A 101,130-nucleotide genomic window follows, 5' to 3' on the forward strand; every position below is an offset into this window, starting at 1 on the left:
TGTGATAAAAGCACATAATTTGGTACACTTATAGCCAATGGCATTCAAAAAAGAAATGTATATGGAGCCATCATGAACTTGGGTTAAAAAAAAACTTGTGGCCACAGACTGGCAGCCTATATAAATAGTAAATGCAATAAAGTTGTGTAGACTAGTTTGATATAGATGATCTTGCTGTCAAATCATACATTTCTTATGAGGAATTCAAATTTGGAACTTTAGAATTGCTCATAAGCTTCCTTCTATCTCACAATTCCAGAGGATAGGTTTGGGCAGTTATGGCAATCACTTATTTTGAGTCTTGAATTGTGAGATAGAAGGAAGCATCTGAGCAATTCTAAAGTTCGAAATGTGAATTCGTCATAAGAAATGTATGATTTGACACCAAGATCATCCATATCAGACTAGTCTACACAACATTATTGCAGTTACAATTTCTATAGGCTGCCAGTCTGGCCGCAAAAAATTGGCAATCCCCCCCCCCCCCCAATTCATGATGATGAATTTTTGTTGGAATGCCTTTGGTTAGAAGTGTTCCAAATTATATGCTTTTATCACAAAATGCACAATTGTTATGCTTAACTGCCCCACTATCAGGTCAGTCTGCTGTATGGGGGCAGTTTGGAAGGACCATTCTCTTCTTCCTTGATGCTGTCAGTCAGCTGGGCTGGCGAGTTGAAGAGGCTGTCATCGCCACCTGCTGGATGGAGAGGGAAACTACATTAGATCGCTGAGATCAAAACATTATTGCAAAATACATTACATTTGTATTCACTCAGCAGTGGCCACCACAGCAAGTCAACTATTATCAGTCAGAAAAAATGGCGTTGGATTTCACTATAACACAAATAAGTAGAGGATCAAAGATTAGAATAGAAAGATCCATAGACTATCAAAATATGGACATACCCTCCATGACATCACTCATTGGTTTGTGGACTCCCGTTTGAAGCCTCGAGTTTGACATTTTCGCTGCCTGGCACCATTTTTTTTTTTTTTTTGTGGCCTGCTATTGGTCCATGATCGGTCCATGATCACTGGACAGGCGACCTGTCAATCACGCCCCAAAGCATAGTCTGCTTTATTGTCTATTTGACTCTAAATGGGACCATAATTTACTAAATGAACATCATGCTGTACTGAAGAAGACGAAGATGAAGTAGGCTCATTTTCCCATTGACTTCTATCCAAGTGGTCTTCTTTTTGCAGCCAGAGACTGTCTACATGGGCGATTTAGGCTGTATAAAAATCCACCCCATAGACTACTTTTGTGTTAGCAAACAAGGATTACGTATTTTCGTGGGCGGAGCCGAACTGGTTACAGAAGGTTAACTGTACTCACTGTGGAGATGGTCTAGGGTCCAAATAAATGGCAAAAGAGGCAGTGCCGGACATTGTCATATACCCAGTAAGAAAGCTCAGTGTCGGCGTAGCCACGCACAAGACATATTTTCCCCTTATTCCGGGAATCTCTACTACAGCTTGTCTCCTACTTGCGGAGAGTATTGAAGTCAAGAGTTCAATTGTGTTTGACAACAGTGCTGCTGCCATTTTGGCCTGAAAAAAGCCTCAATGGCCAATGGGACAACAGCACAGAACCATGACAGCCAATCAGAGGTGACTCTTTCAGGCCAAAATGGCAGATTTGCTGTGCGCCAATGTTGCAATGGAACAACCTATTAGCCTTCTGTTCCTATCAATGTAGGTTTTCTGCAACCACTGACGTAACCTGTGACATCCACTCCAAATTGATCTATACAGTTGTCATAAAAGGTGAAATTAGCTATAGAGACCAAAACAGTTTTTTGAACCAGGCTGTAAACATGTTTCTGCTGTAAAGTTTGGCGTTTTAACATGGGGGTCTATGGGCAATGACCCACTTTTAGAACCAGCCTCAAGTGGCCATTCAAGGAACTGCCATTTCTGGCACTTCTGCATTGGCTTCATTTTTCCAAGACACTTTGGAAATATCAGAGCAATAGCACTTTGGCCTTGTAACCTGCACATGGACCACTATCCACACTACCACTATTATATTTAAGCAATATAGCATGAGAGCCAGTGTGTTGTGCCAAATATATCCCCCTGATCAGCTGTTATCCCACGAGGCCGCAGGCCGAGTGGGATAACTGCTGAGCAGGGGGATATATTCCACAACACACGCAGCTCGAGTGCTATATTGCTTTTATAAAACGGTTTCCAAGTATGATAATATAATAATAATAATAATACTATAAGTCCGACTCCGACTGGCATGTCATTCTGATAGAGTCAGTTGAAACACTACTGTAAGGCGGGACCGCAAGAACATGCGGGTGATTTGATTGGATCGTTCTGGAGACTGAAGTTGACATTGGCCAATCCTGGCGCTTTCTGGAAACCCCGACAGGCAGCTCGAGCGCAGCGTTGCATTCTCAGCGCTTGCTGAGAAGCTGAATGCTTTCTGCAAAGCCCGACACCAACTAACGTTACGGGGTTAAATGCGGGGTTAAATGCGGGGTTAACAGCCTTTCTTTTGCAAAGAAGACGTTAGCCCGCATCTATTCTTGTACAAAACATCATTTTCTGCGAAGTATTAGTAAAGTTATAAGCGAAGATCGATTCACAAGGATCTGACAGCTGTCTCCGCCATTTTTTTTTTCTACGTTGTCATTTGAGGTAAGCCTTATTATTACTCTCTTAGTAAGAGAGTTGCCATGGCAACCAATAACCCATGGCCATGGGTTATTGAACTCGGTTACTGGAATTATACAATGGCTGTGAACCAATCAGATTGCTTGATTTGAGAGAGCCGTTTTATAATATATCACATTATATTATATTACTCCATTCATTTGATGGAAAGACTTTTGACTGGTCTTGTATTAGGGATCAAAGGCAACATGTTAGCAGTTACCTGTCCAGGTACAAACCAACTCTGTGTCGGAAGGATCGCTCTGAGGAATCAGCGTCTCCTGGAACACACACAACACAACAACCTGACTGTGTTGTTCTACCAGATGGTGTCGTTCTACCACAATGTGTTGTTCCTACCAGTCCAGTCCTGGCGTCGTAGCAGCCACAATAGGGCAGGCTCCGGCAGCCCAGGTGGGCGATGACAGAGGAGAGAGTCAGGCTGATGAGGCAGGACAGCAGTACGGTGACATTAGCCCCCATCACCAGGCGATGCAGCACAAATGTCTGGGCAGAGACGGGACAGGACAGAGCACCTGTCAATCGAACAGTGTGGGCGGAGCTTGGATTGTCCGTTGATGCAGTTTGAGCTTATCTTTTCTTTGTCTGTTCAGCCATGGTGGCTAATGCTAATGCTACAGCCGTGGTGGCCAACACTAATGCTACAGTAACTACCCAGTTCAGCCATGGTGGGTATCACTGCTCATGCTACAACAGTAGCCATTGTGGCTATCACTACTCATGCTACAGTAGCCATGGTGATTACCACGACTCATGCTACAGTAGCCATGGTGGGTCACAATGCTCATGCTACAGTAGCCATGGTGGCTATCACTGCTCAGGCTACAGTAACTACCAGTGTTGGGCAAGTTACTTTCAAAATGTAATATACTACATATTACTAGTTACTTTCATTTGAAAGTACTTCTGTTTATTCCAAACAAAACTTGTGGAAATTATGCATCTCGTTACTGATTGTGTGTATACGTCTGTGTGTGTGTGTGTGTGTGTGTGTGTGTGTGTGTGTGTGAGACAGAGAGAGACCCAATCTCCAGAAGTATCTGCATTGTACATTTCTGCAATCCATGGGTATGTAGAATATCAACGTAAATTTGAAGCTAAATGTTTGCCTTTTACGTTTCTAAAACGTGCCATTTTATGCTTCTGCAAACCTACAATCTCAATGTAAATTTGAAACAAAACGGTGGTTAATTTGAAAACATCATTGCCTTTTCCGACCCGTGGTCCTTTGCCGCATGTCTGTAGACTTTGGAAACTCTGGGGATCGAACACATCTCTCCGGTGTGAAAGTGTTTATGCCCTCCATCCACCCCGACCACAACACCCCACTGGCCGCCGCAGCCAACTTTGTACTTTTCATTTTAACGAACGTCTTATTAGTTACTGCAGTGTACGATAAGACTTACGTTAAAACGACAAGTACATGACTTTGGCTGCTTAACGTGGAGAAGCTGGCTAGCAGTAGCTAGCTACGTTAGCTTGTGCTTGTGACTAGCAAGCCTGCTGCGCCTGCGGCTGCCCTGCTGTGCCAGCCGGTGGCCTCGGGAAGAGCCTGGTGGTGCGAGGTTAGGTTGCCGTGGACACCTTGGTCTCTAGTGATTGGTTAGGGAAGACCGAAGCTCGCCCCTCATAGAAATGCTCTGAAGTGAGTGCAATCTCAGACGAAGAGGAAATGAGTTTATGGATTGACGATGCAGTCTGAATATCAGGCTATCGATACGTATCTAGAAACGTGATATGCAACGTATGTTTGGTTCAGAAGCATTATATTCAACGTATCTGTGGAAATGTACATTGCCAACATTTTATTCTAGGGACCAGGCTGGAGAGACTAGTAAGTAGTTACCACTTGAGGACTGTGGTGGTGATGGAAGACGTCTTGGTCCTCCTCTCCGTAGGTCAGTGTCAGGCAGGCATAGGCTGAGATCAACACCATGGCCCCCCAGGAGACCCCAGAGGCCCCCACCATCACACTCACCTGGGGAGGAGGTCACACAAGGTCAAACAAGGACACGACTACCAAATTGTATTCAGTTCATCTTTTGTTTGTGCCAAATTTGAAGAAATTCCCTCAAGGCGTTCCTGAGATATCGCATTAATGAGCATGGTCCTGAATGCTCCCTCTAAGCTGATAGTTTGTTGAATTATATCGTATAATTTATCACATTGACCATGACCAATATCATCTTGTCAGTGACTCCACTTACACCCTAGAAACGTAGTCTCTTCATATATTACGGGTTAGAGTTCTGGTGACTAATTTGATTAGATGCAGGGACTTTGGCATAGCTTGGGGTTTAATGAAGTGATGCTGCTGATATAAGGTCCGATAAGAATATTATAGTAGCCTACATTACTGATACCTTAGGAGATTAATACCTTTTTGATTGATAACATTAAGTGCAATAAGGTCACTAAACTCACCACTCATGTAGTAGCCTGCTACAGACACTGTCTCATGAATATTGCAGGCAATATTGCAGTCATTTTTCTTCTCTACTGAAAGGGACTTACCAAGATTGAGTTTTTCCTCTGGGAGGCAAACAGTGCCAGAAGACCTGGAGAGGCCATGATCTACACGCAAGTTAAAAGTCATAGAGAATAGAGATTAATATGATCAGCACAATACTACAAGACAAAAACACCAAAATTGTTTCGCCATTCGCCACCTTGGATGGTAGCAAAATCTGCATTGGCCCATGGACTATATTAGATGATCCACCAAGCAGCACATTATTGTATTCAAATCTAAACATTTAGAACTGGTTCACTTCTGCCCATCATCTTAGTTTGATGGGAAATGATTGAACCAACACTTAATGTTTGGATCCTCCCCAAACCCAAAACAGTGAAAAGGTATTACACCAAATGGGACAACTCAATATCACATGTATCTCTGGAGATAATGATCAGACTGTCACTCAATCTGGACTGGATCGATGTCCACAGACGGTTATTACACACAATAAAGCAAAGAGTCCATCAATACCTTTGTCCAGCTTTGAAATGATGATTTTAATCACACATGAATTATAGGCAGAAATTTAATAGGAAATTAAAAATCCAATTGCCAGGCTACATGTCTGTCATTAATATTAAAGTAAGGACACCAATCACCAAAAAATGTCATCTTATCATAAAAGTAGGTTACTTGACTAGCATACCGGTATTCACTTAACCCTCTTATGTCAGCAGCCCCTAAAAGGTAACTAACTACAGTAGTGCTGAGTCTGCCGACAGCACTTTATTAGGACACCGTCACCAACCACAGATTAAAGCCAAAAGCTATCAAAAGCTATAGGCCTACATTTAAAACGAATTCCATAGACATTCTTTATCATTTTGAAAACTATTTTCTAACACTGATAATGACAAAGTAAAAGAGTTTTGTGATATCTTACCAGTCCTCCCCAGACGGGTGTCCTGGTCCTGCTCAGTGGGGTGTCCTTGCGGAAAGCAGCGTCCATGAGCCCGCAGACCACGACCAGCCCTGCACAGGCTGTCTGCAGGAGCCCCAGGACCAGCGCGCTCTGACGGTTAAACACCAAGTACCTGTAGCGGTCCATCTCCAGGCACCAAGCAGCCTCAAATCCCCGAACTACAGTACAAGCCTCCAGTCAAGCACAAACACATGCTAAACCCCCCTATTAAACCTCGAGTTAGCTTAATGCTAGCTGTCTTTTTGTAGCTTTCTGTGAAGAGAAGCGATGGAAAGGTACCATTAACTATGAGCACATTGAGACCCGTTTTTAAAGTTCATTCAGAAAGCAAAGCGGCCCTAGCGGCCCTTCTATTCTCTTCCGGGCAGTGGTTTCGGTGTTGACTCAGGTGAGTTTATCCATTAACCAAGCAGCAGGTGCATTTTGCAAAACACGCACCTTTAACTCCTTCAGTGCCACGATACTATAGAGTGCCAAAGTCACGCCCTCTTCCGGGTTAGGCATATGCTACAAACTAAGGGATTTCATCCGCCATTTAATAGTTTTACTTGGTCAAATCAGGAGAGACCATAGTAGGCTACATTTCCTCGGACCAAAACTGAAAAAGAAAATGTATTTTAAAAAGTTTTAAATTTTTAGTTTTGGTCTGAGTGAAGTGTTCTATGGTCTCTCCCATAGCTCTCCTGATTCTTAATGAATCGCTTGGTTTGATTTTACGAAATTCTATCTACATTTTACGAAATGTAGATGAGAAATAAATGGCGAATGAATTCCAGGTTCGTATGATGAACGCGGGAGAATGTGTGACTTTCTATGATGGATCCCACTGCTTTTCAACATCATATAATTGCAGCGCCGCAGAGCCCGCAGAGCCAGCTGGCTACGCCTCTTGACACTCTTGACACGGTCTGGCTACGCCTCTTGACACGGTCTGGTATACACATCACCCTTCAAAATAAAATACTCGTTGCTTTCTATCTTCCACACAAAATAAAATACTCGTTATTTTTCTCTTGATTTAAAGAATTACAAGAACAATTATGCTTTCTATCTTCCACACTGAGCGTAGTTAGGCTCGTTTTCAACTCACCCAACACATTTTGTTTTTCATATGTATATTTTATGGATTTGGAAAATGTTTCTAAATCCTTTTTAAAGGTTGTAGACAGAGTAGAGTTTTGCTATACAGTATTTACATTTCTGTATAAAATATTTGGTCAAAATAATTACATTGTTCATTAAAAAATTTTTTTTTTTACCTTCAATGAATATTCAAAATTTGACAGTTTCAAGTATAAATGGTGGTAGTGCATCAATGCTATATTTAATCCATAAATTCAAATTAGACCAAAAGCTAGTAGCTAATCCAGTGAAAAACATAAATTATCTGTTGTCTCTATCTCTGTATTACAAAAATGGCAAGAATTACAATCAATATTAAAATTATTCTCAGGAATAATCCCCTTGTTGGAGTGGATATTGCGTTATAAGAGTGGGGGGCACAGGACCCCCTGGTGCGCAAGGTCCTGGAGGTGGGGGGTCTCTGCCGGAGGTGTGGTACCCGGGCAAGGTGAGGGGCAGGGCGGGTAGTGGAGGGGGACCTGCCTGGGTCTCTGGTGCCCAGGAGAGGGGCTCCAGGCCTGGGTAGTGGATGGGTGGTGATAGGGGACTTGCCTGGGTGTCTGGTGGCTGACAGAGGGGCCCCAGGCCTGGGTAGGGGATGGGTGGTGATAGGGGACCTGCCTGGGTCTCTGGTGCCCAGGAGAGGGGCTCCAGGCCTGGGTAGTGGATGGGTGGTGATAGGGGACCTGCCTGGGTCTGTGGTACCCGGGAGAGGGGCTCTTAGCCTGGGCAGAGGCAGTGTGGAGGTAAGGGGACCTGCCTGGGTCTGTGGTACCCGAGATAGGGGCTCTTAGCCTGGGCAGAGGCAGTGTGGAGGTAAGGGGACCTGCCTGGGTCTATGGTACCCGAGATAGGGGCTCTTAGCCTGGGCAGAACTGACACACACGAACTCTTAATGCGTTGTTGGACCGTGTCAAGAGGCGTAGCCAGACCGTGCCAAGAGGCGTAGCCAGACCGTGTCAAGAGGCGTAGCCAGCTGGCTCTGCGGGTCTGCAGTTAGATGTATCTCCTGCTTTTCTTATTAAGACCCGCCCTACTGCCTCTGATTGGGTTTGGTTTACGTATGAGGAGTGGCGATTGGTTAAGGTTAGGGAGAATGCCAGGGTAAGCCAATCAGAGCCGAGTATGGCGGGTAAGAAAACTAGTGGACTTGTTTAAAAAGGAATGTGGGATACAGTGTGACTGTACAGCACCATCTACTGGTGAATGACTCGAACTGAATCGCCTCTGCCTGAGGGGGCATGGAAATCAATACTGTCTGTATAGGCTCTCTTTATTTCAGGGAAAAGATTGATGTATACAAACTGAGTGTATAGTTAACACTATCATGTTCATATTATTGGACGGCACAGTGGCTCAGTGGTTAGCACTGTTGCCTCACAGCAAGAAGGTCCCGGGTTCGAACCCTGGTCCGTCCCAGGTCCTTTCTGTGTGGAGTTTGCATGTTCTCCCTTTGTTTGTGTGGGTTTTCTCCGGGTGCTCCAGTTTCCTAACCTTGCTTGCAAGATGGATAACCTCGTGAGATCAATCTGGCAGCGTCATGTTACCAGTTTCCTCCCACCACCAAAATAAATGTATGTTAGGGTTAATACTCCTGTCAGTGCCCCTGACCAAGGCAATCGCAAAAGAACTGGAGTTGGTCTGGAGCTGCACTGCGGCTGCCCACTGCTCCTAGTTCTAGGAAGGTTCCTAGTAGAGGATGGGTCAAATGCAGAGGATGAATTTCCCCATGGGGATAAATAAAGGATAACTTAACTTAACTTAACTTAATTATTTCATTCTTGTGTTTATGAGTCTTCTCTTGCGATCCAGGCTTTTTTTCTCTGTACACATTAGGCCTATTATATCTCAGTATTTTCTACAAAGTGGGTTAATAAGTTATAGCCACATGTGAGATGTATGCATTATGGACAAAATCAAATATCACAACATTTTTCGGGGCGGCTGTGGCTCAGGACAGGAGGTATAGAGCAGGTCGTCCACTAACCAGAAGGTCGGTGGTTCGATCCCCGGCTCCTCCAGTGCATGTCGAAGTGTCCTATTGGGCAAGACACTGAACCCCAAATTGCTCCCGATGGCTGTGCCAGCACCCTGCGTGGCAGTTGGCCGCCTTCAGTGTGTGAATGGGTGAATGTAGGCACATTGTAAAGCGCTTTGGATAAAAGCGCTATATAAATGCAGTCCATTTTACCATTTACCATTTTTGACCAAATACCTCGATAATGATATTGCGACAATATTGTAGGGATGACTATTGATGTTTTCACAAAATATTGATTAATAATTAATCATTTTTGATAAATAATCATAGTAATGTGGATATAATGACTAAGTTGGTAAAGGCAAATAATGGTTAGGGGCACGGTGGTGCGGTAGCGCTGTCACCTCACAGCATGAAGGTCCTGTGTTTGATTCCCGCCTGGGAAGCTGTGCGCGCTGAGGTTGTGTCCCCATTCCCATGTCCTCAGTGTCTATGGCCTAGGTGGGGTCGTCAAAAAGGGCCTTTCTGTGTGGAGTTTGCATATTCTCCCTGTGCTCCCCTGGGGTTTCATCCAGATAGCAATCCCCCGCTAAAAATATGCAAAAAAAGGGAAAATGATGGAACAGCTAGAACAGATCAGTTCAGCATATTACATCACTTCATTTTAACGCAGCCTTTAAAACCAGGAAAAAACAAGTCATATTATGATATCCGAACACAGAAATTGTGGACCAAGGCAGCTCAGCAGGCAAAGTAGTAAACAAACGCCCAGCTATTCCAGCCTGATGAAGACCCTGTGTGGTTGAAACGCGCGTAGCGTTTTGTTTGCCCGTGTACCCTTATGAAGATATATTCTGTTTGTAACACTGCTGTGTACACGAATATATTACTTCGGGATTAAATACTATTCTTGTAAAACTTCAAGGAGCTCCCTTCTTATTTTTGTATATTATGATATCCAAAATCTTAGATGACATCTAGGGCTCTATCGTCGCAATGGCAGTAATTTTGCGTTAGCGCCCATTTTGCGGCCGAATAGCATCGTGCACAGTGCTAATTGTGGGTGTGTTGCCCCACTGCGCTTGGCGGCACCTCGGTGCAAACCTCCATATAGGCGTGTTTATGCCCAGAATTATTCACAGGTCTGATCATGTCCATCCCCCTTAAAAGCCACAGCATCACGTCTGTGACAGCCTGGCGGATGAGACACAGCTTCCTCCTCGCTGAGTGCAGGGTGCTTTTACTGAGACATAGGGCAAAATAATCCCGCTGGGGAAGGCATTCTGGGCAAGTGAAAAAACAAGGATTAACAAGTTCGGATTCAATATAGATAAACGATAATCCATTTGAAACACATCAAAGGGCTGCTGTGCAGTTACGCAATGGATATCCCCATGGTGTTATCATGTCCCAAAGCCTGCGCTTAGTCGTTTCTTTCATATAGGCTATAACATACACATGTAAAAATTTGTGTTTCTTTAATAGGGTAGGGATGTGTGAGAATTTAATTCTAGCCTATTTCAATAGCCTATATCAGAATTGTCCGCTCGGGTTAAGCTATTGACTGCTGTCACGCCATCCATGCATGCGTGCAATTGCAGGGAAAGAGGGTACTATAGGCTACTGGCCGGCACAACTTTATCAAAAGTAATCTACTGTTATACACCTAACACCACAGACCTGTATGTTCGGGAATTGTGTAGCCTAATAAAACCATGACAAACAAATTCTCATTTTTAAATCAAGGTGTGTGTTTTTTCTGCAATGTAGGCTATAGTTGAAAATCAACGTGGCATTCTGAAGAGGGGTGCACACACTCCCTGTGTGTGCACGAGCGAGGTTTGGACAGAGATGGACATCCATGCCGTGCGTAATGTATCCAAGCCAGGAGTTCCCCTGCACTGCGTGCACTCAGGCGAAGTGGGGTTTTTAGGGCTAAGACCTGCTATTAGGTGGTCTTAAAATTGCACGCACGCAAGGACTTTGCAGCCAGCATTTAGCGCGGACACGTCTGGTTTGGCATGGGCGACGGCCAAACCTGTGTTTACGCTTGGAACATGGCGATGGTATCTTCGCCAGAGTGCAAAACGACACTTGCGGGATGCAGGTGATAGCATCAGATGCGCGCAAAGGCCAGTATTTTGTGCGGACACGCCTGGGCTCCTCCACGTGATCTCTATGTGCTATCAGTCACGAAGTCTTCATGACTGATAGCACATAGAGGTCACGTGGAGGCTGGGTTTACCCAGGCTAGGCCATGCCTACACCTGTGTTTGCGTTTAGATCCCGGCGCAAAACTGGATGGTAGAGGTAGATGATAGCATAAGACGCAGGGAAGATGGCATAAGAGGTGCGCAAACGATAGCGCCTGTACGAGGATAGGGCCCCTAGTCGCATATCACCATATTACAGTACCATACCCAACATCTAAGACCATATCTAGTCTCTCGTATCACCATATTACCATATCCAACATCTAAGACCATATCTAGTCTCATATCACATTACCATATCCAACATCTAAGACCAGATCTAGTCTTATATCACATACCATATCCAACATCTAAGACCAGATCTAGTCTTATATCACCATATCCCACATCTAAGACATATCCAGACTCATATCACCATATTACCATACCCAACATCTAAGACCATATCTAGTCTCATATCACCATATTACCATATCCAACATCTAAGACCATAGACTAATATCACCATATCCTACATCTAAGACCATATCTAGTCTCATATATTACCATATCCAACATCTAAGACCATATCTACTCTCACATCACCATATTACCATATCCAACATCTAAGACCATATCTAGTCTCTCGTATCACCATATTACCATATCCAACATCTAAGACCATATCTAGTCTCACATAACCATATTACCATATCCAAAATCTAAGACCATATCTAGTCTCATATCACATTACCATCAGGGCCGTAACCAGGGTTCTGAAATAGGGGAGGTCCAGCAAGGGGAGGTGCATTCGGTGAAAAAAATTTGAGGGTTTTTTTCCCCCTTTTTTAGCCATATTTAGAGTAATATATCATTTTAAATCAACATTAGGATTATACTGTTGTGATGTCATTATTCAGTATATTCTCTTTCATGTCACCACCTGCTCAGCTCTCCTGTCAACATAATTGTAACTAACAAACACAAACTGTTTTAGCCAAATTCATATCAAAATGACACCTACAAACACAGGTACACAACCCAAGCCGTACACAACACACAAAGTCATCATCGATAATAAAAAAAACATACAGAGGGACATTTATTTATTCCTGATAGGAACGATTGAAAAATAAAATAAAATATATTATGTTGTTTTTAACTTTACACCACCTCTTTTTGTTACTTATTGGGTCATGAAACTGAAACCATGCATATAGCCACCTGCATACCTGACTTCGGGAGCTTGGCAATTGGCATCATGCATGATTAGCCAGTAGCATCCCAACGTGTCACACAGGTAACATTACTTAAGAGACAGACTAGACACTTACTTTCTTGGTTGTTGCTAAAAAATCTGTCAGTGTCACTCACTGTCTGTCGTTCACTCGCTCACTGTCTCGCAGCTCGCTCACCTTCAATTATCTCGCCAGGCAGACAGACAGTCATCACTCACCACCATGCTGCTGCTCTCTCGGAATCAAGTTACCGCGGACGCGGCGTCAGATGACTTCCTGCCTGACCTGCCTTTCGTTTCAAAATAAAAGCGATCCCGTGTTTTTCATGCTTTTCCATGCAGATTGTTTTATAAAAAAAAAAAAAAAAAAAAAAAAAAAAAAAAAAAAATCCTCTGAAATATTAGGGGAGGTCCGGACCTCCCCGTCCTCATAGCTAGTTACGGCCATGATTACCATATCCAACATCTAAGACCATATCTAGTCTCATATCACATTACCATATCCCACATCTAAGACATATCCAGACTCATATCACCATATTACCATACCCAACATCTAAGACCATATCTAGTCTCACATCACCATATTACCATATCCAACATCTAAGACCATATCTAGTCTCATATCACCATATCCTACATCTAAGACATAGTCTCATATTACCATATCCAACATCTAAGACCATATCTAGTCTCATATCACCATATCCTACATCTAAGACATAGTCTCATATTACCATATCCAGCATCTAAGACCGTATCTAGTCTCATATATATTACTGTGTTAAACTGTACAGGTGGAGGTTACAGGTGTAGCCTCAGCAAGTGGGACATCCAGTTAGAATGAGGAGGACTCAAGAGGAACTAATGCCAAGGGTTTTTATTTCAAATCAGATCCCTTGATTGGTGATGGATAATCATGTTGACAGATGATTTGCCTAAAAGCCAAACAAGGTATTAACAAAGGATTCGATCAAACAAGGGAAACTGTAAAGTAATATAATAAATATAATTCAAATACTCAATCAATATACAAAGGAAATATCAGTAACTAACAAACTAACACTTAATTTAAATGATGCATCTGTACATGGGCAATCAATAGGCTACATGCACAACTTTTTTACTTCCTGAAATTAGTACAGCTTCTTTATTTCCTGTCCTACACTATTGGATGAACTGATTAATCAGGTGTGCCTGATCATTGTTGTGACTGCAGCACACCTGACATTAATCAGCTCATCCAATAGTGATGACAGGAAATAAAGAAGCTGTACTAATTTCAGGAAGTAGTGGAGTTGTGCATGTAGCCCATAGGGAAGAACAAAAGCAGCCTCCTCCACTGCTGTCTGGAGCACACTGAGCTTCACCTAATCAACCATCCCTTTATTGAGCCCAGGTGCAGCTCAATCAGGGCCCCAGGTGTGGCTGGTTAGGTGAGGCTGAGATGGTGGGGGGATTTTGTACAATTACCATATTCAACACCATATCTAGTCTCATATCACATACATATCTAGTCTCATATCACCATGTCCAACATCTAAGACCGTATCTAATCTCATATATATTTCCATATTCAACACCATATCTAGAGTCTCATATCACCATACATACCTGTATCTAGTCTCATATCACCGTATCCAACATCTCCAAGATGGCACTGACACAAAGTGTGTCTGAGAGCAGGGTGTGACAAGGCTAGTGCAGGTCAGCTCCTCATACATTTTGATTAGGGGTGGTGGTGGGAAATCATTTTTGTCTGATTTAGAATAGCCTATTTGGGGGCGATTAGCATGTTGGTTTCGGCTATTGCTTCAGAGTTTCGGCCAGCTTTTGTCGTTCCTGATGGGGTTGGATCCAAAAAATGTATTGTATTGTTTATTAACTGGCCCCTGCCCCCCTGTCATTTTGCAAAAGTGGGCCTGGGCAAAGCAAGTTCAGTAACTTTCTCCCAGTGCAATTCCCATACCTGCCAACCGGGGGAGCTGGACTCCCGTACCTCAACTCTACTACATCCACTGCCCACATTGAGCAGGTGTCTTCTTCTCTTTGGACTGGAGTCAGTGGTTCTGAGGAAAGGGTTGTGTCATAATGATTGTATGCATGTTGACAACCAACGTTGTGCAATGTTGATGGGAGAGCCTACTAACAGTGAGTGGACCGTAGGCGGAGTAAAGGCAGACTACACGTCGTTTACCATACCTGCGCGCGCTTCACATCACCTCACATCACTGGCTGCACGGAAACACGCTTGGATTCAGCACTTCAGCGCACCTGTCCTGTCTCCTGGCAGCACGGAGGGACAGAGACAGACTCTGACTGACTGCCCAGGCAGATAGACAGACAGACAGACAGACATACTGTGAGAAATTAGATGAGGTTTCACTCCCTCAAACTGTGCTGTCTCCTGGCTGCAGCCGGTTTCCTCTCTCTCACCTGGATCACCTCCATGGCCAACGACAAAGGTAACGAGTCCGTTAGGCTACTCTGTCTAACAACACGTTTTGACTAGTGCAAATTCATTTATTTATTAACCTGCGGCATTCATTAGGCTATAACGACCTGCCTGTAACGTACTTGATGTAAAAATAATTATAGCTATTATTTTTGTAGTTGTAGTGACTAGGCCTACTGTAGGCTGTCGGTGATAAAACTTTGACAGTTTGATAGTTATAGGGAAGTACCAGATATTCAAATGAGCTTGTCCGCAATAAACAGGTAGCAGTTGCATAATTTCACTCTACTGCGACTGTGTGTGTGTGTGTGTGTGTGTGTGTGTGTGTGTGTGTGTGTGTGTGTGTGTGTGTGTATTTTTGCTTTAGTTTACACTTCAAGATAGTTGAAATTATTTTTCAGGATGGTTCCAGGGCGGCGATGTCATTCTATACTGCTGTCATTTTAGTGAAATTAATTCAGAATTCAGAACACTCTACACAGACAGTAATAGTGTAAAGTAGCCTAATGTATTACTTTCAAATGAAAGTAACTAGTAATATGTAGTAGCCTATATTACATTTTGAAAGTAACTTGCCCAACACTGGTTACAACACTGAGAATGTTTCTAATGAGAACTAGCAGCTTTACACAAGCTCACAGAGAACTATTGAAAAGAGAGAGAGGCTTGAATGTGTGAACACTTCTCAACTGTGCTGTTACATGTTAAGTAAAAAACTTTCAATGACCCATGTCTATTTATGTCTATTTTCAAAAACTTTCAAGGTCTTGATTTTTTTCTCAGATTAACACACTTTAAAGACCCGTGGGAACCCTGAGTCTTCTTCACACTGAAACACATTCACTCTGTCATCCAGCAAATAAAGTGCATATTTAGTGCTTCAGTGCTGGTCCCTTGGTAGTTTTAACTGGCCGGGGTACCAGGAGAACTGGCCTCCCCAGCCCTGGTACCCCGGGGGAACTTTTCAGTATTCAGTTCAGACTACTTTATTGTCTGTTAAATTAGCATAAAATGGAAATTTGTCTTTGGTACTGACAAAAAGACACAGCACTGGCATAAAAGACAAAGACAAATCTGTCTGTCTCTCTCCGTCTGTCTGTCTGTCTATTTGTCTGTCTCTGTCTGTCTGTCTGTCTGTCTGTCTCTCTCTCTGTCTCCATGTCTGTCTGTCTGTCTCTCTGTCTACCTGTCTCTTTCTCTTGATGGATCTCTGTTTCTCTCCCCTTCTTGCTCTCTGTGTTAGGGCTGGACGACATCAGGCACGTGCAGAGAGGGGTACTAGGTGTCCCGAGCACCTGCCCGTTTTCCCCTGATGCCCAAAGTGCCCTTTTTTTCTTCTTTTTCTGTACAGGCATGCCCAGCGCCCTTCAAGAAGAACTTATAACAATAAATAACAATTTAGCAATAAATAAAATGTCCGGACAGTTTACACATGTTGACCTTTCAACTGGAAGTTAAGTAATCGTCTGTCTCTCTAGCCGTTTTCCCACATGCGCTTTGTACCGCTAAATGACCGGAACGTGGTCTAATGCCTGCATGTGTGAAAGTTGTCGTGCCGGTATAAGCGCGACCCCGTCATCGCGGACATTTCACCAGTTTCGAGCCAGTCAGAAGAGCGGTATGCGCGATAACGGGCGCAAGTATAGAACGGGTCCAGTCATTTGCCGGCATGGCCACAGTCCTCCTCCTCCTTCAGTCACAGCCCGACAGGGACACAGACGAAGCAAATGCACGAAGCGAAATGTGGAAGTATTTTGCTTACGTTGCCGACAGCGAAGGCAAGCCCGGACACATCAAACGAAGCCAGTCTGTAAAAAGTGCTTCAACGCGACGCAGGTGAACGGATAAACAAGCAAACTTATTTCACCATCAAGAGTTTTGCCGACACGTCACTCCCCACCCGCTCTGCAGTGCCGCCCCGCCCCCCAACATACAGGCAATTTCGCTGCTAGATTCCCATATGCGAGAGCAGAAGTGTGAAGGGAAATGTCCGATATTGACTTATAGGTAATTTTCCGGTACGCATGTGGGAAAACGGCTTCTGTGACGCGCATAATATTTCTTTCCCGAGGATGGCGAAGGCATGACCCGCCCTTCTCTGCCTCTGATTGGCCTAACGTCAAACGTTGTTTATCCAATCACATTCACTTGGCTATCCTATCCTGCGTCTCTCCTTGTCTCCTGCGCCAATCAGAGGCAGAGATGGGCGGGTCATGCCTTTCGTCATACTGCCCAACTGCCGAGCGCCGACTGACTGGCGGGTCAGCAACAATGAAACCGCCCGCACCGCGGTGTTGTGCCCTTTTTAAACTTTTGAGCCCCTGCCCTTCTAAGGGTCTCTGCACGGCCCTGGACGACATGGCCAAACTCTATATCATAATATACTTCTTCATATCAGTTACACTATTAACCTTGGTCAATCAATATTTTAACACTATAAAGGCAACGGGAAAAACTGCCAAGAACGCCCTTTTGTCACCACGGACTCTGCACCTACAAACATGTCTGAAAACCCAATGTGTCAAGTCTGCTGTATTCTGCTCGAACGCATTTCACTGACTCAGAGCCCTGTGATGAGGGGGTGCTGCACCGAGTCAGTGTCTGATGCTGTAAATAATGCATATTGAAAATATCTGAAATGTATGAAAATAATTGATTGTGATGTGTGTTTTTCTGTGTTGACCACCAGGGGCAGCAATGCATCCTGATCTGCAGGCCCTATACCAGCGTCTGCTGGCGGCAGAGGCCCAGGGAGAGGAAGTGAGCCTGGATCTTAGCAGGGTTCTGGATCAGCTGAGGAACCTGTCCAGAACCAACATCACCCAGGCCAACAATACCACCACATACATCTCTGCAGGTCAGTGTCAGCCTGCAAGCCAGCAAAATGTCAGCATTGTATGTTTCTGTAATCCACGGATATGTAGAATATCACATTTCTGAACAAAAATACATTGCATATCATGTTTCTAGATACGTGTATATTATCACCGTTATGCACATCATAGAGTCTGCTATTGAAATAGCACGGTGGCCAGTAAGGGTGTTGTGGTCAGGCTAGTCTGACTGTCTGGAAGAAGCAGGCTGCAGGTCTAAACTCTGCCATTGGCTCTGACCATTTCAGTCGGAGTGGAAAGGGATTTGCCTTAGCTCCCTGTGTGTCGCTCTCAAATGCCTCCGCCACTGTGAAACATCAACAACAACACTAACTAGCAAGCTAACATTGCTACATGCTGAAAATGGCAAGTTTTGATGAAGATTTGTGCAATGCAGTACCTGCTTGGTACTTTTGGTGGATGGTTGTAAAGATAACAGAGCCTTTTTTCCCACTAGACCAGAGGAGCCAGACTCTCTCCTGCGCTGGTACAGCACGAAACGGAGATAGTCTGGCAGCAAGACTGTGGTCGGGCTGGATGGAGGGTTAGGCTTAGACTGGTCGGGCTGGATGGAGGGTTAGGCTTAGACCAGAAATTCTTTCCCATGAAGGGCCAAAACTCAATCTTGGTGGAGGGCCGAGGGCCAAAAATAAACATGATTAAATCTGCCAAATTTTAATTCGAACAGATAATCACGATGGTCCGATGTAGAAGGGTCAGAGGTCGATGGGGGTCGGCCCATCGACGATGGTCGATGCCATCGTCCATGGTGCCAATTCTAGTGTTCATTGTGAACACAACACTAATGTTATTATCATTGTTTACTTATTTCCCTGGCTGACCCTGTGTGTGTGTGTGTGTGTGTGTGTGTGTGTGTGTGTGTGTGTGTGTGTGTGTGTGTGTGTGTGTGTGTGTGTGTGTGTGTGTGTGTGTGTGTGTGTGTGTGTGTGTAGACAGAGTAAGTCAGCCTGTGTTGCGTTGGTTTCTGCAGCCCAGCATTCAGCTGTACCTGCCTCACCTGAGAGAGCATCCAGACAGCCTCAATCCCAACGTGGTCGTGGGACAGGGACGCCACGGGGGTATGTAGTACACGCACACACACACACACACACACACACACACATATCTTTATAGTCTATTCTTTATTGCCTCTATACGCCTATTTCACATTACACCCAAAGCAGCCATTTTGTGTAAAAAATGCAGAAGTAACATGATCGATGATGGTCGGCAAACAGGCATGCATGTTATTCTCGCTTTCGTTATTGAAACACAGACAACATGCACGGTTGTAGCTACTGTACATATCTGTATTTGCGAACACTTCAGAATGAAAAAATCATCATATTTAATTCCAGAATCATTACCAGCGTGTGAAAAAAATATGAATAGCGAGAGGCGAGAGGCTTTTTTGATCCCGTTTGTGAAACACCCAGTGTGGCCAAGGGGTCACTCACGGACAGCAGCAATGCATGACTGTTTCTACGCCTGTTAACTGAATCACACACACCTGTGTGCTCTCCCTCTGCCTGCAATCAACAGGAATCATCCACACCTGTGTGAGGGACTATTTAACTGTGTGTGTTTCAGCTTAGCATTGTTGATTCATTCACTGCCTCACTCTGAAGCTAACGCCACCAATCATTAATTAACCCCACCCCCCATCAACGACGATGCCATCGTCCATCGCGATGTTTCACTGTGGAACCATCGCGATGGACGATGGCATCGTCGTTGATGGGGGGTGGGGTTAATTAATGATTTATGAAGTCCATGCGGTGCCGTTTGGCTGCGCCACTGCAATGTACATTCACGTTTACAACAGGACAGCTGAGCTCTACATGTCATGAGAGACCAGCGGGCTTGGATAGGCTACTACTACAGCACAGAGCCAGGCGATTCAAACAGTAGGCTATCACTACCAGCAATATTAAAAGGCGCAAAACAATCAAACGTTAACGTTACAGATCGTGACCAACAACGTGTGTGTGTTTAATTTAACTAGCTGGCAGAAAAGGGGCAGAATTACTGGCGGCTAACGTTAGATTTGTGTGGGCTCAGTTTTGAACCTAACATTAGGTTACGTTAAGGAGAGATAGAAACACAGCAGCAGGCAGCCTACACTGTAGGGAGAGAGTTCCTGGAAACAGGCGAGTTGAATTCACAGTTGAAGAGTTGTAACATTACTCACATTGGGTTGAAAACAGGAAAGAACGTGAAGTTTCTTCTTTCTTAACATTTTCACAACACAACCGACTTCTGCTTATCTTCTCTTCCTCTCCACTTTACCGCTTCTCTGAACTGGGGATAAGGTACGCTTTGCAGCTTGTTTAATGCCGCCCGTGCGTCCCCCGTGCGTCGCGGTTGAGTGGAGTTAGCCTTTTTATCATTAAATCGGCCAAATTTTAATTCAAACAGATAATCACGATGGTCCGATGTAGAAGGGTCAGAGGTCGATGGGGGTCGGCCCATCGACGATGGTCGATGCCATCGTCCATGGTGCCAACTCTACTATGGAGCAGGCGAGGCCATGCGAGCTGCAGGTAAGGCCGTGTCATCAGTGACATCATTGACAAAAATTATCTTATGACATCATTGATGATGCCATAGGCATTGTGACATCATCAGTGATGTCATAGGCATTTTGACATCATCAGTAACAATAGGGCAGGTGATTGTGTGTTGTGCATGCCAATAGAGCAGGCGAGGCCACCACGCAGCAGCCGAGCTGCAGGTGAGGCCACGCAGTGGGCGAGCCTAGGGTTTTGGGCCGAAACCCTAGTGATTTATATTTTCCAACACAAAACAAAACATATAAACGACAAACATCTACAAAAACCAATACATACAGATACACAAACAGATTCACTCAAAAGATAACCCCTCACCCCGCAGGAACCCCCAACCGCAAACAAAGATATATTATTAGAACATTTTGCAAAGCTCGTAATGACACAGGCAGAAACAACAAGTGAACAGTCTCTACCAGGGCTGTAGTACTTGAGTACGGACTCGGACTTGAGTACGGACTCGGACTTGAGTACGGTCTCAAGACCGATTTTTGACGGTCTTGGTCTCGTCTCGGACTTGTAGTCAATATGACTCAGACTTGAATCGGTCGCGGATGAATAAAATTTACGTTACAATCAGAAGATGCCACCGACACAAAGTGTGTCTGAGAGCGGGGTGTGACAAGGCTAGTGCAGGTCGGCTCCTCATACATTTTGATTAGGGGTGGTGGTGGGGAAATCCTTTTTGTCTGTTTTAGAATAGCCTATTGGGGCAATTAGTATGTTGGTTTCATATGCTATTGTTTCAGAGTTTCGGCCAGCTTTTGTTGTTCCTGATGGGGGTGATTGGTCGACACCTATTGTAATGATGGATGGCCCATTACCTGCCTGCCAGTGACATAAGGCTCTTTCACACCGTCCTTGAAAGCCGAAAAATGCACGGAAAATAGGATCCGCTCCTCCTATGTGAAAGTCATGAACGCGCGTTGGTGGTAAATTGTTATACGCCTTTTGTCCCGGGAGCAAAGCTTGTCACAGCGCCGGTTTAGCAGGCAACCCGCCTCACTTGAAAGCGTCGGAGCAGCAAGGCGGAACAGTGCGAATGCTTCACTTTCGTGTTTTCTGCACTGCACAGCTGCACCTCCTTGGCTGGCATACATCAGCGATGTTTGGTTGTTGAATGAATTACACAAGGTGACACCATATTGATCTGCTTAGTCAGTGAATTTACTTCTATGAAATGTGTTGGCTTTCCTTGAATGCAATTAATGCAACACTTCGCTGCCAGAAAGTCGGCAGATGCACTCTGCGGCGGAGCCCGTTTTAAGGCGAGCCCGCCCACCATGCGAGTGCACCTATCCTCCCTGCTCAGCGGACTAGGAGAAGGAGGGAAGTCTTGTTGTTGAATGAATTCGTTCATCATACAGTAGCCTAGGCCAGTGGTTCTCAAATGGGGGTCCGGGGACCCCCAGGGGTCCGTGGCACTTTGCCAGGGGGTCCGCGAAAAGTTTTCAGGAAAATGAAAATAAAAATAATTTTTTTTTGCAAAAGCTTCATAGTTCAATGAAAATATGTTATGCTTTAAATCTAAAATGGTTCATGGATTACATTTTAATCTAACAAACCTATCAATTTAAAAGTCAAGCACGTTACCATGGAAACAATTACGGTAAGCTTAGCCCAAAATCACAAATCAGAATGAGGGGGTCCCCGGTATATTTTCTATCTTGTAAGGGGTCCTTGGCTGAAAAACATTTGAGAACCTCTGGCCTAGGCTACACTAACCTATGAAAATATTAATTTGGGCTAGGAGGAGCTGGAAATCCCTCCGCTCGCCTTTCAATCCGGGAGCGGGGGATTTCACCTGAAAGTACACTGCAGCACGGGAATGTGGCCGTGCTGCTTGGCTCTGTGTGAAAGCAATTATACATAGCAGGCAGATCTGCTGCTGAGTCAGTAAACCTAGAAAGATATGTAATGTGCTTTCAGGGCTGTATTGGAGGGAGTGCTGACTTATCCTATTCGTCAGGTCACTCTGGAGTTACTTCCGGTGTTGTTGCTACACAATGCTGGGGGTACGGGGCTCGCTCTCTTATGGGTTATGCCCACTGATGCCAAACTCAATACAAAAACCTGTCCGTTTACTGTTGTCTTGCTTATCACTAAGTGCGCCCGACTGCTATAACATGACTTCAGACCTGTTATGAATCAGTGGGGTCTTTTCTAATATTCGGGCTAAAAACCGAAGCTCAGACCACTTGCGTGTCTTGTTTATTTATGAAATTCACATCCAGGCTCATTATTTTGAATGGCAAGTTACCCCCAGTTCCGGGTCCCGTGCTGCCCCCCTTTCTCACGTGGCATCAGAGTGACCTTACAAATGCAGTTTTACTATGACATAATGTGTCAAGCAATGCTGAGAGCAGTAAGAAAAAGTAGGGAAAATACACTCCTAGGTGCAACAACTGTAGCCTATCTTATGAGCATAAGCTGCCTGCAATCAAATTTGTCAAAAGAAATGCAAATTTTATTGAAATGTCTTTCAAAATCTCCATTCTATTTTAGGTCATAAATAAAAAATATGCTATTTTAGTCAATAAATACAATAGTAGCCTTGGATAGCACATTGCTATGGTATTGGTCTCGAAATGGACTTGTAGTTTTGCACTCTTGGTCTCGACTCGGTCTCAACCCGACTCGGTCTTGTTCTCGACTCGGTCTCGACCCTCTCAACTCCCCCTCTCAACTTGGTCTCGACTCGGACTCGATTCACCAATGACTCAATCTGGACTTGAGGTGAACTCGACTACAGACCTGCTCTCTACCACTCAGCAAAGAAGAGACAGACGCGACCTAGCTATCATGGAAATGTCCATGGTCCCCACGCTTGGCTTCAACAAATGCATTCCATGTCGTCATATTTTCTGCTTTAGCGCCATGCATGCATACGGGCCACCCACATCTCCATGACATCTTTAAGACTTGAGACTTGACTTGGACTCAAGCTGAAAGACTTGAGACTTGACTTGGACTCTAGCTGAAAGACTTGAGACTTGACTTGGACTCAAGCTGAAAGACTTGTGACTTGACTTGGACTCAAGCTGAAAGACTTGAGACTTGACTTGGACTCTAGCTGAAAGACTTGAGACTTGACTTGGACTCAAGCTGAAAGACTTGTGACTTGACTTGGACTCTAGCTGAACGACTTGAGACTTGACTTGGACTCAAGCTGAAAGACTTGAGACTTGACTTGGACTCAAGCTGAAAGACTTGAGACTTGACTTGGACTCTAGCTGAAAGACTTGAGACTTGACTTGGACTCAAGCTGAAAGACGAGACTTGACTTGGACTCTAGCTGAAAGACTTGAGACTTGACTTGGACTCAAGCTGAAAGACTTGTGACTTGACTTGGACTCTGGTGTCCTCCACAGTGTCCTTGGTGCTGGGCATCCCCACAGTGAAGCGTGAGAAGCAGAGCTACCTGGTCAGCACTCTGAACTCTCTGCTCTACAGCCTCACACCTGCCCAGAGGCGAGACCTGCTCATCATCATCTTTGTCGCCGAGGTTACACGCACACACACACACACACACACACACACACACACACACACACACACACACAGCGAGGAGTTTCACCGGCAGGACGTAGTACTGTACATGGGAGGATCACGCTATTCCCCCCAGTTCTCCTCCCCCCCCGAACAGACTAGAGGAGGCGCTAGTGCAGTAACCAGGACTCTTTCCCCACCAGCTTCCAACCCGCAGACATGGCCAATTGTGTCTGTAGGAACATCTGACCAAGCCAGTTACCCCTGCCGGGAATTGAACCCGGGTCTCTGCGGTGGTAGGACAATGCATGCTTTTACCTCTACACAACGCCCTAATAATGTTATAGAACACTTTTTTAATGCACACACCTTCATATGGGAATACTCAACACATGCTGGCAGCCCAGCTTGCAAAAAAACTGCCTAGAATTTTCCTCTGAACACATCTAAAGGATAACTTAACTTATAAACAGGGAAAACTAGTTCCTATAGGTCATAATTATGTTCTCATTATGTGGCCCGGATCTAACTTTTCACCTGCAATGTTATGTTATCAAACTACACATGCATGAAAAGTGATATGGTTGTACGATAAGAGTGCAGAATGGCTAACACTTTATTTGGTTAGTCCGCCTACAGAGAGTCTACAGAGTATTATTAACATTTCAACAGCTTATTAGTTGACATTCAACAATTCAACTGTTTAACAGACTTTCAACAGATTATCTATAGAGTATGTGACAATCCATCAACATAGCTACATGTGACACTAGGTGCAGGTGTGTGGACCGAGAAGCAAACAGAATCTGTTGATTCCCGGCTAATAAGCTGTTACAATATCTACAGACAAAGCCAAACAGTTGAATTGTTGAACATCAACTCAACTAATGAACTGTGAACTGTTATAATACTCTGTGTAGACTTGCAGGATGAAGTTATAGGCGCGCTTCAACCCAAGCAGCCCAGCAGGCTGGTCCGGTGCTCTCAGGAAAGGGCAAGTCTTGGAAAAGAGGCTTTGGATAAAATCCAAAAGTACTGTAGCACACGGATCAAGTGTAAATAGAAACTTTTATTGAACTAAAAGTTTTGACAGTCTATACTCTGTGTAGACTGATAAGTTGATAAGTCTACACTCTGTGTAGACTGTAGGCGGACAAATAAAGTGTTACCAAATCATGCTTGAAAGTGAAACAAGGGAGGGGTGGCTTTAGGTGGAGTGTCTCACTTTGTCTCACTATGTTAGTTTAACATCCCGCGGGTAGGAGTCAGTAACACACAGGACAGGAGGTACATCAGCCTCTTATCATTTGAAAGTGGTCATACGAGGCGAGGCCTTGGAGGTGTCCCATATTCTTTCCATTGTTGCCTTGTTGTTGAGCTCACGCCTGTTTGGCATGAGAGGCAGCAGGTAAAACAGGTTTGTAACTTTGTTTCTCTTCTCTCTCCCTCTCATATCAGACGGACTCCAGCTATGTGGACAGCATAGCAGAGAGCATGAAGAAGAAGTGAGTGCTCTCTCCATCTCCTCCCACAGGGCAGCTTCACTATGACGGTCTTTCTGTTTGTGTGGCCTGGCTTTGGTTTAGTGTTAGCTGTGACCTGGGGGGATTTTGAGCCCAACCGGCTTCTTCTGCTTTTGAACTCAAAGAGCCTATATGAGTCACTTCCGTTTGAAGCCCACACACAACAGTAGTAGTTCAGTGGTTCCCAAACTTTTTGGGGCCAGGTACCCCTTACAGGGAAGAACATTTTCCAAGGACCACCAATCGTACCACCGATTAAGCATGCATACTACCACATTTGTAGGCTACTCTTAGATATTATAACCATTTGTATTATACAACTTTTCAACCTAAATACTTGATAAACATGATAAGCAGAAAAACATTTCAATATGAATCATGTTAACACCACACAACAAGAGGGTCATTTTATTAAAAAAGCAACTGGGCTCAACTTTAAAGCCTTTATAGCCCATTCGTCAAGTAATTGATCTTAAAAGCTTTTAGAAAATCAACAGTAGCAAGACTGGCATAGTCCTAATAAACACACATGTACCCCCGGTAAAAGTGGCAGTGGATAAAGCACTTACTTTTTATGTTTTATTTTTTCAAATTATTCCACGGACCCCCTGGACATGGCTTCTGCACCCCACTTTGGGAAACACTGCTGTAGTTAACTTTGTTGTTGTGTAGTTAACTCTCTGTTGTTGTGTAGTTAACTATGTTGTTGTGTAGTTAATTATGTTGTTGTGTAGTTAATTATGTTGTTGTGTAGTTAACTCTGTTGTTGTGTAGTTAACTCTCTGTTGTTGTGTAGTTAATTATGTTGTTGTGTAGTTAATTATGTTGTTGTGTAGTTAACTCTCTGTTGTTGTGTAGTTAATTATGTTGTTGTGTAGTTAACTCTCTGTTGTTGTGTAGTTAACTCTGTGTTGTTGTGTAGTTAACTATGTTGTTGTGTAGTTAATTATGTTGTTGTGTAGTTAATTATGTTGTTGTGTAGTTAACTCTCTGTTGTGTAGTTAATTATGTTGTTGTGTAGTTAACTCTGTTGTTGTGTAGTTAACTCTCTGTTGTTGTGTAGTTAACTCTGTGTTGTTGTGTAGTTAACTATGTTGTTGTGTAGTTAATTATGTTGTTGTGTAGTTAACTCTCTGTTGTTGTGTAGTTAACTCTCTGTTGTTGTGTAGTTAACTATGTTGTTGTGTAGTTAATTATGTTGTTGTGTAGTTAATTATGTTGTTGTGTAGTTAATTATGTTGTTGTGTAGTTAATTATGTTGTTGTGTAGTTAACTCTCTGTTGTTGTGTAGTTAATTATGTTGTTGTGTAGTTAACTCTCTGTTGTTGTGTAGTTAACTCTCTGTTGTTGTGTAGTTAATTATGTTGTTGTGTAGTTAATTATGTTGTTGTGTAGTTAACTCTGTTGTTGTGTAGTTAATTATGTTGTTGTGTAGTTAACTCTGTTGTTGTGTAGTTAACTCTCTGTTGTTGTGTAGTTAACTCTGTAGTTGTGTATAGTTGACTCTCTGTTGTTCTGTATACTCTGTTTCTCTACTCTCTGTTGTTGTGTAGTTAACTCTCTGTTGTTGTGTAGTTAACTCTGTTGTTGTGTAGTTAACTCTCTGTTGTTGTGTAGTTAACTCTATTGTTGTGTAGTTAACTCTCTGTTGTTGTGTAGTTAACTCTGTTGTTGTGTAGTTAACTCTCTGTTGTTGTGTAGTTAACTCTATTGTTGTGTAGTTAACTCTCTGTTGTTGTGTAGTTAACTCTTGTTGTGTAGTTAACTCTCTGTTGTTGTGTAGTTAACTCTATTGTTGTGTAGTTAACTCTCTGTTGTTGTGTATTTAACTCTGTTGTTGTGTAGTTAACTCTGTTGTTGTGTAGTTAACTCTATTGTTGTGTAGTTAACTCTCTGTTGTTGTGTAGTTAACTCTGTTGTTGTGTAGTTAACTCTCTGTTGTTGTGTATTTAACTCTGTTGTTGTGTGTAGTTGACTCTCTGTTGTTCTGTATACTCTCTGTTGTTCTACTCTCTGTTGTTGTGTAGTTAACTCTGTTGTTGCATATACTGTAGTTAGCTCTCTGTTCTGTAGTTAACCCTCTGTTGTTGTGTAGTTATTAACTCTGTTGTTGTGTTGTTTAACTCTCTTGTTGTGTAGTTTTCCCAGGGAGGTGCTGTCAGGACTGCTGGAGGTGGTCTCTCCCTCACAGTATTACTACCCCAACTTCACCAGCCTCAAAGAGACATTTGGAGACTCCAAGGACAGAGTCAAGTACATTCACACATTCCTACATTTTCACTTCATATGTTCTCTTTAAAGTAATAATCTCAAAGATTTCCATGTAAATAAATGTCTGTTAAGTCTCTCTCTATCGCCGACTGAGTTAACACAATGGTGATTGATGGAAGCCTTTGCATTTTCAATATTGCACATTTAAGAACTTGGTGTCTGTGGTGACAATTTTTTGGACTAACGTCTTGCAGCAAAGTGTTGTATGTCGCCATCTTGGGGTCCTTGCGCAGCTCACATAAGATGGGAGTTTCCCGAGCCGTAACTCCGCCTGCTATTGGTCCATGATTGGCAAGCTGCGCGATCACTGGACAGGCAATCTGTCAATCACCCCCTTTTCAATCTTGGGACGGGCATTGCAAATTAACATAGGTTACAAATGTTGTGATACATGACATCAGACATTTTTGATAAATGTTATATGTTTCTGTATCTGTCCCTATCCAAATAAATTATAAATTAAATAAAAATAATTGTGTGTGTGTGTGTGTGTGTGTGTGTGTGTGTGTGTGTGTGTGTGTGTGTGTGTGTGTGTGTGTGTGTGTGTGTGTGTGTGTGTGTGTGTGTGTGTGTGTGTGTGACCTCAGATGGAGAACCAAGCAGAATTTGGACTTCAGCTTCCTGATGTTGTACGCTCAGGACAAAGGGACCTATTATGTTCAGGTAGGGGTCAAAGTTTTTTTTGATTGATTGATATATTTATTGATTCAATAAAAGCAGAATTGTGCAAGACAATACAACAAAACAATATTGATCAAAAGGAATAAAACACAATAAAGCCCAAGGGCTTGTTTCCATTGTGGTCCTTTGTATGGGACAAGTGGAGTGAATGTATGTGTGCAGGTGTGAGCGCGTGTGTGCGCGGGCAACATAAACAAACAAAAAAACATTAAACAACACAGCACTCAATGACTGATCAGTCATTGAATGAATGGTTATTTAAACAACAACAAAAATGCACCAATCAATAAATAAAAAGAGAGACCAGCTCATATAATAAATCAAAGACCTACCATGGGTTTAAAAACTGCGAGCATACAGGAGACAGAAGAAAATAAAAGGTTAGGAACCCATTTGGGAACCAACCAGCCATTTTTTCAAGGCAAGCTTAAAAGAAAACCTGGAATTAAGGGTCTTTATACTCTCAGGGAGTTTGTTCCATAAAATAGCTGCTGAATAAGAGAAGGTACATTTACCCTTTAAAGATTTCAATTTGGGCGGAACAATGTTGGCAGTGCTTCCTCTGGAGTAGCCATGTACATCACTGACTTTACAGAAGTAGTCAGAGAGGTAGCGAGGAGCCTCCCGTTTAAAAATCCTGAAAACCATGCACAGTTTGATCTGAGAAACCCTCTCCTCCACTCTGAGCCACCTAAGGCTAAGGAAGTGAGAGGGGAGGAGATGGATTCTGGGATGCAGTTTCAGGATAACCCGTATTAGTTTATTTTGAGATGTCTGAAGCCTGCTTTTGAGTTTCATGGTGATTGCCGTGAACCAGGAGGAGCAAGCATAGTCAAAATGACATTGAATCAGAGCATCAGGTCAGCCTCTCTAGTCTATATTAGGTGTCAAAGGTCAGACTCTAGTCTGTATTAGGTGTCAAAGTCAGACTCAAGTCTGTATTAGGTGTCAAAGTCAGACTCAAGTCTGTATTAGGGGTCAAAGTCAGACTCAAGTCTGTATTAGGTGTCAAAGTCAGACTCAAGTCTGTATTAGGTGTCAAAGTCAGACTCTACTCTGTATTAGGGGTCAAAGTCAGACTCTAGTCTGTATTAGGGGTCAAAGTCAGACTCAAGTCTGTATTAGGTGTCAAAGTCAGACTCAAGTCTGTATTAGGGGTCAAAGTCAGACTCTACTCTGTATTAGGGGTCAAAGTCAGACTCAAGTCTGTATTAGGGGTCAAAGTCAGACTCTACTCTGTATTAGGGGTCAAAGCACAGATTATCTAGTCTGTATTAGGTGTCAACGGTCAGACTCTAGTCTGTTTTAGTGGTCACAGGTCAGACTCTAGTGTGACGTGTACTTTTCATTTCTTTATTTAACCTTTATTTAACCAGATAAAAAGAATTGAGATATGAATAATGCTGGCCTGGCCAAGAAGGCAAGAAAACAAAATCACATGTAAGAGCATGACAAAAAACAATACATACAACATTGAGAACAATGGAAACAAATTAAAAGTACCATATACAAAAAAGCACAGGTCCAAGGACATAGCGGTCTGAATGACACATTTCGACAGGAGCAGCTACATTCATTAATACACAGGACAAGATGTTACTATCCCTACTGCCAAAATCTGAGGTAAAACACATTTAGAAGCCCAATCCAGGGGAATAACTTCTTCCAGACTACCTTCATCAGCTTCCATAGAAAGCTCAACACATCTGGCACACTCTTATACAGCCGGTAGGGCACTCCATTAGGCCCCGGAGCTGAAGACGCCCTTGCACGTCTTACTACTTCTTGAACATCTTTCCACCTTGGTGGGCTATCATCACACTGGCTGTCTGTTTCACCAATGGGTGGAATATCAGAGGGGAGTGCCATCTCTCTAAACCTTTCCCTATCTTTGTGCACCTCCTCCAAATACTCCTCAAGCTTCTGCTTCAGTATACCATAAGGCTACCATACAGAAATGACCAGTACCTCAGTGATCCTTTGTTTGAAACTAGCCAGAAAACAGAAAAATTGAATCCACTTCAAGTGGAACTTACAGGTCATTTCAGGACCAGGGGCCAAAAATAAGAGAGACACATTTTTTCAGCCTCAGTCCTCACACTTGGGACCTGCAAACAAAGCCAAGTGCTGGATGTAAGGCTGCATGCAGCTGTAAACCTGGAACAGATATAGCAGGGTAACTTGCCTAAAATGGCTTTGTACATTAAAATGTGCCAACCAGAGAATATAAAATACAATGTTGAGTCCTATAAGCTGCTACAGCAGTCCCCAGACCCCACTTTGAGAACCACTGTCCGACTCTATCTTTGTCTTCTCCATCTTTATCTGACTGTCATCTCTGTACTCTGTCTGTCTCTATCACAGGTTTGCAACATTCAATCACTAGCTCGTCATCTCTTCTCCAGAAATGAGACATCAGGGCGGAGTGAGGAAGCAGGCTGAAATATTGCAGAAATCACTTATGATTCAGTGACAAATGAGCAGCTGTCTTTGAATTTCCCTGTAGTTCTACCACATTCTGTGGTACATCCAGAGACTATCAAAATATGGATGTAGCCTCCGTGATGTCCCCCTGTGGTTTGTGGACTCCCGTTTTGAAGCCTTGAGTTTCGCATTTGACCGTCGCCATCTTGGACGAGAAGAGCCTGGTGTATTCAATTCAATTCAATTCAATTCTCTGTGATCACTGGCCGTAGCCAATAGTCTGCTTTATCATATATTTGACTCTAAATACGACCATAATTTACTCATTCTGTATTGAAGAAGACTTGAAAAATTGCGATTGAGACCATAAACTCATTAGGAAAGTGTTTACTGAGGTCATAAATCAAGTGAGAAGTAGGGTCATTTTCCCATTGACTTCTGTACAAGTGGACTTCTTTTTGTAGCCATAGACTATATAAACTGGTGAGTTGTATACAAATTCACTCCCCGTACAGTTGCTATGAATGGGGAAATTAGCCATAGATACCAAAACTGTTTTTTGAACCATGCTGTAAGCATGTTTATGCTGTAAACTCGGGCATATTAACATGAGGTCTATGGGGAATTATTCACTTTTGAAACCAGCCTCGAGAGGCCATTTGAGGAACTGCAGTTCTTGGCACTTCCGCGTTTGCTTCATTTTTCCAAGATGGAGGTTGCCACTTAGGTAAATTCTGAGGAAATATAAGGAAGGTATAAGGGGTTGAGCTAAGATTTAACACGTTGAGTGCCAAGGACGAGATATCTCGGCTTACATAATCCAACCGTTGAGTGCCATAGACGAGATATCTCGGCTTACATAAACATTTTTTTTTTTTGACGGTGGGACATCGATCAACCCCTTTTACGTCTCCTATACCAATATTGGAGGAAGAGAATGTGTATAATCTATTTTACCGACCAGCTAGGTGGCGACAGTGCTCTCCAGACAGAGAGAAAGCCGAGCAAAAAACAGCCGCGGCTCCGCGGGAGAAAGCCATTCTAATTTTCAAGGAAATAGCTGGGCGAAAACGCTTTCGATTTCACACACACACACAAACACACACACACACACACACACACACACACACACACACACTCGAGTACCTTTGAGCATAAATAAGACCAGAATCGCAAAAGCTTCTTCAAAGCTCTCAGCCGACACCTCAAGAAACGAACGAGCCCGTTTTACAGTAATCCAGACTGCCCGAGAGCGGCGCGGAGCCAGCAGGAGCCAGCAGCAGCCAGCAGCAGCAGCACAGACGGAGGGAGGAGTTTGGAGACACACACACACACACACACACACACACACACACACACACACACACACACACACACACACACACACAATACAGTATACAGACTTGCCCAAGGGCACCCATAATCACAGGCACGTGAGGTGGTTCTAAAAATCCATTTATCTCAAAACTCTCTGAAAATCTCTGAAACCATGCTGTACTCAACGGCTAATATCTACATAACTACTAACTCTACAAACTAACTCTTTTAGACAGAGAAAGCACACATTCTATTAGTTCTTTTTAGATGATTGGTGTTCACGAAGTCTTAACAGAAAAGAATCCTCGGCTCTTGTAAAATGAGCCAGAATCCTCAAAAAAAAAACCTAGCAGAACCTACCTACAGCATTGAAAAAAGGGCTGGCAGTCAATGTGTTAATACTCTATTCTATAGACTCATATATCGTGTGTGTGTGTGTGTGTGTGTGTGTTTGTTTGTGTTTTTTCCAGTTGGAGGATGACATCATTGCGAAGGCAGACTACTACACCGCCATGAAGGCCTACGCCACCCAGCAGGCTGCAAACCAGTGGCTCTTCCTGGAGTTCTCCCAGCTGGGATTTATAGGTGTGTGTGTGTGTGTGTGTGCGCGTGCGTGTGTATGGGGATAAACACATTTAAATAGATGCATCCACACATACTCAAACATATCTTGGTGACATTAAGACTCTTTGGGTCCTGGTTATACCAGGCTCAGACTACACAAATTCAGCCAGATATTAACACCATTTGGTCGCTCAAGCCAGTGGTCCACAACCACCGGGCCGCAACGCATTTGGTACCAGGCCCCGAGCCTGGTACCAGTGAAACCTGGTACCAGTGAAAAAATAAACATAGGCTATAATATTATAGGCTGTGTGTGGTAGTTGCATTGATATTGGCGTACAGTATGTATGTGCTGCACCCTTACTCACCCCTGCCACACCTACAAACACACATGCACGCGAGGTAATTAAATGGTGATGGCCCGCTGATACATGTGCAGGGTGCAGCGAGCTTGACAAAACGTCACTTGAGTTTCTTCAGAATAGGCAGGTGAGATAAATGGAGAGCTAACGAGACAGCACGGAGGGTGCACCACGCTGAGGAAGCGGCAGGGAGAATGGAAAGAGGAAGAGACATGCAGACTGCACCTGCACCTGCACCTTCCCTCAGCCCTGCGCCCACACATGCACGGGAGGTGCGGTGTGCGGTGCGGTGTGCAGTGAGCTTGAGAAACTTCACTTGAGTTTCTTCAGAATAGGAGGGGGATATAAAAGGAGATCCGCGACGGCGGCGTGCAAATGACGGTGGGCTGAAAAGTAGGCTATGTTTGACATCTCTGCATTCTGGATCAAAGTCAAGGCTTTATCATTATCTCTCCCACTGCAAGGAAAATACGTGCTGTGTGTCTAACATCAAGGAAGTGTCCTTGGTCCACTCTTCTTTTTATTATATAAACGATATGAAGTCAGCCTGTGATTTGTTTTTCTATGCAGATAACTCTGCCTTATTAGTCTCTCATGAAGATAAGAGCGAGGTTGAGAATATTTTCAGCACTGAGCTGCAGAATGTCAGCAGATGGCTCTCTGATACCAAGCTATCATTGCATCTTGGAAAAACTGAGGCAATTCAGTTTGGCTCGCAGGCCAAACTAAGAAAATCCTCAGCGTTTAAGGTTGAGGTAGGAGAGACTATAATAAGAGCCAAAGAGTCCATCAACTACCTTGGTTGTATTTTAGATAGTCATCTCTCAGGTGTAAACATGGCTGAAAAGGTTTTCACTAAGATAAATCAAAGAATTTACAGACCCTAGCTGGGGCTCTTGTGCAGAGTCTGTTTGATTATGCGTGTACCACATGGTATAGCAGCACTCACAAAAAATTAAAAAAACAAGCTTCAAACCTCTCAAAACAAGTTAATTAGTATAGTTCTTAAGCTTCCCACTTGTACTCACCTCGATCCCTCCCATTTTGCGAGTCTTGGCTGGCTCAAAGTTGATGCTAGAGTCCAAATGATCAAGCTATGCCTATTGAAGAAAATAGTCCAGGGGGAGGTTCCCAAATATCTCTGCAACTATATTAACCCCATTAGAGACAACCATAAATATTCCACCAGAGGGAGTTCTACAGACTTTGTTCCTTATAAATTTAAAAGCATGATGGGGAAAGAATCTTTCCTGTACTCTGCAGCCATAAAATGGAACAGTCTCCCCAAACAGATAAAAACTCTCCCGAACCTAACCAGCTTTAAAAAAACAGGTGAAAAAATGGCTTTTAGATAACTAGGGCAGTATTGTATTTCTTATTTATTTTATTAGTGCCAACGAAGCGGCAGGGCCACTTATTGTATTTGCCATTATTATTATTCTTCTTCTCCCGGGAAGTTCGACTTCCCATGCATGAAAACTAACCAAACTTTGCACAAAGGTCCAGTCCCATGCCAAACGTCTTTGATGCAAATTTGGGGCCAATAGTCCTAACGGTGGCACTACAGCGACCGTCTAAAGCAGGGGTGCCCAAATTATTTCCCATGAAGGGCCAAAACTCAATCTGGGTGGAGGGCCGAGGGCCAAAAATAAATGTTGTGGAATTACATTAAAATGTATTGTGTTTTATAGAAAATTAACATTCTAAATCTAAAATAACATTTCAATATAATAATCTACTAACTATCTGTTTGGTAATTGTAATAATTTGCAATTGGTTATGTAAGGGATAATGTATATTGAGGCAGTGATTACGGGGGAAATAATGACCGACAGGTGAATGATTGAGCCCGACGCGCAGCGGAGGGCTTAATCATTCACCTGAAGGTCATTATTTCCCAGTAATCACCGCCTCAATATACATTATCCCGCTTAGAACACGGCCTACAACTAAATCATTCAATAATCTGACAAAAATAATTATTCAAATAGATTTTTTAATAGCGTTTTCAACGACAAAGCGTTTTCATTCGTAATTGGCATACAAGACACCACAGCTGCAACTGGTTGGCCTAATTAGTAGTGTCTGCTGACAAAAAGCTCTTATCAACTGATTAATCCAGGTGTGGCAGAGCAGCGGTCGGTTGTCGAGAAATAATGACCGGTGAATCTTGTTGATTGACCAATCAGAATCGAGTATTCAAGAGAGCCGTGTTCTAAATATATTTAAAAAAACATCTGCATTTGTGGGGAGCTTAAACATTTAATCAGTAAACACCCAGTTAAAAACAGTTGTATTTTCCACCTTTGTAATCAAGAGAGAAATTTGACTTAATTCACAACTTGAAAAATCCTCAAGGTACTTTGAAAATCAGTTTCGTAGTGGCGACGTATATTGTATTCTTTCAAAACAGCCACTCTGTCTGCAAATGAGACAAACCGCTGTTGAATTTACTTCGGTAAAAAAATACTCGTCTTGCCACTCCGTCCTAAACTTTCTTTTGTCAGTGTGCCACTGCCGTGACTGTCCATCTTGCTGAGCTGGTGTAAAGCCAGTGACTGGGGAAGGATCAAATATCAGCGCTCACCCCCCAACCAGGTGATTCAGCCAACCAATCAGGAGCAATCAATCCTCAGATAGCAATGCCTCACACCCGTGTGATAGAGTCGGGGAGAGAGAATACAAGCTGCACAAAATTAATGTTAATCGTAGATAGAAGAGTCCCGACATCTCCATTCAGGCACGTCGGGCAACTGCCCGGTGGCCTGGCCTGCAAAAAAAACAAAAAAAAAACCCACCCCCAAATCCGTAGCGGGCCAAAAAAAAGAGAGCGCGGGCCAAACTTGGCCCACGGGCCCCAAATTGGTCACCACTGCTCTAAAGTTTCAAACTTCGAAAATTCATAAAAAAATCAGGCATACGTGCTATGGCTTTGCAACTTTCACCGAAATGTGTGCCCAAATGAGCAGAAACGTTTGTACAATGCAACCTATGGCCAATTATGAAGTCTAAAGACCGCAAAACTGCAAAAACTGTAAAACTAATTAAACCCTACTCCTCCCACATTTTTTCTTCAAACGACACCAAACTTCAGCATCTGCATCGTTAGACTGTCCTACACAAAAGTATCAAAACAGATTTTCGATCGGTCAAAAATTGAGCCCACAGTGCATCAAAACGTTGAATTCTGGCCCCGTGTATAGCCTAATTGCCTTAATTACCTATGGCAATTAGGTTGTATTTGTGATGTCATCAGTCAGTCAAGCAATTGTGATGCCATCACTGATGTCACTCGAGCAATTGTGATGTCATAATAGCTCAAAGCCTAGAAACTTGCCCGGCCACGACCCATTGCTGCACAGCAGCTATAATTCTTTTTATTATTATTATCATGTTTTAAATTGTATTTCAATCTTTTAGTTCCATAGGATCACAATTTTTAGTGTAGTTCTTAATTGATCTGTATTCTTGTATATTTTAGATTGCTTTTATTGAGATTTTAGTCTGTGACCTTTTTAGTGATTGTTTGGCCGACTGTTAGTCATGTTTGTACTTTCACGTCTTCTTTTATTTTCTCCTAAACTTAACTCTATCTTTTTACACCAAAGGACCACAATGGAAATAAGCCCTGGGCTTTTTTGTGTTATCCTTGACGGCTTGTACATATGCTTTTGTGTATGCTTATTTATTTTGCCTCCTTTGAGCTGATGAAATGTATACCTGTGGCATTTAAGACGTGTCAAATAAATTCATTCATTCATTCATCACACCCCCCCGCCAGTTCACAGCTAGATTGTCAGTATTAAACCGGTCTAAAAAAAGGTTGGGGACCCCTGGCTTAAGCCACGCTCAAGCCATGCTCAAGCCGCACTGAAGCGATCGTTCAGGATTCAGTCCTATTTTCCAAGCATGAAGCGTGAAGCTGCCAGGCATGAAGTCAATGGAAGTGGGGTGGGGTCAAGGTGCGCCGAGCGAGGCGCTGAGGAAAAGTGAGTGCTTCTTGTGTGACCGGTTAAGTGTGAGCTCAACTTCAGTGGCTTTGGTGTATGGTTCGTGTGAACAAAGGCTAATGTAGCCTATAGGGAAAAATACCACAACCTACGTCAAAACGTCATCTTTGGAAAAGAAAAAGCAGCTGTGTGTGAATTTCTAAAATACAATATGGGGAAACGGAGGTGTAGCCATGAGCTGGCTTGGTTGGAAACTTTCAATGACACTGGGGTGTAAGATACAGTAGGTCCCTTCATGTGTCTGTATATGAACAATGCTCATTTTGTGTGTGTGTGTGTGTGTGTGTGTGTGTGTGTGTGCATGCGCGTGCGATCCCCAAGGCAAGATGTTTCGTACCCGTGACCTCCCGCTGATAGCAGAGTTTTTCCTGATGTTCCACAGAGACAAACCCATCGACTGGCTGTTAGACCACATCCTGTGGGTGAAGGTCTGCAACCCTGAGAAAGACGCGGTGAGACACCTTAACTTAACTTAACTAACACACTTTAACTTAACTTAACTTAACTTCACCCATCGACTGGCTGTTAGACCACATCCTGTGGGTAAAGGTGTTGTAAACCACTTTGCCGGGCTCAAAACGCCACTGAATGACCAAAAGCTTCACTGTTAACTAGGGCTGTCTTAAATGATTATTTTCTTTTTCTTTAATCTAATGACAATTTTTTATTAGATTAGTTGATTAATCGATTAAACGATTTTTTTTTTTTAATACTGAACCTCAACTTCAAAAGGATTGCTGACAGATTCATGTTTAAACTGGAGTCATCATCATCATGTTCCATCGAGTCGCTTGCGACCCATGGTGACTCTATAGATTTCCGTCCTCCAACTGTCTCTCTCCTGTATTTGATGTTTCAATCTTCCCAGGTCCTCTTCTTTTATGGTGTCAATCCATCTTGCTTTTGGTATTCCTCTACCCCGACTTCCTTCAATCTTTCCCAGCATAATATCCTTCTCCATCCTACCTCCTGATCTCATGAAATGTCCAAAATATCCAAGTTTCTGCTTCTGGATGGTTGCTTCCAGAGACATTTCTGGTTTTATTTGCTCAATCACTGACTTGTTGGTCCGTTTTGCTGTCCATGGTATTTTTAGGACCCGTCGCCAACACCACAGCTCAAACGCATCTATCTTTTTCCTTTCCCCCTTCCGCACAGTCCACGTTTCGCTGCCATGCCCAGTCTCTTCTTGATCTCCCTTTCACACCCTCCTTTTCTGTCAAATGTCACTCCTAGATAGTTGAAATTGTCAACAATCTCAACCACCTCATCATCAAGCCTGAATTCACTCAGCTTGTCTGTAGTCAATATTTTGGTCTTTTTCAGGTTCAGCTGCAGTCCCAGAAGGGCACTCTGTACTTTCACCTTCTTTAATATTCTCTTTAGGTCCTCTGCACTTTCTGCCATCAGACTCAGAGTTGTGTCGTCGGCGTATCTCAAGTTGTTGTATTTACCTCCTCCTATCCTAATGCCAGCTTTGTCTTCATCCAGTTCCGCCTTTCTCATGATGTATTCACTATAGATATTAAAGAGGTATGGTGATAATATACAGCTCTAGCGCACGCCTTTCATAATTTCAAACCATGTGGTATTTCCATATGCTGTGCGTACAGTTGCCTCCTGTCCTTCATAGAGGTTCTTCATCAGCATGATGAGATGTGTTGGTATTCCCATCTCCTCAAGGACCCTCCATAATATTTGGTGGTCAACACAAACTGGTGGTCAACACAAACTGGAGTAATATGCAGTTAAGATAATCACTGGCAAATAAGTGTTATTTCATTAGTGTGGGGCAAGGAAAGTAATTGAAATGATTTAACTTACATTAATTAAAGTGACTAACGTTATACTAACAAACACATTCCACGTGTTGATAATCCTAATATGCGTTATCAAAAAGTGAGTTACAACCTGGTTAAAACAGGACTAACTTGGTGCTTGCTGTCTGCTGCCCATCAACAGGGATGCGCACTCCGGGTATAACGTTATCGTTATGTTTATGTAATTTTCAATTTGCGGAGTATAACGTTAGGTCTACAGGGCAGCACAGTTGGTTGACGGTCTAAAATACTCCCACACTTTAGTTGATCGTGGGCGATGTTTTCTAGCTTGTCCTGTCCCTGTCGCTTGTGAGTTGGGAATCACAAATCCATGTGATAGACGGAGCCAACTTCTAACGTTGGCCACTTCCGCTAACCAACAACAACAACAATATGACTTCCGGTCGGATTTCCCCTGAAATAAAAGCCATTCTACACAAGTGTAATGCACACAGAAGCCATTAAAAACTTTTATTTTGAAATCTGATAATGGAACGGTATGGTGGCTGCCTGGTGACATCAAGATATTTTTTATTATTGCGTGGGAACGAGATAATTAAAGGATGGCTTTACCGATGATCAACCCACTTTGTATCATTAATAATCTCGGTAATATAAGCACATGGGCAGCCTTTATCTTCTCTCTCTGTTTACTTCACAGAGAAAAATGCTCTTGCTGCTGTCTGCAGAAACTCTCCCCCTGCCAGCTGCAAGTCATTAAGGCTCGTTAAGGCTCTCAATGCATTCTCTGGGATGTGCGCATACTTAAAAAATAAAAATAAACACTAACAGCCGCCCTCGGAGCAGATTCCACGTCTCCAGCAGAACGTCCGCAGCTTCGTTGTGACGAATTGTGACGTAAAATGCATCAGAACGGAGCGCTTTGCCAGTGGAGGAAATGGGAGATCTCCATGAAGAAAATACAGAGAGAGGTAAACACTGCCCGTGTGCTTATATTACCAAAATTATTAATGATACAAACGCCTTAATTATCTCATGACCACGCATTAGTAGCCTAAGTTGTGGCCACTGATGGAAATTGCAACTATTTTGGCCGAGACTCCTCCCTCATTAAGAGTACTGTCGTAACAACTATTGGGGCCCCAATAGACCAAATCACCGTGACGTCACCATGTAAACAAATTTACTTCCGGGTACCACTTGGGGAAGGCGGCAGGTTTAAATGTGCGTGTTGTCAAATAAATGCTGTCAAACGCTCTCGCTGTTTTCGGCCGACTACTTTCAATTTAAATGGTTAAACGGTTGGTAAACATGCTTGTCCGACGTATCTAGCCTTTCCCCTGTGTTTGTTTTATGTAGTGTTAGCTAGCTAATAACGTTTGTTTGTCTGTCAAACTCGCTGTTTTTTTGCAGACTCGTTAACGTTACAGACAGAGCTACTGACGCCACATTAATTTAATTTAGCTTCAAGTCTACTCTGGTCTGGTCCAACAGGTAAATTAGCTAGTCTGGTCTCCACTAACGTTAGTGAAAGTGTTGTTATGAATGATATTAAACAACAACACAACACGGACGAACCATTTTTGTCTTCTTTGTCTGTTTTTGTCTTCAACACGTCAGTTTGTGCCGTCCACCGCCATTATAATGTGTGGACCTCAGGGGTACCCGGAAGTAAATGTAAACATCCCCGCTGAGTGGGCTATAGTTGATCAGTTAAATTTAATTGGTTAAGTATGACTGTAAAATGACTTTCCATATGTGTAGAAATAGGATTTGATAATCATCACCCCATACCTGATATATAAATATAAATATTCAACGGTACAATAAGTACAGTTGATTCAGGTAATTCTCCATGGACAATGAGCCGTACCCAGAATAGCCTCTCAGACTGAATCCAGTTAGCTGACAAGCGATAGTGAGTATGACTGATTTTCAAAAGTTGGGGTCTCCCTTTTTACTAAAACAAAGGTTTTAGGTGTAGGTTTTAGGGCGTTCCCCTCAAATGTGTCAAACTGTATCAGTACAGTATCAGTACAGTATCAGTATCAGTACGAGTATCAGTTTTACTGCATGCGTCAGAGAATTCAAAAGATGTACATTTGTGGTTAAACCACACATTGTTCTTTGGAACAACACAGTTAATTTCTCGTCTATGCAGCTCAAAACGGTTATATCTCGTACTTCTTGTCAAGAACAGGAAGTCTCCTACACAGGGTGTCTGCAATGGTTGTCTGCACACTTGAGCACATACAGTACTTTGACATAAAAATATCAGGTATGGGGTGATGATTATCAAATCCTATTTCTACACATATGGAAAGTAATTTTACAGTCATACTTAACCAATTAAATTGAACTGATCAACTATTGTGGCCCCCTAACAAATCTCCAGAATAAGCTTGGATATAATTGTTACGACAGTACAGTTAATGAGGGAGGAGTCTAGGCCAAAATAGTCGCAATTTCCATCACCACGCATTAGTAAGTCGTGGCCACGACCTACTACTCATCCGTGGTGCCCACGTAGTGTAACATTACACCGCCACTTGGGAGTATTAGGAAGAGCACGCACTTCTTCAGCTCATGCACACCACAGAATTGACCTATCCACCTCATTTCTAGCTGTCATGATGCCTTAAGTGAAATACGGGTGCTTCTAATAGTATTTTAAAGTACATCATTTACGCATCATTGGCAGAGTAGCAGAATGCACACTCAATATGCAGATTATTACCTAAATATACAAAAAGGGAAATGCACGCTTGCACAATCTTGTCTGATTTGTTGACATTTATTATGAGCCAATATCTGAGAGGCATAGCTTTGATGTAAACAGCAGATAAAATGTGTGCGTAATAACGTTCCCCCCCCCCCCACTGATATGATATATATATATGCATATGTATATGTATATGCTACATACAGACACTAAGACAAATTCCTCATAACTTGCAAACTGTGGCAATAAAAGAGATTCTGATTCTGATTCATACCTTCACCAGTCTCCTTCCCTCCCTTTGTCATATGATATACATATTCTGTGTGTTTAAATTCTGTTTTCTGAATTCCTGTGGAATGATTCAATTGAAGTTGTATGCTAGTTGTAGGTATCCTAATGATTAATTTTCCTCTAGATTTTTTATGAACCCCCAACCTTAAAGTTCAAACTCCGCCTATGGTAGGAGGGGTATATAGCAATGGGATTTTCAAAAAGAAAAGAAAAATAAATCACACATAGCTGCATCTCGATTTTTTTTTTTTTTTTTTTTTTTTTTTTAAGCAGCTAGCCAAATGGAACTGCTCCCTGTGATGTCATTTGTGCATGGATGACATCACTGGTCCACAACTTAAAATTCTTTACAGTTTTTTACTGATTTTGTAATGATACAAAGCTGGTTGAAAATCGGTCGAGTGTTCCTTTATTTAAGTAGACTACTGAAAGATCTGTCCAACAGCCATTGTTCTTGACCTTTTGCAAAGTGACTCCTCCACCATGCTTTGGCATTTTGTTATTTTGCCCATACAGAGAGAATGGGATTGCACCAACATGTTAATCAGGCTAGTCAGGCTGGTGAACTAGAATCACAGGTTTGTCATCGTCTAGTAAGCTGCCGGAAAAACACGTAAGAGCTAACCACATGATCTGTCATGTGACTGTGTAAAGATTCTGCTCTAGATTCTACTTTGAGCTCTGTCATAGTTTCTGTCGCTCTTCTACTCTGAGCTCTGTCATATTTTCTATTGCTCGAATTCTACTCTATTCACTCTGTCATAGTTTCTGTTGATCCAATTCTACTCTATTCACTCTGTCGTAGTTTCTGTTGATCCAATTCTACTCTATTCACTCTGCCGTAGTTTCTATTGCTCCAATTCTACTCTATTCACTCTGTCGTAGTTTCTATTGCTCCAATGCTACTCTATTCACTCTCGTAGTTTCTGTTGATCCAATTCTACTCTATTCACTCTGCCGTAGTTTCTGTTGATCCAATTCTACTCTATTCAATCTGCCGTAGTTTCTGTTGATCCAATTCTACTCTATTCACTCTGCCGTAGTTTGCTCTAATTCTACTCCATTCTGTCATAGTTTCTTCAGCATAAAAAAAGGTGAGCTTGTAGCTCAAGTAAATGCAAATAAATGAAAGTTATCTTGTGTGGTATGCCTACTATGTGGTTTGTATGTTAAATCAGCAGTCAAATTTAGCTAATTTAGCCCCACCCCTTTGTTGGTATTCCGACTTGTTGTCCATTTACTACTGTCTATGTCTATGAATTACCTTTTCAAAATCCAAACTTCGAATCCGAGCTTGAAATGAGCTAACGCTTAACAAAGATGTGCTAAATGAAAATACATGGGTGTGACAGTCAGGTTTTAGAGGCCACATGTTTTTGAAGGATTATTTGCTGGGGGAGACTGTTGGTGTCAGCTTTGAGAGGAAACAGAGCGGAACGTAACAGCGCTGATTATGAAAACACTACAGTCAGGCTCAGTGAAGAACACAAGAGAAGAGCCACACTTTGACCAAACACACTCTGACCAAACATATGGAGTGTGATGGATGACCTCCCTCTGTGGGAGTTGTTCTTCATACTGTGCAAAAATCATTTAATTTGATTCTTCTCAATGGAAGAAAAAACAAGCCTGCCTGTTTCCATACAAAAAGGTGGCCTCTCATGGCTTGGCACGGCTGCCCAGCGTGGCTGGAATTTGTGTTTCCATTATAACAGGGCTGAAGGTGTGTCTTTAATGACCGGGCTGAAGGTGTGTCTTTAATGACGCGCTTGTCTCGATAAACATTGCATTTCCTTTTAAGCTCTTCAAAATAAAATGCAAACAAAAATTGTCTTCCGTTAGTTTGTCCTTTGTACTAGTTTAGTGCAAAGGAGTAGCAGCAGGAAATGCTTTAATCAACTTGGCAGTAACTTGGTACGGCTCTGTGCAATAAGGAAACGGTCAAATAAAGCAGATATCTGAAAGTACAAAAACCACAGAGAGGCTTTTAAAAATGTCTTTCTCTCTGCTCTGTCCACCTTTCAGCACATGAGTTTAATCACGGGTTGGCTGCAGTTGGGCAGCTCCCTCAGAGGTCGGTCCAGTGTGCTTTGGCCCCACTCTGGAATAGGTCCATCTCGAGCGCGGCTCGGCACATAAAAAATTTAATGGAAGCCGAAATCGGCGCGGCATGGCTTGGCACCGCCAAAGACTGTGCAGACATCAGCAGGAAGAATGGAGAGGGGAGGGGCAACCTAGACAATTGACACAAACTTACAAAAAACACACTGCTATTATCTTTAAGATATAAAATGTGTGAAGTAGCATGGCATGATGGCATCTAGCCTACTTTGACTATATCCAAACAAGACTAGGTGGAACCTATTAATGTATATAGCTGGATGGTTTGTGATGTGTTTATAGGCTACTATTATATTGTACTTTTATGCTATTATACTTCTCTAACCATTTATGTTGCTCTGCACAGCCCAAGAATACAGCATTATTCTCAAATTTTTCCTCAAAAGTGACACAAAATGCTTTAACTCTGAAGGCAAAACCGCCCCACTTCCTGTCTTGTCCTACTGTAGCTAACTGCTGCTGTAACAACATTCGCCAGGCTCAAAACGCCACTGAGTGGCCAAAGCGTTTGCTTGTTAACCATTTCGAGTCCTGCTCTCTCCAATAGGGGCATCCGTTTTGAAATCCATTGACTGGTTGTTGATACAGTATCTCAGTAATAATGCAGCTGTTCCTTGCAGCTAAGCCATCAAGGGATACCGTTTCCAGTGTAACGTACGCTGTTTTCCGGGCATATCCTTGGTATATAGAACACCAACCATTAAACAGGTAGAAAAACTGAGGGGATGGGGGGCTTTAAGGGCTAAAAAGATTTTCGGGTACAATATAGTATATAGAACCCATATTTAGAAGAATTGGCATAATGCATTCCAGGTTATTGGACTACAACATGCACAGCTCTATACCATGTAGTGATATTCATCCTGGTGTGTTGCCCCATCAGAAAGACTGCAGTAAACAGAAGGCGCTGCTCAAGCAGAGGTACAAGCCCTCCCTCTTCCAGCATGTAGGCCTGCACTCCTCTCTTCCTGGCAAGATGCAGCATCTGAAGGTGAGGCCATTTTTACAAAGCTGTTTTGCCGTAATACATACCTGTAGGTACTATACTATTACTATATACAGTACTACTGCATATCTGTACAATACATTACTACTATACTGCCAACATAGCAGAAGCAGACATGGAGAAAGGGGGAGATTTTCTGGGGTATCGGCAAATGCACCTCCCCACAAAATCAGGTCCGTCGAAGCTCCATCAGTGATGTGATCCATTGTTCTGTGGATTTATGCTGCCTTGTTGAACAATGCTCGTGCTACCATATCTGTAAAGGAGAGTCTTGTGCTACCCTATCTGTAAAGGAGAGACTCGTGCTACCCTGTCTGTAAAGGAGAGACTCGTGCTACCCTGTCTGTAAAGGAGAGACTTGTGCTACCATATCTGTAAAGGAGAGACTCGTGCTACCCTGTCTGTAAAGGAGAGACTCGTGCTACCCTGTCTGTAAAGGAGAGACTTGTGCTACCATATCTGTAAAGGAGAGACTCGTGCTACCCTGTCTGTAAAGGAGAGACTCGTGCTACCCTGTCTGTAAAGGAGAGACTTGTGCTACCATATCTGTAAAGGAGAGACTCGTGCTACCCTGTCTGTAAAGGAGAGACTTGTGCTACCCTGTCTGTAAAGGAGAGACTTGTGCTACCCTGTCTGTAAAGGAGAGACTCGTGCTACCCTGTCTGTAAAGGAGAGACTTGTGCTATCCTGTCTGTAAAGGAGAGACTTGTGCTACCCTGTCTGTAAAGGAGAGACTCGTGCTACCCTGTCTGTAAAGGAGAGACTTGTGCTATCCTGTCTGTAAAGGAGAGTCTTGTGCTACCCTGTCTGTAAAGGAGAGACTCGTGCTACCCTGTCTGTAAAGGAGAGACTTGTGCTACCATATCTGTAAAGGAGAGACTCGTGCTACCCTGTCTGTAAAGGAGAGACTCGTGCTACCCTGTCTGTAAAGGAGAGACTTGTGCTACCATATCTGTAAAGGAGAGACTCGTGCTACCCTGTCTGTAAAGGAGAGACTTGTGCTACCCTGTCTGTAAAGGAGAGACTTGTGCTACCCTGTCTGTAAAGGAGAGACTCGTGCTACCCTGTCTGTAAAGGAGAGACTTGTGCTATCCTGTCTGTAAAGGAGAGACTTGTGCTACCCTGTCTGTAAAGGAGAGACTCGTGCTACCCTGTCTGTAAAGGAGAGACTTGTGCTATCCTGTCTGTAAAGGAGAGACTTGTGCTACCCTGTCTGTAAAGGAGAGACTTGTGCTATCCTGTCTGTAAAGGAGAGACTTGTGCTACCCTGTCTGTAAAGGAGAGACTCGTGCTACCCTGTCTGTAAAGGAGAGACTTGTGCTATCCTGTCTGTAAAGGAGAGACTTGTGCTACCCTGTCTGTAAAGGAGAGACTTGTGCTATCCTGTCTGTAAAGGAGAGACTCGTGCTACCCTGTCTGTAAAGGAGAGACTTGTGCTACCCTGTCTGTAAAGGAGAGACTTGTGCTACCCTGTCTGTAAAGGAGAGACTCGTGCTACCCTGTCTGTAAAGGAGAGACTTGTGCTATCCTGTCTGTAAAGGAGAGACTCCTGCTAGCCTATCTGTAAAGGAGAGACTCCTGCTACCCTATCTGTAAAGGAGAGTCTTGTGCTACCCTGTCTGTAAAGGAGAGACTCGTGCTACCCTGTCTGTAAAGGAGAGACTTGTGCTAGCCTATCTGTAAAGGAGAGACTCATGCTAGCCTATCTGTAAAGGAGAGACTCATGCTAGCCTATCTGTAAAGGAGTCTTGTGCTACCCTGTCTGTAAAGGAGTCTTGTGCTACCCTGTCTGTAAAGGAGAGACTCGTGCTACCCTATCTGTAAAGGAGAGACTTGTGCTATCCTGTCTGTAAAGGAGAGACTCGTGCTACCCTATCTGTAAAGGAGAGTCTTGTGCTACCCTGTCTGTAAAGGAGAGACGTGCTACCCTATCTGTAAAGGAGAGACTCGTGCTACCCTATCTGTAAAGGAGAGACTCCTGCTAGCCTATCTGTAAAGGAGAGACTCGTGCTACCCTATCTATAAAGGAGAGACTCGTGCTACACTGTCTGTAAAGGAGAGACTTGTGCTACCCTGTCTGTAAAGGAGAAACTCGTGCTACCCTGTCTGTAAAGGAGAGACTCGTGCTACCCTGTCTGTAAAGGAGAGACTCGTGCTACCCTGTCTGTAAAGGAGAGACTCGTGCTACCCTGTCTGTAAAGGAGAGACTCGTGCTACCCTGTCTGTAAAGGAGAGACTTGTGCTACCCTATCTGTAAAGGAGAGACTCGTGCTACCCTATCTGTAAAGGAGAGACTCGTGCTACCCTATCTGTAAAGGAGAGACTCCTCGTGCTACCCTATCTGTAAAGGAGACACTCGTGCTACCCTATCTGTAAAGGAGAGACTCGGGGTGTCCATAGAACCCATTCTCATATCTTGAGGTGAGGGGTCAAGGGACGCCTTTGAAAATAGTTTTCCCCTCACCAAAATCTAGCCTAAATTTGGAGTGTTATTTAGCCCCCTTCCTATCAACCTAGCATGGTTGGTACCAATGGATGCCGGAGGTCATCTATTTTCACAAGATACCAGATACGTAACTCACTACAGCCATTTGATTTAAATCGGTGATTAACGGGAGAAATTACCAATTGGGAGCACAGCAGGGAAAAGGGTTAAAAATAGGGAGACACGTGAAAATCAGGCAACATTGGCAGGTAACGTAATACGATTTTTACTGTGCCATAACACCTTATTGTGAAACTAAAGTGCTTGTTTAGGTTGATGTGGCAGGATGCTGGGTACTCCCTTCCACCCTCTTGCTTTCATTACTTTCTGGCTAACTGTCAGATGTTTTGATTGTATTAGAATGGCCTATTATAACGACCTGGAGAGTGATAGTGCTTTTATACAACACTGCTATAAACAAAGCTATTCATCAAGTAATAATAGCATTTTTCTAAGTAATTTGAGACAACAGATGATTTTTGTCTGTCATTTGTGTCCGCCAAGAAAAACAGTTCCCTCAGGATTGTACTACCAAGTGTTGCCAAGTGAAGCTGTTTAGATTGTATCGGGCTCAGTGGTGGACATGGGGGGAAGGAGGGGGGGGGCGTTGAGAGTGAACCGCGAGAACGGCATTCATCCTCAGGTTCCCCTAATGTCTTGCATTGCAGTGGAGAGGAGAGCAGTGGAGAGGGGGCAGCATGAAAGAAACAGAGAATAGTAGGTGAACATGTATTTGGAAGATGAATAAGCAGCGTCAATATCAATGTGTCATCAAGTCTGTCATGAATAAAATCAAGGGGAAATAATTAGTAGAGCTTGGCAGTCTTATTTAAGTAACTTTTGTATGAGATATTTATGTAGCTGTAATGGTATAATGAGTAAAAAAAAAAAAAAAAAAGTCAAGCATTGAGAAATAATATCCTAAGCCCCTCGCCCTATTGGGTGGGGGCGGGCCACGCCGCGTCCAGGGACCCCATCCTGCGTAAGTACGGTAGGGTTCCCAGAGTAAAACCTGGTCATTTCCACCACTGATCGGGCTGTAGTAAAGGGTTGACACAATTGGACATTGAAGAAAGGAAAAACTGGGAGCTAATGCAAACTCAATGAACCCACGCGTTGTGTGTAGCTATGCTGGTATGGACGCTGGGCTTCCTCCAGACGTCTTGTTCAGTTGTCCTTACAGCCTGAGCATTGGCTACCCTGGGGGGGGGGGGCAGCCTGTTCAGGCCAGGTTTGATGAGAGTTCAGTTTGGTTGGTATTGGTAGGAAAGAGAGATGGATGTTTGTGAAGCTAGGTGTGTCATCAATGTTTGGCTCCCATGGCGTGTAGCATGCTAACGCGCGTGTCACTACTTCTGAGTTGCTGGGAGATCTGAAGCTCCAAACAGTTTCAGGGGAGGCTCAGTGAATGAAAGGGGAAAATATGACAGTAGTTATTACATTCATTATCAAAAGGAGATCACATAGACTTGCCAAAATGTATGTGATTTGGTTAAAGAGATAGTTCAGGGATAGTAGTTTTGGGGAAGTTTACTGTGAAACAAATAAATGCCTTCAGACAGACCTTTGGTTACATATTTCGTGTAGTCTGAAGCATGTCAACAGCAATATCTATCTTGGCTCAATTTGTTGAGTGATAATGGGATCAAATAACATAATTGTGATGGGGGGTGTCCAAGCTTTGTCTGATTCAGGGGGGGCACACTTATTGCTGCTTCACCACTGTCCCACTGCACAAGAGGGACGTCATCTGCCAGGACCATGGATTGATTGTTTGATTGATTTAGTCAATGGGTCCTGTTGTTCAGCCTCACAATGCTATTGGGGAGTAAATGTGTTTATAGGTCCCTCCCACAATCCAACTACGAACACAACCTCCAAATCTTCTTGAGCGTTACAGCATTAATGCAGGTGGAAAGGTGGCCAAAGGCCGGCGGTATGACAGACAGTGTGTGTGTGTGTGTGTGTGTGTGTGTGTGTGTGTGTGTGTGTGCGCGTGTGCGCATGTGTGTGTGTGTGTAGGATAAGGACTTTGGGAAGCAGAGTCTGTTCCAGGCTCACAGTAACCCGGCAGCAGAGCTGAGCAGCAGTCTGAAGCACTACCAGCAGCACAGCCTGGAGCGGGCATACCACGGCCAGGACTTCTTCTGGGCCCTGAGCCCCGTGCAGGGAGACCACGTCACCATCACCTTCCCCCAGCCCATCCACCTCACAGGGTCAGTACCTCCCCCAGCCCATCCACCTCACAGGGTCAGTACCTCCCCCAGCCCATCCACCTCACAGGGTCAGTACCTCCCCCAGCCCATCCACCTCACAGGGTCAGTACCTCCCCCAGCCCATCCACCTCACAGGGTCAGTACCTCCCCCAGTACCTCCCTCACCCCATCCACCTCACAGGGTCAGTACCTCCCCCAGCCCATCCACCTCACAGGGTCAGTACCTCCCCCAGTCCATCCACCTCACAGGGTCAGTGTGAATTGCTTGGTTTATAAGCGTTTGTTAGCCTAGCAGCCTGCTTTGTTCTGCGCTGTGCTACTACGTCATATCCCTCCCAGACGGTGATAGACAAATGGTTTGTCCAATCACCTGCCAAGTCATTTTTTTACATGACACTGGGTCTGCTCAGAAACCAAAACTGCTCAAAACCACCCATCTGGCAGCGTCAGGTTAGGGATTCTATAGGCACTTCCAAACCATACTGATCATGTGATCTCACATTCTCTTTTGTCTCAATAAACATCTATAATATATCTAATATTAAATAGATCATATTAATTTGCTCTGCATTGCTATATGCCCACGTTCACATGTTCTGTTTATGAAATACAATACATAGGGAAATGCATCGTCTTTGTCTGGTGTGTTGATCAGAGTTGTGATTAAAGGGTTGGGTGGGTCCTGGAAGATTTTCAGATTTCAAAGTGGACCGTGGCGTTCTGAAGTTTAATGGCTGCTAGACTGTCTAGGCTACTGTGTCTGTAGGCACCATGGGAGCCAGTGAAGAGAGGTGAGGAGGGTGATGTGTCTGTTTGATATGAGAACAATCCAACAAAAGAAATGTATGTCATAAGATCACTTGATATGGGCCACTGCTTGTGTGTTTGTAGTAACAGGATGCCCGTGAGGTGTGTGTGTGTGTGTGTGTGTGTGTGTGTGTGTGTCGGTGCTTGAGTTTGCGTGACTATCTGTCAATACAGTGTTGTCTCCACTCGTTCCACCCTCTGGACTTAAAGGGCCGCGTTCCCACGACTGGCATACAGTACCTGTTTACCTGCCTCTCTTCAGGCCAACACAGCCAAGTGTTCAACTGTTACTAAGTAGCCACATTATCCACAGTCAGATTATCCACAGTGAGAACAGAAAGCCCTCCAACACTGAATTAGGGCCGCAACTAACCATTATTTTCATTGTCGGTTAATCTGTCAATTATTGGTTGTTTGGTCTATAAAATGTCACAGAATGGTGAAACATGTTGATCAGTGTTCTCGAAAGTGCAAGACGACATTGTCAAATGTCTTGTTTTGTCCACTGGAATCAGAGAATGTTGATGTTTTTTCCTTCTCTTGATCCTCCTCTGGATCAGGCGCTCCTGCCTCACAGCAAGAAGGTCCTGTGTTCAAACCCCGGTCCATCCCAGGTCCTTTCTGTGTGGAATTTGCATGTTCTCCCCTTGTTCGTGTGGGTTTCCTCCGGGGGCTCCGGTTTTCTGCCACCATCAAAGATACAGTATGTTAGGGTGAATACACCTGTCAAAGACATGTATGTTAGGGTTACGGGTTGAGGGGGGTACGGTGGTGCAGTGGTAAGCGCTATCGCCTCACAGCTCGAAGGTCCTGGGTTCGATTCCCACCTGGGACACTGTGAGCGCTGAAGGAATGCGTGCCCGTCCGCATGTCCTCGAGTGCCCACCGCCCAGGTAGGGTCGTCAAAAGGGCGTTTCTGTGTGGAGTTTGCATGTTCTCCCCGTGCCTCCCGGGGGTTTCCCTCATATCGGAACCCCCTTCACCAAAAACATGCAATATCCTGGTTGCTAATGTGGTTCCTCCTCTGGTCGTTAAGGGCGCCTGATCAGAGGGAGGGGTACTTGTTGGAATAGCGTGAACCTCCCACGTGCTATGTCCTACCGGTGTGTACGTTGTATGTATAACATGTATGTTAAAGTTAATACTCGTGTCAGTGTGTGTGAGGCACTGGCAATTCTAACTGGAGTTCCAAGGGACAGCAGTTGAGAATTAGGCATCTCGCTAACACTGGCACATTTACATTTAAATTAAAAAACAAACATCAAACCAATTAATTGATTGATTAGCAAAATGGTTGGAGATTAATTTAATAGTTGACAAGTAATCGATTAATCATTGCAGCTCTAGAATACTTTGAGATTTAAATATATCTGTGGCTGTTTGGCAGCTTGAATTTAAAAATATTGCATCATATTCATCAATCCACATCTGTTTTCAGAGATGCTCACGTCATTTTTTGCAAGTCCAAGTCAAGTGTTGAGTCTTTGAGCTAGAGTTCAAGACAAATCTCAAGTCTCTTATGGATGAGCGTTCTATCATCTGCTGGATGCCATCTGGTCTGCTTAGAACACTGCACCCGCCCCCCTCCCCCCCACCCCCAAATCTTGAGTGTGAGTCGAGTCTCAATTCTTATGAGCACGAGTCTCAAGTCAAGTCCCAAGTCACTGTGTGCGACTCTAGTCGTAGTCCTTACAGTAGTCCCCATCTCTGTCTTGTGAATTGCAGGTACATGTTCCGCAGTGGAAATATCGAGACGAATGGAGATAAATTCTACAACACCACAGTGGAAGTGCTGCCCAGAAATGTGAGTAACTTGCCTGTGTGCGTGCGTGCGTGCGCGTTTGTCTTCGGGGGTGTTCTTTAGTTCCATCTTTAGTTGCCGTTGGTTTCCATCTTAGGTGTTGAAGCCTGGGGAAAGAGAACCACAACAAGCTATCTGCTCTCACTGTTAGCCTGCCTGTCTGTCTGCCTGCCTGCCTGTCTGCCTGCCTGCCTGCCTGCCGCTGGCTCTCTGTGAGCATCAACCTGACACTCCCTGTTGTCACAGTGAAGGTTGAAAGTGGTCACGGCCAGGTGGCCTTAGAGTAAAGCGAGACAGACACAGAATGCACTTGGAAGATAAGATGCGCCACAGAGCTGTGTTAAAGGGACAGTTCACCCCAAAATCTAAAATACATTTGAGGGTATGGAGCCCTGTGCACAGCCATGCTGCTAATCCAGGGTGCAGCTAGAGCAGGAACAACAGCATTCAGGAACAATGTAGAAATCCAGTGCACACCAGGTTTGTTAGATTAATTTACATAAAATTAGTGTCTCCCTCAGTCTCTCTCCCCCTCTCTCTCTCCCCGCTCTCTCTCCCTCTCCTCTCTCTCACATCACTAATGATGTCTTCAGTGGGACTGATGTCATCAGTGGTTTATGACATCACTAATGATGTCACAGTGGGATTTATGCCATCACTGATGATGTCATTTATGACATCACAGTGGGACATGGGACAGACAGAGAAACAGAGCCCTAGGCTAGCTCCCATTTATATACTGATGATGATGATGATGACTGATGATGATGATGGTAAATAATATAATCCGGAATAGCGCCACGTACTGGCAAACACAAAAAGCGGTTTAACTTGAGAATCGTTTGTCCGATCGATGTCAAACTTGGGGAGTGTGCTTCGGGAGACCTGATGGAGTGCAATGCCGGATTGCGTGGAATTTGGCAGAGCGCCAGCTACTGGCAAACACAAAATGTGGTTTATCCACACAATGCCAAACTTGGTGCCCCTTTGCACATATCAACTCTGACTAAATATGCACTATTTGGTGTCTATATCTCACATTTAACCTCCAGGTCATAGGATCTCAACCAAACTTTGTGCACTTTTGTACATATAAACTCTATCTAAATGTGCACTATTTGGTGTTTATATGTCACATATATCCCCCAGGTCACCGGATGCTTGGACACCGTCATCGCCGCTTGTGGCTATATTTATTATTATTATTATTATTATTATTATTATTATTCAGTGGCAAGAAATGTTCTTAAAATGACAATAACATCGTTTATCGCAATTCTTTCTGGGACAGTTTCTGTTAATTGTATTACATGTTTTTATGCTATGGACTCTTGGAAGAATAGTCCAATTGGGCTAAAAGAGATCCAAATAAACAAACAAACAAACAAAGAGTATATCAACCAACAAATTGTAGTTATGGCGACAAACCTACCAATATCAATACCAATGTTTGTTTTTTTGGACAGGAGCCACCAATAGGTTTACAGTTTGTGTTGATGTTGAATAAATAAATGATGTTGTTGTTGTCTTCCCTCAGGCGTGGGAGCGAGACAAACTGCTGGCCGGCTCGTCTCTTCGCTACAAAGGCTCTGATAACGGCTTCATCATCGTCGGTAAATAATTGCTCCCTCTCTTTCTGTCTCTCTCTATTATATGATTGTTCAATCATGAATTATTATTGTTGTGTCAGATAGATTTAGCATATCCTCTCATATTCTCTGTGAAGTCCTCTGAGACATGCTTGTGAATTAGGGCTATACAAATAAACTTGACTTGACTTGACATGTAGTATGCGGAGCGCAGCGATTCAATGTAATATTTGAGTCTGGGGAGACAACTGTTGACTAGACTGGTTGTGACTGCATTGTGAAGTGTGGAGTCCACACTTAATTTTAGTGCTGTGTGAGGGCTGGAGAGAAAATAATGCAGTAACTTGAAGTTAATTGGAACTGTAATTATTACTGTTTTGGTCATTGTAATCGGTTACACTACTCGTTACTGGGGAAAGTAATATATTACAGCAATATATTACTTAGTAATATATTACTTAGTAATATACATAGTAATATATATATTATATATAATATATAATATTATATATTATTTAGTAATATATTACACATTATACATTGCGATATGATTCATATTCCAATATATTGGAACGTACAAAAAGGTGTGGACCAAAGCAGCTCAGCAGGCAACTATAGTTGCCCGTATCAACTATGTGAAGATGTACACTGTTAACTGTGAAGTACGCAGGTACAAATTACTTCTTATTAAATTTATTTATCTTTAAACTCTAAGCAGCTAATTTTTCGCTTTGTTATTCCAATATATTGCAATACTTGACATAATTTACTCAAAATTTAAAAATAACCCTGAAAATACAACTTGCTCTGTACCACCCAGGTAGTGTAATAATATGTGCATCACATTATATTAATGACTCAGTGGACAAATTGAGTCAAAACTATTTAATTCAAAATGTTCATGCCAATTTATTAGAATGGTATTTGCAAATGTGTACAGTTGCACACTGTTACTGAACACACTAATATGTATATTATTACGTCACTGAACACACAGCTGTGCAAAAAATCGATCCAGCAATATATTGCAATATCTTCCTGAAATATCAATACAGTATTGCGGAAAAAATACTGTGATATATTGCCGTATCAATTTTATTGCACTGCCCTAGTGCAATAAATAATAGTGCGGTCATGGTGTGATGTTTCTGTTGCTGAAAAGTGTATATGTGTGTGTGTGTTTCAGGTGAGTTTTTAGATGGGCTAGCTTCAGGCCAGCTGTCTGCAGCTCTGCAGGTCTCAGCTCTGCGGCTCGTGGTTCAGTCCAACTCCGATGTCTGGGTCCTACTGAGCGAGGTACACACACACACACACACACACACACACACACACACACACACACACACACACACACACACACAAACAAAAACACACAAACAAACAAAAACACGCGCACACACACACACACACACACACACACACACACACACACACACACACACACACACACACACCATACTATTCTACACTCACAGGCCTAGATGTGGGTTGGGTCCTCATGTTACTCAAACTGAAACAGAAACACTTTCAGTGACCAAACTTCCCAGGAACCATTACTCATACGTTTCCCAAGACTGATTATCAAATTGAAAATGGGGCCAACATGTTGAAACCTTTGCTAACATAAGGACCAACGCATCAGTTCTGAAGAGGTTTGAGTGGTGTTAGCTGTAACTCAAATACTGTGTGTCTGCGTGTGTCAGGAAGTGTATAGTATTTGTCATTCTTTCAGTTCCCTTTAAATGACTGTGTTCACTATTTAATATTTGTGTAATTCAAAATGTAAACTGAAAATCAAACAGTAAAACTTTGGTTCTTGATTTCTTGGGCGTCCGGGTAGTGCCGCGGTACATTCCCTGATTCCGAGGGTCGCAGGTTTGAGCCACCATGTTAGACTTGATCAGACATTCCTATGGGGCACAATTGGCCGTGTCTGCGGGTGGGAAGCCAGTGGGGGATGAGTCCTGTTTGCTGCACTAGCGCCTCTCTTGGTCGGGGTGGGGTGCCTGTTTGCCTTCGGGGATGGGAGGGGAACCGGGGGGGAATAGCATGATCCTCCCACGTGCTATGTCCTGCCGGTGAAACTCCTTGCTGTCACGTGAAAAGAAGCGGCTGGCACATGTATTGGAGGAAGCATGTGCTAGTCTACAACTCTCCCCAGATCGGCAGAGGGAGTGGAGCAACGACTGGGACAGCAGGGGGAATTGGACAAGTACATTGGGGAGAAAAATGGAGAAAACCCGGAAACCCCCTGCCCCCCAATAACCTTTGATTCTGGATTTCTTCAACCTAATGCTGCAACAGATTCCTACTTCATGAACATGACTGAACTAAGAGTGAAGTTACAAGTCTTTCTGTTTCCACATCTCCTTGAAATACTTTAAAGTTTGTGAATTTGAGTGGGGGAAATCAAGGTTGAGAGTTGAGAAGTGTTCACACATTCAAGCCTCTATCTCTTTTTAATAGTTATCTGTGAGCTTCTGTAAAGCTGCTAGTCAGTGTTGTAACAGTAAGTAACCTTGATCCCTGTCTCAAACTATGCCATGTTGGGTCCTTTAATTTGAGGGAATTAGGCCTGGAAATTCCTTGAATGTGATTTTTGAGAAGGTGTGGGAACCCTGATCTAATGGCTGTGTGGTCTCATCTGATCCAAGGTGTGCTTAACGCTCACTCCCCTTCCATCTGTCAGATCTCCATTAAAGTTTGAAGAGAGGAAACCAGACACGGCCCAGCGCCTCGCCTGGATAGACGGCTCCCTCGAGTGGACTAAGACCTGTATTACAGGGACATTTTCACAAGGGATTTATCAAGTGCCTAAACAAACTGGCTGTGCCGGTGCTGGAATTGGCCTATTTGTATTGTTTTCTCTGAGTTGGATTGAGGTCTATGAAATCCACTCTCTGAAGACTGCTGACCTGGGACAACAGAGACAGTTATGGTAAGAGTGGGAGGAAGCCACTCCAGAGAAGAGTAATTTATTACATTCTATTTTTGTTTAAACCAATAAAGAAGGGTTACACCTTGTGTGGTATTTTCATTTCAACTGCTTGGAGTTTATATAGTTAGTTAGTTAGTTATTATAGTTTATATAAGTCTGCATTTGTTAGAAATGTCTTATATTGCATTTTATTATGTCATTCTCAACACAAAGTCAAACTGGGGGCAAAAAGCAGTCAGACTGGTTTCAAGGCCTGACTGCTAATTAAACTGACATTTAATTAGCTTTTAAAACACAATGTTCTCAGTAAGACATCGGTGTGAATTGTCCATGTTAGTCAGCTGTTTCACTCTGGTGTTCTGAGAATCCTTTTGTTACAGGTTGGGTAGCGGATTAATTTAGAACGCTGATTAAACTTGAGCTGAACTACATGTGCAATACCCAGTTTTAACACACACCTGCTGGCCAATCAGAAAAGAGCATTCCTTACTCTGCTCTCTGCCCACAGCTATCACAGCTATGGGTACAACTACTACACAGATCACTGATCTAAACCATATACACAGTAGAATATATCATTTCTGTGAAAATGCAGCATTCAAAAGCAGTCGGGGCACTTGTCCTTGCAAGCACCCTTATGGCCTACAGCAGTGGTTCCCAAACTGGGGTACGCGTACCCCTAGGGGTACGTGGAGGTACTACAGGGGGTACGCCAAAATAAATCTGACCCCCCCTCCCCCCCCTCCGGCAAAGTTAAACCCATATGACCCGCCACACACTATACACACACACACCGGCATTCTGATTAGGCCCGCCCTACTCTGCCTCTGATTGGCTCTACCAACAAATGTAACGAGTATTAGCCAATGAGAGGCGGAGGAAAGGGGTGATGAGACATCAAAGCAGACTACAGCTGTGCCGTGCAAAATGCTGAAAGTGACACTTGTCATGTCTTCATATTTAACATCATATGAGAGTTGCCCATCTGTGGAGGTCTAGGGGGTACACGACTTTAAAAAGTTTGGGAACCACTGGCCTACAGTATATCCACCAGCTGTGTTACGGCTCCGTGCAGCTGCCTGCCACACCCATGTCATCTGTCAGACGTATGCGGGATCTGACAAAAATAGAACAGGTGTGTATTTCTTCTGTACCACATGTATTGCCAGCTCAGTGGCCTTGTGGTCTGAGTGTCCGCCCTGAGACTGGGAGGTCGTGAGTTCGATCCCCGGCCGAGTCATACCAAAGACTATAAAAATGGGACCCATTTGCCTCCCTGCTTGGCACTCAGCATCAAAGGGTTGGAATTGGGGGGTTAAATCACCATGTGATGCGCGGCGCACGCTGCCCCAGGGGATGGGTCAAATGCAGAGAACAAGTTTCACACATTGTGTGACAATCAGTGGGACTTTACCTTTACCTTGCCCATCTATTAACATGGGCGAGAGGGCTAGAGTATTATATAATGACACTAGTTATAGGATTATTAATAATGGCCATATCTCTAAGTTGGTGCCCTTATTAAGAGGAGTTAAACAAGGGTGTCCTTTGTCAATTTATTCATTTATTATCACTATTGATATATTAGCTATTAAAGTGAGGTCCAACACAGACATAGAGGTGCTTGAAGTTGGGAATATGCAAGTAAAAATGTAAATGTATGGGGATGATACTAGCTTCCTACTACCTAAGTTCTTGTCATTCTATATGCCTATTATATTCACTCATCATGATGATTTTGATGGCATTTTACCCATCATGTTCTTTTTTGTATTCTTTTCTGGCTTCAATAAGATTACATAACATTTTGGAATAAAAATACAGATTAGCAGTCCAAAACTGGAGCCCAGAATTGCAAATATCTCCACAGCAACACTGAACTTCCCTGGAGAGCTGAGATATGCAGGGATAAAGGTGATCCAGACCGCACAGAATATCAGCATGCTGAAGGTGATAAATTTGGCTTCATTGAAATTATCGGGCAGGTTCCGAGCCAAAAAAGCTAGAAAGAAACATAACATAGCCAGGACTCCTATATACCCCAACACAGCCCAGAAGCCTACAGCTGAGCCTAATGCACATTCTAAGATGATTTTGTCTTTAAAGTGTTTAAAATTCTTGAAGGGAAAAGGAGGAGAAATAGTTAGCCAAAGTATGCAAATCAGGACTTGTATGAGAGTGAAAGCCAGAACACTGAGTCTCTGCTGAGCAGGGCCGAACCATTTCATGATATTACTCCCTGGAAGTGTAGCCCTGAAGGCCAGTAACACCACTATAGTTTTCCCCAGAACACAAGACATGCAGAGGACAAAGGTGATCCCAAATGCTGTGTGTCGCAGCATGCAGGACCACTCAGAAGGCCGGCCGATGAAGGTCAGAGAACACAGGAAACACAGAGCCAGGGAGAAGAGCAGCAGGAAGCTCAGCTCAGAGTTGTTGGCCTTGACTATGGGGCTCTTCCTGTATCTGAAGAAAATGAAAGCCACCATAGCAGTCATCCAAGTTCCTAACAGGGACGCCGCCGTGAGCAGTGCCCCCATAATCTCTTCATATGATAGAAACTCTGTGTCCTTCTTTTCACAGTCATCTCTTTTCTCGTTTGACCAGAATTCAGGATGGCATCTCAGACAGGTGATGGAATCTACAAGTTAAAATTAAAAACATTTAGCAAAACTTTTTACCTGGCCACTTCAAATAGACTACCCTAAGACATTGAGTCTGCACATTTATTTCAGGGGTGACTGAAGTTTCTACAGGTAATGTCTAGTGACAGTCTCACATGGTCAGACCCAACGTCTCATGTCAGCACGCTTCCAGCAATGGAATTTCCAGGTCCCGCAGACACGAACCGTGCAGCAAAATCTGATTGGCTGGGCTGTTACGCAAGTCTTGCATGCCGTCCGTGGTTGGTCAATTCATATGTCAATTCACATATATATTTTTTGTCTTGGGGGCGGGCGTTAACCACTATTCAAGAGTTGTGTTCCAGATGGCTGGCTACTGCAAGACTAGGTAATGTCTTCCTCAGAGTCAAGCAGAACAATGAAAAAGGGGAGGTTTATATACCCCCCTATACAGTGATGTAATTGACATACATTTTTGAATAAAAATTGAAAGAAAAAATAAGCATGGAGCAGCTGCATAAAAAAAAGTTCAGAGGGGCGGGGACCTAGCTCACACTGAATCTGGTACAATAGTTTTCGTCTGTTTTGGCTTAAAAAAGAATAGTGCTTTTTTTTTTTATCTCAGTGGCGCACGCACACACACGCACACGCACACACACACACACACACACACACGCAATCAGCCCTGGCTCAATTAGAAAATAATCTAAAACATGAGTGAATTAATCGAAAACATTGCCATAGCGCCCCGTGTGAGGCTTTTCCCCCTGCACCAGTCTCATGCCAGACCCCTGAAAAGTGTTTTGGCAAAGTTTGGAGGTGATTGGACCAACTTGAAAACTCCGGACAGACAGACAGAATGATACATATGTGCATACAGCTCCCCAATTATAGTAGTAGGATGTTATATATTCTAGTGATTGATGGGTAGATAATGACTGAATTTTCATTTTTTGGTGAACATATCCTTTAAATTTGTGGCAGTAGCCCAAGTGTGATAATCTTGGCCATGCAAGAAATAGGTAGGTAGGTACTTTTATTAATCCCAGAGGGGAAATAGTGTATTTGACTAGGGGAGAAAATATATAAGGAGGGAGAATGTAGGCTACTTATTTACATAATTAATTTATTCATAATTTTACACCCAATGCATACATTGGATAGGTTCCAGCCCCCTGTGACCCTGAAAAGGATTAAGCAGGTAGTAAAAGATGAATGATGCATATTACCGTAGTTGTCCGTTATCTACAACTAATTTACATTATAGTTTTATATCATTATAGTTTACAGTATATTCACATAGTGCTACTCAGCCATCTTTCTATAAATCAGAACAAGATTTCACAGTACACCCAATTTTGATATTCTATATTTATTTGATTGCTGATATTGAATTTATAGATGTTATCCTCTGATCCGTTAAATAACACTAGAGTACCTGTAGTGTTGCTGATTTCTCCCTCTGCACATGGTATACAGTCATAGCAGCAGACCGGCTTTCCTTTCTGGAGGACCTTACGGGTTCCTGGGGGACAGCTCTCACTGCACACTGACACAGGCACCTGCATGAACAACAAAGCAGTATTATACACTTTGATATGCTGTTGTCCTACAAGTCACCATTTAGAATTCTGATGAAATCGACATTACAATACAGTAATCCTGCAAGTTAACAATCCATGAATGATCATACGGTATTAACCTGTTCTGAGTTCTGTGCCCAAATTAAGGACTTAGTGTGCATATTCAGCTGTTTTTCTGCAGGTAAGGATGCATCGTAACGACCAACGGTGACAAACTCCACACTGCCATTTTCGTTCGGCTGCCAGTTTACGATTTCATACTTTGCTGCTGGGTCTCCATTCTCATCAAAGTAAATGTCCTCCCCCTCCTTTGTCTTGAACTGAACCTTTTTTATGTGCTGCAAAATCTAAGCAGATATTATTTTACTTATTCGATTAAATGTAAACCACCTCCTATTAGCTTTGCAGAATGGACATGCAACAATTTATTAAATACCATAAAAAAATCTGTTCTTGTGAAGCACATAATGTTGAACTATCATTCAGCGTTCAGTGTTCAACTCACCGTGAATGGATCTGGCTGTACCTTATTGTCACATATTTCTTTACAGCCAAGAACACTATGTAGTGCGTGAGCCACAGCATACACTCCTTTATAGACATTGTTAAAGATGGGCATGTATGACATATCAGTGAACATGTTTTGCTGCCCAGACACATCTTCAGACCCTGTACAGTATCTCTGATTCCCTTCTGAGCCCTTTGTCTGCTTGAACCTACAATCAAACATTGTCTCCCAGAATTCTGTGAACAATTCATTACTAGATGAATTGAGTGACTTTACATCCAAAATGAACTCTGTCATGCCTGTGACATGGACCTTGGGGATGGACAGCCCTATAGCACCATCCAGGATTTGGTGTCCATTCATAGTTGCAGTGTCGGAATCAAGGATCCAGCTCTCAGTGCCTACCCACTGGTACCCAGTCAGGTTGTGAGGGGCCATCTCATGTATTAGTATTTTCACATCAGCGAAGGAGAGGAAAGTGACAATCACCTGGGAAGTAGAAGCTTTGATAATGTCAATTATTGCCTGTATTTTTTCTGGTGGATCTGTTCTAAATAAGGATACAGAGTACTCTAGACAGATGTCCAGCTTTTGGGCCGTCTCTGTGAATATGGCCATGCCGTTATTGCCATAATCATTATTGCTCCTAATTGCCCCGACCCAAGTCTAGCCAAAGTGCTTGATCAACTGGGCCAGACCTCTGCTCTGATAGAAGTCACTGGGTATTGTTCTGAGGAAGGATGGGTACCGGACTTTATCACTGAGACATGCACAGGTGGCAGAGTAGCTGATCTAGGGAGTAGAAAGAAATTATATTCCCAAGATGAGGATGCAAATTTAAAAAAAAAACACAGGAAAGCATAGAGCACATACACGTAATTCCCTTTACTGTGAGCAGTCAGACAAATTGCAGTATAATAATAACTGTATTATCGAGAAAATGAAACAAAATAAATAGTTCAAACTGTGGCCAAGGTCCTTTACAGTGCATGATTATACATAAAGTGTAAAAAACAACAACAACAATACAACTACCCACCGATGGGATGTGAAAAGGCCCAATGACAGTGGATATAGCCATGGAAGGAGAGGAGGAGCCCTCTCCTATAATGGCCTGCACTTGGGCCGGTCTGGTGCAGGGTGCATTGGAGGCTGTGGGTATATCCTCGTCATTACCATTAGCCAAAGCCAGTGCCACCCTTACTGCCCTTGGAATGCAGTTACATGAATCATAGATCTTGTAGCCCAGAAAGATGCCAGGCAGCAAGTCTGTACTGTTGTTAATCTCCTCAATGGCGAAAAGCATAGCCTGAGCAAACTGGAACATTCTGAAACTCAACCTTGACCCAGACAGTTATAAATAGTTGATGTTATAGTCAGCATGTCCTTGAAATGAAACAAAATTAAAAGTTAACCTATATGAGCAAACATTTCTTATTTAACATCTCAGCATGATAAGCTTTTTTAATCCATTTTGTATATCTACCCAGCTCTTCTAATCTCCTATCTTATGTCAAACAGCTTGCTACAGTGTGATTTACCTTGTGCACTGCAGTGGCGGTGGTCGGTAAATGTAGGTTTCCTGTCTGTCTTTCCAGTTGGTGTGGAAAGCGAATATTCCACCCAAAATAATGTCCCCATTCTTAGACAGCTGGGGGATCTCCGGCTCCCCTATCTGCCGACACACCAGTTCCTCAGCCCCAGAGAGAGATGCTACCAGCAGCAGCTGCAGAAGGACCCAACCCTGCTCTCTCCACCTTTTGGTGGACATCATACTAAAGGCCGTTACACACCAAGAGCGATACAAATATATAGCACAAAATTGCGAAGCAAATTGTGACCAACCTGTTAATCACAGCAACAGAAATGTACAAGTTGGAAGCGAATTTCTGAGAAATCGACCCTGGTCCGAAATAAGAAATGCCGCTATATCACTCAGCGAGACTTCACCGTTGGTATGCACGGTTGCATCGACTGATAGAGATTTGAAAAATATTATTGATGTGTGAATTAATCGCACTCAAGAAAACATGCTGTAAGGACCTTAAGGGACAAACTGCAGGGCAGCATCAGATGAGCCCTAACAGGAGCAGGGCAGAGCTTGCATCAGTATTTATAGATATTAAAGCATAACAATTAGTAATGGACAGTGATGTTCCATGGCTCCACAGGGAGGACAGGACAGAGGAGGGAGGTACAATACTAGAACATTCTTAATGAGTTTTGGCTGTATCTTATGAGTAGTATCATATTCAGTCACATACAATTGTAGTGTTTGCATTCAAAATTTGAATGTCTGATTTGCAGTATTTTGAAAAATAATGGGGGATGAAGGAGTGGTAAAGTCTAGAAAATGATATGAACTGAAATGCCCCATACCATTCATTCAGACTTTTGTTCTCAAAGGTCAAAATTTAATGTCACGATGACCTCACAACTAGAGTTCTCAACGGGCCTGAAAATTCAAACCTGACCTGACCCGGCCCTAGTAAAGCGCGAGCCCAACCCAACCAGACCAATTAGCAGAAATGGACAGCCCATTGGGCTTGGTTAGCTCTCGTCAGCCTCAGGCTGGAACTCAGAAGTCTAACCTGTGTGTGTGCATGCATGCATGTGTGCATGGAAGAGGAGAGAGAATACAGAGTCCCCACCTGATCTACTTTGAATCACCTATTTCTTTTTATATATTTATTATTTTGAATTTTTCTGAACAATGCACAGACAAGACAAACAAACACGCTCAGACACAGGAAAATAAATAAAAAAGCAAAAACTTACATATGATCAACATTCAATATTACAACGGGATTACCAGCCGCATAATGTGCTCAAGTGCTTGTGAGAGACATTGTGCCCGGGATCCCACGCAAGGGGTCCATGAGAAACCAGCCAGACAAGTTACCCCGTCACCCCTAACCTCATCGAGGTAGGCTAGAAATGGATCCCAAATGGTGGAAAACCTTTTAAGTGAGTTGGTCCTCAGGAACCTAAGTCTCTCCATCCGTATAACAGAGGTCATGCCCGTCAATCACAGTTGGAAAGAAGGTGAAGAGGAGGACTTCCATTCCTTCAAAATGAGTTTTTTTGCTACAATTGTCCGCTGTGTCAGAGACTGTTGCACAACAGTGGGGAAGTTCAGAGAGGACTCAGAGCAGCCGAAGATGGCAAGTTCTGCCTCCGGCTGAAGGGTTGCTTTGTAGGCTTTAGAGTGCCAGTCAAATATTTTGGCAGAACCAAAAGGCATGAAGGGCAGAACCAGAAGGGCAGAACCAGAAGGCATGAGATAGTGTGCCCTCTGACACTTGACACCTGTCACACAGTGGTGAGACAGAAGGAAGATTCTGTGCAATTTATGCTTGGAATAGTGAAGACAGTGAGTGACTTTAAATTGTATCAACTGGTGCCTGCTATTAACTGACCATAGTTGTACCACAGACAGACACAGCCACAAAAGAAGTAGCATAATAGGCCAGGCCATTAAGCCTACAATACAGCAACAATATACTGTAAGATAATCCCAACTTTATTCCATTTCTACCATCATTTCATTTTAATAGTATGGTGCTATATAAAACAAATTAAACCACTAAGTCACTTGTTTTAATTCAGACTTTAGCTGAAATGCAGAAATACCTTGAACAAGCTCTCGCACTTCATTATGCACACCTGCCACTTCCTGATCGTCTGCAAGGAGCTTCAGACTCTTGAGCTTGGGGTGCAAAACATGGCTAGTTTGTGCAGGGGGTGTATCTCGTACTTCTCGAGCAGGATTCTGAGACATTTTTCCTTTAGAAAAGTGAATGTCAGGTTGTCAGTGGAGGTCGGTTGCAGGTGGTGTTTGAGGCGATCAAACCACACAGGAGTGAGGTGAAGAGTTGGGGTTTTTGATGCTTCCTTGGTGGCCTCCTTGAATCTCTGAATAAACCTCACCATTGCATCCAAAGTTTCTTCTTCCAAGTCATTCAGATGATTCTCTCCCCCTCTTTCCAACAGCAGTGCACGCACCTGCTCCTACTGAGATAGCCCTTAATCTGTATAGCCCTTAAAAGATGGTTTTACCGGTAATCAACCCACTTTGTATCATTAATAATCGCTGAAATATAAGCACACGGGCAGTGTTTACCTCTCTCAGTGTTTTCCTCAAGGAGATCTCCCATTTCCTCCTGAGGCAAAGTGCTCCATTCTAACGCGTTTCACGTCACAATGTGTCACAACACGTCACCATGGAGCTGCGGAAGTTCTGCTTTAGAGAAAGAATCTGCTCTGAGGGCATCTGTTATTGTTTATTCTTTATTTTTTAAGTATGCACACATCCAGGAGAATGCATTGAGAGCCTTAACGAGCCTTAATGACTTGCAGCTACAGACAGGAGCAAGAGCATTTTTCTCTGTGAGCTAAACAGAGAAGCCATTTACACCTGGCGTTAACATGTGGTTTCTGCCATCAGATTGCAATCAGATTGCAGAAATGGTTGTCCTCTCAATCCGCATAAAGTTGGTGTATCCAGATTGAGAGGACACATTGCATTTACACTTGTGTTCAATGTGTACACAATGCATCCCTAGATAGATAGATAGATAGATTTATTTGATGATCCGTTTAAAAAAAAAAGCCATACATTAAATGTACATGCAATTCCAAAAAAAAGGCATCAAGGATAACACAAAAAGTAGATAAAAACTTAATTCCGTTGTGGTCCTTGGTCTTAGACATACAGTACATTAAATATACAGACATTGCACCACACATACTGTAGTTTCATAATAAAATCTGGCTATCTAGTACTAAAACATTACAGCATAACAAAATAAGACTAATTAATACAACACGCCATTTCTGCCTAGTCCCTTACTCAGGAACCCTATCTAGCAGCCACCTCTTAAGTTTAACTTTAAAGGTGCTTTGACTTGAGGCCTCCTTAATATCCAGTGGGAGCAGATCATTCACTGGGCCCCTGGAAAGCAAAGGAACATTGGCCAATTTTCCGTTTGCACCTAACTGACTGTAGGTTGGCTCGGCTAGCTCTGGTGCTGTGGCTGTGTGCTTCTCCTACTCTGGTGAGGTAGTTTGTGAGGTATACTGGGGCCCTATCCATGACTATCTTATGGACCATTGTAAGTCTAATCTGTGCCACCCTGGCCTCCACAGGTAGCAAGTTTAAGTCTTGTAGTTGGTTCCTGCCCACGTGGTCACATGGACCGAAACCCAAAACCACCCTGACCAGCTTGTTCTGAGTTACCTGGAGTTTTTGTTACTACCCTTTGTCAGCCCGCTGTACCATGCCAAAGAGCCATAATCAAGGTGAGGCTGCACAAGGCTGTTTGCTAATAGCCTAATGCTGTCTCTGTCTAAGAGATTGGCCTTCCTTGCTAACACTCTGGTTCTTGCATTAACTTTCCCCACTACCTGGAGAGCCATTTCTTCACCTCCAAGACTGTTATCTAATATGCAGCCCAGATATTTTACTGACGTTTTGGCTTTTATAACCTGCGAGCCTAGCTCAACTCTGAGTTCAGGGGTCCTCCTAAGCCTGGGTTTAGATCCAAATAGGATGGATTCAGTTTTGCCCAAGTGTAAGGAAAGTCTGTTGTCAGACATCCAAGTGCTAACTTTAGAGAGCTCCTCCCCTAGCTGACCTTGTAAAGTGTCAATGTCCTTGTGTGCTATGAGTAGGGCAGCATCATCAGCATACAAAAACAAATTACAAGCGCAAGCATCATTTAGGTCATTAATATACAATATGAACAACAATGGTCCTAGGGTGCTCCCTTGTGGGACCCCACAGCCTATAGCCCTAGCTTCTGACAATGTACCATTAACCTCAACTCTCTGATCTCTATTGGCCAGGTACGATGCCATCCACTTGACCCCTAGGCAGTCCATGCCTAGTGCCTTCAATTTGGAGAGAAGAATCTGGTGGTTTACGGTGTCGAAGGCCTTTTGGAGGTCCAACAACACCATGCCACACAGATTTCCATCATCTATCTCCCTTCTGATGGTATCAGTTAGATAGAGTAGGCACGTGTCGGTGGAATAAGACTTTCTGAATCCTGATTGCAAATCATACAGTATATTATGTTCATTGACATACTCTGAAATCTGTTCATGTACTATCCTCTCCAAGATTTTAGATGTTACACTGAGTATTGATACTGGCCTATAATTACCAGGGTCAGTCGTAACACCTTTTTTATATAATGGGATGATCTTGGCATGTTTAGTGGCCTGGGGGACAATACCTTGATCTAAAGAGATGTTAACAAGATGGGTGACACAGGGGGCAATTTCATGAGCACCATCCCTTAAGAATCCGTTTATGTTTAGACCTATGTTTCTCTTTCCACTTCTTGTTTTACCTCCACAGCCGACCTCTTTCAGAGCTTTCCATAGCTTCTTAGGATAATTTTTGTTTTCCTTGATCTGGGTGTTAAAATACTCTTTTTTTGCTGATTTGATTCTTCTCTGAGTTTAATTTCTCCATGTCCTGAAGCTATCACTATCTGCCTGCTCTCTTGTTTTATTGAATCTAACCAGTGCAGCTTCCCTTTGATTGATAGCTTCAAGTATGTCTGCATTAAATCCCTGACCACCGGAGGTGGTTTGGCCGATCAGATTGCAATCCTTCTTCAATGTGTTTTGGGGGTGTTTACACCTAGCATTTCAAGTCATAAAACACAATCTGATTGCAATCTGATCACAGAAAACACATGTTACCAGGTGTAAATGGCCTCTAGATAAAGGCTGCCCATGTGCTTATATTACCAAGATTATTAATGATACAAAGTGGGTTGATTACCGGTAAAGCCATCCTTTAACTTGGGTTGCTGCAATTACCATCAACACAACGCTGTTACATGAACCTATAATGATGGTTATTACAAATCAAAAATCTTTCCTTACCATAGGCCTATTGCATACAAGCAGCTACTCATTTTTTAAATTGTGGAATGTTAGCTTTCATATTATAGCCTGTTATCATCACCTGAAAGTATTTAATGTGTGTGTGTGTGTGTGTGTGTGTGTGTGTGTGTGTGTGTGTGTGTGTGTGTACAGCCTGTTTTCTTGGAAAAGCTCAATTCAAAGGAATGCATTTAATTGTGCTAGGGGGAGATGACCTTGCACAGATTGTCCCATATTCGGGGGACACAGTTTGAAGAAGATGAACATGCATGCTACAAAAGGGAAATTTTAAGCCACAAGGTGGTAAAGTCATAATTATGTTTGATTTTTGGTATAGCGCCCACACTGGCAAAAGAGGCACCAGCGCAGCTCAGTCTAGTGACAGTGTGAAGGGCTGCCACTATGTTGGAGCCCCCTATCAGTCTTGAGAAGAAATCCTCAATGTTGTATCGCCGCAGGGCTTGGATGATGGCTGGTTTGATGTTATATCAGCTGTTTTACACTCTCCCAGTCCATCGTAGAAAGCACTCGCTCGACTAGCTCCCATTTGCCATTGATGTAGTGGATTGTGTGACAAAGATAGCCTTTTCTATAATCATCTGTCCACATGTCTAAAGTGAATGCGCCACTGTACTCCAACTGTTCTCTCAGCTAAGGAATTATGCTTTGGCAAATGGCTCTAGCTGCCTGTTTGGTCACTGCGAGATATAGTTGTAGGATCTGGTAACAACCGGTAGAGTAAGGTCAAGTTTTGAAAAATGGACACAATGGAATGGCTATCAGAACCAGAATAAGTTTACCTTAGAACCTTAGCCATTGAGCTAATAGAGCTGACATGACATATCTTGACCTGGAAGTGAGCTTCCCATTCATTTTCTCCATAGACATTTCGAAAAATCCTTATAGAACCAGTTTTTAGGCTGGAACCAAGCCAACCCGTGACCTACGGAACCGTGAGTGACCATAACATTTCAGTTGGAGCAAAAACAAAAAATAAAGATGGGGGGAGGGGGGTAAATCAATTCACCCCCCCCCCCCCGTTATGTTTTTGTTTTGTTGGCTTAGTTCTAAATGGCCTCCATCTATATAGCGCTTTTATCCAAAGCGCTTTACAGTCAGTAGGTACATTCACCCATTCACACACCGATGGCGGCAGGTTACCACGCAGGGTGCTGCCACACCAACGGGAGCAATTTGGGGTTCAGTGTGTTGCCCAAGGACACTTCGACATGCAGACTGGAGGAGCCGGGAATCGAACCACCGACCTCTTTCTTTCAAAGTAATTAGTGGACGACCCGCTCTACCTCCTGAGCAACAGCTGCCTAGCTGCGGTATAGGCTTAAAACTCTTTGGATAAAGATTTTTCCAAACATGATTGAGAAAAATCGGAACCTGAGGTGAATGTTGTGTGAATGTTGAGCTCTATTGGTTAGTAGAATAGAATAAAAATTCTGCTCAGATAGCCTCGGCCTCATGTCTTTTTCAAATCCTTGATATTTAATAGTTTCTTATATTTTGCACATCATTGCCATTTTAGAAACATTTGTTAAATAATGATAAATCAATTTTAAATATATTAAGAAAAGCATAAAATATTGGTTAATTTTGAGGAAATGAACCTATGAAGAATGTGTGTGTGTGTGTGTGTGTGTGTGTGTGTGTGGGTGGGTGGGGGGGTTGTTTGTGAACTTGCCTGGAAAATTACCTGTGTGCCTGAAGTGTTGTTTTAATCAGTCATGAATAAGAACAGGCATCCAAGCGTAACAGTTGTGAAGCAGTTAAATGTGTTATTGTTTAGCCACCCAGGGAGAGGGAGATGTCATCATCATAATCCTCCAATTTACCTTTTACCCAGGTGGCCGGGGGCAAGCTGGGCAAGCAAAGGCAGCTATGTGTTTTCGACACAATGATGACATTTGGACCTGGGGCTGTGAAATACAGGCTTACCAATTAATCAATTTTGTTTAGTTTAATGGCAGCGGATCATGCACTTTGAAAACATGCTAACATTAATTGGCAACACTACAGCAGGTTCATTATTAACCATGCTACCTTAGTTTTATAGTGCAGAAAAACAATTTAATCAAATTAATATGGGAATGAAATGGGAATAAGCACTCTGCAGTTTCAAGAACTATATTGACCAAATGTGGCAAAACACATAATTCACTTCCTATCTGGCAAAATTTCTTATTGTGATAAAATGTAATATTTTAACTCATTACCCACCAGAGGTTCAAAGGGAAAGGCGCCAGCCACAGCCAGGGTTTCTGATCATTTTCACTAATTTTCCAAGACCCACAGAATATTTGGTAATACTTTTTTGGATAGTCCGCCTACAGATAGTCTTAGTAACGTTTCAACAGCTTATTAGTTGACATTCAACAATTCAGCTTCGTCTGTAGATGTTTAACGGATGGTCTATAGTTCTTCTTAAATGCACTTTGGAAAAACACAAGGGACATTTTGGAATATTAATCACGGTAGATTAACGCAGTGGTTTTCAAAAATTTTGTGCCCAAGGCGCACCAAAGGGAAGGCCAAAATCTCAAGGTAAATGGTAAATGGACTGCATTTATACAGCTTTTATCCAAACCGCTTTAGTATCTGGGGGTTCAGTATCTTGCCCAAGGACGCTTCGACATGCAGACTGGAGGAGCTGGGGATCTAACCTCTGACCTTCTGGTTGGTGGACGACCCGCTCTACCTCCTGAGGCACACCTGTATTCATATCCATGCAAAATAGTCTGTAAATGCTTTTTATTTACTTATCAAATTTATTTACTTAACAAAACAGTTAAAGAATTAATTTGAAGCGTAAAATTACATCAAAGCAGCAACACACCCATTTAAATCAATCCAATTTAAGCATGATTTAATAATTTAAGCAGAATATCAGAGCAATTTACATTCTATTATTAAAGCTCTCAGTTTCTACTACTACTACTGTATTTCTCTGCCTAACTTGCACAAGCTACTCTGATATCTGTGCTGTCTGGCCGACTGACACTCTCCACTGAATGCAGGTTTTCTTACTCGCGCTTGATTCCTACTGCAGCTCGCTGAGCTGGCCCTGCAGCACGCATACGCAGCGGCCTCGCCCACTCGCCTAACGTTTTTTTGGAAGAAAAGTCATTTTTTCAAGTTGCTTGGGCGGACGTCGCGTAGTACTTTTTCTCTGCCACTGAGGTGCGCTAGTCTAGCAGACATGCTATATGGTCGTATTGCAGTATTACAACCTCATGTATGAGTTGGAGGACATGTTGTTGGGGAACCAATTGATTGAAGGAAGGAGAGTTCTGGGATCTTCTGGATAGGATTAAGGTTCGATTATTTGGCCATGACTCTCCCTCGTCACTGCTTGTCAGTATGCAGGCACGGCCGGTAGCCACTGTCTACCTGTTGAGAGCCTGGTGACGTGGCACACTGCATTCAATCAGAGTGTGTGCTTCCTAATTAAAATCTAATGGTTCATCATATAGGCTATAACCTACACATCATAAAAATATTTTTTCATTTAATAGATGTGTAGAAAATTATTTTTATCTTATTTTAATACAATTAAATCTGAGAGGGAATTATTTTCACCGGACTTTGTGACCGGCGAGATTCAAATGTGTCGGACTTTAAATGGTTTTACTGAGGTCTGATAGGTAAAAAATGATAGGTAAAAAATAAAAAAATATTCCCTCATTTGTTTCATCTCATTTTACACACTAATGATTTGCATTTCATCATTCAGTTAGAGTTTGAACAGAATTGTGTATGACAATCACTCAATCAACAGTATCAAAATATGCTACTACTGAAAGACAATGCAACTATTGAATTACAGTATATTGTCCAGCCCAATATTAAGGGACCTCTGCTGTGTGGACTATCATGTGTGTCTTCAAGTGTCCTTTAAGACCAAAACATTTACCACAGACTGAACATTTAAATGGCTTCTCTCCTGTGTGAACTATCATGTGTTTCTTCAAATCTCCTTTTTGACCAAAACCTTTACCACAGACTGAGCATTTAAATGGTTTCTCTCCTGTGTGTACTATCATGTGTGTCGTCAAGTGTCCTTTAAGACCAAAACATTTACCACAGACTGAGCAATTAAATGGCGTCTCTCCTGTGTGGACTCTGATATGCATCTTCAAGTATGATTTTTGACTATAACTGTTACCACAGACTGAGCATTTAAATGGTTTCTCTCCTGTGTGGACTCTCATGTGTGTTTTCAAATCTCCTTTTTGACCAAAACATTTACCACAGACTGAGCACTTAAATGGTTTCTCTCCTGTGTGGACTCTCATGTGTGACTTCAAGTTTGCTTTCTGACCAAAACCTTTACCACAGACCATGCAATTAAATGGTTGCTCTCCTGTGTGGACTCTCATGTGCTTGTTCAAGTCTCCTTTATGACTAAATATTTTACCACAAAATGAGCAACTAAAGTTCTTCCCAAGAACTTCACTGTTTTCCTGTGAGTCTAAACCTGACTGAGCTTCACTAGTTTCATGATCACGGTCTTCAGTCTCAGGTTCAGAAGACTGTGAAGTCCTGCCAGCACTAGTGGGCTTTAAATGACTAGCTGGATTTAAGTTCCTAGCTGGTTCTGATACTCCACAGTCCTCTCCACCAGCTTCTGTTTTCATCTGTTCTGTTGAGCTGCTGGCTAGAGGCTCTGCCTCTCTGTTCTCATCAGTTTGGCTTTGATGAAGCTGTGAGGGCTGAGGTTTCTCTTCATCATCTTCACTCTTCACAGGGACAGGAGTGAATGGGACTTGGATGATATGGGCCTCCTCCGGCCCTTGAAGCTGCTCTCCCTCCTGACTGGTCCAGAGTTCCTCCTGTTCATCTCTAATGTGTGGGGGCTCTGGGTCCTCCTGGTCCAGACTGGAGCTCCACTCCTGCTGTTCATGGGGAACCTCTTCTTTAATGACCAACAGCTGCTGAAGGCATGGAGGTACAGCTGAAATACAGACATATTCACATTAAGGGAAACTGACTAAGTCAACCTAAACTTGTTACCATTAAAATTCATAATGTTAATGAAATCCATAGGCGTCATGAATTGGCATAAAACATTTTCAACAAGTTTTACAAAGGAAGAGTGGGTGAATTCATTAGCAATCACACTGCAGTGATGCTGTGACTTTCTGAGGAACTGCTTACAGAATAGGGCTGTTGGAACGAATTTTGATATTTGAATATAATTCGATTTTAATAAATATTAATAAAATACGATAATTATTTTCTTCGATTTTTTAAAATCTTATTTTATTTTTAAAATGTTGCCTTGGCTAACCAGCGTGTGAAAACAAATCATGTTGTCACATGTGATGAACTATTCAAGTTTTCTGAGTCTGGAATCACAATATAATCTCATGAGCACGCAGTGCATTAACGTTGCAGTAGTTTAACTTGCCAATCTATTTCCCTGCACCGGGAGACAATAGGAGCAGTCAAGTAGCCCAATACAGCCTTATGGCACAAGTGAATCACATTGGCATTCAACAAACATGATAACAAGTTGTTAATCTGCGGAAACATTTTTGTAACTAATTTTTATGCCTGAGTGGAACATGCAATAATAGTAACAATAGCAAATAATAGTAATAATTGGGCGGGGGGGGGGTCGCAGCTGTCTACATGTTCTCTGAGGGGAGGCTCACTCTCCAACACTTGAAACCCCCTGGTATAGCACATTTCATAGACCCTAGAACTAATCTCACTGCTAAACTAGAATGACCGCAACGCGGACTTATGCCTCTGCCATTAGTTCATTCTTGAGTCCAAATCGCCATTTGAGGCAAATTGGAAGAAATTCCGTCAAGGCGCTCCTGAGATGTTGCGTTACAGAGCTTGGAAATTGGGTGTGTGAGGTCACAGTGACCTTGAACTTTGACCACCAAAATGTAATCAGTTCATCCTTGAGTCCAAGTGGACATTTGAGGCAAATTCGAAGAAATTCCATCAAGACATTCCTGAGATATCGCGTTAACAAGCTTGAAAATGGCATTCGAGAGGTCACAGTGACCTTGACCTTTGATAACCAAAATGGAATCAGTTCATCCTCGCGTCCAAGTCAATGTTTGAGCCAAATCAGAAGAAATTCTATCAAGCCGTTGTTGAGATATTGCGTTAACCAACTTGGGAATGGCGTTCGTGAGGTCACAGTGACCTTGAAGTTTGACCACCAAAATGTAATCAGTTAATCCTTGAGGCCAAGTTAATGTTTGAGGCAAATTTGATTAAATTCCGTCAAGGCATTCCTGAGATATGGCGTTAACAACCTTGAAAATGGCGTTGGAGAGGTCACAGTGACCTTGACCTTTGATCACCAAAATGTAATCCTTTCATCCTTGCGCCCAAGTCAACATTTGAGCCAAATTGGCAGAAATTCCATCAAGCTGTTCTTGAGATATCGCTTTAACAAATTTGGGAATGGCATTCGTGAGGTCACAGTGACCTTGACCTTTGACCACGAAAATCTAATCAGTTCATCCTTGAGTCCAAGTCGATGTTTGAGGCAAATTTGATGAAACTCCGTCAAGGCATTTCTGAGATGTTGCGCTAACAAGCTTGAAAATGGCGTTCGAGAGGTCACAGTGACCTTGGCCTTTGACCTTTGTCCACCAAAATTTAATCAGTTCATCCTTGAGTCCAAGTCGATGTTTCAGGCAAATTTGATGACATTCCGTCAAGGCATTCGTGAGATATCACGTTAACAAGCTGGAAAATGGTGTTTGAGAGGTCACAGTGACCTTGACCTTTGACCACCAAAATCTAATCAGTTCATCCTTGAGTCCAAGTCGATGTTGGAGACAAGTTTGATTAAATTCCGTCAAGGCATTCTGAGATATCGCGTTAACAAGCTTGAAAATGGTGCTTGAGAGGTCACAGTGACCTTGACCTTTGACCACCAAAATCTAATCAGTTCATCCTTGAGTCCAAGTCGATGTTTGAGGCAAATTTGATTAAATTCCGTCAAGGCGTTCCTCAGATATCGCGTTAACGAACATCGTACGGACGGACGGACATACTGTACTGTACGTACGGACAACCCGGATCCATAATGCCTCCGGCCTGGCTATCGCCGGCGGAGGCATAAAAAGTAATCTATGGGGGACTTCAGTTGAGAGAGAGAGAGAGAGAGAGAGAGAGAGAGACCATTAGATTGCAATTCCAATTAATGAATATGAATGATTGGGACATTTATTATTTTGGTTTAATCTCCATGCCTGTTTAAGTGACACATACTGTAAAAGCCTGTCAGTGATATTCAGGCATGCCATTACGTTTCTGCAAATTAATAAACAAGACTAATTTTCACTAAGTATTTAGATGACCAATTAATCTTGTTTATTAATTATTCTTAGTGTCTCTCCTAGGGATGTCGAAAATAAAAAAATCTTGACCGACAACCGACCCTTAGCAGACTATTGATCGGTTAACCAAGAAGATTAAAATGCGATTAAAATGCGATTAAAATGCGCTATTTGACTGTCTGTGCCCCATTAAACAATTACCACAACAAATGCTTTATTTTTTTCATTAGAAAGCGTTTATTTCTAGAAGCAGAAAAAAACATTAACAAAATGAAAAGACAAGACGAATCCTCCAGGACACTAAACAAAAACATTCCTCCGATAGGCTACTGCATAGGAGCTGCACGCATTGCAGAAAGGGGAAACGCGGGCAGAAGGAAAAAAATCCATACTCACAATTCTCAAATGAATTATGTTACTATGCAGGTGTCGGAATTAGTCTAATAAAACCAGCAGAAACGAATTTTAAAAGCTCAGAATGAAAATATGTTGCTAGTAAACAAATTTCCACTTGAAGAAGAGCACATCACAACACGCAACCGCCCCGTGAAGTGTTTCAGCGGATGACAGCCTCATCACTCTCTCCTCCTTTTAGCAACATTCTCACTAATCAAACAGTGGTTTACCTGCTTTTGAGTTCTGCAGAAAATAGTTTGCTTCTCTCCCCCCCCCTCTCTTCATCCGCGACGAGGGCTGTAGGCTATGCTCTCTGTGACTCTTGCTGCACAACTATGGAATTATAATAGAATCTATATTCAAGAGGGTGTTCAAGAAATTTGAGAGCATTATTTATCAATTTCACGTTCATATTTTCGACCCTTGGACTCAAAAAGCCCCTGCGTGTGCTCAGATTTACTCTGCTTGTCCTCAAACTATACGCTCGCGCTCAAAACTTTACACTCGCGCTCAAAACTTTACGCTCGCGCTCAAAACTTTTCTTTATGGACAGATTTCATGCACTCACATTCAAATATCATGTCCTCGGACTTCGATTTTGTCTGCTTGTGCTCTCAGTCTATGCTCCCATTCAAATTGAGTGTGCTCTCTCTTGGAATTTCTCCTCTTGGATTTTCTCTTTGCTCTTGGATTTAGAGCGAAACATCAGTATCAAAAAGATAAACCAATAGAAAGCCAGTATAATGTTGACCAATCAAATATCCCTGGGTGGTTTCTGGGTGCATTTGTTTTAGTTTTAGGCTGTCCCGTGTGGGCGGTTTTCTAAACTCCAGTAGGTGGCGGTAATGCACATACATATGTTTGCCAACCGCCATCAAACTCCAAAAAAGAAGAAGAAGAAGGTTTTTTCTACCAACACGCAAACAGTTCATGTTAGCAGGTATCCTTACATTTGTTTATAGTCACGTTATTAGTGTTTAGACATTTGGTAGATGTGGTTTTTAATCGCTATAGTATGACTAGCTCTATAGCCTGGTTGAAACAGGACACCCGGTTTAACGCTATCAGGTTATCAATGTGTTTTACTGTCAATGGTATTTACTGTCGATACTGGCTAACGCAAGACCAGCGATTAATGTTAGTTAGTCGGTATTTTGAGTGTTTATTTTATGTTTCATCGTGGCATTCCTGTTCACTAACGTTACAATTGCTAGCTTTAACGTTAGCTATTGTTAGCTAACTAGTCGTAAACATTAGCTTGCTACCTCCGATTGGAACTGTCTTTCGGCTAGCTATGCTAACCTAGAAAGAGGTCTTTCTCTTTCTGGGTTAGCATAGCTATTAGTTGGCATGCTTTATCAAGGTGAATGCGCTGGGCAATGTTACCATCCATGGCATAATGTGTTGATAAATTATACTGTCGATCGATGGTTCAACCAGCAAATGCATGAGGCCAGACATTAATGTTCGTTTATTACAGTCGGGCCGCCGGTGGCATTTTGTTAGCTAGCGGTATACTCTCATGAGGCATTCCTGTTGTTAGCTACAAGCTCACGTTCTTTTCATTAGTTTTGTTAAACTAACAAGAGCAATGCCGATTGCCGAATCACTTATGTGGCAAACACATGCATTTAAATCCCTTATGTAACTTTCCTAACGACGTTAAATGAGCCACTAGCCAGCTCGGTTCAGGGCTTTATGTATCACGTTAACGTTAAGCCTAGCTTAGCCTGATCGTTACGCGATACACTTATCGTAATGCTATGACATATTATCAGAGCCATTCATAAATCCATCTGGTTATTTGGCATCACTACTGTAACGGACTGTTCAGTGTTGTGATCTATTTGCGTTTGTATGTGAGGCTCTGTTTAGTGTTCACTCAAGGGTTGTTGTGGTCCTGCTGTGGTATTCGGATAATAAAGTCAAGCCTTTTATAACGTTACAGCCTGACTACCGTTTATTTTCTTAACAAAGTGTGAATAGGCGGACCCGAATACACGGCTACATTGGTATCAGCGGTGGGATTATTCACAGTTTTGTTTATTTGTGACGTTAAAGTGCGGAGGAGCCGTGTTAGTGCATTTAGCTTAGCTGCAACAGTATAGCCAGACTGTTCAACACTGAACAGTCTGTTACAATACTAATTTGATTGTTGATTGTGTGTGTGTGTGTGTGTGTGTGTGAGAGAGAGAGCAGATCTAGGTTTTTCTGTCATCTGTCTGTCTGACTGAGGAGCCCAGATCAGAAACGCCATCGAGCAACGACCTCTGAATAATGTAAGTTATGCTATCCTTCAAATGTAAATATAGGGGACTGGTAACTGTAGTAGTTTTTATTAAGTTTACACAAATACACATTCCATCCTAAAAGTATAAATTCCATCGCTACATGTAGGTGTGTTTGCATAGCACATTTTTTAAATCAGATTTCCACAGAGAGGAACATATTAATCTACTAGGAATCTCGCGATTCCAAGGCTCGCCCGCTGCGCGGCCTCGCCCACGCTGCTGGCTGCCGAGCTGGCCTGCAGCTCGCATGCGCAGCTCAGCCACTGCGCGGCCTCGCCCACCGTATGGGCTCACCTGCTCTTATGACATCACTGATGATGTCACAACTTCATCGCTGATGGCATCACAATTGCTCTTATGGCATCACTGATGATGTCACAACTTCACATCTGATGACATCACTGATGACATCAACAGTCTTATGACATCATCGGTGATGGGGGTAATTGAAACAGGGAAACAACTAGTCTCGGCTCCCAGAGGTTTGGTGAGCTGCGCCACCAAACGTCTGGGAATTTCACTGCCAGAAACTGTCTGTCCGAGCCCGGCGAGAACGGCCGGCAGCAGACACGCCTACATTTATTATTATAATTTTATTTGGTAGCGGCAATGCCATTTATCATAGTCCTAACACAGAGCATGAAGCTGATATGCTCCAAACAAAATTTATAGCTGTTGTTTATTTTACAATGATGTTTCCTACCCGGAAGTGGTCCGCTTGCTACTGTGAGTCATCAGCAGGCTCTGTAACGTTAGCCTCGGGAGTCTGTCTTATCGCTGGGGAAAAGACCTCTAGCCGCCGGGGCCGGATGAAACACGTCCTATTAACAGGTTATGTTTGTTTCTAAGTGATTAATATGTTTCTCCGCAAACGCTGCGATGTTTTGCGAGACACTGGTTCTGCATGAGCGTCACTGCGCCCAGAAAGCAGGCCCGCCCACAACACTCATGATTGGTTCTCCGATGCAAGGTTTCCAACAGCGCCACCTAACGTTATGCAAAGATTTAAATAGTAATATTCTCAGTCTTACAGGAGTGAAACGGATTAAGACTGAGGGCTGAGTCTAGGAAACAACAAACATTGCCCACATGTTCCCTTTTATAGATAATAAGATAGATAGATAGATAGATAGATAGACTGATGGATCATCACTGACAGTCCTGGAAAATGATCTCTAGAAAAGAACCCTGAAGTAGAGAGTCACTAACTCCACCCTCCTCTCTCCTCCCAGTTCGAGTACGGCCGGACTCCCAGCCTGAGGACGTCTACATGAACAGCTGATCTTCCTCATGTCCACTGAAGCGTCCCAAAACGTCACTGCAAGAACAGCGTCATTCACCAACGCCACTTCCACAGGACGCATTGACGCCGCCTCCTCCTCCACTCCGGACCCCTCTGGAGCCCGACCCTCCTGGCGAGACCGGGACAGCGCGCGCGCATGCATGCATGCATGCAGTCAGCTGAACGCAGCCAGGACGCTGTGGGCTCCCAGCCTTCTCCTTGAGGCCTGATGGCCGTCTGCACAAGCCACACAACAGCTCTGGGGCTGGTAAGCAGTGCTGGAAGCATTGTAATAGACTAACTGTCCATTAATCTCCTTATCAGGCACCCAGAAGTAACGGGACTAATTTTAGTGTTTTCTTCCAATTTGGGCCAGTAGGCTAGTGTCGGCCATATTGGAATTTTTTGTATTTTCATTCCTTTCATGTTTTTTGTCCTGTCTAGGGTGTCTCCTGTTTCCTGCAATCAGCATAATTATATTTTATATATATATATTTATATTTTATTACCCATAGGTTCCCCAAGGTATTAACTAACTAAACTAATCTTTTACGGCCTAGTGGTGTGCTGTGCTTCGACCCCTGAACAGATGGGTGAAATGATTTGGCTTGACGTGCTTTAGCCTATCTCTTAGACGGTCTTGAATTGTGTGGTGTGGTTTGGTTTTACCCATGTTGTTAAATTATGAGCTTGATCTTATGCATGTGTGCCCAAATGTTTGCTGAATTGCAGTGTCCTCTGGAATGGAGTGTAATATGAAACTGGCCTAACAAGTACGGTATTGGTTGTGGCAGTTTGATCTAGTGGGACAAGCTACTGGGAAGAGGGGAGCTGATTTAATCTGCAGAAAACAGTATTTTGTATGTTAATGATTTATTCCTAAACTAAATGTTAATAAATGGAAATGTATAAAGTTTACTCCGTCTCTGTGTGTGTGTCTTGGGGATTGAAATAGGTGGTGTCAATTCAAGTGGGCCAGTTGCCCCAGAAATTGTTCAAGTGTGACAAATACATTTCAAATGTGCAATACTTATTGCACTTTTATTTTATTTCATTCTGTTCAGTTGCGCTTAAATTTTGTTTTAGTCTTCAGTGATACAGTTGCACTTTGAATCCTTTTGGGCAAATACGGTTATAATAATACATTTGAATGAAATTTGTGAATGACAGTTTTGAGTCAATTTGTCCACTGTTATTTTCTTCTTCTGGCGTTTGTTCTTAGACTTTCAGCTCCGTTGAGGCGAGCCAGACCACTGTGTCATCGTCCAGGGCAATTAAGCCATGATCACCGTTTGGTGGCCGGTGTTTTGGGCAGCTATTCATTATGTGCTCCACAGTCTGTGATGGGTCCCCACATTCACACTGGGCGCTGTCCGCGAGGCCCCACCTCAGCATGTCTGCCCCGAAACGCCCCACGCCTGTCCTCAGGCGGTTGAGAGTCGACATATTGGTTTCGGGGCAGGTGCTGGCCAGGAACGTCCGTGGGGTCCTTGATGTAGCGGTGGACCCTAGATGGTTCGGCTGACGTCCACTGGTCCCTCCATCTTGCCTTGACCCATGAGGGCTTAGGGATGTCGGCTGGTGTTATCAATATAATGTGATGTACATATTATTACACTACAAGGGTGGCACACAGCAAGTTGTACTTTCAGCTCTGTTAAAATGTTTAGTACATTATGTATACTAGAGTATTGCAATATATCGCATTCTGCATTTTTTTATTGAGTGCTTCAGAATGTTATTGCTGTTTGATGTCAGAATATTTTTTGTAAAGCCTGTGTGTATCTGAGCAGTTCCCAAATGATGGGAGAGTACATGAGTTGCCTACAGTATATGGCAAGAGGAAAGATTCAGAGGGACAAATGCTGTTGTGCTAGCAAGTGCTATTGAACACTAACCAGTAGTTTTATGGAGATATCTGGCACAGTTCTATTGCAAATGAGATTCCTTTAGACATAGGCCTACCTATTCTCTGAACAGTCAAATTAGGTCATTCCTAATGGGGGTTAAGTGGCATAATAGCCTATAAGTTAAGTAGTGCTTAGGAAAAGGAAAATGGACTGATGTGCACAAACTTGGATGGACTGAGTTTCATAAATGCATCAACAAAATCAACTTAAAAAAATCCATTAAATCTGGATTAAGCATCGACAGGTACAACTTTACAACAGCCAGAAATAAAGTGACACTGGAGCTGCGAAAGGCCAAAGCAAACTTTTGGATTCAAATTATTGTGAACGGGGAATAGTAAGAAAATATGGCAGAACATAAACAAATTAACAGGGAGACAATACAAGAAGGATATCAAAGGCCTGGAATTAAAAATTTACAACCAGCTTGTGCCGAGACCCTGTTATCCTGGCACAGGAATTACATTTTTTTTTTATAAAATCCATCGAAGACATTTCTAAACAGTTCACCTCATCCCTGCATCCTGACAGACCAGTAAATAGAACAGCAGACAACCCACCACTACAATTCTGCATCCAAGACATTTCTGAGACAGAAGTCATCAATATCATCAGTGCTCTCTAAACAATTCAAAAGCCAAGGATGTCTACGGTCTCGACACCAGCTTTCTGAAAACACACAAGGAGGCGCTGGCGTCCCCAATCATGCACCTTGTTAACCTGTCCATTAGGCACTCGGTGGTTCCTGGGGCGTGGAAACTGGCCTCAATCACCCCCACTTTTAAAGCAGGAGACGCTCCAACCTGAATAATTATAGACCGATCAACATCTTGCCCATCATACAAAATGATGAAAAATGGATTGCCAAACAAATAATGGAATTTCTTGGTAATAGTCAAACCCCCCTGCAGCCCATGCAGTTCAGTTTCCGACCAGACCACTCTACAGAGTCTGCCTTGGTCACACTCATTGAAAAATGTAAAAGCCTATTAGATAGAAAGGGCTGTGTAGGCACTGTATTTTTAGATTTAAAAAGGGCGTTCGACACTGTCAACCATGTTGACATTGACCCATGTGTAGGCCTGGCTCACCAGGTCCTGTCTCCTACTGAACGCAAAAAAAACTGTTTGTATGTTTTTCTTGAAGCAAGCTACAACTCTTACACATTCCAACGTATTCTTAGGAACTGAGGAAATCAATGTTGTTAAGGAGTTCAAATATTTAGGTGTTATGCTAGATTCCACTCTCCTTCAGGAGCCATGTTAAAATGGTGTCGAAAACAATAAAATCCCATCTACATAACTTTAGGCAAATACGGTGTTCCTTATCGGATAGTGCTGCCATGATGTTCCTGCATTCTATGATACTGTCACATTTGAGCTACTGTTTGACCAGCTGGTCTATGACAGGCCCAACAATCCTTAAGCCAATTGAGATACTCTATAAAAAAGCATTGAAAATTCTGGATAAAAAAACCTTTCACTTACCACCACTGCAATATTCTAACCAAGTACAACATGCTAAGTTTTGACGATTTCAGAAAATTCACCTCCGCTTGTCTAATTTACAAAATCCTTCATGGCCTTGCGCCACCGCCTCTTAACACCTTCATTAAATACAGAGCAATGTCCAACTCGACTCGATCCACCAGAGCCGTCACGAACGGAGACTGTGAGGTTCCACTAAGAAGAACCTTGTTTGGTCAGAATGTGCTGTCCTTTAGAGGATGCACGGTATGGAACAGCCTACCCCCTTCCATAAGGGAAAGCTCCAGTCTGGTCACCTTCAAGGGCCATCTAAAAGCGTGGCTGAGACTGAACCAGTCCTGCGACCATGTGTGACCTTGCAGGATGCTCACACTTGTATTACCTTTCACCATTAATAATTGAATTTTCCTCTTCTCTCTCTTTACTAATTGTACTGTATTGCTAGGATTGTATATTTCCCATGTATTTTATGAGTTTTCTCTGTCACTGTGCTTGTTTTCTGGGTTGCATCAACCGGCCAAGGGACTGCAGACGGAAACTAGCCTTCAGGCTATAATCTGGCATATTTACATGTACTGTTTGTACTGTTCATTAATATGCACTGTCCCTCCCCCCCCCCCCCCCCCCCCCAAAAAAAAAAAAAAACAGTCTCTGCAAATCTGCCACCAACAGAGGATGCATTTGAACAACATGTCCAAAGAGCAATGTATCAGACAGCGATATGGTGTGTCACAGTCACATGCTCAAACCCTTGTTATGGTAAGTGGTAAATGGCCTGCATTTATATAGTGCTTTTATCCAAAGCGCTTTACAATCAGTAGGTACATTGACAGAGACATTCCTATCGGCAAGGGATGGGAAACAAGTGTCCATATACCAGATCAAATGAGCAGCCACTTTTTATTCGTCTGTTTTGTTTTTGCTTGGTTAATTTGTTTTCTAGTCCGTTTCTGTTTATGAAATGAAATGAAGCACTGAGATTTGGGGCTACCATAAAACAAATGTATTATTATTACTATTATAATTGTATTATTTTGTCATGTCAAGACAGGAGATACTACTGATTTATATAGTTTGGATTAATGTTCCAGTTTCAATAAAACTTGCAAAATGTACATTAACTTTATTTTATTGGGTTACCCACATTCTGACTATTTGGTGATGTAGTTCAGCCACCTGGTATTTCCCTTTCCAAATATGATGACCATCAGAGTGAGCATTCTTAACTTATAGGCTATTATGCCACTTATCCCCCATTTGGAATTACATAATTTCACTGTTTCAGAGAAGAGGTAGTAGGCCTATGTCTAAAGAAATCTAATGTGCAATAAAACTACCAGATATCTCCATCCTGGTTAGATGGACCAGGATAGACTTTCAGCTCCGTTGAGGCGAGCCAGACCACTGTGTCATCGTCCAGGGCAATTAAGCCATGATCACCGTTTGGTGGCCAGTGTTTTGGGCAGCTATTCATTATGTGCTCCACAGTCTGTGATGGGTCCATCCTGGTTAGTGTTCAATAGCACCCTAGACAATTAAGTAATGGTCTATTTTTTAGGGATTTCTGTTTTTCTGATAAATGAGAGAAAAGTGATGGAGTCCTATGTTCCTATCACCACAAAGTACAATTTCCGCCTAAACTAAAGCTATGTTTACAGGACTATAATTCAATTTTTGTTTTAGGTAAATCATTTGACTATTTGGTGAAGTAGGATTGGGGTAGTTCTAAAGAACAACACCAACAAAAAGTCCCCCCGTGACAATCAATTTAATTAATGGGAGACCCTAAATATAAGAAAATCATTGTTGGGTTTTGTTCTACCTCGGGTAGGGGTGTATCTCAAAATCTGAGGGCCCTTTCTGCTAGACTGGTATAGTGGTGTTTATATTGAATAGCACAAAGGTAAATTGTACATTCAAAAGACATGCAGACCAGTCACCAATCCTGTAGTCTTCCTCTATCCAAGTAGTTCTCAGTGGGCTCTGGGGATCCCCAGGGATCCTTGAGGGGTTTGCAGGGGGTCCCCAGCAAAACGGGGGATAATTTATTTTCACTATAACAATTTCCATAAGTAACAGTGACATAATTTGATGACTTGAATGACTTTTGGTCAAGGGCTTCCGTTTCTGTACTAAACCATTTAAAAGCAAAAATCCTATCAGATGGGGGACCCTGGGCCAAAATCTTATCAAATGGGGGATCCATGGTCTAATTTGTGTCCGTTTAGGCGTCCTTGACGTGAAAAGGTTTGAGAACCACTGTATCCAAAGAAACTGTTAAGCAACAGAATTACAGTGAAAAGTTCTATAACCTACCCAACACTTATATTTGACAGTTAAAATCCAGGTGCATAAAAGCATAAAACTACTGGTTAGTGTTCAATAGCACTTGCTAGCACAACAGCATTTGTCCCTCTGAATCTTTCCTCTTGCCATATACTGTGTAGGCAACTCATGTACTCTCCCATCATTTGGGAACTGCTCAGATACACACAGGCTTTACAAAAAATATTCTGACATCAAACAGCAATAACATTCTGAAGCACTCAATAAAAAAATGCAGAATGCGATATATTGCAATACTCTAGTATACATAATGTACTAAACATTTTAACAGAGCTGAAAGTACAACTTGCTGTGTGCCACCCTTGTAGTGTAATAATATGTACATCACATTATATTGATAACACCAGCCGACATCCCTAAGCCCTCATGGGTCAAGGCAAGATGGAGGGACCAGTGGACGTCAGCCGAACCATCTAGGCTCCACCGCTACATCAAGGACCCCACGGACGTTCCTGGCCAGCACCTGCCCCGAAACCAATGGTCGACTCTCAACCGCCTGAGGACAGGCGTGGGGCGTTTCGGGGCAGACATGCTGAGGTGGGGCCTCGCGGACAGCGCCCAGTGTGAAGGTGGGGACCCATCACTGACTGTGGAGCACATAATGAATAGCTGCCCAAAACACCGGCCACCAAACGGTGATCATGGCTTAATTGCCCTGGACGATGACACAGTGGTCTGGCTCGCCTCAACGGAGCTGAAAGTCTAAGAACAAACGCCAGAAGAAGAAAATAACAGTGGACAAATTGACTCAAAACTGTCATTCACAAATTTCATTCAAATGTATTATTATAACCGTATTTGCCCAAAAGGATTCAAAGTGCAACTGTATCACTGAAGACTAAAACAAAATTTAAGCGCAACTGAACAGAATGAAATAAAATAAAAGTGCAATAAGTATTGCACATTTGAAATGTATTTGTCACACTTGAACAATTTCTGGGGCAACTGGCCCACTTGAATTGACACCACCTATTTCAATCCCCAAGACACACACACAGAGACGGAGTAAACTTTATACATTTCCATTTATTAACATTTAGTTTAGGAATAAATCATTAACATACAAAATACTTTGTTTTCTGCAGATTAAATCAGCTCCCCTCTTCCCAGTAGCTTGTCCCACTAGATCAAACTGCCACAACCAATACTTGTTAGGCCAGTTTCATATTACACTCCATTCCAGAGGACACTGCAATTCAGCAAACATTTGGGCACACATGCATAAGATCAAGCTCATAATTTAACATGGGTAAAACCAAACCACACAATTCAAGACCGTCTAAGACAGCGTTTCTCAACTGGTGGGTCACGACGCCGTTTTGATTGGGTCGTGGACATTGGCCAATTTTTTTTTTTTTTTTTTAAGTCTGCCTTTTCATTTCATATTTAATTTTAGTTCAATTCAGATGATTGAAACTGGATTAGCATGGCCCCAGTTTAATTAAAAGTTATGACCAGTTTAACTAAAAAGCATATAGCCTGCCTGTGATTCCTTTTTATTTCATATTAGTTAAATTCAGACTATTGAAACTGGATTAGCATGACCAGGTTAACTTGTTTTATTATTATTATTATTATTATTATTATTATTAACTTGTTTAAAAACATATAGGCATGTAATTCAAGATAAGTCTGCCTTTTATTTCATATTTCATACAGTTCAAATAAGACTTTCTGAGCATGACCAGTTTGACTTGTTTAAATTTAAAAACATATAGGCCTGTAATTCAAGTCTGCCTTATTTCAATTGGTTTTTAGCCCTAGTTGCACTTCTGTTGCACTTTTTTGTTCATTTGAGGTTTATAACAGTGCATGAAGGCATTGTGTATTAAATTAATGCGCTATTTTTTGTGCAATAAATTTGAGTGGTTTAAAAAAAAATCTGAAACTTGGGTCGCGACTTCATGACAAGGAAAATAGTGGGTCCTGAGGCTACACCAGTTGAGAACCACTGGTCTAAGAGATAGGCTAAAGCACGTCAAGCCAAATCATTTCACCCATCTGTTCAGGGGTCGAAGCACAGCACACCACTAGGCCGTAAAAGATTAGTTTGGGCAAGTTAATACCTTGGGGAACCTATGGGTAATAAAATATAAATATATATATATAAAATATAATTATGCTGATTGCAGGAAACAGGAGACACACTAGACAGGACAAAAAACATGAAAGGAATGAAAGGAATGAAAATACAAAAAATTCCAATTTGGCCGACACTAGCCTACTGGCCCAAATTGGAAGAAAACACTAAAATTAGTCCTGTTACTTCTGGGTGCCTGATAAGGAGATTAATGGACAGTTAGTCTATTACAATGCTTCCAGCACTGCTTACCAGCCCCAGAGCTGTTGTGTGGCTTGTGCAGACGGCCATCAGGCCTCGAGGAGAAGGCTGGGAGCCCACAGCGTCCTGGCTGCGTTCAGCTGACTGCATGCATGCATGCATGCATGCGCGCGCGCTGTCCCGGTCTCGCCAGGAGGGTCGGGCTCCAGAGGGGTCCGGAGTGGAGGAGGAGGCGGTGTCAATGCGTCCTGGTGAAGTGGCGTTGGTGAATGACGCTGTTCTTGCAGTGACGTTTTGGGACGCTTCAGTGGACATGAGGAAGATCAGCTGTTCATGTTGACGTCCTCAGGCTGGGAGTCCGGCCGTACTCGAACTGAGAGGAGAGAGGAGGGTGGAGTTAGTGACTCTCTACTTCAGGGTTCTTTTCTAGATCATTTTCCAGGACTGTCAGTGATGATCCATCAGTCAGTCTATCTATCTATCTATCTATCTATCTTATTATCTATAAAAGGGAACATGTGGGCAATGTTTGTTGTTTCCCTGTTTCAATTCCCCCATCACCGATGATGTCATAAGACTGTTGATGTCATCAGATGTGAAGTTGTGACATCATCAGTGATGCCATAAGAGCAATTGTGATGCCATCAGCGATGAAGTTGTGACATCATCAGTGATGTCATAAGAGCAGGTGAGCCCATACAGTGGTCGAGCTGCAGGGTGGGCGAGGCCACGCAGTGGCTGAGCTGCGCATGCGAGCTGCAGGCCAGCTCGGCAGCCAGCAGCGTGGGCGAAGCTGCGCAGCGGGCGAGCCTTGGAATCGCGAGATTCCTAGTAGATTAATATGTTCCTCTCTGTGGAAATCTGATTTAAAAAATGTGCTATGCAAACACACCTACATGTAGCGATGGAATTTATACTTTTAGGATGGAATGTGTATTTGTGTAAACTTAATAAAAACTACTACAGTTACCAGTCCCCTATATTTACATTTGAAGGATAGCATAACTTACATTATTCAGAGGTCGTTGCTCGATGGCGTTTCTGATCTGGGCTCCTCAGTCAGACAGACAGATGACAGAAAAACCTAGATCTGCTCTCTCTCTCACACACACACACACACACACACACAATCAACAATCAAATTAGTATTGTAACAGACTGTTCAGTGTTGAACAGTCTGGCTATACTGTTGCAGCTAAGCTAAATGCACTAACACGGCTCCTCCGCACTTTAACGTCACAAATAAACAAAACTGTGAATAATCCCACCGCTGATACCAATGTAGCCGTGTATTCGGGTCCGCCTATTCACACTTTGTTAAGAAAATAAACGGTAGTCAGGCTGTAACGTTATAAAAGGCTTGACTTTATTATCCGAATACCACAGCAGGACCACAACAACCCTTGAGTGAACACTAAACAGAGCCTCACATACAAACGCAAATAGATCACAACACTGAACAGTCCGTTACAGTAGTGATGCCAAATAACCAGATGGATTTATGAATGGCTCTGATAATATGTCATAGCATTACGATAAGTGTATCGCGTAACGATCAGGCTAAGCTAGGCTTAACGTTAACGTGATACATAAAGCCCTGAACCGAGCTGGCTAGTGGCTCATTTAACGTCGTTAGGAAAGTTACATAAGGGATTTAAATGCATGTGTTTGCCACATAAGTGATTCGGCAATCGGCATTGCTCTTGTTAGTTTAACAAAACTAATGAAAAGAACGTGAGCTTGTAGCTAACAACAGGAATGCCTCATGAGAGTATACCGCTAGCTAACAAAATGCCACCGGCGGCCCGACTGTAATAAACGAACATTAATGTCTGGCCTCATGCATTTGCTGGTTGAACCATCGATCGACAGTATAATTTATCAACACATTATGCCATGGATGGTAACATTGCCCAGCGCATTCACCTTGATAAAGCATGCCAACTAATAGCTATGCTAACCTAGAAAGAGAAAGACCTCTTTCTAGGTTAGCATAGCTAGCCGAAAGACAGTTCCAATCGGAGGTAGCAAGCTAATGTTTACGACTAGTTAGCTAACAATAGCTAACGTTAAAGCTAGCAATTGTAACGTTAGTGAACAGGAATGCCACGATGAAACATAAAATAAACACTCAAAATACCGACTAACATTAATCGCTGGTCTTGCGTTAGCCAGTATCGACAGTAAATACCATTGACAGTAAAACACATTGATAACCTGATAGCGTTAAACCGGGTGTCCTGTTTCAACCAGGCTATAGAGCTAGTCATACTATAGCGATTAAAAACCACATCTACCAAATGTCTAAACACTAATAACGTGACTATAAACAAATGTAAGGATACCTGCTAACATGAACTGTTTGCGTGTTGGTAGAAAAAACCTTCTTCTTCTTCTTTTTTGGAGTTTGATGGCGGTTGGCAAACATATGTATGTGCATTACCGCCACCTACTGGAGTTTAGAAAACCGCCCACACGGGACAGCCTAAAACTAAAACAAATGCACCCAGAAACCACCCAGGGATATTTGATTGGTCAACATTATACTGGCTTTCTATTGGTTTATCTTTTTGATACTGATGTTTCGCTCTAAATCCAAGAGCAAAGAGAAAATCCAAGAGGAGAAATTCCAAGAGAGAGCACACTCAATTTGAATGGGAGCACAGACTGAGAGCACATGCAGACAAAATCGAAGTCCGAGGACATGATATTTGAATGTGAGTGCATGAAATCTGTCCATAAAGAAAAGTTTTGAGCGCGAGCGTAAAGTTTTGAGCGCGAGTGTAAAGTTTTGAGCGCGAGCGTATAGTTTGAGGACAAGCAGAGTAAATCTGAGCACACGCAGGGGCTTTTTGAGTCCAAGGGTCGAAAATATGAACGTGAAATTGATAAATAATGCTCTCAAATTTCTTGAACACCCTCTTGAATATAGATTCTATTATAATTCCATACACAACAGGAGGACGAGCGCAGCAAGTCCGCACGCAGCTGTCAGCTACTGTACCTTCCGACAGCACAGAACCATCAGTATTTTGGGGAAAAGGCCACTAATTTATATGTAGGCAGGCACAATGACTGATGAATAAAAAGTTGTTATACCGTAGTTTTGCGCAGCTGTCAGCCAGAGGCTGTAATTAATCGTCCTACCTGTCCGTCATGCAGTGCTGCGGGAGGATGAGAAAATGAAGCAATTCAGTCTGTCTACATTTTTTGCCGTTCTAATCTCATCATGAGATGTAGGGAAATATATATTAGTAGTCACTGTGTTTAGAAGAGCATTCTCACATTGATCAGTCTTGCTATAGTGTAGTGTAGCATTATATTTGGCATGCTTGCTATATTTAAACTGCCGTGAGATTTGTTTGTGGATATGACGGCGGGGATGACAGTCGCTGCGTGGAGAGAGAGAGGGGGGGATCTCAGAGCACTTTGGTCCCTGCTGGATCCTCATTTGACGCTCCAAAATCGCCGTTTAAAACAACGGGTGGGCTTCAAAACGCGAGCGTCAGAGCTCCCAGTGCGTTTGGGGCTTTAATCAATGCCTACAAACAATCCGTCTCTCGTTGTGAATCAATTTCTCAGAACTGGCATGTGTTGGACAGTAAAGAGTAACGTTAATTGCTACTTTTCAATTGTCAATTAGACCGCTTCATGTCTGCATCTTTGGAACATGGTAAAAACTGTGTTTCATCATTCAGTGCGAGCATATGCGTGCGTGTGCATGATGAATGTAATGAGAGGGAGAGAGAGGGAGCCATAAGGCTGTTTGGGGCTACTTGAATGCTCCTATTGTCTGCCGGTGCAGGGAGATAGTCAGGCAAGCGACACTACTGCAACGCTAATGCACTGCGTGCTCAGGAGATTATATTGTGATTCCAGACTCAGAAAACTTTAATAGTTCATCACATGTGACAACATGGTTTGTTTTCACACGCTGGTTAGCCAAGGTGAGACGGACAAGATTTGCCGTATAAAAAATTAATAATAAAATTAATAATGATAATAATAATAATCTAATTTTATGAATATTTATTCAAATGTAATTATATTCGAATATCGAAATTTGTTCCAACACCCCTAGTCAACGCCTTTTTGCGTAGTTATAAATGACAAATCGTAGCAGCGGACTTTGATGGCAAAATTTGTGCATGCTACGAAAAATGCGTGCAGGTTGGCAGGTCTGAATTCATTATTTTCACTTCACCCAAAAACCGTAGCAACATATTTTCTTCAATAGGGTTTCATTTTGAAAGCTGTGACCGAAAGTCAACCCTGCCTTCTTATTGTGTGTAGCTTGACGCTGCTCCTAGCTATGGTCGGGATGGACTAACCTGTTCTGTGCAGCTTCACTTCATCAAGCAGCTTCCTCTGGCGGTGGATCTCCTGCTCTGACCGCTGAACTTTGTCTTCGTATTCTGCCACGGTTTTCTCAAACAGCGCGAAAATCTCCTGCACAGCCGCAGTTAGCCGCTTGGTGAGCAGCGCTCTCAGCTCCTCCGGCGGGATTTCAGCCCTTTCTTTTCCTTTTTCTAGCAGGAGCAGAAAGTCTTCAGCAGCGGCACTGATCCGCTCCTGTACACACACCCTCAGCAGCTGCATGGCCCCCGAGCTGCACATTTGACTCCTTTCTGACTGCTTTCAGCACTTGAGGGCTTTCTTCCTTCTGCAAAACAAACACAGCGCGTGGGACAGGAAGCAGATCGACTAACTGTTTTCCAGGTCAACGTGGTTCGTGTTTGTTGAGTGAAGCACAAAGAGCAGAGGGCCTCCTGCTGGCCTGGAGGGGCAAGAGACGATTCAACTTTAGTGGTCTCACACTGAAAAAATGAAAAAGTACTGAACCTGTTAAAATCAGACAAGGTCATGTGCACTTCACTCTCGCTAACTATTTTGCTGGGCAGTTAATGTAATCACTGTGGGGCGTTGGGAATAAAGTGCTCTTTAGATGGATTTGTCTTCAGTGAACTTTATTACCAACGTCACTCACTGTGCACCATTAACAGGTTCAGACAGGAAGTATGATTTCCCTTTGTGTGGTTCTGTAACCATATAACATAAAGGCCATCAATTAGGGATGCCCTGATCGATCGGACAATATTCAGTATAAATATGAGATCAGAGAATTCTGATAAAGCTTTATAGTCGCCGATTGTAAAAAAAATGATCAATGGCGCAAAACACGTGAGTGATTTCTCATTGGAGTTTGCATCGTCGTCTGCAGACTAGTCTCACGTGGTCAGACCCAATGTCTTACGTCATCACTTACAGTTGTAGTACCTCCAGTCCTCTCCAGCTCCAGCTCTGCTCACGCTGGGGTCTGCTCGCCGGGCTCTGCTCTGCTCGCCTTTCAGCTCAGGACAGGGAGGGGATTTTGCCTGCGGGAGAGCGAGTACTGAGTTGAAACAAGTGTTAAAGTGGTTGTTTTCTCATAGCAATTAACTTGATGCGAGTCGAGTCAGACAATCCTCACGAGTCCCGAGTCAGTAAAAAGAGTCTCGAGTTTCGAACGATTCGTTCAAACCTGCCCATCACTAATAAGCACTTTGCAAACCTGCGATACCGTGGTATTTTTGTCCAAGGTTATCATACTGTCACACATCCCTAGATACCATTTGTTTATTATATCGCAATCACAATATTGTCCACAATAATCACAATCACAGCTTTTCCCCAAATCATGCAGCACTATGTTGTTTTTTCAATTTATTTATTTATTGCTCTTGTGTGGTTCTGATCTATGTTTCATTTCGCGTGTTTCTTTTTGCTCATATTTATGTCATGCAGAGTCTCCTGGCCTACGAATTTCACACTAGTGTGTGTAGCCTACTTGTGCAACCGGAGTGACGGTAAACATCTTGAATCTAATGTAAAGTGCCGAACTGGAAATGTCCCCGGTTTTCATTTCACAAATCTGAGGCCTATACCACGAAGCAAGATTAGTGGCTTAGCGAGGTAACTTCAGGTTTAACCCTGGGTTTGCTGTGCTACGACGCTAGTTCAGTTCTTACCAAGATGTATTTCCATAGCAACTTATGCTGCACGGTTAACCTGATCTGGAGCAGGATAAGATTAAACCTTAAAAGGCACTGCTCACGAACCAATGAGCTTCCTGCAAAAGGAGAGAAGAGTATTTTGCAACCGCCAAGACCCATTTAATCATAGTTTCCAAAGCACACCGTGTCTGCAACGGAGATTTTGAACTTTCTGTGAGTCAACTTTCTCCTTTCTGTGATTATTATGTGCAGCAGTGTTGCCTTTATTACATCTTTGAATTCTTCATATTTCCTTAAGATTATGGTTTGTTCCTCCAGCGTGAAGTATTCCTTTTTATTTGCTCCCAAGCATGTTTGACCCTGCCGATTGCAGCTGAACGCTGAGTGGAGAAATATCACTAAATCACCTGCGTAAAAAGGTTAGCATAAATGTCTCCAAAGAGCACTAAGGTGTTGTGTGCAACAGAGCTATTTGTTTAATTCAATGAAAACTATGCCTGCACCGTGTTGATTCAGAGCCTATATTTCTAACATTAAAGCTATGATCTAAATAGGCCTATGGATTTTGGAAATTAATTTAGACTGAGTTTACGCTTCTACTCGCAAAAAACACATACAGGTTTTATTGAGTATATTAACACATTGACTGCCAGACGTTTTTTTTTGCTGTAGGTAGCTTCTGCCAAGCCGTTTTTTGAGGATTATGGCTCATTTTATAAGAGCCGAGGATTCGTTTCAGCTTGGAGTTTGTGAACATACAATATCTCAAAAGTACTAATAGAATGTGTACTTTCTCTGTCTAAAAGAGTTAGTTTGTAGAGTTAGTAGTTATGTAAGCATTAGCAGTTGAATACAGCATGGTTTTAGCGTGAAAAAGAATATTCAGAGATAAACGGCTTTTTGTGAAATTGGATGGAACTGTCACTTTAACCATTCATTTTTGGCTCTCTCTCTCTCTCTCTCCCTCCCCCTCTCGCTCTCTCTCTCTCTCTCTCCCTCCCTCTCGCTCTCCCTCCCTCTCTCTCTCTCTCTCTCTCTCTCTCTCTCTCCCTCCCTCTCGAGTTGCTTCAACTCCGCCCTCCGTGGGCGGACAAGCTTGTCACCAGTCAGTGCTTTGCTGCTCTCCTGTGCCTGTCTGGCCTGTCTGCACGGCCGCTGTTTGAGGAAGTCGGGATGGACTCGCTTGTTTGGAGTTTTGGTTGAGAGAAGCTTTTGCGATTCTGGTCATATTTATGCTGCGTGTTTCAAAGTGTGTTCCTCCACCTGTTATCTATCACCCGATCATAGTAGATCGGCTGAATCTATTATGTAAATTTGCAATCCCGCATCGCCAGCAATCAGCGCGAAAAGGAGAATGGCTGGGCTGAGAATGGCTTGACAAGTTAAAAAAATGCTTTCCTTTCTCTAGCAAGGAGAGCACTGTTGCCACTTAGTGGGTCGGTGGAATGGGTTGTAAACGTTCGGTGGCTCCAATAATTATATAAGAGATGTAAAAGGCTTAGATGCACAACCCACCGTCAAAAAAAAAAAATCGATGCCAAAAACGTGTAAACACGTTGTTGGCAGGGAACAGCTGGATTCTGAAAACGTGTTCATACGTTGTTGGCAGGGAATGTGTTAAGCTGCTGTAGGCACTAATAGAGGGTATGCACACCCACTGGAACACGCCCCCTCAATCGGGAATGAGTGTCAAAATGAGTGTCAAGTTCCTCCCTGAGCAGCAGGTGTCAGTTATCTAGGCTGATTACTGCATTCAAGCTCAGTCTTGCTGTGACTCAGTGGGTGTGACCCCACAGTGACATCACATGCATAAATGGCAGCAGAAATCAAATGACTGTTGTGAATAAAAGCAGTAACTTTAGACAGTCCTTCAGTAACAGACTCATATCCGACCATACACTTTGATGTGGGTTAGGGTTAGTTAGTAATGAATGAGGAAATAGGCGTGTCTGACACTGTAAAATATGGAGCTGTCCATACTGCATTGTGATTGGCTAGTTGTTACAAACCATGCCTCTTTCGTGGGCAGAAGCTCCTGTTGAGCATTTTCAGGTGCATGAGCTCAGAGGGAGGAAATCCCAAATTGACAGACCCAGCTGATAAACGCTGTCGTGGAACCGATTAGCTTGATTGATTTGATCTGGTTAAGCCAAACTAAATCAAGGGAAAGATCCTGTATCTGTTTATCCTCCATTCGTGGTATGGGCCTCTGGTCACCTACTCTAAATGTCTAGAAACAAACAATCGCCATGTCACTGCATACTACTAAACACAGCATTGCTACACATTGCATGAAATATAGTTCTTGGTTATCATCGCCATACTCATAGATACATCAGCTCATACAGCAAATGCACAGCTAACCCTGCTAACTAACGTTAGCATGAATTAGCATCCTACATGTAACTGGTTAGCAACAGTCTCATATCTGTGACAGAAAGGTACACTTGCCTCTCAGTGGTCGTACCTCCTCTGTCCAAACTATGCCTACTGACTAAACGCTGACTCAAACTAAATTAACACAGCCTTTGACTGTGTAGTGCTAACAACTGTTTCAAAGTAACAGCTCGCAGCAGCAGCAGCGTTCACAGCCAGCGTCAAGCTACAGTAGGCATATCAACAAACACACGACTTCCGGTCGTTACTTTCAAAATAGACGTATTGAGGAGCAGGGATCACAACTTTTTGGGAGTGGTACGGGGCAGTGATCTTCTTCTTCTGGCAGTCTGGCAGCGCTGGTTTAACCAATCACACTTGTCTTGGGCGGCGCTTAGCGGCAGTGCCAAGCAGGACTTCTTTAACCTCGCATCACCAGCCTCTTCTCGGCGAGAAAGAGCCTGGCCTTCGTTTACAAGTGATTTTGTCACCCGGCCTGTTTCCGGCCTAGAGCCCGCCCTAGACAGGAAACAAGCAGCGGAAATAGCTTGTTCACGTGAGAATCAGACACAACGAATAAGAAAATAAAACGGCAAACAACAAAACAAAAGATGGAACCGAACAAAGTTTTTAAAGAAGTTATTGTAGAAACATCGCGGATTCACAATATCACATATTTTAAGCCAATACAGAAGCTTTACTTTTCAAACAAATGGCCAGTTGATGGAATAGTGTCTGTCCGCTGTTATCGATAATGGAGGATCAAGTAGGCTACAACAGTTGAAATCCAAAGGCATCTGCTGCCTGTGCTGCAAAAGACACATGGACATTGATCATAAGATTTCACATGGTGAGTAGCCTACTCCATTGTCTTTGGCTCTCCAGAAACCTTCCTCGGCAGTGATTACTGGAGAAATGTGCTAACGCTACTATACAACTTGTGGTGTTGTTCTTTTTATCAGGCTCTAGCTAACATAACCTCGCCGCGTCAAGCTAACGGCAACAAAGATGTTTTTTGCGCACTTATTTCTGGTATTGTTTCCTGTATCTTTGGTTTACGCCCCCATGGCCAAAAGCGGTGTAAAGGGTGCCCAGACTAGGACTTCTTTATTGCACAATCCAAATCTTCATCAAAACTTGCCATTTTCAGCATGTAGCAACGAGCTAGCGTGTAGGTTTCTGCCGTTAGCTTGCTAGCTAGTTAGCGTTGTTGTTTTCACTTGACTTCGGCAACTGGGGACACAGTAGTCTCTTAAAACAGACTGTTTCATCTACATCCGGCGAATGCAGCTATACACAGTACGTTACACCCCCAGAACATGCACAAGGAAGTTGGGAAAAAAACCTTCAGACAGGAAAGAAGTTCGACGGAATCCGACCAATCACGACACTGTGTCCACGAAAAATGCGGCATATTGGATTCTGATTGGACTAATGAGCGGAAGACCCGCCTTTCTGCGATTCTGATTGGACTAATGAACGGAAATCCCGCCTTTCTACTTCCCATTCCGGTTGGTGCATGATTCTCCCCCACGAAGTACAGACGGTATGGTGGAAGCATTTGAAAATTGCGGAAGCCAACTCGTCTGTGCTGCCTTCCAGACACCTGGGACGTGGGTGTTTCCCAGTGGAAAAGTCCCACCCCCCACCTTCAAAGCATTCCAGAGCACAAAGGCAAAACGCAACCAAGAAACATGGCGGACCGCGACAAACTTTTTTTTGTTTAGCAAATAGCAAGACAGCTTAACAACGAGTAGAGCACCATCCTTACATATTTAAATGAAAATGAGGAGCAGCAATGACACATAATGTAACAGACTCTATTATACATTTTATTAAGGCACTTAATACTTTGGACTACATACTCCATGTTGCGGCCATTGTTGTGTGACGTCAGACAACTGGTTCCCAGCCTAGTGGGGGTAGATTTTTTTCTCCCAGTTTTCAAGTGGGAGCTCCCACTTTGAGTGCCGTTCCAGCGCACTTTTCCTAATAGGAGGCCAGAAAATCTGAAGGTCCCAGTTGTCTGGAAGGCAGCAGAGACTAGGGACACAGCGACACACAGGGAGGAGGGAGCGGAAGCCGCTCTGATTGACATGGTTGGAGCCAATGACAGAGCTTGTAATCAGGGAGGAGAAATCCGGCAGCAACTGAAATAGTGGCCTCCAATGGGATAGCAGCTGTATAGGAATCAGCGTGACATCACTTGACACCCAGAAATGCGCAACCCCGCGGCAGTTAATAGTATGAGTTGTGCCAAACAAACGTTAATATCTCAAAAACTCTACATCACATCGCATATATTTTGACAGAGCAGAAGTAGCTCAAGAGTTTGATATATAACATGTCGTGTTAAAGTTGTGTGAACTGAACTGTCACAGTTTTTAAAATGTAAACAGAGTTAGACGGCTAGAGTCAGACACGCAAGCCTCGCACCACTTGGGCTCCATAGGGTTCCATTGCCACCCAGTGACGCGGTTTGTTTACCAAAATGCTGTTCGGCTGATTCCTCGTATAGCAGGGGAGGGCTTATGCCATTAATATATTCAACAAACATATCAATTTCCAGAACAAAAATAGAGAAGAAGAAAAAAAATAGAAATATACATACAACAGAAAACTACAATTCAGCAACAAGACATTTGTATTTGTATTTATTGATTTATTTGAGGGACAGTGCACATTAATTAACATGACTGTAAACATGCCAGTGTTAGCCAAACGGCTAATTTTCATACATCCATAGCAGGGTATATGCAGGAATGCCAAAACTACATGTGTCATCCACTGTACATTCTGTGACTGCATAACTTAACTAAACAGTTGAACAGTCTTTCAGCATCCATCTCGCCATTGCTTCTCATCGGAACTCCCAGGGTGAAATAGGCATATATTAAATCGGCAACAGCGCTAACAATTCTTTATAGTTTAAAATACTCAAAGAATGGACTGTACAGTTACTAAATCACTGGTTATACTGTTACTGGTTAGACATCAGTCTAGTTGCTCTATTTAATTTGAGTAGTGTGTTGTAGGGAAAATTTAACGTGGCCCACAGTTTTTCTGTGGCACACCCGTATCTTTTTTCTGGCTACGCGAGTAATCAGCCCATGCCCGTTTAGACCACAGGAGCTCCTCTGCTGTGGTTTAAAATAAACAATAGTGACATTTATTATGTCTTGAATACTGTGTGGAAAGTCTCCATAAAAATATTCTTCTTTTTAACCTTTTTGTGGCAACAAGAATTTTATTCTGAAAAGTCATGACAGGAAGTGATATTTGGTTACAGCTTGACCGCTTGTACAGCTTGTATTTGACAGCAGGCTGTTGAACAGGCTCTGTTGAAGTGTGTTTCTGTGTGAGTGGACAGTGTGAGTGTGTGGGGCGACAGTTTGTGAGTGGACAGTGTGTGTGTGTGTGTGTGTGTGTGTGTGTGTGTGTGTGTGTGTGTGTGTGTGTGTGTGTGTGTGTGTGTGTGTGTGAGTGAGTTAGGGTTAGTTCTGAATGGACGGGAAAATGATCAGTGGAATGTAAACTTTCATCTTCATCTTTCTTCACTTTGGTGACATCATCATGATGAGCTGCTGGAAATAACCTGCACGGAAGGTGTGTGTGTGTGTGTGTGTGTGTGTGTGTGTGTGTGTGTGTGTGTGTGTGTGTGTGTGTGTGTGTGTGTGTGTGTGTGTGTGTGTGTGTGTGTGTGTGTGTGTGTGTGTGTGTGTGTGTGTGTGCGCGTGCGTGCGTGCGTTTGTATGCGTGTGTTTGTGTGCCTTCACCAGCGGAGGAGCAGCAGAGTTTGAGGTGAGTGAGTTTAAGTTAACACTATGAAGATCTACATATATTTAAACAGATATAAAGATGAAAATACAAGATGAGATGTGTCACTCTGCAAGATGTAGTATGGCTCTCTATAAACTACAGGCAGTAGGCTACAGGAATCTGCTTATAGTGATCACGGATATAGTGATCAACCGCTTATATCAGGCATGTCCAAAGTCTGGCCCGGGGGCCAATTGCAGCCGTTGGACCGATTTTAAGCGGCCCACGGCTTGTCTTTCAAAATACACTATGTGGCCCTCCACACAGTATTGGTTAATCAAGCAAGTTAATTTTGTGTTTTTTTCCGGTCACCTAATGATGACAGCACTACAGTATCATACAGTTTGTAGACGAGCACCAAGTAGGAACAACACAGGTGGAACTAATGTTTTCAGATACTAAACAAACTCCTTAGAGTACACATATGATGTGAGAAGCAGCTGGGGCCCCCTAGCCCCATAACGTGACCCTGCTACTATATATATATGTATATTATCATAATATACTTGTACAGCAGTCAGGGTCACACAGCCTTCCAATAGGCAATAAGGGGGAAAGGCTGTTCAAAACGCTCTCCTACCCGGCTCCGACATCCGATTGCAGAACCAAAGATATGATAGTCCTCCTACGGAAACCAGTAATTTACCATGGTGAAACAACAGTTTAAAAGCAGTCTTTCCACTGGGTTGTAAGGGGAGTCATAAAATAAATGATTAACTTTTACTTTTTTTACACACCAAAGTAAAAGTTAAAATAATAATGATAATTAGCTAAAATGAAGGGAAAATAACTAGACAACACAAAAGAACAGAACAAAAGGTCAGGAGGGAGGCCCCGGTGCACCCAAACAGCCTAACAACCCCAAGTGAGAACGTGTTGGTAAGACAGGGTCAGGAGAGTGGGAGGCTGGTCACACATTTAGATGTTTCATTACAGAAAGTGTATGAAACCCATGACCAATATAGTCACACATTCAGTCATTGTGTTACTTAAGGATGGAATTATAGTGAAAGTAAACTATCCGTTTTTTTGCTGGAAACCCCCTGGAAA

General features: G+C 42.9%; 4 protein-coding genes and 1 pseudogene across 6 annotated transcripts in view; 2 read left to right on the forward strand and 3 right to left on the reverse strand.

The window, feature by feature from the left end:
* Window positions 1-568: 568 nt before the first annotated feature.
* Window positions 569-6,192, reverse strand: LOC310790663 (uncharacterized protein). The gene is made up of 6 exons (XM_083652385.1): window positions 6,096-6,192; window positions 5,209-5,268; window positions 4,541-4,672; window positions 3,034-3,180; window positions 2,897-2,954; window positions 569-700 (listed from the first exon to the last, which is right to left on the reverse strand). Exons 1-6 carry the CDS (start codon window positions 6,159-6,161, stop codon window positions 594-596), a joined length of 570 nt encoding a protein of 189 aa, XP_083508511.1. The 5' UTR covers window positions 6,162-6,192; the 3' UTR covers window positions 569-593.
* Window positions 6,193-14,909: 8,717 nt separating this feature from the next.
* On the forward strand, window positions 14,910-57,048 carry LOC310790336 (alpha-1,3-mannosyl-glycoprotein 4-beta-N-acetylglucosaminyltransferase B). Its single transcript, XM_083652012.1, has 15 exons — window positions 14,910-15,131; window positions 17,811-17,978; window positions 18,948-19,073; window positions 23,936-24,069; window positions 25,512-25,558; window positions 27,716-27,829; window positions 28,435-28,510; window positions 32,740-32,854; window positions 37,527-37,657; window positions 45,004-45,111; window positions 49,634-49,827; window positions 52,360-52,438; window positions 53,973-54,048; window positions 55,211-55,320; window positions 56,714-57,048. The coding sequence occupies exons 1-15, from the start codon at window positions 15,041-15,043 to the stop codon at window positions 56,729-56,731; spliced, it is 1,587 nt and encodes a 528-aa protein (XP_083508138.1). The 5' UTR covers window positions 14,910-15,040; the 3' UTR covers window positions 56,732-57,048.
* Window positions 57,049-58,689: 1,641 nt separating this feature from the next.
* On the reverse strand, window positions 58,690-63,451 carry LOC310790143 (extracellular calcium-sensing receptor-like; annotated as a pseudogene). Its single transcript has 6 exons — window positions 63,219-63,451; window positions 62,717-63,017; window positions 61,675-62,469; window positions 61,289-61,516; window positions 61,025-61,148; window positions 58,690-59,603 (listed from the first exon to the last, which is right to left on the reverse strand). The product of its transcript is annotated as an extracellular calcium-sensing receptor-like (transcript).
* A 5,326-nt stretch (window positions 63,452-68,777) lies between these two features.
* Window positions 68,778-93,210, reverse strand: LOC310790144 (uncharacterized protein; the record flags this gene model as incomplete). The annotated part of the gene is made up of 4 exons (XM_083651823.1): window positions 93,159-93,210; window positions 92,224-92,555; window positions 73,353-73,540; window positions 68,778-68,849 (listed from the first exon to the last, which is right to left on the reverse strand). The coding sequence occupies exons 2-4, from the start codon at window positions 92,507-92,509 to the stop codon at window positions 68,778-68,780; spliced, it is 546 nt and encodes a 181-aa protein (XP_083507949.1). The 5' UTR covers window positions 92,510-92,555; window positions 93,159-93,210.
* Window positions 93,211-99,934: 6,724 nt separating this feature from the next.
* The window catches only part of prr5l (proline rich 5 like), a 20,372-nt gene continuing 19,176 nt past the window's right edge, over window positions 99,935-101,130 (forward strand). Inside the window, exon 1 of one of the 2 annotated variants that reach the window (XM_083651501.1) lies at window positions 99,935-100,062. The gene's annotated coding sequence lies outside the window, so the exon portion shown is untranslated. The remainder of the gene's footprint in view (window positions 100,063-101,130) is intronic. The other variant, XM_083651500.1, reaches the window with a different exon arrangement.

The sequence above is a fragment of the Poromitra crassiceps genome (genome assembly GCF_964638095.1).
Source record: "Poromitra crassiceps genome assembly, chromosome: 15".
NCBI classification, from domain to species: Eukaryota; Metazoa; Chordata; class Actinopteri; order Beryciformes; family Melamphaidae; genus Poromitra; species Poromitra crassiceps.

Bases quoted from the DNA above. Each gene is read 5' to 3' on its own strand.
- LOC310790663 (XM_083652385.1), bottom strand. From the start codon at position 6,161: ATGGACGCTGCTTTCCGCAAGGACACCCCACTGAGCAGGACCAGGACA. The intron at 5,269-6,095 runs GTAAGATATCAC...ACTTGCGTGTAG, and splicing joins CACCCGTCTGGGGAGGACTG to ATCATGGCCTCTCCAGGTCT. The intron at 701-2,896 runs GTAACTGCTAAC...CTCTCCATCCAG, and splicing joins GTTGGTTTGTACCTGGACAG to CAGGTGGCGATGACAGCCTC.
- LOC310790336 (XM_083652012.1), top strand. From the start codon at position 15,041: ATGAGGTTTCACTCCCTCAAACTGTGCTGTCTCCTGGCTGCAGCCGGT. The intron at 27,830-28,434 runs GTACATTCACAC...GTGTGACCTCAG, and splicing joins GACTCCAAGGACAGAGTCAA to ATGGAGAACCAAGCAGAATT. The intron at 52,439-53,972 runs GTGAGTAACTTG...GTCTTCCCTCAG, and splicing joins TGGAAGTGCTGCCCAGAAAT to GCGTGGGAGCGAGACAAACT.